Source organism: Anolis sagrei, chromosome Y (assembly GCF_037176765.1).
Source record: "Anolis sagrei isolate rAnoSag1 chromosome Y, rAnoSag1.mat, whole genome shotgun sequence".
Taxonomy (NCBI): Eukaryota; Metazoa; Chordata; class Lepidosauria; order Squamata; family Dactyloidae; genus Anolis; species Anolis sagrei.
Genome location: NC_090035.1, coordinates 30,064,928 through 30,209,106, shown reverse-complemented (window position 1 = coordinate 30,209,106; position 144,179 = coordinate 30,064,928).

Sequence of the window (144,179 nt, the reverse complement as noted above, 5' to 3'; positions counted from 1 at the left end):
TCTCCGGGTCTCCTCCACCGGACTGGAGCTTAACTGCCACTTTCAAACCTTTTACTCCTTTAGCTCCGCCCACCTCCTCTGCTGCTTTGTCTTGTCACCATGGCAACCTATCCCTCACAGCTAGGCCATGGCAACAAATGTAAACCACAAATACAGTTTTAAACACATTATAAATAACACTTTATAATAAACATTATAAATACAGTTTAAACACATTATAAATAACACTTTATAATAAACACATCTCTACACTGGCTTCTCCAGTTACTATTTCTAAACTGTTTTGTTACATACTGCCACAAAAAAGAACAAGACATTTTCTGTCTTCTGCCACCATTGGCCAAAGGAAATAAACCCTTACTGATTCTCCAGTGTTTTGTTATTTTCTCCCACAAAAAGAGGCACATTTGCTGTATCTTGCCAACTTTGGCCAAGGGAAATAAACCCCTACTGATTTTCCATCGTTTTGTAACCTGACGCCACAATAAAGAGGCCCATTTACTCTATCTTGCCAACTTTGTACAAGAGAAATAAACCCTTACTTATTCTCCAATGTTTTGTTACCTGCTTCCAAAAAAAATATGGCTGTATCTTGCCAACATTGGCCAAGTGGACAAAACCCGTACTGTTTCTCCACTGTTTCGTAGTCTGCTGCCACAAAAAAGAGGCCTATTTGCTGTCTGCTGCCAAATTTGGCAAAGGGAAATACATCCTTACTGATTCTCCACTGTTTTGTAACCTTCTGCCACAAAAAAGGGACACTTGCTGTCTTTTGCCATCTTTGGCCAAGGGAAATAAACCCTTACTGATTCTCCACTGTTTTGTAACCTGCTGCCACAAAAAAGGGGTATTTGCTGTCTGCTGCCAACTTTGGCCAACGGAAACAAACCCTTACTGATTCTCCACTCTTTTGTTATTTGCTGCCACAAAAAAGAGGCACAATTGCTGTATCTTGCCAACTTTGGCCAAGGGAAATACACCCTTACTGATCTACCACTATTTTGTAACCTACTGCCACAAAAAAGAGGCACATTTGCTGTCTCCTTCCAAGTTTGGCCAAGGGATTGCTGGCTTCTCCAGTTACTGATTCTACACTGTTTTGTTACCTGCTGCCACAAAAAAGATGAAATTTTCTGATGAAAAAAGATGAAATTTGGCCAACGGAAGTAAACCCTTACTGATTCTCCACTGTTTTTTTATTTGCTCCCACAAAAAGAGGTACATTTACTGTGTCTTGCCAACTTTGGCGAAGAGAAATAAACCCCTACTGATTCTCCACCCTTTTGTTATTTGCTCCCACAATGAGAGGCACATTTGATGGGTCTTGCCAACTTTGGCCAAGGGAAATACGGCCTTATTGATTCTCCACTGTTTTGTAACATGCCGCCACAAGAAAGAAGCACATTTGCTGTCTCCTTCTAAGTTTGGCCAAGGGATTGCTGGCTTCTCCAAGTTTGGCCAAAGGATTGCTGGCTTCTCCAGTTACTGATTTTACACTGTTTTGTTATCTGCTGCCACAAAAATACCCGACATTTTTTGTCTTCTGCCAACTTCGGCCAACGCAAAAAAACCTGATTCTCCACTGTTTTGTTATTTGCTCTCACAAAAAGAGGCCCATTTGCTGTCTGCTGCCAAATTTGGCAAAGGGAAATACATACTTACTGATTCTCCACTTTGTAACCTGCTGCCACAAAAAAGGGACACCAGCTGTCTTCTGCCATCTTTGGCCAACGGAAAAAAACCCTTACTGATTCTCCACTGTTTTGTAACCTGCTGCCACAAAAAAGGGGTATTTGCTGTCTGCTGCCAACTTTGGCCAACGGAAACAAACCCTTACTGATTCTCCACTCTTTTGTTATTTGCTGCCACAAAAAAGAGGCACAATTGCTGTATCTTGCCAACTTTGGCCAAGGGAAATACACCCTTACTGATCTACCGCTATTTTGTAACCTACTGCCACAAAAAAGAGGCACATTTGCTGTCTCCTTCCAAGTTTGGCCAAGGGATTGCTGGCTTCTCCAAGCTTGGCCAAGGGATTGCTGGCTTCTCCAGTTACTGATTCTACACTGTTTTGATACCTGCTGCCACAAAAAAAGATGAAATTTTCTGTCTTCTGACAACTTTGGCCAACGGAAATAAACCCTTACTGATTCTCCACTGTTTTGTTATTTGCTCCCACAAAAAGAGGCACATTTGCTGTGCCTTGCCAACTTTGGTGAAGAGAAATAAACCCCTACTGATTCTCCACCGTTTTGTTATTTGCTCCAACAAAAAGAGGCACAATTGCTGTGTCTTTCCAATTTTGGCCAAGGGAAATTCATCCTTACTGATTCTCCACTGTTCTGTAACCTGGAAAGGAATTGCTGCCTTCTCCAAGTTTGGCCAAAGGATTGCTGGCTTCTCCCAGTTACTGATTCTACACTGTTTTGTTATCTGCTGCCACAAAAAACCCCAATATTTTCTGTCTTCTCCCAACTTTGGCCAACGGAAATAAACCCTTACTGATTCTCCACTGTTTTGTTATTTGCTCCCACAAAAAGAGGCACATTTGCTGTATCTTGCCAACTTTGGCCAAGGGGAGAAAACCCGTACTGTTTCTCCAATGTTTTGTAGTCTGCTGCCACAAAAAAGAGGCCCATTTTCTGTCTGCTGCCAAATTTGGCAAAGGGAAACACATCCTTACTGATTCTCCACTGTTTTGTAACCTTCTGCCACAAAAAGGGGACATTTGCTGTCTGCTGCCAATTTTGGCCAACGGAAACAAACCCTTACTGATTCTCCACTTTTGTTATTTGCTGACACAAAAAAGAGGCACAATTGCTGTATCTTGCCAACTTTGGCCAAGGGAAATACACCCTTACTGATCTACCACTATTTTGTAATCTACTGCCACAGAAAAGAGGCACATTTGCTGTCTCCTTCCAAGTTTGGCCAAGGGATTGCTGGCTTCTCCAAGCTTGGCCAAGGGATTGCTGGCTTCTCCAGTTACTGATTCTACACAGTTTTGTTACCTGTTGCCACAAAAAAAGATGAAATTTTCTGTCTTCTGACAACTTTGGCCAACGGAAATAAACCCTTACTGATTCTCCACTGTTTTGTTATTTGCTCCCACAAAAAGAGGCACATTTGCTGTGTCTTGCCAACTTTGGCGAAGAGAAATAAACCCCTACTGATTCTTCACCGTTTTTTTATTTGCTCCCACAAAGAGAGGAATATTTGATGGGTCTTGCCAACTTTGGCCAAGGGAAATACGTCCTTAGTGATTCTACACTGTTTTGTAACCTGCCACCACAAGAAAGAAGCACATTTGCTGTCTCCTTCTAAGTTTGGTCAAGGGTTTGCTGGCTTCTCCAAGTTTGGCCAAAGGATTGCTGGCTTCTCCAGTTACTGATTCTACACTGTTTTGTTATCTGCTGCCACAAAAAAACCCGACATTTTTTGTCTTCTGCCAACTTTGGCCAACGCAAAAAAACCCCCATACTGATTCTCCACTGTTTTGTTATTTGCTCTCACAAAAGAGGCCCATTTGCTGTCTGCTGCCAAATTTGGCAAAGGGAAATACATCTTACTGATTCTCCACTTTGTAACCTTCTGCCACAAAAAAGGGACACCAGCTGTCTTCTGCCATCTTTGGCCAAGGGAAATAAACCCTTACTGATTCTCCACTGTTTTGTAACCTGCTGCCACAAAAAAGGGGAAATTTGCTGTCTGCTGCCAACTTTGGCCAACGGAAACAAACCCTTACTGATTCTCCACTTTTGTTATTTGCTGCCACAAAAAAGAGGCACAATTGCTGTATCTTGCCAACTTTGGCCAAGGGAAATACACCCTTACTGATCTACCACTATTTTGTAACCTACTGCCACAAAAAAGAGGCACATTTGCTGTCTCCTTCCAAGTTTGGCCAAGGGATTGCTGGCTTCTCCAGTTACTGATTCTACACTGTTTTGTTACCTGCTGCCACAAAAAAGATGAAATTTTCTGTCTTCTGACAACTTTGGCCAACGGAAGTAAACCCTTACTGATTCTCCACTGTTTTTTTATTTGCTCCCACAAAAAGAGGTACATTTACTGTGTCTTGCCAACTTTGGCGAAGAGAAATAAACCCCTACTGATTCTCCACCCTTTTGTTATTTGCTCCCACAATGAGAGGCACATTTGATGGGTCTTGCCAACTTTGGCGAAGGGAAATACGGCCTTATTGATTCTCCACTGTTTTGTAACATGCCGCCACAAGAAAGAAGCACATTGGCTGTCTCCTTCTAAGTTTGGCCAAGGGATTGCTGGCTTCTCCAAGTTTGGCCAAAGGATTGCTGGCTTCTCCAGTTACTGATTTTACACTGTTTTGTTATCTGCTGCCACAAAAAAACCCGACATTTTTTGTCTTCTGCCAACTTCGGCCAACGCAAAAAAAACCCCATACTGATTCTCCACTGTTTTGTTATTTGCTCTCACAAAAAGAGGCCCATTTGCTGTCTGCTGCCAAATTTGGCAAAGGGAAATACATACTTACTGATTCTCCACTTTGTAACCTGCTGCCACAAAAAACGGGACATTTGCTGTCTGCTGCCAACTTTGGCCAACGGAAAAAAACCCCTACTGATTCTCCACTCTTTTGTTATTTGGTGCCACAAAATAGAGGCACAATTGCTGTATCTTGCCAACTTTGGCCAAGGGAAATACACCCTTACTGATCTACCACTATTTTGTAATCTACTGCCACAAAAAAGAGGCACATTTGCTGTCTCCTTCCAAGTTTGGCCAAGGGATTGCTGGCTTCTCCAAGCTTGGCCAAGGGATTGCTGGCTTCTCCAGTTACTGATTCTACACTGTTTTGTTACATACTGCCACAAAAAAAAAATTCTGTCTTCTGACAACTTTGGCCAACAGAAATAAACCCTTACTGATTCTCCAGTGGTTTGTTATTTTCTACCACAAAAAGAGGCATATTTGCTGTATCTTGCCAACTTTGACGAAGGAAATAAACCCCTACTGATTTTCTATCGTTTGGAACCTGACGCCACAAAAAAGAGGCCCATTTACTCTATCTTGCCAACTTTGTACAAGGGAAATAAACCCTTACTTATTCTCCAATGTTTTGTTACCTGCTTCCAAAAAAAATATGGCTATATCTTGCCAACATTGGCCAATGGGACAAAACCCTTACTGTTTCTCCACTGTTTTGTAGTCTGCTGCCACAAAAAAGAGGCCTATTTGCTGTCTGCTGCCAAATTTGGCAAAGGGAAATACATCCTTACTGATTCTCCACTGTTTTGTAACCTTCTGCCACAAAAAAGGGACACTTGCTGTCTTCTGCCATCTTTGGCCAAGGGAAATAAACCCTTACTGATTTTCCACTGTTTTGTAACCTGCTGCCACAAAAAAGGGGTATTTGCTGTCTGCTGCCAACTTTGGCCAACGGAAACAAACCCTTACTGATTCTCCACTCTTTTGTTATTTGCTGCCACAAAAAAGAGGCACAATTGCTGTATCGTGCCTATTTTGGCCAAGGGAAATACACCCTTACTGATCTACCACTAATTTGTAACCTACTGCCACAAAGAAGAGGCACATTTGATGTCTCCTTCCAAGTTTGGCCAAGGGATTGCTGGCTTCTCCAAGCTTGGCCAAGGGATTGCTGGCTTCTCCAGTTACTGATTCTACACAGTTTTGTTACATACTGCCACAAAAAGAAAAAACACATTTTCTGTCTTCTGACAACTTTGGCCAACAGAAATAAACCCTTACTGGTTCTCCAGTGGTTTGTTATTTTCTACCACAAAAGAGGCATATTTGCTGTATCTTGCCAACTTTGACGAAGGAAATAAACCCCTACTGATTTTCCATCGTTTTGTAACCGGACGCCACAAAAAAGAGGCCCATTTACTCTATCTTGCCAACTTTGTACAAGGGAAATAAACCCTTACTTATTCTCCAATGTTTTGTTACCCGCTTCAAAAAAAATATGGCTGTATCTTGCCAACATTGGCCAAGGGGACAAAACACTTACTGATTCTCCACTGTTTTGTAGTCTGCTGCCACAAAAAAGAGGCCCATTTGCTGTCTGCTGCCAACTTTGGCAAAGGGAAATACATCCTTACTGATTCTCCACTGTTTTGTAACCTCCTGCCACAAAAAAGGGGACATTTGCTGTCTGCTGCCAACTTTGGCCAACGGAAAAAAACCCTTACTGATTCTCCACTCTTTTGTTATTTGGTGCCACAAAAAAGAGGCACAATTGCTGTATCTTGCCAACTTTGGCCAAGGGAAATACACCCTTACTGATCTACCACTATTTTGTAACCTACTGCCACAAAAAAGAGGCACATTTGCTGTCTCCTTCCAAGTTTGGCCAAGGGATTGCTGGCTTCTCCAAGCTTGGCCAAGGGATTGCTGGCTTCTCCAGTTACTGATTCTACACTGTTTTGATACCTGCTGCCACAAAAAAGATGAAATTTTCTGTCTTCTGACAACTTTGGCCAACGGAAATAAACCCTTACTGATTCTCCACTGTTTTGTTATTTGCTCCCACAAAAAGAGGCACATTTACTGTGTCTTGCCAACTTTGGCGAAGAGAAATAAACCCCTACTGATTCTTTACCGTTTTGATATTTCCTCCCACAAAAAGAGGCACATTTGCTGTGTCTTTCCAATTTTGGCCAAGGGAAATTCATCCTTACTGATTCTCCACTGTTCTGTAACCTGGAAAGGTATTGCTGGCTTCTCCAAGTTTGGCCAAAGGATTGCTGGCTTCTCCCAGTTACTGATTCTACACTGTTTTGTTATCTGCTGCCACAAAAAAACCCAATATTTTCTGTCTTCTCCCAACTTTGGCCAACGGAAATAAACCCTTACTGATTCTCCACTGTTTTGTTATTTGCTCCCACAAAAAGAGGCACATTTGCTGTATCTTGCCAACTTTGGCCAAGGGGGGAAAACCCGTACTGTTTCTCCAATGTTTTGTAGTCTGCTGCCACAAAAAAGAGGCCCATTTGCTGTCTGCTGCCAAATTTGGCAAAGGGAAACACATCCTTACTGATTCTCCCCTGTTTTGTAACCTTCTGCCACAAAAAGGGGACATTTGCTGTCTGCTGCCAATTTTGGCCAACGGAAACAAACCCTTACTGATTCTCCACTTTTGTTATTTGCTGCCACAAAAAAGAGGCACAATTGCTGTATCTTGCCAACTTTGGCCAAGGGAAATACACCCTTACTGATCTACCACTATTTTGTAATCTACTGCCACAGAAAAGAGGCACATTTGCTGTCTCCTTCCAAGTTTGGCCAAGGGATTGCTGGCTTCTCCAAGCTTGGCCAAGGGATTGCTGGCTTCTCCAGTTACTGATTCTACACAGTTTTGTTACCTGTTGCCACAAAAAAAGATGAAATTTTCTGTCTTCTGACAAGTTTGGCCAACGGAAATAAACCCTTACTGATTCTCCACTGTTTTGTTATTTGCTCCCACAAAAAGAGGCACATTTGCTGTGTCTTGCCAACTTTGGCGAAGAGAAATAAACCCCTACTGATTCTTCACCGTTTTTTTATTTGATCCCACAAAGAGAGGAATATTTGATGGGTCTTGCCAACTTTGGCCAAGGGAAATACGTCCTTAGTGATTCTCCACTGTTTTGTAACCTGCCACCACAAGAAAGAAGCACATTTGCTGTCTTCTTCTAAGTTTGGTCAAGGGATTGCTGGCTTCTCCAAGTTTGGCCAAAGGATTGCTGGCTTCTCCAGTTACTGATTCTACACTGTTTTGTTATCTGCTGCCACAAAAAAACCCGACATTTTTTGTCTTCTGCCAACTTTGGCCAACGCAAAAAAACCCCCATACTGATTCTCCACTGTTTTGTTATTTGCTCTCACAAAAGAGGCCCATTTGCTGTCTGCTGCCAAATTTGGCAAAGGGAAATACATCCTTACTGATTCTCCACTTTGTAACCTTCTGCCACAAAAAAGGGACACCAGCTGTCTTCTGCCATCTTTGGCCAAGGGAAATAAACCCTTACTGATTCTCCACTGTTTTGTAACCTGCTGCCACAAAAAAGGGGACATTTGCTGTCTGCTGCCAACTTTGGCCAACGGAAACAAACCTTTACTGATTCTCCACTTTTGTTATTTGCTGCCACAAAAAAGAGGCACAATAGCTGTATCTTGCCTACTTTGGCCAAGGGAAATACACCCTTACTGATCTACCACTAATTTGTAACCTCCTGCCACAAAAAAAAGGCACATTTGCTGTCTCCTTCCAAGTTTGGCCAAGGGATTGCTGGCTTCTCCAAGCTTGGCCAAGGGATTGCTGGCTTCTCCAGTTACTGATTCTACACAGTTTTGTTACATACTGCCACAAAAAAAATTCTGTCTTCTGACAACTTTGGCCAACAGAAATAAACCCTTACTGATTCTCCAGTGGTTTGTTATTTTCTACCACAAAAAGAGGCATATTTGCTGTATCTTGCCAACTTTGACGAAGGAAATAAACCCCTACTGATTTTGCACCGTTTTGTAACCTGACGCCACAAAAAAGAGGCCCATTTACTCTATCTTGCCAACTTTGTACAAGGGAAATAAACCCTTACTTATTCTCCAATGTTTTGTTACCCGCTTCAAAAAAAATATGGCTGTATCTTGCCAACATTGGCCAAGGGGACAAAACACTTACTGATTCTCCACTGTTTTGTAGTCTGCTGCCACAAAAAAGAGGCCCATTTGCTGTCTGCTGCCAACTTTGGCAAAGGGAAATACATCCTTACTGATTCTCCACTGTTTTGTAACCTCCTGCCACAAAAAAGGGGACATTTGCTGTCTGCTGCCAACTTTGGCCAACGGAAAAAAACCCTTACTGATTCTCCACTCTTTTGTTATTTGGTGCCACAAAAAAGAGGCACAATTGCTGTATCTTGCCAACTTTGGCCAAGGGAAATACACCCTTACTGATCTACCACTATTTTGTAACCTACTGCCACAAAAAAGAGGCACATTTGCTGTCTCCTTCCAAGTTTGGCCAAGGGATTGCTGGCTTCTCCAAGCTTGGCCAAGGGATTGCTGGCTTCTCCAGTTACTGATTCTACACTGTTTTGATACCTGCTGCCACAAAAAAGATGAAATTTTCTGTCTTCTGACAACTTTGGCCAACGGAAATAAACCCTTACTGATTCTCCACTGTTTTGTTATTTGCTCCCACAAAAAGAGGCACATTTGCTGTGTCTTGCCAACTTTGGCGAAGAGAAATAAACCCCTACTGATTCTCCACCGTTTTATTTGCTCCCACAAAAAGAGGCACATTTACTGTGTCTTGCCAACTTTGGCGAAGAGAAATAAACCCCTACTGATTCTTTACCGTTTTGATATTTCCTCCCACAAAAAGAGGCACATTTGCTGTGTCTTTCCAATTTTGGCCAAGGGAAATTCATCCTTACTGATTCTCCACTGTTCTGTAACCTGGAAAGGTATTGCTGGCTTCTCCAAGTTTGGCCAAAGGATTGCTGGCTTCTCCCAGTTACTGATTCTACACTGTTTTGTTATCTGCTGCCACAAAAAAACCCAATATTTTCTGTCTTCTCCCAACTTTGGCCAACGGAAATAAACCCTTACTGATTCTCCACTGTTTTGTTATTTGCTCCCACAAAAAGAGGCACATTTGCTGTATCTTGCCAACTTTGGCCAAGGGGGGAAAACCCGTACTGTTTCTCCAATGTTTTGTAGTCTGCTGCCACAAAAAAGAGGCCCATTTGCTGTCTGCTGCCAAATTTGGCAAAGGGAAACACATCCTTACTGATTCTCCCCTGTTTTGTAACCTTCTGCCACAAAAAGGGGACATTTGCTGTCTGCTGCCAATTTTGGCCAACGGAAACAAACCCTTACTGATTCTCCACTTTTGTTATTTGCTGCCACAAAAAAGAGGCACAATTGCTGTATCTTGCCAACTTTGGCCAAGGGAAATACACCCTTACTGATCTACCACTATTTTGTAATCTACTGCCACAGAAAAGAGGCACATTTGCTGTCTCCTTCCAAGTTTGGCCAAGGGATTGCTGGCTTCTCCAAGCTTGGCCAAGGGATTGCTGGCTTCTCCAGTTACTGATTCTACACAGTTTTGTTACCTGTTGCCACAAAAAAAGATGAAATTTTCTGTCTTCTGACAAGTTTGGCCAACGGAAATAAACCCTTACTGATTCTCCACTGTTTTGTTATTTGCTCCCACAAAAAGAGGCACATTTGCTGTGTCTTGCCAACTTTGGCGAAGAGAAATAAACCCCTACTGATTCTTCACCGTTTTTTTATTTGATCCCACAAAGAGAGGAATATTTGATGGGTCTTGCCAACTTTGGCCAAGGGAAATACGTCCTTAGTGATTCTCCACTGTTTTGTAACCTGCCACCACAAGAAAGAAGCACATTTGCTGTCTTCTTCTAAGTTTGGTCAAGGGATTGCTGGCTTCTCCAAGTTTGGCCAAAGGATTGCTGGCTTCTCCAGTTACTGATTCTACACTGTTTTGTTATCTGCTGCCACAAAAAAACCCGACATTTTTTGTCTTCTGCCAACTTTGGCCAACGCAAAAAAACCCCCATACTGATTCTCCACTGTTTTGTTATTTGCTCTCACAAAAGAGGCCCATTTGCTGTCTGCTGCCAAATTTGGCAAAGGGAAATACATCCTTACTGATTCTCCACTTTGTAACCTTCTGCCACAAAAAAGGGACACCAGCTGTCTTCTGCCATCTTTGGCCAAGGGAAATAAACCCTTACTGATTCTCCACTGTTTTGTAACCTGCTGCCACAAAAAAGGGGACATTTGCTGTCTGCTGCCAACTTTGGCCAACGGAAACAAACCTTTACTGATTCTCCACTTTTGTTATTTGCTGCCACAAAAAAGAGGCACAATAGCTGTATCTTGCCTACTTTGGCCAAGGGAAATACACCCTTACTGATCTACCACTAATTTGTAACCTCCTGCCACAAAAAAAAGGCACATTTGCTGTCTCCTTCCAAGTTTGGCCAAGGGATTGCTGGCTTCTCCAAGCTTGGCCAAGGGATTGCTGGCTTCTCCAGTTACTGATTCTACACAGTTTTGTTACATACTGCCACAAAAAAAATTCTGTCTTCTGACAACTTTGGCCAACAGAAATAAACCCTTACTGATTCTCCAGTGGTTTGTTATTTTCTACCACAAAAAGAGGCATATTTGCTGTATCTTGCCAACTTTGACGAAGGAAATAAACCCCTACTGATTTTGCACCGTTTTGTAACCTGACGCCACAAAAAAGAGGCCCATTTACTCTATCTTGCCAACTTTGTACAAGGGAAATAAACCCTTACTTATTCTCCAATGTTTTGTTACCTGCTTCCAAAAAAAATATGGCTGTATCTTGCCAACATTGGCCAATGGGACAAAACCCTTACTGTTTCTCCACTGTTTTGTAGTCTGCTGCCACAAAAAAGAGGCCTATTTGCTGTCTGCTGCCAAATTTGGCAAAGGGAAATACATCCTTACTGATTCTCCACTGTTTTGTAACCTTCTGCCACAAAAAAGGGACACTTGCTGTCTTCTGCCATCTTTGGCTAAGGGAAATAAACCCTTACTGATTCTCCACTGTTTTGTAACCTGCTGCCACAAAAAAGGGGTATTTGCTGTCTGCTGCCAACTTTGGCCAACGGAAACAAACCCTTACTGATTCTCCACTCTTTTGATATTTGCTGCCACAAAAAAGAGGCACAATTGCTGTATCTTGCCAACTTTGGCCAAGGGAAATACACCCTTACTGATTTACCGCTATTTTGTAACCTACTGCCACAAAAAAGAGGCACATTTGCTGTTTCCTTCCAAGTTTGGCCAAGGGATTGCTGGCTTCTCCAAGCTTGGCCAAGGGATTGCTGGCTTCTCCAGTTACTGATTCTACACAGTTTTGTTACCTGTTGCCACAAAAAAAGATGAAATTTTCTGTCTTCTGACAACTTTGGCCAACGGAAATAAACCCTTACTGATTCTCCACTGTTTTGTTATTTGCTCCCACAAAAAGAGGCACATTTGCTGTGTCTTGCCAACTTTGGCGAAGAGAAATAAACCCCTACTGATTCTTCACCGTTTTTTTATTTGCTCCCACAAAGAGAGGAATATTTGATGGGTCTTGCCAACTTTGGCCAAGGGAAATACGTCCTTAGTGATTCTCCACTGTTTTGTAACCTGCCACCACAAGAAAGAAGCACATTTGCTGTCTCCTTCTAAGTTTGGTCAAGGGATTGCTGGCTTCTCCAAGTTTGGACAAAGGATTGCTGGCTTCTCCAGTTACTGATTCTACACTGTTTTGTTATCTGCTGCCACAAAAAAACCCGACATTTTTTGTCTTCTGCCAACTTTGGCCAACGCAAAAAAACCCCCATACTGATTCTCCACTGTTTTGTTATTTGCTCTCACAAAAGAGGCCCATTTGCTGTCTGCTGCCAAATTTGGCAAAGGGAAATACATCCTTACTGATTCTCCACTTTGTAACCTTCTGCCACAAAAAAGGGACACCAGCTGTCTTCTGCCATCTTTGGCCAAGGGAAATAAACCCTTACTGATTCTCCACTGTTTTGTAACCTGCTGCCACAAAAAAGGGGAAATTTGCTGTCTGCTGCCAACTTTGGCCAACGGAAACAAACCCTTACTGATTCTCCACTTTTGTTATTTGCTGCCACAAAAAAGAGGCACAATAGCTGTATCTTGCCTACTTTGGCCAAGGGAAATACACCCTTACTGATCTACCACTAATTTGTAACCTACTGCCACAAAGAAGAGGCACATTTGCTGTCTTCTTCCAAGTTTGGCCAAGGGATTGCTGGCTTCTCCAAGCTTGGCCAAGGGATTGCTTGCTTATCAAGTTACTGATTCTACACAGTTTTGTTACATACTGCCACAAAAAAAATTCTGTCTTCTGACAACTTTGGCCAACAGAAATAAACCCTTACTGATTCTCCAGTGGTTTGTTATTTTCTACCACAAAAAGAGGCATATTTGCTGTATCTTGCCAACTTTGACGAAGGAAATAAACCCCTACTGATTTTGCACCGTTTTGTAACCTGACGCCACAAAAAAGAGGCCCATTTACTCTATCTTGCCAACCTTGTACAAGGGAAATAAACCCTTACTTATTCTCCAATGTTTTGTTACCTGCTTCCAAAAAAAATATGGCTGTATCTTGCCAACATTGGCCAATGGGACAAAACCCTTACTGTTTCTCCACTGTTTTGTAGTCTGCTGCCACAAAAAAGAGGCCTATTTGCTGTCTGCTGCCAAATTTGGCAAAGGGAAATACATCCTTACTGATTCTCCACTGTTTTGTAACCTTCTGCCACAAAAAAGGGACACTTGCTGTCTTCTGCCATCTTTGGCTAAGGGAAATAAACCCTTACTGATTCTCCACTGTTTCGTAACCTGCTGCCACAAAAAAGGGGTATTTGCTGTCTGCTGCCAACTTTGGCCAACGGAAACAAACCCTTACTGATTCTCCACTCTTTTGTTATTTGCTGCCACAAAAAAGAGGCACAATTGCTGTATCTTGCCAACTTTGGCCAAGGGAAATACACCCTTACTGATCTACCGCTATTTTGTAACCTACTGCCACAAAAAAGAGGCACATTTGCTGTCTCCTTCCAAGTTTGGCCAAGGGATTGCTGGCTTCTCCAAGCTTGGCCAAGGGATTGCTGGCTTCTCCAGTTACTGATTCTACACTGTTTTGATACCTGCTGCCACAAAAAAAGATGAAATTTTCTGTCTTCTCACAACTTTGGCCAACGGAAATAAACCCTTACTGATTCTCCACTGTTTTGTTATTTGCTCCCACAAAAAGAGGCACATTTGCTGTGTCTTGCCAACTTTGGCGAAGAGAAATAAACCCCTACTGATTCTCCACCGTTTTATTTGCTCCCACAAAGAGAGGCACATTTGATGGGTCTTGCCAACTTTGGCCAAGGGAAATACGGCCTTACTGATTTGTAACCTGCCGCCACAAGAAAGAAGCACATTTGCTGTCTCCTTCTAAGCTTGGCCAAGGGATTGCTGGCTTCTCCAAGTTTGGCCAAAGGGTTGCTGGCTTCTCCAGTTACTGATTCTACACTGTTTTGTTATCTGCTGCCACAAAAAAACCCGACATTTTTTGTCTTCTGCCAACTTTGGCCAACGCAAAAAAAAAACCCATACTGATTCTCCACTGTTTTGTTATTTGCTCTCACAAAAAGAGGCCCATTTGCTGTCTGCTGCCAAATTTGGCAAAGGGAAATACATCCTTACTGATTCTCCACTTTGTAACCTTCTGCCACAAAAAAGGGACACCAGCTGTCTTCTGCCATCTTTGGCCAAGGGAAATAAACCCTTACTGATTCTCCACTGTTTTGTAACCTGCTGCCACAAAAAAGGGGACATTTGCTGTCTGCTGCCAACTTTGGCCAACGGAAACAAACCCTTACTGATTCTCCACTTTTGTTATTTGCTGCCACAAAAAAGAGGCACAATAGCTGTATCTTGCCTACTTTGGCCAAGGGAAATACACCCTTACTGATCTACCACTAATTTGTAACCTCCTGCCACAAAAAAGGGCACATTTGCTGTCTTCTTCCAAGTTTGGCCAAGGGATTGCTGGCTTCTCCAAGCTTGGCCAAGGGATTGCTGGCTTATCAAGTTACTGATTCTACACAGTTTTGTTACATACTGCCACAAAAAAAATTCTGTCTTCTGACAACTTTGGCCAACAGAAATAAACCCTTACTGATTCTCCAGTGGTTTGTTATTTTCTACCACAAAAAGAGGCATATTTGCTGTATCTTGCCAACTTTGACGAAGGAAATAAACCCCTACTGATTTTGCACCGTTTTGTAACCTGACGCCACAAAAAAGAGGCCCATTTACTCTATCTTGCCAACTTTGTACAAGGGAAATAAACCCTTACTTATTCTCCAATGTTTTGTTACCTGCTTCCAAAAAAAATATGGCTGTATCTTGCCAACATTGGCCAATGGGACAAAACCCTTACTGTTTCTCCACTGTTTTGTAGTCTGCTGCCACAAAAAAGAGGCCTATTTGCTGTCTGCTGCCAAATTTGGCAAAGGGAAATACATCCTTACTGATTCTCCACTGTTTTGTAACCTTCTGCCACAAAAAAGGGACACTTGCTGTCTTCTGCCATCTTTGGCTAAGGGAAATAAACCCTTACTGATTCTCCACTGTTTTGTAACCTGCTGCCACAAAAAAGAGGCCCATTTGCTGTCTGCTGCCAACTTTGGCAAAGGGAAATACATCCTTACTGATTCTCCACTGTTTTGTAACCTCCTGCCACAAAAAAGTGGACATTTGCTGTCTGCTGCCAACTTTGGCCAACGGAAAAAAACCCTTACTGATTCTCCACTTTTGTTATTTGCTGCCACAAAAAAGAGGCACAATTGCTGTATCTTGCCTACTTTGGCCAAGGGAAATACACCCTTACTGATCTACCACTAATTTGTAACCTCCTGCCACAAAAAAAGGCACATTTGCTGTCTTCTTCCAAGTTTGGCCAAGGGATTGCTGGCTTCTCCGAGCTTGGCCAAGGGATTGCTGGCTTCTCCAGTTACTGATTCTACACTGTTTTGTTACCGGTTGCCACAAAAAAAGATGAAATTTTCTGTCTTCTGACAACTTTGGCCAACGGAAATAAACCCTTACTGATTCTCCACTGTTTTGTTATTTGCTCCCACAAAAAGAGGCACATTTACTGTGTCTTGCCAACTTTGGCGAAGAGAAATAAACCCCTACTGATTCTTTACCGTTTTGATATTTCCTCCCACAAAAAGAGGCACATTTGCTGTGTCTTTCCAATTTTGGCCAAGGGAAATTCATCCTTACTGATTCTCCACTGTTCTGTAAGCTGGAAAGGAATTGCTGGCTTCTCCAAGTTTGGCCAAAGGATTGCTGGCTTCTCCCAGTTACTGATTCTACACTGTTTTGTTATCTGCTGCCACAAAAAAACCCAATATTTTCTGTCTTCTCCCAACTTTGGCCAACGGAAATAAACCCTTACTGATTCTCCACTGTTTTGTTATTTGCTCCCACAAAAAGAGGCACATTTTCTGTATCTTGCCAACTTTGGCCAAGGGGAGAAAACCCGTACTGTTTCTCCAATGTTTTGTAGTCTGCTGCCACAAAAAAGAGGCCCATTTGCTGTCTGCTGCCAAATTTGGCAAAGGGAAACACATCCTTACTGATTCTCCACTGTTTTGTAACCTTCTGCCACAAAAAGGGGACATTTGCTGTCTGCTGCCAATTTTGGCCAACGGAAACAAACCCTTACTGATTCTCCACTTTTGTTATTTGCTGACACAAAAAAGAGGCACAATTGCTGTATCTTGCCAACTTTGGCCAAGGGAAATACACCCTTACTGATCTACCACTATTTTGTAATCTACTGCCACAGAAAAGAGGCACATTTGCTGTCTCCTTCCAAGTTTGGCCAAGGGATTGCTGGCTTCTCCAAGCTTGGCCAAGGGATTGCTGGCTTCTCCAGTTACTGATTCTACACAGTTTTGTTACCTGTTGCCACAAAAAAAGATGAAATTTTCTGTCTTCTGACAACTTTGGCCAACGGAAATAAACCCTTACTGATTCTCCACTGTTTTGTTATTTGCTCCCACAAAAAGAGGCACATTTGCTGTGTCTTGCCAACTTTGGTGAAGAGAAATAAACCCCTACTGATTCTCCACCGTTTTGTTATTTGCTCCCACAAAGAGAGGCACATTTGATGGGTCTTGCCAACTTTGGCCAAGGGAAATACGGCCTAACTGATTCTACACTGTTTTGTAACCTGCCGCCACAAGAAAGAAGCACATTTTCTGTCTCCTTCTAAGCTTCGCCAAGGGATTGCTGGCTTCTCCAAGTTTGGCCAAAGGGTTGCTGGCTTCTCCAGTTACTGATTCTACACTGTTTTGTTATCTGCTGCCACAAAAAAACCGACATTTTTTGTCTTCTGCCAACTTTGGCCAACGCAAAAAAAAAAACCCATACTGATTCTCCACTGTTTTGTTATTTGCTCTCACAAAAAGAGGCCCATTTGCTGTCTGCTGCCAAATTTGGCAAAGGGAAATACATCCTTACTGATTCTCCACTTTGTAACCTTCTGCCACAAAAAAGGGACACCAGCTGTCTTCTGCCATCTTTGGCCAAGGGAAATAAACCCTTACTGATTCTCCACTGTTTTGTAACCTGCTGCCACAAAAAAGGGGACATTTGCTGTCTGCTGCCAACTTTGGCCAACGGAAACAAACCCTTACTGATTCTCCACTCTTTTATTATTTGCTGCCACAAAAAAGAGGCACAATTGCTGTATCTTGCCAACTTTGGCCAAGGGAAATACACCCTTACTGATCTGCCACTATTTTGTAACCTACTGCCACAAAAAAGAGGCACATTTGCTGTCTCCTTCCAAGTTTGGCCAAGGGATTGCTGGCTTCTCCGAGCTTGGCCAAGGGATTGCTGGCTTCTCCAGTTACTGATTCTACACTGTTTTGTTACCGGTTGCCACAAAAAAAGATGAAATTTTCTGTCTTCTGACAACTTTGGCCAACGGAAATAAACCCTTACTGATTCTCCACTGTTTTGTTATTTGCTCCCACAAAAAGAGGCACATTTACTGTGTCTTGCCAACTTTGGCGAAGAGAAATAAACCCCTACTGATTCTTTACCGTTTTGATATTTCCTCCCACAAAAAGAGGCACATTTGCTGTGTCTTTCCAATTTTGGCCAAGGGAAATTCATCCTTACTGATTCTCCACTGTTCTGTAAGCTGGAAAGGAATTGCTGGCTTCTCCAAGTTTGGCCAAAGGATTGCTGGCTTCTCCCAGTTACTGATTCTACACTGTTTTGTTATCTGCTGCCACAAAAAAACCCAATATTTTCTGTCTTCTCCCAACTTTGGCCAACGGAAATAAACCCTTACTGATACTCCACTGTTTTGTTATTTGCTCCCACAAAAAGAGGCGCATTTGCTGTATCTTGCCAACTTTGGCCAAGGGGAGAAAACCCGTACTGTTTCTCCAATGTTTTGTAGTCTGCTGCCACAAAAAAGAGGCCCATTTGCTGTCTGCTGCCAAATTTGGCAAAGGGAAACACATCCTTACTGATTCTCCACTTTTGTTATTTGCTGCCACAAAAAAGAGGCACAATTGCTGTATCTTGCCAACTTTGGCCAAGGGAAATACACCCTTACTGATCTACCACTATTTTGTAATCTACTGCCACAGAAAAGAGGCACATTTGCTGTCTCCTTCCAAGTTTGGCCAAGGGATTGCTGGCTTCTCCAAGCTTGGCCAAGGGATTGCTGGCTTCTCCAGTTACTGATTCTACACAGTTTTGTTACCTGTTGGCACAAAAAAAGATGAAATTTTCTGTCTTCTGACAACTTTGGCCAACGGAAATAAACCCTTACTGATTCTCCACTGTTTTGTTATTTGCTCCCACAAAAAGAGGCACATTTGCTGTGTCTTGCCAACTTTGGCGAAGAGAAATAAACCCCTACTGATTCTCCACCGTTTTATTTGCTCCCACAAAAAGAGGCACATTTACTGTGTCTTGCCAACTTTGGCGAAGAGAAATAAACCCCTACTGATTCTTTACCGTTTTGATATTTCCTCCCACAAAAAGAGGCACATTTGCTGTGTCTTTCCAATTTTGGCCAAGGGAAATTCATCCTTACTGATTCTCCACTGTTCTGTAACCTGGAAAGGTATTGCTGGCTTCTCCAAGTTTGGCCAAAGGATTGCTGGCTTCTCCCAGTTACTGATTCTACACTGTTTTGTTATCTGCTGCCACAAAAAAACCCAATATTTTCTGTCTTCTCCCAACTTTGGCCAACGGAAATAAACCCTTACTGATTCTCCACTGTTTTGTTATTTGCTCCCACAAAAAGAGGCACATTTGCTGTATCTTGCCAACTTTGGCCAAGGGGGGAAAACCCGTACTGTTTCTCCAATGTTTTGTAGTCTGCTGCCACAAAAAAGAGGCCCATTTGCTGTCTGCTGCCAAATTTGGCAAAGGGAAACACATCCTTACTGATTCTCCCCTGTTTTGTAACCTTCTGCCACAAAAAGGGGACATTTGCTGTCTGCTGCCAATTTTGGCCAACGGAAACAAACCCTTACTGATTCTCCACTTTTGTTATTTGCTGCCACAAAAAAGAGGCACAATTGCTGTATCTTGCCAACTTTGGCCAAGGGAAATACACCCTTACTGATCTACCACTATTTTGTAATCTACTGCCACAGAAAAGAGGCACATTTGCTGTCTCCTTCCAAGTTTGGCCAAGGGATTGCTGGCTTCTCCAAGCTTGGCCAAGGGATTGCTGGCTTCTCCAGTTACTGATTCTACACAGTTTTGTTACCTGTTGCCACAAAAAAAGATGAAATTTTCTGTCTTCTGACAAGTTTGGCCAACGGAAATAAACCCTTACTGATTCTCCACTGTTTTGTTATTTGCTCCCACAAAAAGAGGCACATTTGCTGTGTCTTGCCAACTTTGGCGAAGAGAAATAAACCCCTACTGATTCTTCACCGTTTTTTTATTTGATCCCACAAAGAGAGGAATATTTGATGGGTCTTGCCAACTTTGGCCAAGGGAAATACGTCCTTAGTGATTCTCCACTGTTTTGTAACCTGCCACCACAAGAAAGAAGCACATTTGCTGTCTTCTTCTAAGTTTGGTCAAGGGATTGCTGGCTTCTCCAAGTTTGGCCAAAGGATTGCTGGCTTCTCCAGTTACTGATTCTACACTGTTTTGTTATCTGCTGCCACAAAAAAACCCGACATTTTTTGTCTTCTGCCAACTTTGGCCAACGCAAAAAAACCCCCATACTGATTCTCCACTGTTTTGTTATTTGCTCTCACAAAAGAGGCCCATTTGCTGTCTGCTGCCAAATTTGGCAAAGGGAAATACATCCTTACTGATTCTCCACTTTGTAACCTTCTGCCACAAAAAAGGGACACCAGCTGTCTTCTGCCATCTTTGGCCAAGGGAAATAAACCCTTACTGATTCTCCACTGTTTTGTAACCTGCTGCCACAAAAAAGGGGACATTTGCTGTCTGCTGCCAACTTTGGCCAACGGAAACAAACCTTTACTGATTCTCCACTTTTGTTATTTGCTGCCACAAAAAAGAGGCACAATAGCTGTATCTTGCCTACTTTGGCCAAGGGAAATACACCCTTACTGATCTACCACTAATTTGTAACCTCCTGCCACAAAAAAAAGGCACATTTGCTGTCTCCTTCCAAGTTTGGCCAAGGGATTGCTGGCTTCTCCAAGCTTGGCCAAGGGATTGCTGGCTTCTCCAGTTACTGATTCTACACAGTTTTGTTACATACTGCCACAAAAAAAATTCTGTCTTCTGACAACTTTGGCCAACAGAAATAAACCCTTACTGATTCTCCAGTGGTTTGTTATTTTCTACCACAAAAAGAGGCATATTTGCTGTATCTTGCCAACTTTGACGAAGGAAATAAACCCCTACTGATTTTGCACCGTTTTGTAACCTGACGCCACAAAAAAGAGGCCCATTTACTCTATCTTGCCAACTTTGTACAAGGGAAATAAACCCTTACTTATTCTCCAATGTTTTGTTACCTGCTTCCAAAAAAAATATGGCTGTATCTTGCCAACATTGGCCAATGGGACAAAACCCTTACTGTTTCTCCACTGTTTTGTAGTCTGCTGCCACAAAAAAGAGGCCTATTTGCTGTCTGCTGCCAAATTTGGCAAAGGGAAATACATCCTTACTGATTCTCCACTGTTTTGTAACCTTCTGCCACAAAAAAGGGACACTTGCTGTCTTCTGCCATCTTTGGCTAAGGGAAATAAACCCTTACTGATTCTCCACTGTTTTGTAACCTGCTGCCACAAAAAAGGGGTATTTGCTGTCTGCTGCCAACTTTGGCCAACGGAAACAAACCCTTACTGATTCTCCACTCTTTTGATATTTGCTGCCACAAAAAAGAGGCACAATTGCTGTATCTTGCCAACTTTGGCCAAGGGAAATACACCCTTACTGATTTACCGCTATTTTGTAACCTACTGCCACAAAAAAGAGGCACATTTGCTGTTTCCTTCCAAGTTTGGCCAAGGGATTGCTGGCTTCTCCAAGCTTGGCCAAGGGATTGCTGGCTTCTCCAGTTACTGATTCTACACAGTTTTGTTACCTGTTGCCACAAAAAAAGATGAAATTTTCTGTCTTCTGACAACTTTGGCCAACGGAAATAAACCCTTACTGATTCTCCACTGTTTTGTTATTTGCTCCCACAAAAAGAGGCACATTTGCTGTGTCTTGCCAACTTTGGCGAAGAGAAATAAACCCCTACTGATTCTTCACCGTTTTTTTATTTGCTCCCACAAAGAGAGGAATATTTGATGGGTCTTGCCAACTTTGGCCAAGGGAAATACGTCCTTAGTGATTCTCCACTGTTTTGTAACCTGCCACCACAAGAAAGAAGCACATTTGCTGTCTCCTTCTAAGTTTGGTCAAGGGATTGCTGGCTTCTCCAAGTTTGGACAAAGGATTGCTGGCTTCTCCAGTTACTGATTCTACACTGTTTTGTTATCTGCTGCCACAAAAAAACCCGACATTTTTTGTCTTCTGCCAACTTTGGCCAACGCAAAAAAACCCCCATACTGATTCTCCACTGTTTTGTTATTTGCTCTCACAAAAGAGGCCCATTTGCTGTCTGCTGCCAAATTTGGCAAAGGGAAATACATCCTTACTGATTCTCCACTTTGTAACCTTCTGCCACAAAAAAGGGACACCAGCTGTCTTCTGCCATCTTTGGCCAAGGGAAATAAACCCTTACTGATTCTCCACTGTTTTGTAACCTGCTGCCACAAAAAAGGGGAAATTTGCTGTCTGCTGCCAACTTTGGCCAACGGAAACAAACCCTTACTGATTCTCCACTTTTGTTATTTGCTGCCACAAAAAAGAGGCACAATAGCTGTATCTTGCCTACTTTGGCCAAGGGAAATACACCCTTACTGATCTACCACTAATTTGTAACCTACTGCCACAAAGAAGAGGCACATTTGCTGTCTTCTTCCAAGTTTGGCCAAGGGATTGCTGGCTTCTCCAAGCTTGGCCAAGGGATTGCTGGCTTATCAAGTTACTGATTCTACACAGTTTTGTTACATACTGCCACAAAAAAAATTCTGTCTTCTGACAACTTTGGCCAACAGAAATAAACCCTTACTGATTCTCCAGTGGTTTGTTATTTTCTACCACAAAAAGAGGCATATTTGCTGTATCTTGCCAACTTTGACGAAGGAAATAAACCCCTACTGATTTTGCACCGTTTTGTAACCTGACGCCACAAAAAAGAGGCCCATTTACTCTATCTTGCCAACCTTGTACAAGGGAAATAAACCCTTACTTATTCTCCAATGTTTTGTTACCTGCTTCCAAAAAAAATATGGCTGTATCTTGCCAACATTGGCCAATGGGACAAAACCCTTACTGTTTCTCCACTGTTTTGTAGTCTGCTGCCACAAAAAAGAGGCCTATTTGCTGTCTGCTGCCAAATTTGGCAAAGGGAAATACATCCTTACTGATTCTCCACTGTTTTGTAACCTTCTGCCACAAAAAAGGGACACTTGCTGTCTTCTGCCATCTTTGGCTAAGGGAAATAAACCCTTACTGATTCTCCACTGTTTCGTAACCTGCTGCCACAAAAAAGGGGTATTTGCTGTCTGCTGCCAACTTTGGCCAACGGAAACAAACCCTTACTGATTCTCCACTCTTTTGTTATTTGCTGCCACAAAAAAGAGGCACAATTGCTGTATCTTGCCAACTTTGGCCAAGGGAAATACACCCTTACTGATCTACCGCTATTTTGTAACCTACTGCCACAAAAAAGAGGCACATTTGCTGTCTCCTTCCAAGTTTGGCCAAGGGATTGCTGGCTTCTCCAAGCTTGGCCAAGGGATTGCTGGCTTCTCCAGTTACTGATTCTACACTGTTTTGATACCTGCTGCCACAAAAAAAGATGAAATTTTCTGTCTTCTCACAACTTTGGCCAACGGAAATAAACCCTTACTGATTCTCCACTGTTTTGTTATTTGCTCCCACAAAAAGAGGCACATTTGCTGTGTCTTGCCAACTTTGGCGAAGAGAAATAAACCCCTACTGATTCTCCACCGTTTTATTTGCTCCCACAAAGAGAGGCACATTTGATGGGTCTTGCCAACTTTGGCCAAGGGAAATACGGCCTTACTGATTTGTAACCTGCCGCCACAAGAAAGAAGCACATTTGCTGTCTCCTTCTAAGCTTGGCCAAGGGATTGCTGGCTTCTCCAAGTTTGGCCAAAGGGTTGCTGGCTTCTCCAGTTACTGATTCTACACTGTTTTGTTATCTGCTGCCACAAAAAAACCCGACATTTTTTGTCTTCTGCCAACTTTGGCCAACGCAAAAAAAAAAACCCATACTGATTCTCCACTGTTTTGTTATTTGCTCTCACAAAAAGAGGCCCATTTGCTGTCTGCTGCCAAATTTGGCAAAGGGAAATACATCCTTACTGATTCTCCACTTTGTAACCTTCTGCCACAAAAAAGGGACACCAGCTGTCTTCTGCCATCTTTGGCCAAGGGAAATAAACCCTTACTGATTCTCCACTGTTTTGTAACCTGCTGCCACAAAAAAGGGGACATTTGCTGTCTGCTGCCAACTTTGGCCAACGGAAACAAACCCTTACTGATTCTCCACTTTTGTTATTTGCTGCCACAAAAAAGAGGCACAATAGCTGTATCTTGCCTACTTTGGCCAAGGGAAATACACCCTTACTGATCTACCACTAATTTGTAACCTCCTGCCACAAAAAAGGGCACATTTGCTGTCTTCTTCCAAGTTTGGCCAAGGGATTGCTGGCTTCTCCAAGCTTGGCCAAGGGATTGCTGGCTTATCAAGTTACTGATTCTACACAGTTTTGTTACATACTGCCACAAAAAAAATTCTGTCTTCTGACAACTTTGGCCAACAGAAATAAACCCTTACTGATTCTCCAGTGGTTTGTTATTTTCTACCACAAAAAGAGGCATATTTGCTGTATCTTGCCAACTTTGACGAAGGAAATAAACCCCTACTGATTTTGCACCGTTTTGTAACCTGACGCCACAAAAAAGAGGCCCATTTACTCTATCTTGCCAACTTTGTACAAGGGAAATAAACCCTTACTTATTCTCCAATGTTTTGTTACCTGCTTCCAAAAAAAATATGGCTGTATCTTGCCAACATTGGCCAATGGGACAAAACCCTTACTGTTTCTCCACTGTTTTGTAGTCTGCTGCCACAAAAAAGAGGCCTATTTGCTGTCTGCTGCCAAATTTGGCAAAGGGAAATACATCCTTACTGATTCTCCACTGTTTTGTAACCTTCTGCCACAAAAAAGGGACACTTGCTGTCTTCTGCCATCTTTGGCTAAGGGAAATAAACCCTTACTGATTCTCCACTGTTTTGTAACCTGCTGCCACAAAAAAGAGGCCCATTTGCTGTCTGCTGCCAACTTTGGCAAAGGGAAATACATCCTTACTGATTCTCCACTGTTTTGTAACCTCCTGCCACAAAAAAGTGGACATTTGCTGTCTGCTGCCAACTTTGGCCAACGGAAAAAAACCCTTACTGATTCTCCACTTTTGTTATTTGCTGCCACAAAAAAGAGGCACAATTGCTGTATCTTGCCTACTTTGGCCAAGGGAAATACACCCTTACTGATCTACCACTAATTTGTAACCTCCTGCCACAAAAAAAGGCACATTTGCTGTCTTCTTCCAAGTTTGGCCAAGGGATTGCTGGCTTCTCCGAGCTTGGCCAAGGGATTGCTGGCTTCTCCAGTTACTGATTCTACACTGTTTTGTTACCGGTTGCCACAAAAAAAGATGAAATTTTCTGTCTTCTGACAACTTTGGCCAACGGAAATAAACCCTTACTGATTCTCCACTGTTTTGTTATTTGCTCCCACAAAAAGAGGCACATTTACTGTGTCTTGCCAACTTTGGCGAAGAGAAATAAACCCCTACTGATTCTTTACCGTTTTGATATTTCCTCCCACAAAAAGAGGCACATTTGCTGTGTCTTTCCAATTTTGGCCAAGGGAAATTCATCCTTACTGATTCTCCACTGTTCTGTAAGCTGGAAAGGAATTGCTGGCTTCTCCAAGTTTGGCCAAAGGATTGCTGGCTTCTCCCAGTTACTGATTCTACACTGTTTTGTTATCTGCTGCCACAAAAAAACCCAATATTTTCTGTCTTCTCCCAACTTTGGCCAACGGAAATAAACCCTTACTGATTCTCCACTGTTTTGTTATTTGCTCCCACAAAAAGAGGCACATTTTCTGTATCTTGCCAACTTTGGCCAAGGGGAGAAAACCCGTACTGTTTCTCCAATGTTTTGTAGTCTGCTGCCACAAAAAAGAGGCCCATTTGCTGTCTGCTGCCAAATTTGGCAAAGGGAAACACATCCTTACTGATTCTCCACTGTTTTGTAACCTTCTGCCACAAAAAGGGGACATTTGCTGTCTGCTGCCAATTTTGGCCAACGGAAACAAACCCTTACTGATTCTCCACTTTTGTTATTTGCTGACACAAAAAAGAGGCACAATTGCTGTATCTTGCCAACTTTGGCCAAGGGAAATACACCCTTACTGATCTACCACTATTTTGTAATCTACTGCCACAGAAAAGAGGCACATTTGCTGTCTCCTTCCAAGTTTGGCCAAGGGATTGCTGGCTTCTCCAAGCTTGGCCAAGGGATTGCTGGCTTCTCCAGTTACTGATTCTACACAGTTTTGTTACCTGTTGCCACAAAAAAAGATGAAATTTTCTGTCTTCTGACAACTTTGGCCAACGGAAATAAACCCTTACTGATTCTCCACTGTTTTGTTATTTGCTCCCACAAAAAGAGGCACATTTGCTGTGTCTTGCCAACTTTGGTGAAGAGAAATAAACCCCTACTGATTCTCCACCGTTTTGTTATTTGCTCCCACAAAGAGAGGCACATTTGATGGGTCTTGCCAACTTTGGCCAAGGGAAATACGGCCTAACTGATTCTACACTGTTTTGTAACCTGCCGCCACAAGAAAGAAGCACATTTTCTGTCTCCTTCTAAGCTTCGCCAAGGGATTGCTGGCTTCTCCAAGTTTGGCCAAAGGGTTGCTGGCTTCTCCAGTTACTGATTCTACACTGTTTTGTTATCTGCTGCCACAAAAAAACCGACATTTTTTGTCTTCTGCCAACTTTGGCCAACGCAAAAAAAAAAACCCATACTGATTCTCCACTGTTTTGTTATTTGCTCTCACAAAAAGAGGCCCATTTGCTGTCTGCTGCCAAATTTGGCAAAGGGAAATACATCCTTACTGATTCTCCACTTTGTAACCTTCTGCCACAAAAAAGGGACACCAGCTGTCTTCTGCCATCTTTGGCCAAGGGAAATAAACCCTTACTGATTCTCCACTGTTTTGTAACCTGCTGCCACAAAAAAGGGGACATTTGCTGTCTGCTGCCAACTTTGGCCAACGGAAACAAACCCTTACTGATTCTCCACTCTTTTATTATTTGCTGCCACAAAAAAGAGGCACAATTGCTGTATCTTGCCAACTTTGGCCAAGGGAAATACACCCTTACTGATCTGCCACTATTTTGTAACCTACTGCCACAAAAAAGAGGCACATTTGCTGTCTCCTTCCAAGTTTGGCCAAGGGATTGCTGGCTTCTCCGAGCTTGGCCAAGGGATTGCTGGCTTCTCCAGTTACTGATTCTACACTGTTTTGTTACCGGTTGCCACAAAAAAAGATGAAATTTTCTGTCTTCTGACAACTTTGGCCAACGGAAATAAACCCTTACTGATTCTCCACTGTTTTGTTATTTGCTCCCACAAAAAGAGGCACATTTACTGTGTCTTGCCAACTTTGGCGAAGAGAAATAAACCCCTACTGATTCTTTACCGTTTTGATATTTCCTCCCACAAAAAGAGGCACATTTGCTGTGTCTTTCCAATTTTGGCCAAGGGAAATTCATCCTTACTGATTCTCCACTGTTCTGTAAGCTGGAAAGGAATTGCTGGCTTCTCCAAGTTTGGCCAAAGGATTGCTGGCTTCTCCCAGTTACTGATTCTACACTGTTTTGTTATCTGCTGCCACAAAAAAACCCAATATTTTCTGTCTTCTCCCAACTTTGGCCAACGGAAATAAACCCTTACTGATACTCCACTGTTTTGTTATTTGCTCCCACAAAAAGAGGCGCATTTGCTGTATCTTGCCAACTTTGGCCAAGGGGAGAAAACCCGTACTGTTTCTCCAATGTTTTGTAGTCTGCTGCCACAAAAAAGAGGCCCATTTGCTGTCTGCTGCCAAATTTGGCAAAGGGAAACACATCCTTACTGATTCTCCACTTTTGTTATTTGCTGCCACAAAAAAGAGGCACAATTGCTGTATCTTGCCAACTTTGGCCAAGGGAAATACACCCTTACTGATCTACCACTATTTTGTAATCTACTGCCACAGAAAAGAGGCACATTTGCTGTCTCCTTCCAAGTTTGGCCAAGGGATTGCTGGCTTCTCCAAGCTTGGCCAAGGGATTGCTGGCTTCTCCAGTTACTGATTCTACACAGTTTTGTTACCTGTTGGCACAAAAAAAGATGAAATTTTCTGTCTTCTGACAACTTTGGCCAACGGAAATAAACCCTTACTGATTCTCCACTGTTTTGTTATTTGCTCCCACAAAAAGAGGCACATTTGCTGTGTCTTGCCAACTTTGGCGAAGAGAAATAAACCCCTACTGATTCTTCACCGTTTTTTATTTGCTCCCACAAAGAGAGGAATATTTGATGGGTCTTGCCAGCTTTGGCCAAGGGAAATACGTCCTTAGTGATTCTCCACTGTTTTGTAACCTGCCACCACAAGAAAGAAGCACATTTGCTGTCTCCTTCTAAGTTTGGTCAAGGGATTGCTGGCTTCTCCAAGTTTGGACAAAGGATTGCTGGCTTCTCCAGTTACTGATTCTACACTGTTTTGTTATCTGCTGCCACAAAAAAACCCGACATTTTTTGTCTTCTGCCAACTTTGGCCAACGCAAAGAAACCCCCATACTGATTCTCCACTGTTTTGTTATTTGCTCTCACAAAAGAGGCCCATTTGCTGTCTGCTGCCAAATTTGGCAAAGGGAAATACATCCTTACTGATTCTCCACTTTGTAACCTTCTGCCACAAAAAAGGGACACCAGCTGTCTTCTGCCATCTTTGGCCAAGGGAAATAAACCCTTACTGATTCTCCATTGTTTTGTAACCTGCTGCCACAAAAAAGGGGACATTTGCTGTCTGCTGCCAACTTTGGCCAACGGAAACAAACCCTTACTGATTCTCCACTCTTTTATTATTTGCTGCCACAAAAAAGAGGCACAATTGCTGTATCTTGCCAACTTTGGCCAAGGGAAATACACCCTTACTGATCTACCACTATTTTGTAACCTACTGCCACAAAAAAGAGGCACATTTGCTGTCTCCTTCCAAGTTTGGCCAAGGGATTGCTGGCTTCTCCGAGCTTGGCCAAGGGATTGCTGGCTTCTCCAGTTACTGATTCTACACTGTTTTGTTACCGGTTGCCACAAAAAAAGATGAAATTTTCTGTCTTCTGACAACTTTGGCCAACGGAAATAAACCCTTACTGATTCTCCACTGTTTTGTTATTTGCTCCCACAAAAAGAGGCACATTTACTGTGTCTTGCCAACTTTGGCGAAGAGAAATAAACCCCTACTGATTCTTTACCGTTTTGATATTTCCTCCCACAAAAAGAGGCACATTTGCTGTGTCTTTCCAATTTTGGCCAAGGGAAATTCATCCTTACTGATTCTCCACTGTTCTGTAAGCTGGAAAGGAATTGCTGGCTTCTCCAAGTTTGGCCAAAGGATTGCTGGCTTCTCCCAGTTACTGATTCTACACTGTTTTGTTATCTGCTGCCACAAAAAAACCCAATATTTTCTGTCTTCTCCCAACTTTGGCCAACGGAAATAAACCCTTACTGATTCTCCACTGTTTTGTTATTTGCTCCCACAAAAAGAGGCACATTTTCTGTATCTTGCCAACTTTGGCCAAGGGGAGAAAACCCGTACTGTTTCTCCAATGTTTTGTAGTCTGCTGCCACAAAAAAGAGGCCCATTTGCTGTCTGCTGCCAAATTTGGCAAAGGGAAACACATCCTTACTGATTCTCCACTGTTTTGTAACCTTCTGCCACAAAAAGGGGACATTTGCTGTCTGCTGCCAATTTTGGCCAACGGAAACAAACCCTTACTGATTCTCCACTTTTGTTATTTGCTGACACAAAAAAGAGGCACAATTGCTGTATCTTGCCAACTTTGGCCAAGGGAAATACACCCTTACTGATCTACCACTATTTTGTAATCTACTGCCACAGAAAAGAGGCACATTTGCTGTCTCCTTCCAAGTTTGGCCAAGGGATTGCTGGCTTCTCCAAGCTTGGCCAAGGGATTGCTGGCTTCTCCAGTTACGGATTCTACACAGTTTTGTTACCTGTTGCCACAAAAAAAGATGAAATTTTCTGTCTTCTGACAACTTTGGCCAACGGAAATAAACCCTTACTGATTCTCCACTGTTTTGTTATTTGCTCCCACAAAAAGAGGCACATTTGCTGTGTCTTGCCAACTTTGGCGAAGAGAAATAAACCCCTACTGATTCTTCACCGTTTTTTTATTTGCTTCCACAAAGAGAGGAATATTTGATGGGTCTTGCGAACTTTGGCCAAGGGAAATACGTCCTTAGTGATTCTCCACTGTTTTGTAACCTGCCACCACAAGAAAGAAGCACATTTGCTGTCTCCTTCTAAGTTTGGTCAAGGGATTGCTGGCTTCTCCAAGTTTGGCCAAAGGATTGCTGGCTTCTCCAGTTACTGATTCTACACTGTTTTGTTATCTGCTGCCACAAAAAAACCCGACTTTTTTTGTCTTCTGCCAACTTTGGCCAACGCAAAAAAACCCCATACTGATTCTCCACTGTTTTGTTATTTGCTCTCACAAAAGAGGCCCATTTGCTGTCTGCTGCCAAATTTGGCAAAGGGAAATACATCCTTACTGATTCTCCACTTTGTAACCTTCTGCCACAAAAAAGGGACACCAGCTGTCTTCTGCCATCTTTGGCCAAGGGAAATAAACCCTTACTGATTCTCCACTGTTTTGTAACCTGCTGCCACAAAAAAGGGGACATTTGCTGTCTGCTGCCAACTTTGGCCAACGGAAACAAACCCTTACTGATTCTCCACTCTTTTGTTATTTGCTGCCACAAAAAAGAGGCACAATTGCTGTATCTTGCCAACTTTGGCCAAGGGAAATACACCCTTACTGATCTACCACTAATTTGTAACCTACTGCCACAAAAAAGAGGCACATTTGCTGTCTCCTTCCAAGTTTGGCCAAGGGATTGCTGGCTTCTCCAAGCTTGGCCAAGGGATTGCTGGCTTATCAAGTTACTGATTCTACACTGTTTTGTTACATACTGCCACAAAAAAACAATTCTGTCTTCTGACAACTTTGGCCAACAGAAATAAACCCTTACTGATTCTCCAGTGGTTTGTTATTTTCTACCACAAAAAGAGGCATATTTGCTGTATCTTGCCAACTTTGACGAAGGAAATAAACCCCTACTGATTTTCCATCGTTTGGAACCTGACGCCACAAAAAAGAGGCCCATTTACTCTATCTTGCCAACTTTGTACAAGGGAAATAAACCCTTACTTATTCTCCAATGTTTTGTTACCTGCTTCCAAAAAAAATATGGCTGTATCTTGCCAACATTGGCCAATGGGACAAAACCCTTACTGTTTCTCCACTGTTTTGTAGTCTGCTGCCACAAAAAAGAGGCCTATTTGCTGTCTGCTGCCAAATTTGGCAAAGGGAAATACATCCTTACTGATTCTCCACTGTTTTGTAACCTTCTGCCACAAAAAAGGGACACTTGCTGTCTCCTGCCATCTTTGGCTAAGGGAAATAAACCCTTACTGATTCTCCACTGTTTCGTAACCTGCTGCCACAAAAAAGGGGTATTTGCTGTCTGCTGCCAACTTTGGCCAACGGAAACAAACCCTTACTGATTCTCCACTCTTTTGTTATTTGCTGCCACAAAAAAGAGGCACAATTGCTGTATCTTGCCAACTTTGGCCAAGGGAAATACACCCTTACTGATCTACCGCTATTTTGTAACCTACTGCCACAAAAAAGAGGCACATTTGATGTCTCCTTCCAAGTTTGGCCAAGGGATTGCTGGCTTCTCCAAGCTTGGCCAAGGGATTGCTGGCTTCTCCAGTTACTGATTCTACACTGTTTTGATACCTGCTGCCACAAAAAAAGATGAAATTTTCTGTCTTCTCACAACTTTGGCCAACGGAAATAAACCCTTACTGATTCTCCACTGTTTTGTTATTTGCTCCCACAAAAAGAGGCACATTTGCTGTGTCTTGCCAACTTTGGCGAAGAGAAATAAACCCCTATTGATTCTCCACCGTTTTATTTGCTCCCACAAAGAGAGGCACATTTGATGGGTCTTGCCAACTTTGGCCAAGGGAAATACGGCCTTACTGATTCTCCACTGTTTTGTAACCTGCCGCCACAAGAATGAAGCACATTTGCTGTCTCCTTCTAAGCTTGGCCAAGGGATTGCTGGCTTCTCCAAGTTTGGCCAAAGGGTTGCTGGCTTCTCCAGTTACTGATTCTACACTGTTTTGTTATCTGCTGCCACAAAAAAACCCGACATTTTTTGTCTTCTGCCAACTTTGGCCAACGCAAAAAAAAAAAACCCATACTGATTCTCCACTGTTTTGTTATTTGCTCTCACAAAAAGAGGCCCATTTGCTGTCTGCTGCCAAATTTGGCAAAGGGAAATACATCCTTACTGATTCTCCACTTTGTAACCTTCTGCCACAAAAAAGGGACACCAGCTGTCTTCTGCCATCTTTGGCCAAGGGAAATAAACCCTTACTGATTCTCCACTTTTGTTATTTGCTGCCACAAAAAAGAGGCACAATAGCTGTATCTTGCCTACTTTGGCCAAGGGAAATACACCCTTACTGATCTACCACTAATTTGTAACCTCCTGCCACAAAAAAGGGCACATTTGCTGTCTTCCAAGTTTGGCCAAGGGATTGCTGGCTTCTCCAAGCTTGGCCAAGGGATTGCTGGCTTATCAAGTTACTGATTCTACACAGTTTTGTTACATACTGCCACAAAAAAAAAATTCTGTCTTCTGACAACTTTGGCCAACAGAAATAAACCCTTACTGATTCTCCAGTGGTCTGTTATTTTCTACCACAAAAAGAGGCATATTTGCTGTATCTTGCCAACTTTGACGAAGGAAATAAACCCCTACTGATTTTGCACCGTTTTGTAACCTGACGCCACAAAAAAGAGGCCCATTTACTCTATCTTGCCAACTTTGTACAAGGGAAATAAACCCTTACTTATTCTCCAATGTTTTGTTACCTGCTTCCAAAAAAGATATGGCTGTATCTTGCCAACATTGACCAAGGGGACAAAACCCTTACTGTTTCTTACTGTTTTATAGTCTGCTGCCACAAAAAAGAGGCCTATTTGCTGTCTGCTGCCAAATTTGGCAAAGGGAAATACATCCTTACTGATTCTCCACTGTTTTGTAACCTTCTGCCACAAAAAAGGGACACTTGCTGTCTTCTGCCATCTTTGGCCAAGGGAAATAAACCCTTACTGATTCTCCACTGTTTTGTAACCTGCTGCCACAAAAAAGGGGTATTTGCTGTCTGCTGCCAACTTTGGCCAACGGAAACAAACCCTTACTGATTCTCCACTCTTTTGTTATTTGCTGCCACAAAAAAGAGGCACAATTGCTGTATCTTGCCAACTTTGGCCAAGGGAAATACACCCTTACTGATCTACCGCTATTTTGTAACCCACTGCCACAAAAAAGAGGCACATTTGCTGTCTCCTTCCAAGTTTGGCCAAGAGATTGCTGGCTTATCCAAGCTTGGCCAAGGGATTGCTGGCTTCTCCAGTTACTGATTCTACACTGTTTTGATACCTGCTGCCACAAAAAAAGATGAAATTTTCTGTCTTCTCACAACTTTGGCCAACGGAAATAAACCCTTACTGATTCTCCACTGTTTTGTTATTTGCTCCCACAAAAAGAGGCACATTTGCTGTGTCTTGCCAACTTTGGCGAAGAGAAATAAACCCCTACTGATTCTCCACCGTTTTATTTGCTCCCACAAAGAGAGGCACATTTGATGGGTCTTGCCAACTTTGGCCAAGGGAAATACGGCCTTACTGATTCTGCACTGTTTTGTAACCTGCCGCCACAAGAAAGAAGCACATTTGCTGTCTCCTTCTAAGCTTGACCAAGGGATTGCTGGCTTCTCCAAGTTTGGCCAAAGGGTTGCTGGCTTCTCCAGTTACTGATTCTACACTGTTTTGTTATCTGCTGCCACAAAAAAACCCGACATTTTTTGTCTTCTGCCAACTTTGGCCAACGCAAAAAAAAAACCCATACTGATTCTCCACTGTTTTGTTATTTGCTCTCACAAAAAGAGGCCCATTTGCTGTCTGCTGCCAAATTTGGCAAAGGGAAATACATCCTTACTGATTCTCCACTTTGTAACCTTCTGCCACAAAAAAGGGACACCAGCTGTCTTCTGCCATCTTTGGCCAAGGGAAATAAACCCTTACTGATTCTCCACTGTTTTGTAACCTGCTGCCACAAAAAAGGGGACATTTACTGTCTGCTGCCAACTTTGGCCAACGGAAACAAACCCTTACTGATTCTCCACTCTTTTGTTATTTGCTGCCACAAAAAAGAGGCACAATTGCTGTATCTTGCCATCTTTGGCCAAGGGAAATACACCCTTACTGATCTACCACTAATTTGTAACCCACTGCCACAAAAAAGAGGCACATTTGCTGTCTCCTTCCAAGTTTGCCCAAGGGATTGCTGGCTTCTCCAGTTACTGATTCTACACTGTTTTGTTACCTGTTGCCACAAAAAAAGATGAAATTTTCTGTCTTCTGACAACTTTGGCCAACAGAAATAAACCCTTACTGATTCTCCAGTGGTTTGTTATTTTCTACCACAAAAAGAGGCATATTTGCTGTATCTTGCCAACTTTGACGAAGGAAATAAACCCCTACTGATTTTCTATCGTTTGGAACCTGACGCCACAAAAAAGAGGCCCATTTACTCTATCTTGCCAACTTTGTACAAGGGAAATAAACCCTTACTTATTCTCCAATGTTTTGTTACCTGCTTCCAAAAAAAATATGGCTGTATCTTGCCAACATTGGCCAATGGGACAAAACCCTTACTGTTTCTCCACTGTTTTGTAGTTTGCTGCCACAAAAAAGAGGCCTATTTGCTGTCTGCTGCCAAATTTGGCAAAGGGAAATACATCCTTACTGATTCTCCACTGTTTTGTAACCTTCTGCCACAAAAAAGGGACACTTGCTGTCTTCTGCCATCTTTGGCCAAGGGAAATAAACCCTTACTGATTCTCCACTGTTTTGTAACCTGCTGCCACAAAAAAGGGGTATTTGCTGTCTGCTGCCAACTTTGGCCAACGGAAACAAACCCTTACTGATTCTCCACTCTTTTGTTATTTGCTGCCACAAAAAAGAGGCACAATTGCTGTATCTTGCCAACTTTGGCCAAGGGAAATACACCCTTACTGATCTACCACTATTTTGTAACCTACTGCCACAAAAAAGAGGCACATTTGATGTCTCCTTCCAAGTTTGGCCAAGGGATTGCTGGCTTCTCCAAGCTTGGCCAAGGGATTGCTGGCTTCTCCAGTTACTGATTCTACACAGTTTTGTTACATACTGCCACAAAAAGAAAAAACACATTTTCTGTCTTCTGACAACTTTGGCCAACAGAAATAAACGCTTACTGATTCTCCAGTGGTTTGTTATTTTCTACCACAAAAGAGGCATATTTGCTGTATCTTGCCAACTTTGACGAAGGAAATAAACCCCTACTGATTTTCCATCGTTTTGTAACCGGACGCCACAAAAAAGAGGCCCATTTACTCTATCTTGCCAACTTTGTACAAGGGAAATAAACCCTTACTTATTCTCCAATGTTTTGTTACCCGCTTCAAAAAAAATATGGCTGTATCTTGCCAACATTGGCCAAGGGGACAAAACCCTTACTGATTCTCCACTGTTTTGTAGTCTGCTGCCACAAAAAAGAGGCCCATTTGCTGTCTGCTGCCAACTTTGGCCAAGGGAAATACGGCCTTACTGATTCTGCACTGTTTTGTAACCTGCCGCCACAAGAAAGAAGCACATTTGCTGTCTCCTTCTAAGCTTGACCAAGGGATTGCTGGCTTCTCCAAGTTTGGCCAAAGGGTTGCTGGCTTCTCCAGTTACTGATTCTACACTGTTTTGTTATCTGCTGCCACAAAAAAACCCGACATTTTTTGTCTTCTGCCAACTTTGGCCAACGCAAAAAAAAAACCCATACTGATTCTCCACTGTTTTGTTATTTGCTCTCACAAAAAGAGGCCCATTTGCTGTCTGCTGCCAAATTTGGCAAAGGGAAATACATCCTTACTGATTCTCCACTTTGTAACCTTCTGCCACAAAAAAGGGACACCAGCTGTCTTCTGCCATCTTTGGCCAAGGGAAATAAACCCTTACTGATTCTCCACTGTTTTGTAACCTGCTGCCACAAAAAAGGGGACATTTACTGTCTGCTGCCAACTTTGGCCAACGGAAACAAACCCTTACTGATTCTCCACTCTTTTGTTATTTGCTGCCACAAAAAAGAGGCACAATTGCTGTATCTTGCCATCTTTGGCCAAGGGAAATACACCCTTACTGATCTACCACTAATTTGTAACCCACTGCCACAAAAAAGAGGCACATTTGCTGTCTCCTTCCAAGTTTGCCCAAGGGATTGCTGGCTTCTCCAGTTACTGATTCTACACTGTTTTGTTACCTGTTGCCACAAAAAAAGATGAAATTTTCTGTCTTCTGACAACTTTGGCCAACAGAAATAAACCCTTACTGATTCTCCAGTGGTTTGTTATTTTCTACCACAAAAAGAGGCATATTTGCTGTATCTTGCCAACTTTGACGAAGGAAATAAACCCCTACTGATTTTCTATCGTTTGGAACCTGACGCCACAAAAAAGAGGCCCATTTACTCTATCTTGCCAACTTTGTACAAGGGAAATAAACCCTTACTTATTCTCCAATGTTTTGTTACCTGCTTCCAAAAAAAATATGGCTGTATCTTGCCAACATTGGCCAATGGGACAAAACCCTTACTGTTTCTCCACTGTTTTGTAGTTTGCTGCCACAAAAAAGAGGCCTATTTGCTGTCTGCTGCCAAATTTGGCAAAGTGAAATACATCCTTACTGATTCTCCACTGTTTTGTAACCTTCTGCCACAAAAAAGGGACACTTGCTGTCTTCTGCCATCTTTGGCCAAGGGAAATAAACCCTTACTGATTCTCCACTGTTTTGTAACCTGCTGCCACAAAAAAGGGGTATTTGCTGTCTGCTGCCAACTTTGGCCAACGGAAACAAACCCTTACTGATTCTCCACTCTTTTGTTATTTGCTGCCACAAAAAAGAGGCACAATTGCTGTATCTTGCCAACTTTGGCCAAGGGAAATACACCCTTACTGATCTACCACTATTTTGTAACCTACTGCCACAAAAAAGAGGCACATTTGATGTCTCCTTCCAAGTTTGGCCAAGGGATTGCTGGCTTCTCCAAGCTTGGCCAAGGGATTGCTGGCTTCTCCAGTTACTGATTCTACACAGTTTTGTTACATACTGCCACAAAAAGAAAAAACACATTTTCTGTCTTCTGACAACTTTGGCCAACAGAAATAAACGCTTACTGATTCTCCAGTGGTTTGTTATTTTCTACCACAAAAGAGGCATATTTGCTGTATCTTGCCAACTTTGACGAAGGAAATAAACCCCTACTGATTTTCCATCGTTTTGTAACCGGACGCCACAAAAAAGAGGCCCATTTACTCTATCTTGCCAACTTTGTACAAGGGAAATAAACCCTTACTTATTCTCCAATGTTTTGTTACCCGCTTCAAAAAAAATATGGCTGTATCTTGCCAACATTGGCCAAGGGGACAAAACCCTTACTGATTCTCCACTGTTTTGTAGTCTGCTGCCACAAAAAAGAGGCCCATTTGCTGTCTGCTGCCAACTTTGGCAAAGTGAAATACATCCTTACTGATTCTCCACTGTTTTGTAACCTGCAGCCACAAAAAAGGGGACATTTGCTGTCTGCTGCCAACTTTGGCCAACGGAAAAAAACCCTTACTGATTCTCCACTCTTTTGTTATTTGGTGCCACAAAAAAGAGGCACAATTGCTGTATCTTGCCAACTTTGGCCAAGGGAAATACACCCTTACTGATCTACCACTATTTTGTAATCTACTGCCACAAAAAAGAGGCACATTTGCTGTCTCCTTCCAAGTTTGGCCAAGGGATTGCTGGCTTCTCCAAGCTTGGCCAAAGGATTGCTGGCTTCTCCAGTTACTGATTCTACACTGTTTTGTTATCTGCTGCCACAAAAAAACCCGACATTTTTTGTCTTCTGCCAACTTTGGCCAACGCAAAAAAACCCCCATACTGATTCTCCACTGTTTTGTTATTTGCTCTCACAAAAGAGGCCCATTTGCTGTCTGCTGCCAAATTTGGCAAAGGGAAATACATCCTTACTGATTCTCCACTTTGTAACCTTCTGCCACAAAAAAGGGACACCAGCTGTCTTCTGCCATCTTTGGCCAAGGGAAATAAACCCTTACTGATTCTCCACTGTTTTGTAACCTGCTGCCACAAAAAAGGGGACATTTGCTGTCTGCTGCCAACTTTGGCCAACGGAAACAAACCCTTACTGATTCTCCACTTTTGTTATTTGCTGCCACAAAAAAGAGGCACAATAGCTGTATCTTGCCTACTTTGGCCAAGGGAAATACACCCTTACTGATCTACCACTAATTTGTAACCTACTGCCACAAAGAAGAGGCACATTTGCTGTCTTCTTCCAAGTTTGGCCAAGGGATTGCTGGCTTCTCCAAGCTTGACCAAGGGATTGCTGGCTTATCAAGTTACTGATTCTACACAGTTTTGTTACATACTGCCACAAAAAAATTCTGTCTTCTGACAACTTTGGCCAACAGAAATAAACCCTTACTGATTCTCCAGTGGTTTGTTATTTTCTACCACAAAAAGAGGCATATTTGCTGTATCTTGCCAACTTTGACGAAGGAAATAAACCCCTACTGATTTTGCACCGTTTTGTAACCTGACGCCACAAAAAAGAGGCCCATTTACTCTATCTTGCCAACTTTGTACAAGGGAAATAAACCCTTACTTATTCTCCAATGTTTTGTTACCTGCTTCCAAAAAAGATATGGCTGTATCTTGCCAACATTGACCAAGGGGACAAAACCCTTACTGTTTCTTACTGTTTTATAGTCTGCTGCCACAAAAAAGAGGCCTATTTGCTCTCTGCTGCCAAATTTGGCAAAGGGAAATACATCATTACTGATTCTCCACTGTTTTGTAACCTGCTGTCACAAAGATGGGGACATTTACTGTCTGCTGCCAACTTTGGCCAACGGAAACAAACGCTTACTGATTCTCCACTCTTTTGTTATTTGCTGCCACAAAAAAGAGGCACAATTGCTGTATCTTGCCAACTTTGGCCAAGGGAAATACACCCTTACTGATCTACCACTATTTTGTAATCTACTGCCACAAAAAAGAGGCATATTTGCTGTCTCCTTCCAAGTTTGGCCAAGGGATTGCTGGCTTCTCCAAGCTTGGCCAAGGGATTGTTGGCTTCTCCAGTTACTGATTCTACACTGTTTTGTTACCTGTTGCCACAAAAAAGATGAAATTTTCTGTCTTCTGACAACTTTGGCCAACGGAAATAAACCCTTACTGATTCTCCACTGTTTTGTTATTTGCTCCCACAAAGAGAGGCACATTTGATGGGTCTTGCCAACTTTGGCCAAGGGAAATACGTCCTTACTGATTCTCCACTGTTTTGTAACCTGCCGCCACATGAAAGAATCACATTTGCTGTCTCCTTCCAAGTTTGGCCAAGGGATTGCTGGCTTCTCCAAGCTTGGCAAAGGGATTGCTGGCTTCTCCAATTACTGATTCTACACAGTTTTGTTACATACTGCCACAAAAAAAACAACACATTTTCTGTATTCTGACAACTTTGGCCAACAGAATTAAACCCTTACTGCTTCTCCAGTGGTTTATTATTTTCTACCACAAAAAGAGGCACATTTGCTGTATCTTGCCAACTTTGACGAAGGAAATAAACCCCTACTGATTTTCCATCGTTTTGTAACCTGACGCCACAAAAAAGAGGCCCATTTACTCTATCTTGCCAACTTTGTACAAGCGAAATAAACCCTTACTTATTCTCCAATGTTTTGTTACCTGCTTCCAAAAAATATGGCTGTATCTTGCCAACATTGGCCAAGGGGACAAAACCCTTACTGTTTCCCCACTGTTTTGTAGTCTGCTGCCACAAAAAAGAGGCCTATTTGCTGTCTGCTGCCAAATTTGTCAAAGGGAAATACATCCTTACTGATTCTCCACTGTTTTGTAACCTGCTGCCACAAAAAGGGGGACATTTGCTGTCTGCTGCCAACTTTGGCCAACGGAAAAAAACCCTTACTGATTCTCCACTCTTTTGTTATTTGCTGCCACAAAAAAGAGGCACAATTGCTGTATCTTGCCTACTTTGGCCAAGGGAAATACACCCTTACTGATCTACCACTATCTGTAATCTACTGCCACAAAAAAGAGGCACATTTGCTGTCTCCTTCCAAGTTTGGCCAAGGGATTGCTGGCTTCTCCAAGCTTGGCCAAGGGATTGCTGGCTTCTCCAGTTACTGATTCTACACTGTTTTGCTACCTGTTGCCACAAAAAAGATGAAATTTTCTGTCTTCTGACAACTTTGGCCAACGGAAATAAACCCTTACTGATTCTCCACTGTTTTGTTATTTGCTCCCACAAAAGAGGCACATTTGCTGTGTTTTGCCAACTTTGGCGAAGAGAAATAAACCCCTACTGATTCTCCACCGTTTTGTTATTTGCTCCCACAAAGAGAGGCACATTTGATGGGTCTTGCCAACTTTGGCCAAGGGAAATACGGCCTTACTGATTCTCCACTGTTTTGTAACCTGGAAAGGAATTGCTGGCTTCTCCAAGTTTGGCCAAAGGATTGCTGGCTTCTCCCAGTTACTGATTCTACACTGTTTTGTTATCTGCTGCCACAAAAAAACCCAATATTTTCTGTCTTCTCCCAACTTTGGCCAACGGAAATACACCCTTACTGATTCTCCACTGTTTTGTTATTTGCTCCCACAAAAAGAGGCACATTTGCTGTATCTTGCCAACTTTGGCCAAGGGGAGAAAACCCGTACTGTTTCTCCAGTGTTTTGTAGTCTGCTGCCACAAAAAAGAGGCCCATTTGCTGTCTGCTGCCAAATTTGGCAAAGGGAAACACATCCTTACTGATTCTCCACTGTTTTGTAACCTTCTGCCACAAAAAAGGGGACATTTGCTGTCTGCTGCCAATATTGGCCAACGGAAACAAACCCTTACTGATTCTCCACTTTTGTTATTTGCTGCCACAAAAAAGAGGCACATTTGCTGTATCTTGCCAACTTTGGCCAAGGGAAATACACCCTTACTGATCTACCACTATTTTGTAATCTACTGCCACAAAAAAGAGGCACATTTGCTGTCTCCTTCCAAGTTTGGCCAAGGGATTGCTGGCTTCTCCAAGCTTGGCCAAGGGATTGCTGGCTTCTCCAGTTACTGATTCTACACAGTTTTGTTACCTGTTGCCACAAAAAAAGATGAAATTTTCTGTCTTCTGACAACTTTGGCCAACGGAAATAAACCCTTACTGATTCTCCACTGTTTTGTTATTTGCTCCCACAAAAAGAGGCACATTTGCTGTGTCTTGCCAACTTTGGCGAAGAGAAATAAACCCCTACTGATTCTTCACCGTTTTTTTATTTGCTTCCACAAAGAGAGGAATATTTGCTGTGTCTTGCCAACTTTGGCCAAGGGAAATACGTCCTTAGTGATTCTCCACTGTTTTGTAACCTGCCACCACAAGAAAGAAGCACATTTGCTGTCTCCTTCTAAGTTTGGTCAAGGGATTGCTGGCTTCTCCAAGTTTGGCCAAAGGATTGCTGGCTTCTCCAGTTACTGATTCTACACTGTTTTGTTATCTGCTGCCACAAAAAAACCCGCCATTTTTTGTCTTCTGCCAACTTTGGCCAACGCAAAAAAACCCCCATACTGATTCTCCACTGTTTTGTTATTTGCTCTCACAAAAGAGGCCCATTTGCTGTCTGCTGCCAAATTTGGCAAAGGGAAATACATCCTTACTGATTCTCCACTTTGTAACCTTCTGCCACAAAAAAGGGACACCAGCTGTCTTCTGCCATCTTTGGCCAAGGGAAATAAACCCTTACTGATTCTCCACTGTTTTGTAACCTGCTGCCACAAAAAAGGGGACATTTGCTGTCTGCTGCCAACTTTGGCCAACGGAAACAAACCCTTACTGATTCTCCACTTTTGTTATTTGCTGCCACAAAAAAGAGGCACAATAGCTGTATCTTGCCTACTTTGGCCAACGGAAATACACCCTTACTGATCTACCACTAATTTGTAACCTCCTGCCACAAAAAAAGGCACATTTGCTGTCTCCTTCCAAGTTTGGCCAAGGGATTGCTGGCTTCTCCAAGCTTGGCCAAGGGATTGCTGGCTTATCAAGTTACTGATTCTACACAGTTTTGTTACATACTGCCACAAAAAAAAAATTCTGTCTTCTGACAACTTTGGCCAACAGAAATAAACCCTTACTGATTCTCCAGTGGTTTGTTATTTTCTACCACAAAAAGAGGCATATTTGCTGTATCTTGCCAACTTTGACGAAGGAAATAAACCCCTACTGATTTTCTATCGTTTGGAACCTGACGCCACAAAAAAGAGGCCCATTTACTCTATCTTGCCAACTTTGTACAAGGGAAATAAACCCTTACTTATTCTCCAATGTTTTGTTACCTGCTTCCAAAAAAAATATGGCTGTATCTTGCCAACATTGGCCAATGGGACAAAACCCTTACTGTTTCTCCACTGTTTTGTCGTCTGCTGCCACAAAAAGAGGCCTATTTGCTGTCTGCTGCCAAATTTGTCAAAGGGAAATACATCCTTACTGATTCTCCACTGTTTTGTAACCTTCTGCCACAAAAAAGGGACACTTGCTGTCTTCTGCCATCTTTGGCCAAGGGAAATAAACCCTTACTGATTCTCCACTGTTTTGTAACCTGCTGCCACAAAAAAGGGGTATTTGCTGTCTGCTGCCAACTTTGGCCAACGGAAACAAACCCTTACTGATTCTCCACTCTTTTGTTATTTGCTGCCACAAAAAAGAGGCACAATTGCTGTATCTTGCCTATTTTGGCCAAGGGAAATACACCCTTACTGATCTACCACTAATTTGTAACCTACTGCCACAAAGAAGAGGCACATTTGATGTCTCCTTCCAAGTTTGGCCAAGGGATTGCTGGCTTCTCCAAGCTTGGCCAAGGGATTGCTGGCTTCTCCAGTTACTGATTCTACACAGTTTTGTTACATACTGCCACAAAAAGAAAAAACACATTTTCTGTCTTCTGACAACTTTGGCCAACAGAAATAAACGCTTACTGATTCTCCAGTGGTTTGTTATTTTCTACCACAAAAGAGGCATATTTGCTGTATCTTGCCAACTTTGACGAAGGAAATAAACCCCTACTGATTTTCCATCGTTTTGTAACCGGACGCCACAAAAAAGAGGCCCATTTACTCTATCTTGCCAACTTTGTACAAGGGAAATAAACCCTTACTTATTCTCCAATGTTTTGTTACCCGCTTCAAAAAAAATATGGCTGTATCTTGCCAACATTGGCCAAGGGGACAAAACCCTTACTGATTCTCCACTGTTTTGTAGTCTGCTGCCACAAAAAAGAGGCCTATTTGCTGTCTGCTGCCAAATTTGTCAAAGGGAAATACATCCTTACTGATTCTCCACTGTTTTGTAACCTGCTGCCACAAAAAGGGGGACATTTGCTGTCTGCTGCCAACTTTGGCCAACGGAAAAAAACCCTTACTGATTCTCCACTCTTTTGTTATTTGCTGCCACAAAAAAGAGGCACAATTGCTGTATCTTGCCAACTTTGGCCAAGGGAAATACACCCTTACTGATCTACCACTATTTTGTAATCTACTGCCACAAAAAAGAGGCACATTTGCTGTCTCCTTCCAAGTTTGGCCAAGGGATTGCTGGCTTCTCCAAGCTTGGCCAAGGGATTGCTGGCTTCTCCAGTTACTGATTCTACACTGTTTTGTTACCTGTTGCCACAAAAAAGATGAAATTTTCTGTCTTCTGACAACTTTGGCCAACGGAAATAAACCCTTACTGATTCTCCACTGTTTTGTTATTTGCTCCCACAAAAAGAGGCACATTTGCTGTGTCTTGCTAACTTTGGCGAAGAGAAATAAACCCCTACTGATTCTCCACCGTTTTGTTATTTGCTCCCACAAAGAGAGGCACATTTGATGGGTCTTGCCAACTTTGGCCAAGGGAAATACGGCCTTACTGATTCTCCACTGTTTTGTAACCTGGAAAGGAATTGCTGGCTTCTCCAAGTTTGGCCAAAGGATTGCTGGCTTCTCCCAGTTACTGATTCTACACTGTTTTGTTATCTGCTGCCACAAAAAAACCCAATATTTTCTGTCTTCTCCCAACTTTGGCCAACGGAAATACACCCTTACTGATTCTTCACTGTTTTGTTATTTGCTCCCACAAAAAAGAGGCACATTTGCTGTATCTTGCCAACTTTGGCCAAGGGGAGAAAACCCGTACTGTTTCTCCAGTGTTTTGTAGTCTGCTGCCACAAAAAAGAGGCCCATTTGCTGTCTGCTGCCAAATTTGGCAAAGGGAAACACATCCTTACTGATTCTCCACTGTTTTGTAACCTTCTGCCACAAAAAAGGGGACATTTGCTGTCTGCTGCCAATATTGGCCAACGGAAACAAACCCTTACTGATTCTCCACTTTTGTTATTTGCTGCCACAAAAAAGAGGCACATTTGCTGTATCTTGCCAACTTTGGCCAAGGGAAATACACCCTTACTGATCTACCACTATTTTGTAATCTACTGCCACAAAAAAGAGGCACATTTGCTGTCTCCTTCCAAGTTTGGCCAAGGGATTGCTGGCTTCTCCAAGCTTGGCCAAGGGATTGCTGGGTTCTCCAGTTACTGATTCTACACAGTTTTGTTACCTGTTGCCACAAAAAAGATGAAATTTTCTGTCTTCTGACAACTTTGGCCAACGGAAATAAACCCTTACTGATTCTCCACTGTTTTGTTATTTGCTCCCACAAAAAGAGGCACATTTGCTGTGTCTTGCCAACTTTGGCGAAGAGAAATAAACCCCTACTGATTCTTCACCGTTTTTTTATTTGCTTCCACAAAGAGAGGAATATTTGCTGTGTCTTGCCAACTTTGGCCAAGGGAAATACGTCCTTAGTGATTCTCCACTGTTTTGTAACCTGCCACCACAAGAAAGAAGCACATTTGCTGTCTCCTTCTAAGTTTGGTCAAGGGATTGCTGGCTTCTCCAAGTTTGGCCAAAGGATTGCTGGCTTCTCCAGTTACTGATTCTACACTGTTTTGTTATCTGCTGCCACAAAAAAACCCGACATTTTTTGTCTTCTGCCAACTTTGGCCAACGCAAAAAAAAAACCCCATACTGATTCTCCACTGTTTTGTTATTTGCTCTCACAAAAGAGGCCCATTTGCTGTCTGCTGCCAAATTTGGCAAAGGGAAATACATCCTTACTGATTCTCCACTTTGTAACCTTCTGCCACAAAAAAGGGACACCAGCTGTCTTCTGCCATCTTTGGCCAAGGGAAATAAACCCTTACTGATTCTCCACTGTTTTGTAACCTGCTGCCACAAAAAAGGGGACATTTGCTGTCTGCTGCCAACTTTGGCCAACGGAAACAAACCCTTACTGATTCTCCACTTTTGTTATTTGCTGCCACAAAAAAGAGGCACAATAGCTGTATCTTGCCTACTTTGGCCAACGGAAATACACCCTTACTGATCTACCACTAATTTGTAACCTCCTGCCACAAAAAAAGGCACATTTGCTGTCTCCTTCCAAGTTTGGCCAAGGGATTGCTGGCTTCTCCAAGCTTGGCCAAGGGATTGCTGGCTTATCAAGTTACTGATTCTACACAGTTTTGTTACATACTGCCACAAAAAAAAATTCTGTCTTCTGACAACTTTGGCCAACAGAAATAAACCCTTACTGATTCTCCAGTGGTTTGTTATTTTCTACCACAAAAAGAGGCATATTTGCTGTATCTTGCCAATTTTGACGAAGGAAATAAACCCCTACTGATTTTCTATCGTTTGGAACCTGACGCCACAAAAAAGAGGCCCATTTACTCTATCTTGCCAACTTTGTACAAGGGAAATAAACCCTTACTTATTCTCCAATGTTTTGTTACCCGCTTCAAAAAAAATATGGCTGTATCTTGCCAACATTGGCCAAGGGGACAAAACCCTTACTGATTCTCCACTGTTTTGTAGTCTGCTGCCACAAAAAAGAGGCCCATTTGCTGTCTGCTGCCAACTTTGGCAAAGGGAAATACATCCTTACTGATTCTCCACTGTTTTGTAACCTGCAGCCACAAAAAAGGGGACATTTGCTGTCTGCTGCCAACTTTGGCCAACGGAAAAAAACCCTTACTGATTCGCCACTCTTTTGTTATTTGGTGCCACAAAAAAGAGGCACAATTGCTGTATCTTGCCAACTTTGGCCAAGGGAAATACACCCTTACTGATCTACCACTATTTTGTAATCTACTGCCACAAAAAAGAGGCACATTTGCTGTCTCCTTCCAAGTTTGGCCAAGGGATTGCTGGCTTCTCCAAGCTTGGCCAAGGGATTGCTGGCTTCTCCAGTTACTGATTCTACACTGTTTTGATACCTGCTGCCACAAAAAAAGATGAAATTTTCTGTCTTCTCACAACTTTGGCCAACGGAAATAAACCCTTACTGATTCTCCACTGTTTTGTTATTTGCTCCCACAAAAAGAGGCACATTTACTGTGTCTTGCCAACTTTGGCGAAGAGAAATAAACCCCTACTGATTCTTTACCGTTTTGATATTTCCTCCCACAAAAAGAGGCACATTTGCTGTGTCTTTCCAATTTTGGCCAAGGGAAATACATCCTTACTGATTCTCTACTGTTCTGTAACCTGGAATGGAATTGCTGGCTTCTCCAAGTTTGGCCAAAGGATTGCTGGCTTCTCCCAGTTACTGATTCTACACTGTTTTGTTATCTGCTGCCACAAAAAAACCCAATATTTTCTGTCTTCTCCCAACTTTGGCCAACGGAAATAAACCCTTACTGATTCTCCACTGTTTTGTTATTTGCTCCCACAAAAAGAGGCACATTTGCTGTATCTTGCCAACTTTGGCCAAGGGGAGAAAACCCGTACTGTTTCTCCAATGTTTTGTAGTCTGCTGCCACAAAAAAGAGGCCCATTTGCTGTCTGCTGCCAAATTTGGCAAAGGGAAACACATCCTTACTGATTCTCCACTGTTTTGTAACCTTCTGCCACAAAAAAGGGGACATTTGCTGTCTGCTGCCAATTTTGGCCAACGGAAACAAACCCTTACTGATTCTCCACTTTTGTTATTTGCTGCCACAAAAAAGAGGCACAATTGCTGTATCTTGCCAACTTTGGCCAAGGGAAATACACCCTTACTGATCTACCACTATTTTGTAATCTACTGCCACAGAAAAGAGGCACATTTGCTGTCTCCTTCCAAGTTTGGCCAAGGGATTGCTGGCTTCTCCAAGCTTGGCCAAGGGATTGCTGGCTTCTCCAGTTACTGATTCTACACAGTTTTGTTACCTGTTGCCACAAAAAAAGATGAAATTTTCTGTCTTCTGACAACTTTGGCCAACGGAAATAAACCCTTACTGATTCTCCACTGTTTTGTTATTTGCTCCCACAAAAAGAGGCACATTTGCTGTGTCTTGCCAACATTGGCGAAGAGAAATAAACCCCTACTGATTCTTCACCGTTTTTTTATTTGCTCCCACAAAGAGAGGCACATTTGATGGGTCTTGCCAACTTTGGCCAAGGGAAATACGTCCTTACTGATTCTCCACTGTTTTGTAACCTGCCGCCACATGAAAGAATCACATTTGCTGTCTCCTTCCAAGTTTGGCCAAGGGATTGCTGGCTTCTCCAAGCTTGGCAAAGGGATTGCTGGCTTCTCCAATTACTGATTCTACACAGTTTTGTTACATACTGCCACAAAAAAAACAACACATTTTCTGTATTCTGACAACTTTGGCCAACAGAATTAAACCCTTACTGCTTCTCCAGTGGTTTATTATTTTCTACCACAAAAAGAGGCACATTTGCTGTATCTTGCCAACTTTGACGAAGGAAATAAACCCCTACTGATTTTCCATCGTTTTGTAACCTGACGCCACAAAAAAGAGGCCCATTTACTCTATCTTGCCAACTTTGTACAAGCGAAATAAACCCTTACTTATTCTCCAATGTTTTGTTACCTGCTTCCAAAAAATATGGCTGTATCTTGCCAACATTGGCCAAGGGGACAAAACCCTTACTGTTTCCCCACTGTTTTGTAGTCTGCTGCCACAAAAAAGAGGCCTATTTGCTGTCTGCTGCCAAATTTGTCAAAGGGAAATACATCCTTACTGATTCTCCACTGTTTTGTAACCTGCTGCCACAAAAAGGGGGACATTTGCTGTCTGCTGCCAACTTTGGCCAACGGAAAAAAACCCTTACTGATTCTCCACTCTTTTGTTATTTGCTGCCACAAAAAAGAGGCACAATTGCTGTATCTTGCCTACTTTGGCCAAGGGAAATACACCCTTACTGATCTACCACTATCTGTAATCTACTGCCACAAAAAAGAGGCACATTTGCTGTCTCCTTCCAAGTTTGGCCAAGGGATTGCTGGCTTCTCCAAGCTTGGCCAAGGGATTGCTGGCTTCTCCAGTTACTGATTCTACACTGTTTTGTTACCTGTTGCCACAAAAAAGATGAAATTTTCTGTCTTCTGACAACTTTGGCCAACGGAAATAAACCCTTACTGATTCTCCACTGTTTTGTTATTTGCTCCCACAAAAGAGGCACATTTGCTGTGTTTTGCCAACTTTGGCGAAGAGAAATAAACCCCTACTGATTCTCCACCGTTTTGTTATTTGCTCCCACAAAGAGAGGCACATTTGATGGGTCTTGCCAACTTTGGCCAAGGGAAATACGGCCTTACTGATTCTCCACTGTTTTGTAACCTGGAAAGGAATTGCTGGCTTCTCCAAGTTTGGCCAAAGGATTGCTGGCTTCTCCCAGTTACTGATTCTACACTGTTTTGTTATCTGCTGCCACAAAAAAACCCAATATTTTTTGTCTTCTCCCAACTTTGGCCAACGGAAATACACCCTTACTGATTCTCCACTGTTTTGTTATTTGCTCCCACAAAAAGAGGCACATTTGCTGTATCTTGCCAACTTTGGCCAAGGGGAGAAAACCCGTACTGTTTCTCCAGTGTTTTGTAGTCTGCTGCCACAAAAAAGAGGCCCATTTGCTGTCTGCTGCCAAATTTGGCAAAGGGAAACACATCCTTACTGATTCTCCACTGTTTTGTAACCTTCTGCCACAAAAAAGGGGACATTTGCTGTCTGCTGCCAATATTGGCCAACGGAAACAAACCCTTACTGATTCTCCACTTTTGTTATTTGCTGCCACAAAAAAGAGGCACATTTGCTGTATCTTGCCAACTTTGGCCAAGGGAAATACACCCTTACTGATCTACCACTATTTTGTAATCTACTGCCACAAAAAAGAGGCACATTTGCTGTCTCCTTCCAAGTTTGGCCAAGGGATTGCTGGCTTCTCCAAGCTTGGCCAAGGGATTGCTGGCTTCTCCAGTTACTGATTCTACACAGTTTTGTTACCTGTTGCCACAAAAAAAGATGAAATTTTCTGTCTTCTGACAACTTTGGCCAACGGAAATAAACCCTTACTGATTCTCCACTGTTTTGTTATTTGCTCCCACAAAAAGAGGCACATTTGCTGTGTCTTGCCAACTTTGGCGAAGAGAAATAAACCCCTACTGATTCTTCACCGTTTTTTTATTTGCTTCCACAAAGAGAGGAATATTTGCTGTGTCTTGCCAACTTTGGCCAAGGGAAATACGTCCTTAGTGATTCTCCACTGTTTTGTAACCTGCCACCACAAGAAAGAAGCACATTTGCTGTCTCCTTCTAAGTTTGGTCAAGGGATTGCTGGCTTCTCCAAGTTTGGCCAAAGGATTGCTGGCTTCTCCAGTTACTGATTCTACACTGTTTTGTTATCTGCTGCCACAAAAAAACCCGCCATTTTTTGTCTTCTGCCAACTTTGGCCAACGCAAAAAAACCCCCATACTGATTCTCCACTGTTTTGTTATTTGCTCTCACAAAAGAGGCCCATTTGCTGTCTGCTGCCAAATTTGGCAAAGGGAAATACATCCTTACTGATTCTCCACTTTGTAACCTTCTGCCACAAAAAAGGGACACCAGCTGTCTTCTGCCATCTTTGGCCAAGGGAAATAAACCCTTACTGATTCTCCACTGTTTTGTAACCTGCTGCCACAAAAAAGGGGACATTTGCTGTCTGCTGCCAACTTTGGCCAACGGAAACAAACCCTTACTGATTCTCCACTTTTGTTATTTGCTGCCACAAAAAAGAGGCACAATAGCTGTATCTTGCCTACTTTGGCCAAGGGAAATACACCCTTACTGATCTACCACTAATTTGTAACCTCCTGCCACAAAAAAAGGCACATTTGCTGTCTCCTTCCAAGTTTGGCCAAGGGATTGCTGGCTTCTCCAAGCTTGGCCAAGGGATTGCTGGCTTATCAAGTTACTGATTCTACACAGTTTTGTTACATACTGCCACAAAAAAAAAATTCTGTCTTCTGACAACTTTGGCCAACAGAAATAAACCCTTACTGATTCTCCAGTGGTTTGTTATTTTCTACCACAAAAAGAGGCATATTTGCTGTATCTTGCCAACTTTGACGAAGGAAATAAACCCCTACTGATTTTCTATCGTTTGGAACCTGACGCCACAAAAAAGAGGCCCATTTACTCTATCTTGCCAACTTTGTACAAGGGAAATAAACCCTTACTTATTCTCCAATGTTTTGTTACCTGCTTCCAAAAAAAATATGGCTGTATCTTGCCAACATTGGCCAATGGGACAAAACCCTTACTGTTTCTCCACTGTTTTGTCGTCTGCTGCCACAAAAAGAGGCCTATTTGCTGTCTGCTGCCAAATTTGTCAAAGGGAAATACATCCTTACTGATTCTCCACTGTTTTGTAACCTTCTGCCACAAAAAAGGGACACTTGCTGTCTTCTGCCATCTTTGGCCAAGGGAAATAAACCCTTACTGATTCTCCACTGTTTTGTAACCTGCTGCCACAAAAAAGGGGTATTTGCTGTCTGCTGCCAACTTTGGCCAACGGAAACAAACCCTTACTGATTCTCCACTCTTTTGTTATTTGCTGCCACAAAAAAGAGGCACAATTGCTGTATCTTGCCTATTTTGGCCAAGGGAAATACACCCTTACTGATCTACCACTAATTTGTAACCTACTGCCACAAAGAAGAGGCACATTTGATGTCTCCTTCCAAGTTTGGCCAAGGGATTGCTGGCTTCTCCAAGCTTGGCCAAGGGATTGCTGGCTTCTCCAGTTACTGATTCTACACAGTTTTGTTACATACTGCCACAAAAAGAAAAAACACATTTTCTGTCTTCTGACAACTTTGGCCAACAGAAATAAACGCTTACTGATTCTCCAGTGGTTTGTTATTTTCTACCACAAAAGAGGCATATTTGCTGTATCTTGCCAACTTTGACGAAGGAAATAAACCCCTACTGATTTTCCATCGTTTTGTAACCGGACGCCACAAAAAAGAGGCCCATTTACTCTATCTTGCCAACTTTGTACAAGGGAAATAAACCCTTACTTATTCTCCAATGTTTTGTTACCCGCTTCAAAAAAAATATGGCTGTATCTTGCCAACATTGGCCAAGGGGACAAAACCCTTACTGATTCTCCACTGTTTTGTAGTCTGCTGCCACAAAAAAGAGGCCTATTTGCTGTCTGCTGCCAAATTTGTCAAAGGGAAATACATCCTTACTGATTCTCCACTGTTTTGTAACCTGCTGCCACAAAAAGGGGGACATTTGCTGTCTGCTGCCAACTTTGGCCAACGGAAAAAAACCCTTACTGATTCTCCACTCTTTTGTTATTTGCTGCCACAAAAAAGAGGCACAATTGCTGTATCTTGCCAACTTTGGCCAAGGGAAATACACCCTTACTGATCTACCACTATTTTGTAATCTACTGCCACAAAAAAGAGGCACATTTGCTGTCTCCTTCCAAGTTTGGCCAAGGGATTGCTGGCTTCTCCAAGCTTGGCCAAGGGATTGCTGGCTTCTCCAGTTACTGATTCTACACTGTTTTGTTACCTGTTGCCACAAAAAAGATGAAATTTTCTGTCTTCTGACAACTTTGGCCAACGGAAATAAACCCTTACTGATTCTCCACTGTTTTGTTATTTGCTCCCACAAAAAGAGGCACATTTGCTGTGTCTTGCCAACTTTGGCGAAGAGAAATAAACCCCTACTGATTCTCCACCGTTTTGTTATTTGCTCCCACAAAGAGAGGCACATTTGATGGGTCTTGCCAACTTTGGCCAAGGGAAATACGGCCTTACTGATTCTCCACTGTTTTGTAACCTGGAAAGGAATTGCTGGCTTCTCCAAGTTTGGCGAAAGGATTGCTGGCTTCTCCCAGTTACTGATTCTACACTGTTTTGTTATCTGCTGCCACAAAAAAACCCAATATTTTCTGTCTTCTCCCAACTTTGGCCAACGGAAATACACCCTTACTGATTCTTCACTGTTTTGTTATTTGCTCCCACAAAAAAGAGGCACATTTGCTGTATCTTGCCAACTTTGGCCAAGGGGAGAAAACCCGTACTGTTTCTCCAGTGTTTTGTAGTCTGCTGCCACAAAAAAGAGGCCCATTTGCTGTCTGCTGCCAAATTTGGCAAAGGGAAACACATCCTTACTGATTCTCCACTGTTTTGTAACCTTCTGCCACAAAAAAGGGGACATTTGCTGTCTGCTGCCAATATTGGCCAACGGAAACAAACCCTTACTGATTCTCCACTTTTGTTATTTGCTGCCACAAAAAAGAGGCACATTTGCTGTATCTTGCCAACTTTGGCCAAGGGAAATACACCCTTACTGATCTACCACTATTTTGTAATCTACTGCCACAAAAAAGAGGCACATTTGCTGTCTCCTTCCAAGTTTGGCCAAGGGATTGCTGGCTTCTCCAAGCTTGGCCAAGGGATTGCTGGGTTCTCCAGTTACTGATTCTACACAGTTTTGTTACCTGTTGCCACAAAAAAGATGAAATTTTCTGTCTTCTGACAACTTTGGCCAACGGAAATAAACCCTTACTGATTCTCCACTGTTTTGTTATTTGCTCCCACAAAAAGAGGCACATTTGCTGTGTCTTGCCAACTTTGGCGAAGAGAAATAAACCCCTACTGATTCTTCACCGTTTTTTTATTTGCTTCCACAAAGAGAGGAATATTTGCTGTGTCTTGCCAACTTTGGCCAAGGGAAATACGTCCTTAGTGATTCTCCACTGTTTTGTAACCTGCCACCACAAGAAAGAAGCACATTTGCTGTCTCCTTCTAAGTTTGGTCAAGGGATTGCTGGCTTCTCCAAGTTTGGCCAAAGGATTGCTGGCTTCTCCAGTTACTGATTCTACACTGTTTTGTTATCTGCTGCCACAAAAAAACCCGACATTTTTTGTCTTCTGCCAACTTTGGCCAACGCAAAAAAAACCCCATACTGATTCTCCACTGTTTTGTTATTTGCTCTCACAAAAGAGGCCCATTTGCTGTCTGCTGCCAAATTTGGCAAAGGGAAATACATCCTTACTGATTCTCCACTTTGTAACCTTCTGCCACAAAAAAGGGACACCAGCTGTCTTCTGCCATCTTTGGCCAAGGGAAATAAACCCTTACTGATTCTCCACTGTTTTGTAACCTGCTGCCACAAAAAAGGGGACATTTGCTGTCTGCTGCCAACTTTGGCCAACGGAAACAAACCCTTACTGATTCTCCACTTTTGTTATTTGCTGCCACAAAAAAGAGGCACAATAGCTGTATCTTGCCTACTTTGGCCAACGGAAATACACCCTTACTGATCTACCACTAATTTGTAACCTCCTGCCACAAAAAAAGGCACATTTGCTGTCTCCTTCCAAGTTTGGCCAAGGGATTGCTGGCTTCTCCAAGCTTGGCCAAGGGATTGCTGGCTTATCAAGTTACTGATTCTACACAGTTTTGTTACATACTGCCACAAAAAAAATTCTGTCTTCTGACAACTTTGGCCAACAGAAATAAACCCTTACTGATTCTCCAGTGGTTTGTTATTTTCTACCACAAAAAGAGGCATATTTGCTGTATCTTGCCAATTTTGACGAAGGAAATAAACCCCTACTGATTTTCTATCGTTTGGAACCTGACGCCACAAAAAAGAGGCCCATTTACTCTATCTTGCCAACTTTGTACAAGGGAAATAAACCCTTACTTATTCTCCAATGTTTTGTTACCCGCTTCAAAAAAAATATGGCTGTATCTTGCCAACATTGGCCAAGGGGACAAAACCCTTACTGATTCTCCACTGTTTTGTAGTCTGCTGCCACAAAAAAGAGGCCCATTTGCTGTCTGCTGCCAACTTTGGCAAAGGGAAATACATCCTTACTGATTCTCCACTGTTTTGTAACCTGCAGCCACAAAAAAGGGGACATTTGCTGTCTGCTGCCAACTTTGGCCAACGGAAAAAAACCCTTACTGATTCGCCACTCTTTTGTTATTTGGTGCCACAAAAAAGAGGCACAATTGCTGTATCTTGCCAACTTTGGCCAAGGGAAATACACCCTTACTGATCTACCACTATTTTGTAATCTACTGCCACAAAAAAGAGGCACATTTGCTGTCTCCTTCCAAGTTTGGCCAAGGGATTGCTGGCTTCTCCAAGCTTGGCCAAGGGATTGCTGGCTTCTCCAGTTACTGATTCTACACTGTTTTGATACCTGCTGCCACAAAAAAAGATGAAATTTTCTGTCTTCTCACAACTTTGGCCAACGGAAATAAACCCTTACTGATTCTCCACTGTTTTGTTATTTGCTCCCACAAAAAGAGGCACATTTACTGTGTCTTGCCAACTTTGGCGAAGAGAAATAAACCCCTACTGATTCTTTACCGTTTTGATATTTCCTCCCACAAAAAGAGGCACATTTGCTGTGTCTTTCCAATTTTGGCCAAGGGAAATACATCCTTACTGATTCTCCACTGTTCTGTAACCTGGAATGGAATTGCTGGCTTCTCCAAGTTTGGCCAAAGGATTGCTGGCTTCTCCCAGTTACTGATTCTACACTGTTTTGTTATCTGCTGCCACAAAAAAACCCAATATTTTCTGTCTTCTCCCAACTTTGGCCAACGGAAATAAACCCTTACTGATTCTCCACTGTTTTGTTATTTGCTCCCACAAAAAGAGGCACATTTGCTGTATCTTGCCAACTTTGGCCAAGGGGAGAAAACCCGTACTGTTTCTCCAATGTTTTGTAGTCTGCTGCCACAAAAAAGAGGCCCATTTGCTGTCTGCTGCCAAATTTGGCAAAGGGAAACACATCCTTACTGATTCTCCACTGTTTTGTAACCTTCTGCCACAAAAAAGGGGACATTTGCTGTCTGCTGCCAATTTTGGCCAACGGAAACAAACCCTTACTGATTCTCCACTTTTGTTATTTGCTGCCACAAAAAAGAGGCACAATTGCTGTATCTTGCCAACTTTGGCCAAGGGAAATACACCCTTACTGATCTACCACTATTTTGTAATCTACTGCCACAGAAAAGAGGCACATTTGCTGTCTCCTTCCAAGTTTGGCCAAGGGATTGCTGGCTTCTCCAAGCTTGGCCAAGGGATTGCTGGCTTCTCCAGTTACTGATTCTACACAGTTTTGTTACCTGTTGCCACAAAAAAAGATGAAATTTTCTGTCTTCTGACAACTTTGGCCAACGGAAATAAACCCTTACTGATTCTCCACTGTTTTGTTATTTGCTCCCACAAAAAGAGGCACATTTGCTGTGTCTTGCCAACATTGGCGAAGAGAAATAAACCCCTACTGATTCTTCACCGTTTTTTTATTTGCTCCCACAAAGAGAGGAATATTTGATGGGTCTTGCCAACTTTGGCCAAGGGAAATACATCCTTAGTGATTCTCCACTGTTTTGTAACCTGCCACCACAAGAAAGAAGCACATTTGCTGTCTCCTTCTAAGTTTGGTCAAGGGATTGCTGGCTTCTCCAAGTTTGGCCAAAGGATTGCTGGCTTCTCCAGTTACTGATTCTACACTGTTTTGTTATCTGCTGCCACAAAAAAACCCGCCATTTTTTGTCTTCTGCCAACTTTGGCCAACGCAAAAAAAACCCCATACTGATTCTCCACTGTTTTGTTATTTGCTCTCACAAAAGAGGCCCATTTGCTGTCTGCTGCCAAATTTGGCAAAGGGAAATACATCCTTACTGATTCTCCACTTTGTAACCTTCTGCCACAAAAAAGGGACACCAGCTGTCTTCTGCCATCTTTGGCCAAGGGAAATAAACCCTTACTGATTCTCCACTGTTTTGTAACCTGCTGCCACAAAAAAGGGGACATTTGCTGTCTGCTGCCAACTTTGGCCAACGGAAACAAACCCTTACTGATTCTCCACTTTTGTTATTTGCTGCCACAAAAAAGAGGCACAATAGCTGTATCTTGCCTACTTTGGCCAACGGAAATACACCCTTACTGATCTACCACTAATTTGTAACCTCCTGCCACAAAAAAAGGCACATTTGCTGTCTCCTTCCAAGTTTGGCCAAGGGATTGCTGGCTTCTCCAAGCTTGGCCAAGGGATTGCTGGCTTATCAAGTTACTGATTCTACACAGTTTTGTTACATACTGCCACAAAAAAAAATTCTGTCTTCTGACAACTTTGGCCAACAGAAATAAACCCTTACTGATTCTCCAGTGGTTTGTTATTTTCTACCACAAAAAGAGGCATATTTGCTGTATCTTGCCAATTTTGACGAAGGAAATAAACCCCTACTGATTTTCTATCGTTTGGAACCTGACGCCACAAAAAAGAGGCCCATTTACTCTATCTTGCCAACTTTGTACAAGGGAAATAAACCCTTACTTATTCTCCAATGTTTTGTTACCCGCTTCAAAAAAAATATGGCTGTATCTTGCCAACATTGGCCAAGGGGACAAAACCCTTACTGATTCTCCACTGTTTTGTAGTCTGCTGCCACAAAAAAGAGGCCCATTTGCTGTCTGCTGCCAACTTTGGCAAAGGGAAATACATCCTTACTGATTCTCCACTGTTTTGTAACCTGCAGCCACAAAAAAGGGGACATTTGCTGTCTGCTGCCAACTTTGGCCAACGGAAAAAAACCCTTACTGATTCGCCACTCTTTTGTTATTTGGTGCCACAAAAAAGAGGCACAATTGCTGTATCTTGCCAACTTTGGCCAAGGGAAATACACCCTTACTGATCTACCACTATTTTGTAATCTACTGCCACAAAAAAGAGGCACATTTGCTGTCTCCTTCCAAGTTTGGCCAAGGGATTGCTGGCTTCTCCAAGCTTGGCCAAGGGATTGCTGGCTTCTCCAGTTACTGATTCTACACTGTTTTGATACCTGCTGCCACAAAAAAAGATGAAATTTTCTGTCTTCTCACAACTTTGGCCAACGGAAATAAACCCTTACTGATTCTCCACTGTTTTGTTATTTGCTCCCACAAAAAGAGGCACATTTACTGTGTCTTGCCAACTTTGGCGAAGAGAAATAAACCCCTACTGATTCTTTACCGTTTTGATATTTCCTCCCACAAAAAGAGGCACATTTGCTGTGTCTTTCCAATTTTGGCCAAGGGAAATACATCCTTACTGATTCTCCACTGTTCTGTAACCTGGAATGGAATTGCTGGCTTCTCCAAGTTTGGCCAAAGGATTGCTGGCTTCTCCCAGTTACTGATTCTACACTGTTTTGTTATCTGCTGCCACAAAAAAACCCAATATTTTCTGTCTTCTCCCAACTTTGGCCAACGGAAATAAACCCTTACTGATTCTCCACTGTTTTGTTATTTGCTCCCACAAAAAGAGGCACATTTGCTGTATCTTGCCAACTTTGGCCAAGGGGAGAAAACCCGTACTGTTTCTCCAATGTTTTGTAGTCTGCTGCCACAAAAAAGAGGCCCATTTGCTGTCTGCTGCCAAATTTGGCAAAGGGAAACACATCCTTACTGATTCTCCACTGTTTTGTAACCTTCTGCCACAAAAAAGGGGACATTTGCTGTCTGCTGCCAATTTTGGCCAACGGAAACAAACCCTTACTGATTCTCCACTTTTGTTATTTGCTGCCACAAAAAAGAGGCACAATTGCTGTATCTTGCCAACTTTGGCCAAGGGAAATACACCCTTACTGATCTACCACTATTTTGTAATCTACTGCCACAGAAAAGAGGCACATTTGCTGTCTCCTTCCAAGTTTGGCCAAGGGATTGCTGGCTTCTCCAAGCTTGGCCAAGGGATTGCTGGCTTCTCCAGTTACTGATTCTACACAGTTTTGTTACCTGTTGCCACAAAAAAAGATGAAATTTTCTGTCTTCTGACAACTTTGGCCAACGGAAATAAACCCTTACTGATTCTCCACTGTTTTGTTATTTGCTCCCACAAAAAGAGGCACATTTGCTGTGTCTTGCCAACATTGGCGAAGAGAAATAAACCCCTACTGATTCTTCACCGTTTTTTTATTTGCTCCCACAAAGAGAGGAATATTTGATGGGTCTTGCCAACTTTGGCCAAGGGAAATACATCCTTAGTGATTCTCCACTGTTTTGTAACCTGCCACCACAAGAAAGAAGCACATTTGCTGTCTCCTTCTAAGTTTGGTCAAGGGATTGCTGGCTTCTCCAAGTTTGGCCAAAGGATTGCTGGCTTCTCCAGTTACTGATTCTACACTGTTTTGTTATCTGCTGCCACAAAAAAACCCGCCATTTTTTGTCTTCTGCCAACTTTGGCCAACGCAAAAAAAACCCCATACTGATTCTCCACTGTTTTGTTATTTGCTCTCACAAAAGAGGCCCATTTGCTGTCTGCTGCCAAATTTGGCAAAGGGAAATACATCCTTACTGATTCTCCACTTTGTAACCTTCTGCCACAAAAAAGGGACACCAGCTGTCTTCTGCCATCTTTGGCCAAGGGAAATAAACCCTTACTGATTCTCCACTCTTTTGTAACCTGCTGCCACAAAAAAGGGGACATTTGCTGTCTGCTGCCAACTTTGGCCAACGGAAACAAACCCTTACTGATTCTCCACTTTTGTTATTTGCTGCCACAAAAAAGAGGCACAATTGCTGTATCTTGCCTACTTTGGCCAAGGGAAATACACCCTTACTGATCTACCACTAATTTGTAACCTCCTGCCACAAAAAAAGGCACATTTGCTGTCTCCTTCCAAGTTTGGCCAAGGGATTGCTGGCTTCTCCAAGCTTGGCCAAGGGATTGCTGGCTTATCAAGTTACTGATTCTACACTGTTTTGTTACATACTGCCACAAAAAAACAATTCTGTCTTCTGACAACTTTGGCCAACAGAAATAAACCCTTACTGATTCTCCAGTGGTTTGTTATTTTCTACCACAAAAAGAGGCATATTTGCTGTATCTTGCCAACTTTGACGAAGGAAATAAACCCCTACTGATTTTCCATCGTTTGGAACCTGACGCCACAAAAAAGAGGCCCATTTACTCTATCTTGCCAACTTTGTACAAGGGAAATAAACCCTTACTTATTCTCCAATGTTTTGTTACCTGCTTCCAAAAAAAATATGGCTGTATCTTGCCAACATTGGCCAAGGGGACAAAACCCTTACTGTTTCTCCACTGTTTTGTAGTCTGCTGCCACAAAAAAGAGGCCTATTTGCTGTCTGCTGCCAAATTTGGCAAAGGGAAATACATCCTTACTGATTCTCCACTGTTTTGTAACCTTCTGCCACAAAAAAGGGACACTTGCTGTCTTCTGCCATCTTTGGCCAAGGGAAATAAACCCTTACTGATTCTCCACTGTTTTGTAACCTGCTGCCACAAAAAAGGGGTATTTGCTGTCTGCTGCCAACTTTGGCCAACATAAACAAACCCTTACTGATTCTCCACTCTTTTGTTATTTGCTGCCACAAAAAAGAGGCACAATTGCTGTATCTTGCCAACTTTGGCCAAGGGAAATACACCCTTACTGATCTACCACTAATTTGTAACCTCCTGCCACAAAAAAGAGGCACATTTGCTGTCTCCTTCCAAGTTTGGCCAAGGGATTGCTGGCTTCTCCAAGCTTGGCCAAGGGATTGCTGGCTTATCAAGTTACTGATTCTACACTGTTTTGTTACCGGTTGCCACAAAAAGAGATGAAATTTTCTGTCTTCTGACAACTTTGGCCAACGGAAATAAACCCTTACTGATTCTCCACTGTTTTGTTATTTGCTCCCACAAAAAAGGCACATTTACTGTGTCTTGCCAACTTTGGCGAAGAGAAATAAACCCCTACTGATTCTTTACCGTTTTGATATTTCCTCCCACAAAAAGAGGCACATTTGCTGTGTCTTTCCAATTTTGGCCAAGGGAAATTCATCCTTACTGATTCTCCACTGTTCTGTAACCTGGAAAGGAATTGCTGGCTTCTCCAAGTTTGGCCAAAGGATTGCTGGCTTCTCCCAGTTACTGATTCTACACTGTTTTGTTATCTGCTGCCACAAAAAAACTCAATATTTTCTGTCTTCTCCCAACTTTGGCCAACGGAAATAAACCCTTACTGATTCTCCACTGTTTTGTTATTTGCTCCCACAAAAAGAGGCACATTTGCTGTATCTTGCCAACTTTAGCCAAGGGGAGAAAACCCGTACTGTTTCTCCAATGTTTTGTAGTCTGCTGCCACAAAAAAGAGGCCCATTTGCTGTCTGCTGCCAAATTTGGCAAAGGGAAACACATCCTTACTGATTCTCCACTGTTTTGTAACCTTCTGCCACAAAAAGGGGACATTTGCTGTCTGCTGCCAACTTTGGCCAACGGAAACAAACCCTTACTGATTCTCCACTTTTGTTATTTGCTGCCACAAAAAAGAGGCACAATTGCTGTATCTTGCCAACTTTGGCCAAGGGAAATACACCCTTACTGATCTACCACTATTTTGTAATCTACTGCCTCAGAAAAGAGGCACATTTGCTGTCTCCTTCCAAGTTTGGCCAAGGGATTGCTGGCTTCTCCAAGCTTGGCCAAGGGATTGCTGGGTTCTCCAGTTACTGATTCTACACAGTTTTGTTACCTGTTGCCACAAAAAAAGATGAAATTTTCTGTCTTCTGACAACTTTGGCCAACGGAAATAAACCCTTACTGATTCTCCACTGTTTTGTTATTTGCTCCCACAAAAAGAGGCACATTTGATGGGTCTTGCCAACTTTGGCCAAGGGAAATACGTCCTTAGTGATTCTCCACTGTTTTGTAACCTGCCACCACAAGAAAGAAGCACATTTGCTGTCTCCTTCTAAGTTTGGTCAAGGGATTGCTGGTTTCTCCAAGTTTGGCCAAAGGATTGCTGGCTTCTCCAGTTACTGATTCTACACTGTTTTGTTATCTGCTGCCACAAAAAAAACCCGACATTTTTTGTCTTCTGCCAACTTTGGCCAACGCAAAAAAACCCCCATACTGATTCTCCACTGTTTTGTTATTTGCTCTCACAAAAGAGGCCCATTTGCTGTCTGCTGCCAAATTTGGCAAAGGGAAATACATCCTTACTGATTCTCCACTTTGTAACCTTCTGCCACAAAAAAGGGACACCAGCTGTCTTCTGCCATCTTTGGCCAAGGGAAATAAACCCTTACTGATTCTCCACTGTTTTGTAACCTGCTGCCACAAAAAAGGGGACATTTGCTGTCTGCTGCCAACTTTGGCCAACGGAAACAAACCCTTACTGATTCTCCACTTTTGTTATTTGCTGCCACAAAAAAGAGGCACAATAGCTGTATCTTGCCTACTTTGGCCAAGGGAAATACACCCTTACTGATCTACCACTAATTTGTAACCTACTGCCACAAAGAAGAGGCACATTTGCTGTCTTCTTCCAAGTTTGGCCAAGGGATTGCTGGCTTCTCCAAGCTTGGCCAAGGGATTGCTGGCTTATCAAGTTACTGATTCTACACAGTTTTGTTACATACTGCCACAAAAAAAATTCTGTCTTCTGACAACTTTGGCCAACAGAAATAAACCCTTACTGATTCTCCAGTGGTTTGTTATTTTCTACCACAAAAAGAGGCATATTTGCTGTATCTTGCCAACTTTGACGAAGGAAATAAACCCCTACTGATTTTGCACCGTTTTGTAACCTGACGCCACAAAAAAGAGGCCCATTTACTCTATCTTGCCAACTTTGTACAAGGGAAATAAACCCTTACTTATTCTCCAATGTTTTGTTACCTGCTTCCAAAAAAAATATGGCTGTATCTTGCCAACATTGGCCAATGGGACAAAACCCTTACTGTTTCTCCACTGTTTTGTAGTCTGCTGCCACAAAAAAGAGGCCTATTTGCTGTCTGCTGCCAAATTTGGCAAAGGGAAATACATCCTTACTGATTCTCCACTGTTTTGTAACCTTCTGCCACAAAAAAGGGACACTTGCTGTCTTCTGCCATCTTTGGCTAAGGGAAATAAACCCTTACTGATTCTCCACTGTTTTGTAACCTTCTGCCACAAAAAAGGGGTATTTGCTTTCTGCTGCCAACTTTGGCCAACGGAAACAAACCCTTACTGATTCTCCACTCTTTTGTTATTTGCTGCCACAAAAAAGAGGCACAATTGCTGTATCTTGCCAACTTTGGCCAAGGGAAATACACCCTTACTGATCTACCGCTATTTTGTAACCTACTGCCACAAAAAAGAGGCACATTTGCTGTCTCCTTCCAAGTTTGGCCAAGGGATTGCTGGCTTCTCCAAGCTTGGCCAAGGGATTGCTGGCTTCTCCAGTTACTGATTCTACACTGTTTTGATACCTGCTGCCACAAAAAAAGATGAAATTTTCTGTCTTCTCACAACTTTGGCCAACGGAAATAAACCCTTACTGATTCTCCACTGTTTTGTTATTTGCTCCCACAAAAAGAGGCACATTTGCTGTGTCTTGCCAACTTTGGCGAAGAGAAATAAACCCCTACTGATTCTCCACCGTTTTATCTGCTCCCACAAAGAGAGGCACATTTGATGGGTCTTGCCAACTTTGGCCAAGGGAAATATGGCCTTACTGATTCTCCACTGTTTTGTAACCTGCCGCCACAAGAAAGAAGCACATTTGCTGTCTCCTTCTAAGCTTGGCCAAGGGATTGCTGGCTTCTCCAAGCTTGGCCAAGGGATTGCTGGCTTATCAAGTTACTGATTCTACACAGTTTTGTTACATACTGCCACAAAAAAAAATTCTGTCTTCTGACAACTTTGGCCAACAGAAATAAACCCTTACTGATTCTCCAGTGGTTTGTTATTTTCTACCACAAAAAGAGGCATATTTACTGTATCTTGCCAATTTTGACGAAGGAAATAAACCCCTACTGATTTTCTATCGTTTGGAACCTGACGCCACAAAAAAGAGGCCCATTTACTCTATCTTGCCAACTTTGTACAAGGGAAATAAACCCTTACTTATTCTCCAATGTTTTGTTACCCGCTTCAAAAAAAATATGGCTGTATCTTGCCAACATTGGCCAAGGGGACAAAACCCTTACTGATTCTCCACTGTTTTGTAGTCTGCTGCCACAAAAAAGAGGCCCATTTGCTGTCTGCTGCCAACTTTGGCAAAGGGAAATACATCCTTACTGATTCTCCACTGTTTTGTAACCTGCAGCCACAAAAAAGGGGACATTTGCTGTCTGCTGCCAACTTTGGCCAACGGAAAAAAACCCTTACTGATTCGCCACTCTTTTGTTATTTGGTGCCACAAAAAAGAGGCACAATTGCTGTATCTTGCCAACTTTGGCCAAGGGAAATACACCCTTACTGATCTACCACTATTTTGTAATCTACTGCCACAAAAAAGAGGCACATTTGCTGTCTCCTTCCAAGTTTGGCCAAGGGATTGCTGGCTTCTCCAAGCTTGGCCAAGGGATTGCTGGCTTCTCCAGTTACTGATTCTACACTGTTTTGATACCTGCTGCCACAAAAAAAGATGAAATTTTCTGTCTTCTCACAACTTTGGCCAACGGAAATAAACCCTTACTGATTCTCCACTGTTTTGTTATTTGCTCCCACAAAAAGAGGCACATTTACTGTGTCTTGCCAACTTTGGCGAAGAGAAATAAACCCCTACTGATTCTTTACCGTTTTGATATTTCCTCCCACAAAAAGAGGCACATTTGCTGTGTCTTTCCAATTTTGGCCAAGGGAAATACATCCTTACTGATTCTCCACTGTTCTGTAACCTGGAATGGAATTGCTGGCTTCTCCAAGTTTGGCCAAAGGATTGCTGGCTTCTCCCAGTTACTGATTCTACACTGTTTTGTTATCTGCTGCCACAAAAAAACCCAATATTTTCTGTCTTCTCCCAACTTTGGCCAACGGAAATAAACCCTTACTGATTCTCCACTGTTTTGTTATTTGCTCCCACAAAAAGAGGCACATTTGCTGTATCTTGCCAACTTTGGCCAAGGGGAGAAAACCCGTACTGTTTCTCCAATGTTTTGTAGTCTGCTGCCACAAAAAAGAGGCCCATTTGCTGTCTGCTGCCAAATTTGGCAAAGGGAAACACATCCTTACTGATTCTCCACTGTTTTGTAACCTTCTGCCACAAAAAAGGGGACATTTGCTGTCTGCTGCCAATTTTGGCCAACGGAAACAAACCCTTACTGATTCTCCACTTTTGTTATTTGCTGCCACAAAAAAGAGGCACAATTGCTGTATCTTGCCAACTTTGGCCAAGGGAAATACACCCTTACTGATCTACCACTATTTTGTAATCTACTGCCACAGAAAAGAGGCACATTTGCTGTCTCCTTCCAAGTTTGGCCAAGGGATTGCTGGCTTCTCCAAGCTTGGCCAAGGGATTGCTGGCTTCTCCAGTTACTGATTCTACACAGTTTTGTTACCTGTTGCCACAAAAAAAGATGAAATTTTCTGTCTTCTGACAACTTTGGCCAACGGAAATAAACCCTTACTGATTCTCCACTGTTTTGTTATTTGCTCCCACAAAAAGAGGCACATTTGCTGTGTCTTGCCAACATTGGCGAAGAGAAATAAACCCCTACTGATTCTTCACCGTTTTTTTATTTGCTCCCACAAAGAGAGGAATATTTGATGGGTCTTGCCAACTTTGGCCAAGGGAAATACATCCTTAGTGATTCTCCACTGTTTTGTAACCTGCCACCACAAGAAAGAAGCACATTTGCTGTCTCCTTCTAAGTTTGGTCAAGGGATTGCTGGCTTCTCCAAGTTTGGCCAAAGGATTGCTGGCTTCTCCAGTTACTGATTCTACACTGTTTTGTTATCTGCTGCCACAAAAAAACCCGCCATTTTTTGTCTTCTGCCAACTTTGGCCAACGCAAAAAAAACCCCATACTGATTCTCCACTGTTTTGTTATTTGCTCTCACAAAAGAGGCCCATTTGCTGTCTGCTGCCAAATTTGGCAAAGGGAAATACATCCTTACTGATTCTCCACTTTGTAACCTTCTGCCACAAAAAAGGGACACCAGCTGTCTTCTGCCATCTTTGGCCAAGGGAAATAAACCCTTACTGATTCTCCACTGTTTTGTAACCTGCTGCCACAAAAAAGGGGACATTTGCTGTCTGCTGCCAACTTTGGCCAACGGAAACAAACCCTTACTGATTCTCCACTTTTGTTATTTGCTGCCACAAAAAAGAGGCACAATAGCTGTATCTTGCCTACTTTGGCCAACGGAAATACACCCTTACTGATCTACCACTAATTTGTAACCTCCTGCCACAAAAAAAGGCACATTTGCTGTCTCCTTCCAAGTTTGGCCAAGGGATTGCTGGCTTCTCCAAGCTTGGCCAAGGGATTGCTGGCTTATCAAGTTACTGATTCTACACAGTTTTGTTACATACTGCCACAAAAAAAAATTCTGTCTTCTGACAACTTTGGCCAACAGAAATAAACCCTTACTGATTCTCCAGTGGTTTGTTATTTTCTACCACAAAAAGAGGCATATTTGCTGTATCTTGCCAATTTTGACGAAGGAAATAAACCCCTACTGATTTTCTATCGTTTGGAACCTGACGCCACAAAAAAGAGGCCCATTTACTCTATCTTGCCAACTTTGTACAAGGGAAATAAACCCTTACTTATTCTCCAATGTTTTGTTACCCGCTTCAAAAAAAATATGGCTGTATCTTGCCAACATTGGCCAAGGGGACAAAACCCTTACTGATTCTCCACTGTTTTGTAGTCTGCTGCCACAAAAAAGAGGCCCATTTGCTGTCTGCTGCCAACTTTGGCAAAGGGAAATACATCCTTACTGATTCTCCACTGTTTTGTAACCTGCAGCCACAAAAAAGGGGACATTTGCTGTCTGCTGCCAACTTTGGCCAACGGAAAAAAACCCTTACTGATTCGCCACTCTTTTGTTATTTGGTGCCACAAAAAAGAGGCACAATTGCTGTATCTTGCCAACTTTGGCCAAGGGAAATACACCCTTACTGATCTACCACTATTTTGTAATCTACTGCCACAAAAAAGAGGCACATTTGCTGTCTCCTTCCAAGTTTGGCCAAGGGATTGCTGGCTTCTCCAAGCTTGGCCAAGGGATTGCTGGCTTCTCCAGTTACTGATTCTACACTGTTTTGATACCTGCTGCCACAAAAAAAGATGAAATTTTCTGTCTTCTCACAACTTTGGCCAACGGAAATAAACCCTTACTGATTCTCCACTGTTTTGTTATTTGCTCCCACAAAAAGAGGCACATTTACTGTGTCTTGCCAACTTTGGCGAAGAGAAATAAACCCCTACTGATTCTTTACCGTTTTGATATTTCCTCCCACAAAAAGAGGCACATTTGCTGTGTCTTTCCAATTTTGGCCAAGGGAAATACATCCTTACTGATTCTCCACTGTTCTGTAACCTGGAATGGAATTGCTGGCTTCTCCAAGTTTGGCCAAAGGATTGCTGGCTTCTCCCAGTTACTGATTCTACACTGTTTTGTTATCTGCTGCCACAAAAAAACCCAATATTTTCTGTCTTCTCCCAACTTTGGCCAACGGAAATAAACCCTTACTGATTCTCCACTGTTTTGTTATTTGCTCCCACAAAAAGAGGCACATTTGCTGTATCTTGCCAACTTTGGCCAAGGGGAGAAAACCCGTACTGTTTCTCCAATGTTTTGTAGTCTGCTGCCACAAAAAAGAGGCCCATTTGCTGTCTGCTGCCAAATTTGGCAAAGGGAAACACATCCTTACTGATTCTCCACTGTTTTGTAACCTTCTGCCACAAAAAAGGGGACATTTGCTGTCTGCTGCCAATTTTGGCCAACGGAAACAAACCCTTACTGATTCTCCACTTTTGTTATTTGCTGCCACAAAAAAGAGGCACAATTGCTGTATCTTGCCAACTTTGGCCAAGGGAAATACACCCTTACTGATCTACCACTATTTTGTAATCTACTGCCACAGAAAAGAGGCACATTTGCTGTCTCCTTCCAAGTTTGGCCAAGGGATTGCTGGCTTCTCCAAGCTTGGCCAAGGGATTGCTGGCTTCTCCAGTTACTGATTCTACACAGTTTTGTTACCTGTTGCCACAAAAAAAGATGAAATTTTCTGTCTTCTGACAACTTTGGCCAACGGAAATAAACCCTTACTGATTCTCCACTGTTTTGTTATTTGCTCCCACAAAAAGAGGCACATTTGCTGTGTCTTGCCAACATTGGCGAAGAGAAATAAACCCCTACTGATTCTTCACCGTTTTTTTATTTGCTCCCACAAAGAGAGGAATATTTGATGGGTCTTGCCAACTTTGGCCAAGGGAAATACATCCTTAGTGATTCTCCACTGTTTTGTAACCTGCCACCACAAGAAAGAAGCACATTTGCTGTCTCCTTCTAAGTTTGGTCAAGGGATTGCTGGCTTCTCCAAGTTTGGCCAAAGGATTGTTGGCTTCTCCAGTCACTGATTCTACACTGTTTTGTTATCTGCTGCCACAAAAAAACCCGACATTTTTTGTCTTCTGCCAACTTTGGCCAACGCAAAAAAAACCCCATACTGATTCTCCACTGTTTTGTTATTTGCTCTCACAAAAGAGGCCCATTTGCTGTCTGCTGCCAAATTTGGCAAAGGGAAATACATCCTTACTGATTCTCCACTTTGTAACCTTCTGCCACAAAAAAGGGACACCAGCTGTCTTCTGCCATCTTTGGCCAAGGGAAATAAACCCTTACTGATTCTCCACTCTTTTGTAACCTGCTGCCACAAAAAAGGGGACATTTGCTGTCTGCTGCCAACTTTGGCCAACGGAAACAAACCCTTACTGATTCTCCACTTTTGTTATTTGCTGCCACAAAAAAGAGGCACAATTGCTGTATCTTGCCTACTTTGGCCAAGGGAAATACACCCTTACTGATCTACCACTAATTTGTAACCTCCTGCCACAAAAAAAGGCACATTTGCTGTCTCCTTCCAAGTTTGGCCAAGGGATTGCTGGCTTCTCCAAGCTTGGCCAAGGGATTGCTGGCTTATCAAGTTACTGATTCTACACTGTTTTGTTACATACTGCCACAAAAAAACAATTCTGTCTTCTGACAACTTTGGCCAACAGAAATAAACCCTTACTGATTCTCCAGTGGTTTGTTATTTTCTACCACAAAAAGAGGCATATTTGCTGTATCTTGCCAACTTTGACGAAGGAAATAAACCCCTACTGATTTTCCATCGTTTGGAACCTGACGCCACAAAAAAGAGGCCCATTTACTCTATCTTGCCAACTTTGTACAAGCGAAATAAACCCTTACTTATTCTCCAATGTTTCGTTACCTGCTTCCAAAAAAAATATGGCTGTATCTTGCCAACACTGGCCAAGGGGACAAAACCCTTACTGTTTCTCCACTGTTTTGTAGTCTGCTGCCACAAAAAAGAGGCCTATTTGCTGTCTGCTGCCAAATTTGGCAAAGGGAAATACATCCTTACTGATTCTCCACTGTTTTGTAACCTTCTGCCACAAAAAAGGGACACTTGCTGTCTTCTGCCATCTTTGGCCAAGGGAAATAAACCCTTACTGATTCTCCACTGTTTTGTAACCTGCTGCCACAAAAAAGGGGTATTTGCTGTCTGCTGCCAACTTTGGCCAACGGAAACAAACCCTTACTGATTCTCCACTCTTTTGTTATTTGCTGCCACAAAAAAAAGAGGCACAATTGCTGTATCTTGCCAACTTTGGCCAAGGGAAATACACCCTTACCGATCTACCGCTATTTTGTAACCTACTGCCACAAAAAAGAGGCACATTTGCTGTCTCCTTCCAAGTTTGGCCAAGGGATTGCTGGCTTCTCCAAGCTTGGCCAAGGGATTGCTGGCTTCTCCAGTTACTGATTCTACACTGTTTTGATACCTGCTGCCACAAAAAAAGATGAAATTTTCTGTCTTCTCACAACTTTGGCCAACGGAAATAAACCCTTACTGATTCTCCACTGTTTTGTTATTTGCTCCCACAAAAAGAGGCACATTTGCTGTATCTTGCCAACTTTGGCCAAGGGAAATACACCCTTACTGATCTACCACTATTTTGTAATCTACTGCCACAAGAAAGAAGCACATTTGCTGTCTCCTTCTAAGCTTGGCCAAGGGATTGCTGGCTTCTCCAAGTTTGGCCAAAGGGTTGCTGGCTTCTCCAGTTACTGATTCTACACTGTTTTGTTATCTGCTGCCACAAAAAAACCCGACATTTTTTGTCTTCTGCCAACTTTGGCCAACGCAAAAAAACCCCATACTGATTCTCCACTGTTTTGTTATTTGCTCTCACAAAAAGAGGCCCATTTGCTGTCTGCTGCCAAATTTGGCAAAGGGAAATACATCCTTACTGATTCTCCACTTTGTAACCTTCTGCCACAAAAAAGGGACACCAGCTGTCTTCTGCCATCTTTGGCCAAGGGAAATAAACCCTTACTGATTCTCCACTGTTTTGTAACCTGCTGCCACAAAAAAGGGGACATTTGCTGTCTGCTGCCAACTTTGGCCAACGGAAACAAACCCTTACTGATTCTCCACTTTTGTTATTTGCTGCCACAAAAAAGAGGCACAATTGCTGTATCTTGCCTACTTTGGCCAAGGGAAATACACCCTTACTGATCTACCACTAATTTGTAACCTCCTGCCACAAAAAAAGGCACATTTGCTGTCTCCTTCCAAGTTTGGCCAAGGGATTGCTGGCTTCTCCAAGCTTGGCCAAGGGATTGCTGGCTTCTCCAGTTACTGATTCTACACAGTTTTGTTACATACTGCCACAAAAAAAAAATTTTCTGTCTTCTGACAACTTTGGCCAACAGAAATAAACCCTTACTGATTCTCCAGTGGTTTGTTATTTTCTACCACAAAAAGAGGCATATTTGCTGTATCTTGCCAACTTTGACGAAGGAAATAAACCCCTACTGCTTTTCCATCGTTTGGAACCTGACGCCACAAAAAAGAGGCCCATTTACTCTATCTTGCCAACTTTGTACAAGCGAAATAAACCCTTACTTATTCTCCAATGTTTCGTTACCTGCTTCCAAAAAAAATATGGCTGTATCTTGCCAACACTGGCCAAGGGGACAAAACCCTTACTGTTTCTCCACTGTTTTGTAGTCTGCTGCCACAAAAAAGAGGCCTATTTGCTGTCTGCTGCCAAATTTGGCAAAGGGAAATACATCCTTACTGATTCTCCACTGTTTTGTAACCTTCTGCCACAAAAAAGGGACACTTGCTGTCTTCTGCCATCTTTGGCCAAGGGAAATAAACCCTTACTGATTCTCCACTGTTTTGTAACCTGCTGCCACAAAAAAGGGGTATTTGCTGTCTGCTGCCAACTTTGGCCAACGGAAACAAACCCTTACTTATTCTCCACTCTTTTGTTATTTGCTGCCACAAAAAAAAGAGGCACAATTGCTGTATCTTGCCAACTTTGGCCAAGGGAAATACACCCTTACCGATCTACCGCTATTTTGTAACCTACTGCCACAAAAAAGAGGCACATTTGCTGTCTCCTTCCAAGTTTGGCCAAGGGATTGCTGGCTTCTCCAAGCTTGGCCAAGGGATTGCTGGCTTCTCCAGTTACTGATTCTACACTGTTTTGATACCTGCTGCCACAAAAAAAGATGAAATTTTCTGTCTTCTCACAACTTTGGCCAACGGAAATAAACCCTTACTGATTCTTCACTGTTTTGTTATTTGCTCCCACAAAAAGAGGCACATTTTCTGTATCTTGCCAACTTTGGCCAAGGGAAATACACCCTTACTGATCTACCACTATTTTGTAATCTACTGCCACAAGAAAGAAGCACATTTGCTGTCTCCTTCTAAGCTTGGCCAAGGGATTGCTGGCTTCTCCAAGTTTGGCCAAAGGGTTGCTGGCTTCTCCAGTTACTGATTCTACACTGTTTTGTTATCTGCTGCCACAAAAAAACCCGACATTTTTTGTCTTCTGCCAACTTTGGCCAACGCAAAAAAACCCCATACTGATTCTCCACTGTTTTGTTATTTGCTCTCACAAAAAGAGGCCCATTTGCTGTCTGCTGCCAAATTTGGCAAAGGGAAATACATCCTTACTGATTCTCCACTTTGTAACCTTCTGCCACAAAAAAGGGACACCAGCTGTCTTCTGCCATCTTTGGCCAAGGGAAATAAACCCTTACTGATTCTCCACTGTTTTGTAACCTGCTGCCACAAAAAAGGGGACATTTGCTGTCTGCTGCCAACTTTGGCCAACGGAAACAAACCCTTACTGATTCTCCACTTTTGTTATTTGCTGCCACAAAAAAGAGGCACAATTGCTGTATCTTGCCTACTTTGGCCAAGGGAAATACACCCTTACTGATCTACCACTAATTTGTAACCTCCTGCCACAAAAAAAGGCACATTTGCTGTCTCTTTCCAAGTTTGGCCAAGGGATTGCTGGCTTCTCCAAGCTTGGCCAAGGGATTGCTGGCTTCTCCAGTTACTGATTCTACACAGTTTTGTTACATACTGCCACAAAAAAAAAAATCTGTCTTCTGACAACTTTGGCCAACAGAAATAAACCCTTACTGATTCTCCAGTGGTTTGTTATTTTCTACCACAAAAAGAGGCATATTTGCTGTATCTTGCCAACTTTGACGAAGGAAATAAACCCCTACTGATTTTCCATCGTTTGGAACCTGACGCCACAAAAAAGAGGCCCATTTACTCTATCTTGCCAACTTTGTACAAGGGAAATAAACCCTTACTTATTCTCCAATGTTTTGTTACCTGCTTCCAAAAAAAATATGGCTGTATCTTGCCAACATTGGCCAAGGGGACAAAACCCTTACTGTTTCTCCACTGTTTTGTAGTCTGCTGCCACAAAAAAGAGGCCTATTTGCTGTCTGCTGCCAAATTTGGCAAAGGGAAATACATCCTTACTGATTCTCCACTGTTTTGTAACCTTCTGCCACAAAAAAGGGACACTTGCTGTCTTCTGCCATCTTTGGCCAAGGGAAATAAACCCTTACTGATTCTCCACTGTTTTGTAACCTGCTGCCACAAAAAAGGGGTATTTGCTGTCTGCTGCCAACTTTGGCCAACATAAACAAACCCTTACTGATTCTCCACTCTTTTGTTATTTGCTGCCACAAAAAAGAGGCACAATTGCTGTATCTTGCCAACTTTGGCCAAGGGAAATACACCCTTACTGATCTACCACTAATTTGTAACCTCCTGCCACAAAAAAGAGGCACATTTGCTGTCTCCTTCCAAGTTTGGCCAAGGGATTGCTGGCTTCTCCAAGCTTGGCCAAGGGATTGCTGGCTTATCAAGTTACTGATTCTACACTGTTTTGTTACCGGTTGCCACAAAAAGAGATGAAATTTTCTGTCTTCTGACAACTTTGGCCAACGGAAATAAACCCTTACTGATTCTCCACTGTTTTGTTATTTGCTCCCACAAAAAAAGGCACATTTACTGTGTCTTGCCAACTTTGGCGAAGAGAAATAAACCCCTACTGATTCTTTACCGTTTTGATATTTCCTCCCACAAAAAGAGGCACATTTGCTGTGTCTTTCCAATTTTGGCCAAGGGAAATTCATCCTTACTGATTCTCCACTGTTCTGTAACCTGGAAAGGAATTGCTGGCTTCTCCAAGTTTGGCCAAAGGATTGCTGGCTTCTCCCAGTTACTGATTCTACACTGTTTTGTTATCTGCTGCCACAAAAAAACTCAATATTTTCTGTCTTCTCCCAACTTTGGCCAACGGAAATAAACCCTTACTGATTCTCCACTGTTTTGTTATTTGCTCCCACAAAAAGAGGCACATTTGCTGTATCTTGCCAACTTTAGCCAAGGGGAGAAAACCCGTACTGTTTCTCCAATGTTTTGTAGTCTGCTGCCACAAAAAAGAGGCCCATTTGCTGTCTGCTGCCAAATTTGGCAAAGGGAAACACATCCTTACTGATTCTCCACTGTTTTGTAACCTTCTGCCACAAAAAGGGGACATTTGCTGTCTGCTGCCAACTTTGGCCAACGGAAACAAACCCTTACTGATTCTCCACTTTTGTTATTTGCTGCCACAAAAAAGAGGCACAATTGCTGTATCTTGCCAACTTTGGCCAAGGGAAATACACCCTTACTGATCTACCACTATTTTGTAATCTACTGCCTCAGAAAAGAGGCACATTTGCTGTCTCCTTCCAAGTTTGGCCAAGGGATTGCTGGCTTCTCCAAGCTTGGCCAAGGGATTGCTGGCTTCTCCAGTTACTGATTCTACACTGTTTTGATACCTGCTGCCACAAAAAAAGATGAAATTTTCTGTCTTCTCACAACTTTGGCCAACGGAAATAAACCCTTACTGATTCTCCACTGTTTTGTTATTTGCTCCCACAAAAAGAGGCACATTTACTGTGTCTTGCCAACTTTGGCGAAGAGAAATAAACCCCTACTGATTCTTTACCGTTTTGATATTTCCTCCCACAAAAAGAGGCACGTTTGCTGTGTCTTTCCAATTTTGGCCAAGGGAAATACATCCTTACTGATTCTCCACTGTTCTGTAACCTGGAATGGAATTGCTGGCTTCTCCAAGTTTGGCCAAAGGATTGCTGGCTTCTCCCAGTTACTGATTCTACACTGTTTTGTTATCTGCTGCCACAAAAAAACCCAATATTTTCTGTCTTCTCCCAACTTTGGCCAACGGAAATAAACCCTTACTGATTCTCCACTGTTTTGTTATTTGTTCCCACAAAAAGAGGCACATTTGCTGTATCTTGCCAACTTTGGCCAAGGTGAGAAAACCCGTACTGTTTCTCCAATGTTTTGTTGTCTGCTGCCACAAAAAAGAGGCCCATTTGCTGTCTGCTGCCAAATTTGGCAAAGGGAAACACATCCTTACTGATTCTCCACTGTTTTGTAACCTTCTGCCACAAAAAAGGGGACATTTGCTGTCTGCTGCCAATTTTGGCCAACGGAAACAAACCCTTACTGATTCTCCACTTTTGTTATTTGCTGCCACAAAAAAGAGGCACAATTGCTGTATCTTGCCAACTTTGGCCAAGGGAAATACACCCTTACTGATCTACCACTATTTTGTAATCTACTGCCACAGAAAAGAGGCACATTTGCTGTCTCCTTCCAAGTTTGGCCAAGGGATTGCTGGCTTCTCCAAGCTTGGCCAAGGGATTGCTGGCTTCTCCAGTTACTGATTCTACACAGTTTTGTTACCTGTTGCCACAAAAAAAGATGAAATTTTCTGTCTTCTGACAACTTTGGCCAACGGAAATAAACCCTTACTGATTCTCCACTGTTTTGTTATTTGCTCCCACAAAAAGAGGCACATTTGCTGTGTCTTGCCAACATTGGCGAAGAGAAATAAACCCCTACTGATTCTTCACCGTTTTTTTATTTGCTCCCACAAAGAGAGGAATATTTGATGGGTCTTGCCAACTTTGGCCAAGGGAAATACGTCCTTAGTGATTCTCCACTGTTTTGTAACCTGCCACCACAAGAAAGAAGCACATTTGCTGTCTCCTTCTAAGTTTGGTCAAGGGATTGCTGGCTTCTCCAAGTTTGGCCAAAGGATTGCTGGCTTCTCCAGTTACTGATTCTACACTGTTTTGTTATCTGCTGCCACAAAAAAAACCGACATTTTTTGTCTTCTGCCAACTTTGGCCAACGCAAAAAAAACCCCATACTGATTCTCCACTGTTTTGTTATTTGCTCTCACAAAAGAGGCACATTTGCTGTCTGCTGCCAAATTTGGCAAAGGGAAATACATCCTTACTGATTCTCCACTTTGTAACCTTCTGCCACAAAAAAGGGACACCAGCTGTCTTCTGCCATCTTTGGCCAAGGGAAATAAACCCTTACTGATTCTCCACTCTTTTGTAACCTGCTGCCACAAAAAAGGGGACATTTGCTGTCTGCTGCCAACTTTGGCCAACGGAAAAAAACCCTTACTGATTCTCCACTCTTTTGTTATTTGGTGCCACAAAAAAGAGGCACAATTGCTGTATCTTGCCAACTTTGGCCAAGGGAAATACACCCTTACTGATCTACCACTATTTTGTAATCTACTGCCACAAAAAAGAGGCACATTTGCTGTCTCCTTCCAAGTTTGGCCAAGGGATTGCTGGCTTCTCCAAGCTTGGCCAAGGGATTGCTGGCTTCTCCAGTTACTGATTCTACACTGTTTTGATACCTGCTGCCACAAAAAAAGATGAAATTTTCTGTCTTCTCACAACTTTGGCCAACGGAAATAAACCCTTACTGATTCTCCACTGTTTTGTTATTTGCTCCCACAAAAAGAGGCACATTTACTGTGTCTTGCCAACTTTGGCGAAGAGAAATAAACCCCTACTGATTCTTTACCGTTTTGATATTTCCTCCCACAAAAAGAGGCACGTTTGCTGTGTCTTTCCAATTTTGGCCAAGGGAAATACATCCTTACTGATTCTCCACTGTTCTGTAACCTGGAATGGAATTGCTGGCTTCTCCAAGTTTGGCCAAAGGATTGCTGGCTTCTCCCAGTTACTGATTCTACACTGTTTTGTTATCTGCTGCCACAAAAAAACCCAATATTTTCTGTCTTCTCCCAACTTTGGCCAACGGAAATAAACCCTTACTGATTCTCCACTGTTTTGTTATTTGTTCCCACAAAAAGAGGCACATTTGCTGTATCTTGCCAACTTTGGCCAAGGGGAGAAAACCCGTACTGTTTCTCCAATGTTTTGTTGTCTGCTGCCACAAAAAAGAGGCCCATTTGCTGTCTGCTGCCAAATTTGGCAAAGGGAAACACATCCTTACTGATTCTCCACTGTTTTGTAACCTTCTGCCACAAAAAAGGGGACATTTGCTGTCTGCTGCCAATTTTGGCCAACGGAAACAAACCCTTACTGATTCTCCACTTTTGTTATTTGCTGCCACAAAAAAGAGGCACAATTGCTGTATCTTGCCAACTTTGGCCAAGGGAAATACACCCTTACTGATCTACCACTATTTTGTAATCTACTGCCACAGAAAAGAGGCACATTTGCTGTCTCCTTCCAAGTTTGGCCAAGGGATTGCTGGCTTCTCCAAGCTTGGCCAAGGGATTGCTGGCTTCTCCAGTTACTGATTCTACACAGTTTTGTTACCTGTTGCCACAAAAAAAGATGAAATTTTCTGTCTTCTGACAACTTTGGCCAACGGAAATAAACCCTTACTGATTCTCCACTGTTTTGTTATTTGCTCCCACAAAAAGAGGCACATTTGCTGTGTCTTGCCAACATTGGCGAAGAGAAATAAACCCCTACTGATTCTTCACCGTTTTTTTATTTGCTCCCACAAAGAGAGGAATATTTGATGGGTCTTGCCAACTTTGGCCAAGGGAAATACGTCCTTAGTGATTCTCCACTGTTTTGTAACCTGCCACCACAAGAAAGAAGCACATTTGCTGTCTCCTTCTAAGTTTGGTCAAGGGATTGCTGGCTTCTCCAAGTTTGGCCAAAGGATTGCTGGCTTCTCCAGTTACTGATTCTACACTGTTTTGTTATCTGCTGCCACAAAAAAAACCGACATTTTTTGTCTTCTGCCAACTTTGGCCAACGCAAAAAAAACCCCATACTGATTCTCCACTGTTTTGTTATTTGCTCTCACAAAAGAGGCACATTTGCTGTCTGCTGCCAAATTTGGCAAAGGGAAATACATCCTTACTGATTCTCCACTTTGTAACCTTCTGCCACAAAAAAGGGACACCAGCTGTCTTCTGCCATCTTTGGCCAAGGGAAATAAACCCTTACTGATTCTCCACTCTTTTGTAACCTGCTGCCACAAAAAAGGGGACATTTGCTGTCTGCTGCCAACTTTGGCCAACGGAAAAAAACCCTTACTGATTCTCCACTCTTTTGTTATTTGGTGCCACAAAAAAGAGGCACAATTGCTGTATCTTGCCAACTTTGGCCAAGGGAAATACACCCTTACTGATCTACCACTATTTTGTAATCTACTGCCACAAAAAAGAGGCACATTTGCTGTCTCCTTCCAAGTTTGGCCAAGGGATTGCTGGCTTCTCCAAGCTTGGCCAAGGGATTGCTGGCTTCTCCAGTTACTGATTCTACACTGTTTTGATACCTGCTGCCACAAAAAAAGATGAAATTTTCTGTCTTCTCACAACTTTGGCCAACGGAAATAAACCCTTACTGATTCTCCACTGTTTTGTTATTTGCTCCCACAAAAAGAGGCACATTTACTGTGTCTTGCCAACTTTGGCGAAGAGAAATAAACCCCTACTGATTCTTTACCGTTTTGATATTTCCTCCCACAAAAAGAGGCACGTTTGCTGTGTCTTTCCAATTTTGGCCAAGGGAAATACATCCTTACTGATTCTCCACTGTTCTGTAACCTGGAATGGAATTGCTGGCTTCTCCAAGTTTGGCCAAAGGATTGCTGGCTTCTCCCAGTTACTGATTCTACACTGTTTTGTTATCTGCTGCCACAAAAAAACCCAATATTTTCTGTCTTCTCCCAACTTTGGCCAACGGAAATAAACCCTTACTGATTCTCCACTGTTTTGTTATTTGTTCCCACAAAAAGAGGCACATTTGCTGTATCTTGCCAACTTTGGCCAAGGGGAGAAAACCCGTACTGTTTCTCCAATGTTTTGTTGTCTGCTGCCACAAAAAAGAGGCCCATTTGCTGTCTGCTGCCAAATTTGGCAAAGGGAAACACATCCTTACTGATTCTCCACTGTTTTGTAACCTTCTGCCACAAAAAAGGGGACATTTGCTGTCTGCTGCCAATTTTGGCCAACGGAAACAAACCCTTACTGATTCTCCACTTTTGTTATTTGCTGCCACAAAAAAGAGGCACAATTGCTGTATCTTGCCAACTTTGGCCAAGGGAAATACACCCTTACTGATCTACCACTATTTTGTAATCTACTGCCACAGAAAAGAGGCACATTTGCTGTCTCCTTCCAAGTTTGGCCAAGGGATTGCTGGCTTCTCCAAGCTTGGCCAAGGGATTGCTGGCTTCTCCAGTTACTGATTCTACACAGTTTTGTTACCTGTTGCCACAAAAAAAGATGAAATTTTCTGTCTTCTGACAACTTTGGCCAACGGAAATAAACCCTTACTGATTCTCCACTGTTTTGTTATTTGCTCCCACAAAAAGAGGCACATTTGCTGTGTCTTGCCAACATTGGCGAAGAGAAATAAACCCCTACTGATTCTTCACCGTTTTTTTATTTGCTCCCACAAAGAGAGGAATATTTGATGGGTCTTGCCAACTTTGGCCAAGGGAAATACGTCCTTAGTGATTCTCCACTGTTTTGTAACCTGCCACCACAAGAAAGAAGCACATTTGCTGTCTCCTTCTAAGTTTGGTCAAGGGATTGCTGGCTTCTCCAAGTTTGGCCAAAGGATTGCTGGCTTCTCCAGTTACTGATTCTACACTGTTTTGTTATCTGCTGCCACAAAAAAACCCGACATTTTTTGTCTTCTGCCAACTTTGGCCAACGCAAAAAAAACCCCATACTGATTCTCCACTGTTTTGTTATTTGCTCTCACAAAAGAGGCACATTTGCTGTCTGCTGCCAAATTTGGCAAAGGGAAATACATCCTTACTGATTCTCCACTTTGTAACCTTCTGCCACAAAAAAGGGACACCAGCTGTCTTCTGCCATCTTTGGCCAAGGGAAATAAACCCTTACTGATTCTCCACTCTTTTGTAACCTGCTGCCACAAAAAAGGGGACATTTGCTGTCTGCTGCCAACTTTGGCCAACGGAAACAAACCCTTACTGATTCTCCACTTTTGTTATTTGCTGCCACAAAAAAGAGGCACAATTGCTGTATCTTGCCAACTTTGGCCAAGGGAAATACACCCTTACTGATCTACCACTAATTTGTAACCTCCTGCCACAAAAAAGAGGCACATTTGCTGTCTCCTTCCAAGTTTGGCCAAGGGATTGCTGGCTTCTCCAAGCTTGGCCAAGGGATTGCTGGCTTATCAAGTTACTGATTCTACACAGTTTTGTTACCGGTTGCCACAAAAAAGATGAAATTTTCTGTCTTCTGACAACTTTGGCCAACGGAAATAAACCCTTACTGATTCTCCACTGTTTTGTTATTTGCTCCCACAAAAAGAGGCACATTTACTGTGTCTTGCCATCTTTGGCGAAGAGAAATAAACCCCTACTGATTCTTTACCGTTTTGATATTTCCTCCCACAAAAAGAGGCACATTTGCTGTGTCTTTCCAATTTTGGCCAAGGGAAATTCATCCTTACTGATTCTCCACTGTTCTGTAACCTGGAAAGGAATTGCTGGCTTCTCCAAGTTTGGCCAAAGGATTGCTGGCTTCTCCCAGTTACTGATTCTACACTGTTTTGTTATCTGCTGCCACAAAAAAACCCAATATTTTCTGTCTTCTCCCAACTTTGGCCAACGGAAATAAACCCTTACTGATTCTCCACTGTTTTGTTATTTGCTCCCACAAAAAGAGGCACATTTGCTGTATCTTGCCAACTTTGGCCAAGGGGAGAAAACCCGTACTGTTTCTCCAATGTTTTGTAGTCTGCTGCCACAAAAAAGAGGCCCATTTGCTGTCTGCTGCCAAATTTGGCAAAGGGAAACACATCCTTACTTATTCTCCACTGTTTTGTAACCTTCTGCCACAAAAAGGGGACATTTGCTGTCTGCTGCCAACTTTGGCCAACGGAAACAAACCCTTACTGATTCTCCACTTTTGTTATTTGCTGCCACAAAAAAGAGGCACAATTGCTGTATCTTGCCAACTTTGGCCAAGGGAAATACACCCTTACTGATCTACCACTATTTTGTAATCTACTACGACAGAAAAGAGGCACATTTGCTGTCTCCTTCCAAGTTTGGCCAAGGGATTGCTGGCTTCTCCAAGCTTGGCCAAGGGATTGCTGGCTTCTCCAGTTACTGATTCTACACAGTTTTGTTACCTGTTGCCACAAAAAAAGATGAAATTTTCTGTCTTCTGACAACTTTGGCCAACGGAAATAAACCCTTACTGATTCTCCACTGTTTTGTTATTTGCTCCCACAAAAAGAGGCACATTTGCTGTGTCTTGCCAACTTTGGCGAAGAGAAATAAACCCCTACTGATTCTTCACCGTTTTGTTATTTGCTCCCACAAAGAGAGGCACATTTGATGGGTCTTGCCAACTTTGGCCAAGGGAAATACGTCCTTAGTGATTCTCCACTGTTTTGTAACCTGCCACCACAAGAAAGAAGCACATTTGCTGTCTCCTTCTAAGTTTGGTCAAGGGATTGCTGGCTTCTCCAAGTTTGGCCAAAGGATTGCTGGCTTCTCCAGTTACTGATTCTACACTGTTTTGTTATCTGCTGCCACAAAAAAAAACCCGACATTTTTTGTCTTCTGCCAACTTTGGCCAACGCAAAAAAACCCCCATACTGATTCTCCACTGTTTTGTTATTTGCTCTCACAAAAGAGGCCCATTTGCTGTCTGCTGCCAAATTTGGCAAAGGGAAATACATCCTTACTGATTCTCCACTTTGTAACCTTCTGCCACAAAAAAGTGACTCCAGCTGTCTTCTGCCATCTTTGGCCAAGGGAAATAAACCCTTACTGATTCTCCACTGTTTTGTAACCTGCTGCCACAAAAAAGGGGACATTTGCTGTCTGCTGCCAACTTTGGCCAACGGAAACAAACCCTTACTGATTCTCCACTTTTGTTATTTGCTGCCACAAAAAAGAGGCACAATAGCTGTATCTTGCCTACTTTGGCCAAGGGAAATACACCCTTACTGATCTACCACTAATTTGTAACCTACTGCCACCAAGAAGAGGCACATTTGCTGTCTTCTTCCAAGTTTGGCCAAGGGATTGCTGGCTTCTCCAAGCTTGGCCAAGGGATTGCTGGCTTATCAAGTTACTGATTCTACACAGTTTTGTTACATACTGCCACAAAAAAAATTCTGTCTTCTGACAACTTTGGCCAACAGAAATAAACCCTTACTGATTCTCCAGTGGTTTGTTATTTTCTACCACAAAAAGAGGCATATTTGCTGTATCTTGCCAACTTTGACGAAGGAAATAAACCCCTACTGATTTTGCACCGTTTTGTAACCTGACGCCACAAAAAAGAGGCCCATTTACTCTATCTTGCCAACTTTGTACAAGGGAAATAAACCCTTACTTATTCTCCAATGTTTTGTTACCTGCTTCCAAAAAAAATATGGCTGTATCTTGCCAACATTGGCCAATGGGACAAAACCCTTACTGTTTCTCCACTGTTTTGTAGTCTGCTGCCACAAAAAAGAGGCCTATTTGCTGTCTGCTGCCAAATTTGGCAAAGGGAAATACATCCTTACTGATTCTCCACTGTTTCGTAACCTTCTGCCACAAAAAAGGGACACTTGCTGTCTTCTGCCATCTTTGGCTAAGGGAAATAAACCCTTACTGATTCTCCACTGTTTTGTAACCTTCTGCCACAAAAAAGGGGTATTTGCTGTCTGCTGCCAACTTTGGCCAACGGAAACAAACCCTTACTGATTCTCCACTCTTTTGTTATTTGCTGCCACAAAAAAGAGGCACAATTGCTGTATCTTGCCAACTTTGGCCAAGGGAAATACACCCTTACTGATCTACCGCTATTTTGTAACCTACTGCCACAAAAAAGAGGCACATTTGCTGTCTCCTTCCAAGTTTGGCCAAGGGATTGCTGGCTTCTCCAAGCTTGGCCAAGGGATTGCTGGCTTCTCCAGTTACTGATTCTACACTGTTTTGATACCTGCTGCCACAAAAAAGATGAAATTTTCTGTCTTCTCACAACTTTGGCCAACGGAAATAAACCCTTACTGATTCTCCACTGTTTTGTTATTTGCTCCCACAAAAAGAGGCACATTTGCTGTGTCTTGCCAACTTTGGCGAAGAGAAATAAACCCCTTCTGATTCTCCACCGTTTTATTTGCTCCCACAAAGAGAGGCACATTTGATGGGTCTTGCCAACTTTGGCCAAGGGAAATACGACCTTACTGATTCTCCACTGTTTTGTAACCTGCCGCCACAAGGAAGAAGCACATTTGCTGTCTCCTTCTAAGCTTGGCCAAGGGATTGCTGGCTTCTCCAAGTTTGGCCAAAGGGTTGCTGGCTTCTCCAGTTACTGATTCTACACTGTTTTGTTATCTGCTGCCACAAAAAAACCCGACATTTTTTGTCTTCTGCCAACTTTGGCCAACGCAAAAAAAAAACCCATACTGATTCTCCACTGTTTTGTTATTTGCTCTCACAAAAAGAGGCCCATTTGCTGTCTGCTTCCAAATTTGGCAAAGGGAAATACATCCTTACTGATTCTCCACTTTGTAACCTTCTGCCACAAAAAAGGGACACCAGCTGTCTTCTGCCATCTTTGGCCAAGGGAAATAAACCCTTACTGATTCTCCACTGTTTTGTAACCTGCTGCCACAAAAAAGGGGACATTTGCTGTCTGCTGCCAACTTTGGCCAACGGAAACAAACCCTTACTGATTCTCCACTTTTGTTATTTGCTGCCACAAAAAAGAGGCACAATAGCTGTATCTTGCCTACTTTGGCCAAGGGAAATACACCCTTACTGATCTACCACTAATTTGTAACCTCCTGCCACAAAAAAGGGCACATTTGCTGTCTTCTTCCAAGTTTGGCCAAGGGATTGCTGGCTTCTCCAAGCTTGGCCAAGGGATTGCTGGCTTCTCCAGTTACTATTTCTAAACTGTTTTGTTACATACTGCCACAAAAAAGAACACGACATTTTCTGTCTTCTGCCAACATTGGCCAAAGGAAATAAATCCTTACTGATTCTCCAGTGGTTTGTTATTTTCTCCCACAAAAAGAGGCACATTTGCTGTATCTTGCCAACTTTGACGAAGGAAATAAACGCCTACTGATTTTCCATCGTTTTGTAACCTGACGCCACAATAAAGAGGCCCATTTACTCTATCTTGCCAACTTTGTACAAGAGAAATAAACCCTTACTTATTCTCCAATGTTTTGTTACCTGCTTCCAAAAAAAATGTGGCTGTATCTTGCCAACATTGGCCAAGGGACAAAACCCGTACTGTTTCTCCACTGTTTCGTAGTCTGCTGCCACAAAAAAGAGGCCTATTTGCTGTCTGCTGCCAAATTTGGCAAAGGGAAATACATCCTTACTGATTCTCCACTGTTTTGTAACCTTCTGCCACAAAAAAGGGACACTTGCTGTCTTCTGCCATCTTTGGCTAAGGGAAATAAACCCTTACTGATTCTCCACTGTTTTGTAACCTTCTGCCACAAAAAAGGGGTATTTGCTGTCTGCTGCCAACTTTGGCCAACGGAAACAAACCCTTACTGATTCTCCACTCTTTTGTTATTTGCTGCCACAAAAAAGAGGCACAATTGCTGTATCTTGCCAACTTTGGCCAAGGGAAATACACCCTTACTGATCTACCGCTATTTTGTAACCTACTGCCACAAAAAAGAGGCACATTTGCTGTCTCCTTCCAAGTTTGGCCAAGGGATTGCTGGCTTCTCCAAGCTTGGCCAAGGGATTGCTGGCTTCTCCAGTTACTGATTCTACACTGTTTTGATACCTGCTGCCACAAAAAAGATGAAATTTTCTGTCTTCTCACAACTTTGGCCAACGGAAATAAACCCTTACTGATTCTCCACTGTTTTGTTATTTGCTCCCACAAAAAGAGGCACATTTGCTGTGTCTTGCCAACTTTGGCGAAGAGAAATAAACCCCTACTGATTCTCCACCGTTTTATTTGCTCCCACAAAGAGAGGCACATTTGATGGGTCTTGCCAACTTTGGCCAAGGGAAATACGGCCTTACTGATTCTCCACTGTTTTGTAACCTGCCGCCACAAGAAAGAAGCACATTTGCTGTCTCCTTCTAAGCTTGGCCAAGGGATTGCTGGCTTCTCCAAGTTTGGCCAAAGGGTTGCTGGCTTCTCCAGTTACTGATTCTACACTGTTTTGTTATCTGCTGCCACAAAAAAACCCGACATTTTTTGTCTTCTGCCAACTTTGGCCAACGCAAAAAAAAAAAACCCATACTGATTCTCCACTGTTTTGTTATTTGCTCTCACAAAAAGAGGCCCATTTGCTGTCTGCTGCCAAATTTGGCAAAGGGAAATACATCCTTACTGATTCTCCACTTTGTAACCTTCTGCCACAAAAAAGTGACTCCAGCTGTCTTCTGCCATCTTTGGCCAAGGGAAATAAACCCTTACTGATTCTCCACTGTTTTGTAACCTGCTGCCACAAAAAAGGGGACATTTACTGTCTGCTGCCAACTTTGGCCAACGGAAACAAACCCTTACTGATTCTCCACTCTTTTGTTATTTGCTGCCACAAAAAGGAGGCACAATTGCTGTATCTTGCCTACTTTGGCCAAGGGAAATACACCCTTACTGATCTACCACTATTTTGTAACCTGCTGCCACTAAAAAAAAGGCACATCTGCTGTCTCCTTCCAAGTTTGGCCAAGGAATCGCTGGCTTCTCCAAGTTTGGCCAAGGGATTGCTGGCTTCTCGAAGCTTGGCCAAGGGATTGCTGGCTTCTCCAGTTACTGATTCTACACTGTTTTGTTACCTGCTGCCACAAAAAAAGACGAAATTTTCTGTCTTCTGACAACTTTGGCCAACGGAAAGAAACCCTTACTGATTCTTCACTCTTTTGTTATTTGCTCCCACAAAAAGAGGCACATTTGCTGTGTCTTGCCACCTTTGGTGAAGAGAAATAAACCCCTACTGATTCTCCCCCGTTTTGATATTTCCTCCCACAAAAAGAGGCACAATTGCTGTATCTTGCCAACTTTGGCCAAGGGAAATACCCCCTTACTGATCTACCACTATTTTGCAAAGTGCAGCCACAAATAAGAGGCACATTTGCTGTCTCCTTCCAAGTTTGGCCAAGGGATTGCTGGCTTCTCCAAGTTTGGCCAAGGGATTTTTGGCTTCTCCAAGCTTGGCCAAGGGATTGCTGGCTTCTCCAAGTTTGGCCAAGGGATTGCTGGCTTCTCCAAGCTTGGCCAAGGGATTGCTGGCTTCTCCAGTTACTATTTCTAAACTGTTTTGTTACATACTGCCACAAAAAAGAACACGACATTTTCTGTCTTCTGCCAACATTGGCCAAAGGAAATAAACCCTTACTGATTCTCCAGTGGTTTGTTATTTTCTCCCACAAAAAGAGGCACATTTGCTGTATCTTGCCAACTTTGACGAAGGAAATAAACGCCTACTGATTTTCCATCGTTTTGTAACCTGACGCCACAATAAAGAGGCCCATTTACTCTATCTTGCCAACTTTGTACAAGAGAAATAAACCCTTACTTATTCTCCAATGTTTTGTTACCTGCTTCCAAAAAAAATGTGGCTGTATCTTGCCAACATTGGCCAAGGGGACAAAACCCGTACTGTTTCTCCACTGTTTCGTAGTCTGCTGCCACAAAAAAGAGGCCTATTTGCTGTCTGCTGCCAAATTTGGCAAAGGGAAATACATCCTTACTGATTCTCCACTTTTTTGTAACCTTCTGCCACAAAAAGGGACACCAGCTGTCTTCTGCCATCTTTGGCCAAGGGAAATAAACCCTTACTGATTCTCCACTGTTTTGTAACCTGCTGCCACAAAAAAGGGGTATTTGCTGTCTGCTGCCAACTTTGGCCAACATAAACAAACCCTTACTGATTCTCCACTCTTTTGTTATTTGCTGCCACAAAGAAGAGGCACAATTGCTGTATCTTGCCAATTTTGGCCAAGGGAAATACACCCTTACTGATCTACCACTATTTTGTAACCTACTGCCACAAAAAAGAGGCACATTTGCTGTCTCCTTCCAAGTTTGGCCAAGGGATTGCTGGCTTCTCCAAGCTTGGCCAAGGGATTGCTGGCTTCTCCAGTTACTGATTCTACACTGTTTTGATACCTGCTGCCACAAAAAAAGATGAAATTTTCTGTCTTCTCACAACTTTGGCCAACGGAAATAAACTCTTACTGATTCTCCACTGTTTTGTTATTTGCTCTCACAAAAAGAGGCCCATTTGCTGTCTGCTGCCAAATTTGGCAAAGGGAAATACATCCTTACTGATTCTCCACTTTGTAACCTTCTGCCACAAAAAAGGGACACCAGCTGTCTTCTGCCATCTTTGGCCAAGGGAAATAAACCCTTACTGATTCTCCACTGTTTTGTAACCTGCTGCCACAAAAAAGGGGACATTTGCTGTCTGCTGCCAACTTTGGCCAACGGAAACAAACCCTTACTGATTCTCCACTTTTGTTATTTGCTGCCACAAAAAAGAGGCACAATAGCTGTATCTTGCCTACTTTGGCCAAGGGAAATACACCCTTACTGATCTACCACTAATTTGTAACCTCCTGCCACAAAAAAGGGCACATTTGCTGTCTTCTTCCAAGTTTGGCCAAGGGATTGCTGGCTTCTCCAAGCTTGGCCAAGGGATTGCTGGCTTATCAAGTTACTGATTCTACACAGTTTTGTTACATACTGCCACAAAAAAAATTCTGTCTTCTGACAACTTTGGCCAACAGAAATAAACCCTTACTGATTCTCCAGTGGTTTGTTATTTTCTACCACAAAAAGAGGCATATTTGCTGTATCTTGCCAACTTTGACGAAGGAAATAAACCCCTACTGATTTTGCACCGTTTTGTAACCTGACGCCACAAAAAAGAGGCCCATTTACTCTATCTTGCCAACTTTGTACAAGGGAAATAAACCCTTACTTATTCCCCAATGTTTTGTTACCTGCTTCCAAAAAAAATATGGCTGTATCTTGCCAACATTGGCCAATGGGACAAAACCCTTACTGTTTCTCCACTGTTTTGTAGTCTGCTGCCACAAAAAAGAGGCCTATTTGCTGTCTGCTGCCAAATTTGGCAAAGGGAAATACATCCTTACTGATTCTCCACTGTTTTGTAACCTTCTGCCACAAAAAAGGGACACTTGCTGTCTTCTGCCATCTTTGGCTAAGGGAAATAAACCCTTACTGATTCTCCACTGTTTTGTAACCTTCTGCCACAAAAAAGGGGTATTTGCTGTCTGCTGCCAACTTTGGCCAACGGAAACAAACCCTTACTGATTCTCCACTCTTTTGTTATTTGCTGCCACAAAAAAGAGGCACAATTGCTGTATCTTGCCAACTTTGGCCAAGGGAAATACACCCTTACTGATCTACCGCTATTTTGTAACCTACTGCCACAAAAAAGAGGCACATTTGCTGTCTCCTTCCAAGTTTGGCCAAGGGATTGCTGGCTTCTCCAAGCTTGGCCAAGGGATTGCTGGCTTCTCCAGTTACTGATTCTACACTGTTTTGATACCTGCTGCCACAAAAAAAGATGAAATTTTCTGTCTTCTCACAACTTTGGCCAACGGAAATAAACCCTTACTGATTCTCCACTGTTTTGTTATTTGCTCCCACAAAAAGAGGCACATTTGCTGTGTCTTGCCAACTTTGGCGAAGAGAAATAAACCCCTACTGATTCTCCACCGTTTTATTTGCTCCCACAAAGAGAGGCACATTTGATGGGTCTTGCCAACTTTGGCCAAGGGAAATACGGCCTTACTGATTCTCCACTGTTTTGTAACCTGCCGCCACAAGAAAGAAGCACATTTGCTGTCTCCTTCTAAGCTTGGCCAAGGGATTGCTGGCTTCTCCAAGTTTGGCCAAAGGGTTGCTGGCTTCTCCAGTTACTGATTCTACACTGTTTTGTTATCTGCTGCCACAAAAAAACCCGACATTTTTTGTCTTCTGCCAACTTTGGCCAACGCAAAAAAAAAAACCCATACTGATTCTCCACTGTTTTGTTATTTGCTCTCACAAAAAGAGGCCCATTTGCTGTCTGCTGCCAAATTTGGCAAAGGGAAATACATCCTTACTGATTCTCCACTTTGTAACCTTCTGCCACAAAAAAGTGACTCCAGCTGTCTTCTGCCATCTTTGGCCAAGGGAAATAAACCCTTACTGATTCTCCACTGTTTTGTAACCTGCTGCCACAAAAAAGGGGACATTTACTGTCTGCTGCCAACTTTGGCCAACGGAAACAAACCCTTACTGATTCTCCACTCTTTTGTTATTTGCTGCCACAAAAAGGAGGCACAATTGCTGTATCTTGCCTACTTTGGCCAAGGGAAATACACCCTTACTGATCTACCACTATTTTGTAACCTGCTGCCACTAAAAAAAAGGCACATCTGCTGTCTCCTTCCAAGTTTGGCCAAGGAATCGCTGGCTTCTCCAAGTTTGGCCAAGGGATTGCTGGCTTCTCGAAGCTTGGCCAAGGGATTGCTGGCTTCTCCAGTTACTGATTCTACACTGTTTTGTTACCTGCTGCCACAAAAAAAGACGAAATTTTCTGTCTTCTGACAACTTTGGCCAACGGAAAGAAACCCTTACTGATTCTTCACTCTTTTGTTATTTGCTCCCACAAAAAGAGGCACATTTGCTGTGTCTTGCCACCTTTGGTGAAGAGAAATAAACCCCTACTGATTCTCCCCCGTTTTGATATTTCCTCCCACAAAAAGAGGCACAATTGCTGTATCTTGCCAACTTTGGCCAAGGGAAATACCCCCTTACTGATCTACCACTATTTTGCAAAGTGCAGCCACAAATAAGAGGCACATTTGCTGTCTCCTTCCAAGTTTGGCCAAGGGATTGCTGGCTTCTCCAAGTTTGGCCAAGGGATTTTTGGCTTCTCCAAGCTTGGCCAAGGGATTGCTGGCTTCTCCAAGTTTGGCCAAGGGATTGCTGGCTTCTCCAAGCTTGGCCAAGGGATTGCTGGCTTCTCCAGTTACTATTTCTAAACTGTTTTGTTACATACTGCCACAAAAAAGAACACGACATTTTCTGTCTTCTGCCAACATTGGCCAAAGGAAATAAACCCTTACTGATTCTCCAGTGGTTTGTTATTTTCTCCCACAAAAAGAGGCACATTTGCTGTATCTTGCCAACTTTGACGAAGGAAATAAACGCCTACTGATTTTCCATCGTTTTGTAACCTGACGCCACAATAAAGAGGCCCATTTACTCTATCTTGCCAACTTTGTACAAGAGAAATAAACCCTTACTTATTCTCCAATGTTTTGTTACCTGCTTCCAAAAAAAATGTGGCTGTATCTTGCCAACATTGGCCAAGGGACAAAACCCGTACTGTTTCTCCACTGTTTCGTAGTCTGCTGCCACAAAAAAGAGGCCTATTTGCTGTCTGCTGCCAAATTTGGCAAAGGGAAATACATCCTTACTGATTCTCCACTTTTTTGTAACCTTCTGCCACAAAAAAGGGACACCAGCTGTCTTCTGCCATCTTTGGCCAAGGGAAATAAACCCTTACTGATTCTCCACTGTTTTGTAACCTGCTGCCACAAAAAAGGGGTATTTGCTGTCTGCTGCCAACTTTGGCCAACATAAACAAACCCTTACTGATTCTCCACTCTTTTGTTATTTGCTGCCACAAAGAAGAGGCACAATTGCTGTATCTTGCCAATTTTGGCCAAGGGAAATACACCCTTACTGATCTACCACTATTTTGTAACCTACTGCCACAAAAAAGAGGCACATTTGCTGTCTCCTTCCAAGTTTGGCCAAGGGATTGCTGGCTTCTCCAAGCTTGGCCAAGGGATTGCTGGCTTCTCCAGTTACTGATTCTACACTGTTTTGATACCTGCTGCCACAAAAAAAGATGAAATTTTCTGTCTTCTCACAACTTTGGCCAACGGAAATAAACTCTTACTGATTCTCCACTGTTTTGTTATTTGCTCTCACAAAAAGAGGCCCATTTGCTGTCTGCTGCCAAATTTGGCAAAGGGAAATACATCCTTACTGATTCTCCACTTTGTAACCTTCTGCCACAAAAAAGTGACTCCAGCTGTCTTCTGCCATCTTTGGCCAAGGGAAATAAACCCTTACTGATTCTCCACTGTTTTGTAACCTGCTGCCACAAAAAAGGGGACATTTACTGTCTGCTGCCAACTTTGGCCAACGGAAACAAACCCTTACTGATTCTCCACTCTTTTGTTATTTGCTGCCACAAAAAGGAGGCACAATTGCTGTATCTTGCCTACTTTGGCCAAGGGAAATACACCCTTACTGATCTACCACTATTTTGTAACCTGCTGCCACTAAAAAAAAGGCACATCTGCTGTCTCCTTCCAAGTTTGGCCAAGGAATCGCTGGCTTCTCCAAGTTTGGCCAAGGGATTGCTGGCTTCTCGAAGCTTGGCCAAGGGATTGCTGGCTTCTCCAGTTACTGATTCTACACTGTTTTGTTACCTGCTGCCACAAAAAAAGACGAAATTTTCTGTCTTCTGACAACTTTGGCCAACGGAAAGAAACCCTTACTGATTCTTCACTCTTTTGTTATTTGCTCCCACAAAAAGAGGCACATTTGCTGTGTCTTGCCACCTTTGGTGAAGAGAAATAAACCCCTACTGATTCTCCCCCGTTTTGATATTTCCTCCCACAAAAAGAGGCACAATTGCTGTATCTTGCCAACTTTGGCCAAGGGAAATACCCCCTTACTGATCTACCACTATTTTGCAAAGTGCAGCCACAAATAAGAGGCACATTTGCTGTCTCCTTCCAAGTTTGGCCAAGGGATTGCTGGCTTCTCCAAGTTTGGCCAAGGGATTTTTGGCTTCTCCAAGCTTGGCCAAGGGATTGCTGGCTTCTCCAAGTTTGGCCAAGGGATTGCTGGCTTCTCCAAGCTTGGCCAAGGGATTGCTGGCTTCTCCAGTTACTATTTCTAAACTGTTTTGTTACATACTGCCACAAAAAAGAACACGACATTTTCTGTCTTCTGCCAACATTGGCCAAAGGAAATAAACCCTTACTGATTCTCCAGTGGTTTGTTATTTTCTCCCACAAAAAGAGGCACATTTGCTGTATCTTGCCAACTTTGACGAAGGAAATAAACGCCTACTGATTTTCCATCGTTTTGTAACCTGACGCCACAATAAAGAGGCCCATTTACTCTATCTTGCCAACTTTGTACAAGAGAAATAAACCCTTACTTATTCTCCAATGTTTTGTTACCTGCTTCCAAAAAAAATGTGGCTGTATCTTGCCAACATTGGCCAAGGGGACAAAACCCGTACTGTTTCTCCACTGTTTCGTAGTCTGCTGCCACAAAAAAGAGGCCTATTTGCTGTCTGCTGCCAAATTTGGCAAAGGGAAATACATCCTTACTGATTCTCCACTTTTTTGTAACCTTCTGCCACAAAAAGGGACACCAGCTGTCTTCTGCCATCTTTGGCCAAGGGAAATAAACCCTTACTGATTCTCCACTGTTTTGTAACCTGCTGCCACAAAAAAGGGGTATTTGCTGTCTGCTGCCAACTTTGGCCAACATAAACAAACCCTTACTGATTCTCCACTCTTTTGTTATTTGCTGCCACAAAGAAGAGGCACAATTGCTGTATCTTGCCAATTTTGGCCAAGGGAAATACACCCTTACTGATCTACCACTATTTTGTAACCTACTGCCACAAAAAAGAGGCACATTTGCTGTCTCCTTCCAAGTTTGGCCAAGGGATTGCTGGCTTCTCCAAGCTTGGCCAAGGGATTGCTGGCTTCTCCAGTTACTGATTCTACACTGTTTTGATACCTGCTGCCACAAAAAAAGATGAAATTTTCTGTCTTCTCACAACTTTGGCCAACGGAAATAAACTCTTACTGATTCTCCATTGTTTTGTAACCTGCTGCCACAAAAAAGGGGACATTTGCTGTCTGCTGCCAACTTTGGCCAACGGAAAGAAACCCTTACTGATTCTCCACTTTTGTTATTTGCTGCCACAAAAAAGAGGCACAATTGCTGTATCTTGCCTACTTTGGCCAAAGGGACACCAGCTGTCCTGCCATCTTTGGCCAAGGGAAATAAACCCTTACTGATTCTCCACTGTTTTGTAACCCTTACTGATCTACCACTAATTTGTAACCTCCTGCCACAAAAAAAGGCACATTTGCTGTCTCCTTCCAAGTTTGGCCAAGGGATTGCTGGCTTCTCCAAGCTTGGCCAAGGGATTGCTGGCTTCTCCAGTTACTGATTCTACACAGTTTTGTTACATACTGCCACAAAAAAAAAATTTCTGTCTTCTGACAACTTTGGCCAACAGAAATAAACCCTTACTGATTCTCCAGTGGTTTGTTATTTTCTACCACAAAAAGAGGCATATTTGCTGTATCTTGCCAACTTTGACGAAGGAAATAAACCCCTACTGATTTTCCATCGTTTGGAACCTGACGCCACAATAAAGAGGCCCATTTACTCTATCTTGCCAACTTTGTACAAGGGAAATAAACCCTTACTTATTCTCCAATGTTTTGTTACCTGCTTCCAAAAAAAATATGGCTGTATCTTGCCAACATTGGCCAAGGGGACAAAACCCTTACTGTTTCTCCACTGTTTTGTAGTCTGCTGCCACAAAAAAGAGGCCTATTTGCTGTCTGCTGCCAAATTTGGCAAAGGGAAATACATCCTTACTGATTCTCCACTGTTTTGTAACCTCCTGCCACAAAAAAGGGACACTTGCTGTCTTTTGCCATCTTTGGCCAAGGGAAATAAACCCTTACTGATTCTCCACTGTTTTGTAACCTGCTGCCACAAAAAAGGGGTATTTGCTGTCTGCTGCCAACTTTGGCCAACGGAAACAAACCCTTACTGATTCTCCACTCTTTTGTTATTTGCTGCCACAAAAAAGAGGCACAATTGCTGTATCTTGCCAACTTTGGCCAAGGGAAATACACCCCTACTGATATACCACTATTTTGTAACCTACTGCCACAAAAAAGAGGCACATTTGCTGTCTCCTTCCAAGTTTGGCCAAGGGATTGCTGGCTTCTCCAAGCTTGGCCAAGGGATTGCTGGCTTCTCCAGTTACTGATTCTACACTGTTTTGATACCTGCTGCCACAAAAAAAGATGAAATTTTCTGTCTTCTCACAACTTTGGCCAACGGAAATAAACCCTTACTGATTCTCCACTGTTTTGTTATTTGCTCCCACAAAAAGAGGCACATTTGCTGTGTCTTGCCAACTTTGGCGAAGAGAAATAAACCCCTACTGATTCTCCACCGTTTTGTTATTTGCTCCCACAAAAAGAGGCACATTTGATGGGTCTTGCCCATTTTGGCCAAGGGAAATATGGCCTTACTGTTTCTCCACCGTTTTGTAACCTGCCGCAACAAGAAAGAAGCACATTTGCTGTCTCCTTCTAAGTTTGGCCAAGGGATTGCTGGCTTCTCCAAGTTTGGCCAAAGGATTGCTGGCTTCTCCAGTTACTGATTCTACACTGTTTTGTTATCTGCTGCCACAAAAAAACCCGACATTTTTTGTCTTCTGCCAACTGGCCAACGCAAAAAAAACCCATACTGATTCTCCACTGTTTTGTTATTTGCTCTCACAGAAAAGAGGCCCATTTGCTGTCTGCTGCCAAATTTGGCAAAGGGAAATACATCCTTACTGATTCTCCACTTTGTAACCTTCTGCCACAAAAAAGGGACACCAGCTGTCCTGCCATCTTTGGCCAAGGGAAATAAACCCTTACTGATTCTCCACTGTTTTGTAACCTGCTGCCACAAAAAAGGGGACATTTGCTGTCTTCTGACAACTTTGGCCAACGGAAATAAACCCTTACTGATTCTCCACTGTTTTGTTATTTGCTCCCACAAAAAGAGGCACATTTGCTGTGTCTTGCCAACTTTGGCGAAGAGAAATAAACCCCTACTGATTTTCCATCGTTTGGAACCTGACGCCACAAAAAAGAGGCCCATTTACTCTATCTTGCCAACTTTGTACAAGGGAAATAAACCCTTACTTATTCTCCAATGTTTTGTTACCTGCTTCCAAAAAAGATATGGCTGTATCTTGCCAACATTTGCCAAGGGGACAAAACCCTTACTGTTTCTCCACTGTTTTGTAGTCTGCTGCCACAAAAAGAGGCCTATTTGCTGTCTGCTGCCAAATTTGGCAAAGGGAAATACATCCTTACTGATTCTCCACTGTTTTGTAACCTTCTGCCACAAAAAAGGGACACTTGCTGTCTTCTGCCAAATTTGGCAAAGGGAAATACATCCTTACTGATTCTCCACTGTTTTGTAACCTGCTGCCACAAAAAAGGGGACATTTGCTGTCTGCTGCCAACTTTGGCCAACGGAAACAAACCCTTACTGATTCTCCACTTTTGTTATTTGCTGCCACAAAAAAGAGGCACAATTGCTGTATCTTGCCAACTTTGGCCAAGGGAAATACACCCTTACTGATCTACCGCTATTTTGTAACCTACTGCCACAAAAAAGAGGCACATTTGCTGTCTCCTTCCAAGTTTGGCCAAGGGTTTGCTGGCTTCTCCTAGCTTGGCCAAGGGATTGCTGGCTTCTCCAGTTACTGATTCTACACTGTTTTGATACCTGCTGCCACAAAAAAAGATGAAATTTTCTGTCTTCTGACAACTTTGGCCAACGGAAATAAACCCTTACTGATTCTCCACTGTTTTGTTATTTGCTCCCACAAAAAGAGGCACATTTGCTGTGTCTTGCCAACTTTGGCGAAGAGAAATAAACCCCTACTGATTCTCCACCGTTTTGTTATTTGCTCCCACAAAGAGAGGCACATTTGATGGGTCTTGCCAACTTTGGCCAAGGGAAATACGGCCTTACTGATTCTCCACTGTTTTGTAACCTGGAAAGGAATTGCTGGCTTCTCCAAGTTTGGCCAAAGGATTGCTGGCTTCTCCCAGTTACTGATTCTACACTGTTTTGTTATCTGCTGCCACAAAAAAACCCAATATTTTCTGTCTTCTCCCAACTTTGGCCAACGGAAATAAACCCTTACTGATTCTCCACTGTTTTGTTATTTGCTCCCACAAAAAGAGACACATTTGCTGTATCTTGCCAACTTTGGCTAAGGGGAGAAAACCCGTACTGTTTCTCCAATGTTTTGTAGTCTGCTGCCACAAAAAAGAGGCCCATTTGCTGTCTGCTGCCAAATTTGGCAAAGGGAAACACATCCTTACTGATTCTCCACTGTTTTGTAACCTTCTGCCACAAAAAAGGGGACATTTGCTGTCTGCTGCCAATTTTGGCCAACGGAAACAAACCCTTACTGATTCTCCACTTTTGTTATTTGCTGCCACAAAAAAGAGGCACATTTGCTGTATCTTGCCAACTTTGGCTAAGGGAAATACACCCTTACTGATCTACCACTATTTTGTAATCTACTGCCACAAAAAAGAGGCACATTTGCTGTCTCCTTCCAAGTTTGGCCAAGGGATTGCTGGCTTCTCCAAGCTTGGCCAAGGGATTGCTGGCTTCTCCAGTTACTGATTCTACACAGTTTTGTTACCTGTTGCCACAAAAAAAGATGAAATTTTCTGTCTTCTGACAACTTTGGCCAACGGAAAGAAACCCTTACTGATTCTCCACTGTTTTGTTATTTGCTCCCACAAAAAGAGGCACATTTGCTGTGTCTTGCCAACTTTGGCGAAGAGAAATAAAGCCCTACTGATTCTTCACCGTTTTTTTATTTGCTTCCACAAAGAGAGGAATATTTGATGGGTCTTGCCAACTTTGGCCAAGGGAAATACGTCCTTAGTGATTCTCCACTGTTTTGTAACCTGCCACCACAAGAAAGAAGCACATTTGCTGTCTCCTTCTAAGTTTGGTCAAGGGATTGCTGGCTTCTCCAAGTTTGGCCAAAGGATTGCTGGCTTCTCCAGTTACTGATTCTACACTGTTTTGTTATCTGCTGCCACAAAAAAACCCGACATTTTTTGTCTTCTGCCAACTTTGGCCAACGCAAAAAAACCCCATACTGATTCTCCACTGTTTTGTTATTAGCTCTCACAAAAGAGGCCCATTTGCTGTCTGCTGCCAAATTTGGCAAAGGGAAATACATCCTTACTGATTCTCCACTTTGTAACCTTCTGCCACAAAAAAGGGACACCAGCTGTCTTCTGCCATCTTTGGCCAAGGGAAATAAACCCTTACTGATTCTCCACTGTTTTGTAACCTGCTGCCACAAAAAAGGGGACATTTGCTGTCTGCTGCCAACTTTGGCCAACGGAAACAAACCCTTACTGATTCTCCACTTTTGTTATTTGCTGCCACAAAAAAGAGGCACAATAGCTGTATCTTGCCTACTTTGGCCAAGGGAAATACACCCTTACTGATCTACCACTAATTTGTAACCTCCTGCCACAAAAAAAGGCACATTTGCTGTCTCCTTCCAAGTTTGGCCAAGGGATTGCTGGCTTCTCCAAGCTTGGCCAAGGGATTGCTGGCTTATCAAGTTACTGATTCTACACAGTTTTGTTACATACTGCCACAAAAAAAATCTGTCTTCTGACAACTTTGGCCAACAGAAATAAACCCTTACTGATACTCCAGTGGTTTGTTATTTTCTACCACAAAAAGAGGCACATTTGCTGTGCCTTGCCAACTTTGGCGAAGAGAAATAAACCCCTACTGATTCTCCACCGTTTTGTTATTTGCTCCCACAAAGAGAGGCACATTTGATGGGTCTTGCCAACTTTGGCCAAGGGAAATACGGCCTTACTGATTCTCCACTGTTTTGTAACCTGGAAAGGAATTGCTGGCTTCTCCAAGTTTGGCCAAAGGATTGCTGGCTTCTCCCAGTTACTGATTCTACACTGTTTTGTTATCTGCTGCCACAAAAAAACCCAATATTTTCTGTCTTCTCCCAAATTTGGCCAACGGAAATAAACCCTTACTGATTCTCCACTGTTTTGTTATTTGCTCCCACAAAAGAGACACATTTGCTGTATCTTGCCAACTTTGGCTAAGGGGAGAAAACCCGTACTGTTTCTCCAATGTTTTGTAGTCTGCTGCCACAAAAAAGAGGCCCATTTGCTGTCTGCTGCCAAATTTGGCAAAGGGAAACACATCCTTACTGATTCTCCACTGTTTTGTAACCTTCTGCCACAAAAAAGGGGACATTTGCTGTCTGCTGCCAATTTTGGCCAACGGAAACAAACCCTTACTGATTCTCCACTTTTGTTATTTGCTGCCACAAAAAAGAGGCACATTTGCTGTATCTTGCCAACTTTGGCTAAGGGAAATACACCCTTACTGATCTACCACTATTTTGTAATCTACTGCCACAAAAAAGAGGCACATTTGCTGTCTCCTTCCAAGTTTGGCCAAGGGATTGCTGGCTTCTCCAAGCTTGGCCAAGGGATTGCTGGCTTCTCCAGTTACTGATTCTACACAGTTTTGTTACCTGTTGCCACAAAAAAAGATGAAATTTTCTGTCTTCTGACAACTTTGGCCAACGGAAAGAAACCCTTACTGATTCTCCACTGTTTTGTTATTTGCTCCCACAAAAAGAGGCACATTTGCTGTGTCTTGCCAACTTTGGCGAAGAGAAATAAACCCCTACTGATTCTTCACCTTTTTTTATTTGCTTCCACAAAGAGAGGAATATTTGATGGGTCTTGCCAACTTTGGCCAAGGGAAATACGTCCTTAGTGATTCTCCACTGTTTTGTAACCTGCCACCACAAGAAAGAAGCACATTTGCTGTCTCCTTCTAAGTTTGGTCAAGGGATTGCTGGCTTCTCCAAGTTTGGCCAAAGGATTGCTGGCTTCTCCAGTTACTGATTCTACACTGTTTTGTTATCTGCTGCCACAAAAAAACCCGACATTTTTTGTCTTCTGCCAACTTTGGCCAACGCAAAAAAACCCCATACTGATTCTCCACTGTTTTGTTATTTGCTCTCACAAAAGAGGCCCATTTGCTGTCTGCTGCCAAATTTGGCAAAGGGAAATACATCCTTACTGATTCTCCACTTTGTAACCTTCTGCCACAAAAAAGGGACACCAGCTGTCTTCTGCCATCTTTGGCCAAGGGAAATAAACCCTTACTGATTCTCCACTGTTTTGTAACCTGCTGCCACAAAAAAGGGGACATTTGCTGTCTGCTGCCAACTTTGGCCAACGGAAACAAACCCTTACTGATTCTCCACTTTTGTTATTTGCTGCCACAAAAAAGAGGCACAATAGCTGTATCTTGCCTACTTTGGCCAAGGGAAATACACCCTTACTGATCTACCACTAATTTGTAACCTCCTGCCACAAAAAAAGGCACATTTGCTGTCTCCTTCCAAGTTTGGCCAAGGGATTGCTGGCTTCTCCAAGCTTGGCCAAGGGATTGCTGGCTTATCAAGTTACTGATTCTACACAGTTTTGTTACATACTGCCACAAAAAAAATCTGTCTTCTGACAACTTTGGCCAACAGAAATAAACCCTTACTGATTCTCCAGTGGTTTGTTATTTTCTACCACAAAAAGAGGCATATTTGCTGTATCTTGCCAACTTTGACGAAGGAAATAAACCCCTACTGATTTTCTATCGTTTGGAACCTGACGCCACAAAAAAGAGGCCCATTTACTCTATCTTGCCAACTTTGTACAAGGGAAATAAACCCTTACTTATTCTCCAATGTTTTGTTACCTGCTTCCAAAAAAAAAATGGCTGTATCTTGCCAACATTGGCCAATGGGACAAAACCCTTACTGTTTCTCCACTGTTTTGTAGTCTGCTGCCACAAAAAAGAGGCCTATTTGCTGTCTGCTGCCAAATTTGGCAAAGGGAAATACATCCTTACTGATTCTCCACTGTTTTGTAACCTTCTGCCACAAAAAAGGGAAACTTGCTGTCTTCTGCCATCTTTGGCCAAGGGAAATAAACCCTTACTGATTCTCCACTGTTTTGTAACCTGCTGCCACAAAAAAGGGGTATTTGCTGTCTGCTGCCAACTTTGGCCAACGGAAACAAACCCTTACTGATTCTCCACTCTTTTGTTATTTGCTGCCACAAAAAAGAGGCACAATTGCTGTATCTTGCCTATTTTGGCCAAGGGAAATACACCCTTACTGATCTACCACTAATTTGTAACCTACTGCCACAAAGAAGAGGCACATTTGATGTCTCCTTCCAAGTTTGGCCAAGGGATTGCTGGCTTCTCCAAGCTTGGCCAAGGGATTGCTGGCTTCTCCAGTTACTGATTCTACACAGTATTGTTACATACTGCCACAAAAAGAAAAAACACATTTTCTGTCTTCTGACAACTTTGGCCAACAGAAATAAACCCTTACTGATTCTCCAGTGGTTTGTTATTTTCTACCACAAAAGAGGCATATTTGCTGTATCTTGCCAACTTTGACGAAGGAAATAAACCCCTACTGATTTTCCATCGTTTTGTAACCGGACGCCACAAAAAAGAGGCCCATTTACTCTATCTTGCCAACTTTGTACAAGGGAAATAAACCCTTACTTATTCTCCAATGTTTTGTTACCCGCTTCAAAAAAAATATGGCTGTATCTTGCCAACATTGGCCAAGGGGACAAAACCCTTACTGATTCTCCACTGTTTTGTAGTCTGCTGCCACAAAAAAGAGGCCTATTTGCTGTCTGCTGCCAAATTTGGCAAAGGGAAATACATCCTTACTGATTCTCCACTTTGTAACCCTTGCCACAAAAAAGGGACACTTGCTGTCTTCTGCCATCGTTGGCAAAGGGAAATAAACCCTTACTGATTCTCCACTGTTTTGTAACCTGCTGCCACAAAAAAGAGGCACAATTGCTGTATCTTGCCAACTTTGGCCAAGGGAAATACACCCTTACTGATCTACCACTATTTTGTAATCTACTGCCACAAAAAAGAGGCTCATTTGCTGTCTTCTTCCAAGTTTGGCCAAGGGATTGCTGGCTTCTCCAAGCTTGGCCAAGGGATTGCTGGCTTCTCCAGTTACTGATTCTACACTGTTTTGTTACCGGTTGCCACAAAAAAGATGAAATTTTCTGTCTTCTGACAACTTTGGCCAACGGAAATAAACCCTTACTGATTCTCCACTGTTTTGTTATTTGCTCCCACAAAAAGAGGCACATTTACTGTGTCTTGCCAACTTTGGCGAAGAGAAATAAACCCCTACTGATTCTTTACCGTTTTGATATTTCCTCCCACAAAAAGAGGCACATTTGCTGTGTCTTTCCAATTTTGGCTAAGGGAAATACACCCTTACTGATCTACCACTATTTTGTAATCTACTGCCACAAAAAAGAGGCACATTTGCTGTCTCCTTCCAAGTTTGGCCAAGGGATTGCTGGCTTCTCCAAGCTTGGCCAAGGGATTGCTGGCTTCTCCAGTTACTGATTCTACACAGTTTTGTTACCTGTTGCCACAAAAAAAGATGAAATTTTCTGTCTTCTGACAACTTTGGCCAACGGAAAGAAACCCTTACTGATTCTCCACTGTTTTGTTATTTGCTCCCACAAAAAGAGGCACATTTGCTGTGTCTTGCCAACTTTGGCGAAGAGAAATAAACCCCTACTGATTCTTCACCTTTTTTTATTTGCTTCCACAAAGAGAGGAATATTTGATGGGTCTTGCCAACTTTGGCCAAGGGAAATACGTCCTTAGTGATTCTCCACTGTTTTGTAACCTGCCACCACAAGAAAGAAGCACATTTGCTGTCTCCTTCTAAGTTTGGTCAAGGGATTGCTGGCTTCTCCAAGTTTGGCCAAAGGATTGCTGGCTTCTCCAGTTACTGATTCTACACTGTTTTGTTATCTGCTGCCACAAAAAAACCCGACATTTTTTGTCTTCTGCCAACTTTGGCCAACGCAAAAAAACCCCATACTGATTCTCCACTGTTTTGTTATTTGCTCTCACAAAAGAGGCCCATTTGCTGTCTGCTGCCAAATTTGGCAAAGGGAAATACATCCTTACTGATTCTCCACTTTGTAACCTTCTGCCACAAAAAAGGGACACCAGCTGTCTTCTGCCATCTTTGGCCAAGGGAAATAAACCCTTACTGATTCTCCACTGTTTTGTAACCTGCTGCCACAAAAAAGGGGACATTTGCTGTCTGCTGCCAACTTTGGCCAACGGAAACAAACCCTTACTGATTCTCCACTTTTGTTATTTGCTGCCACAAAAAAGAGGCACAATAGCTGTATCTTGCCTACTTTGGCCAAGGGAAATACACCCTTACTGATCTACCACTAATTTGTAACCTCCTGCCACAAAAAAAGGCACATTTGCTGTCTCCTTCCAAGTTTGGCCAAGGGATTGCTGGCTTCTCCAAGCTTGGCCAAGGGATTGCTGGCTTATCAAGTTACTGATTCTACACAGTTTTGTTACATACTGCCACAAAAAAAATCTGTCTTCTGACAACTTTGGCCAACAGAAATAAACCCTTACTGATTCTCCAGTGGTTTGTTATTTTCTACCACAAAAGAGGCATATTTGCTGTATCTTGCCAACTTTGACGAAGGAAATAAACCCCTACTGATTTTCCATCGTTTTGTAACCGGACGCCACAAAAAAGAGGCCCATTTACTCTATCTTGCCAACTTTGTACAAGGGAAATAAACCCTTACTTATTCTCCAATGTTTTGTTACCCGCTTCAAAAAAAATATGGCTGTATCTTGCCAACATTGGCCAAGGGGACAAAACCCTTACTGATTCTCCACTGTTTTGTAGTCTGCTGCCACAAAAAAGAGGCCTATTTGCTGTCTGCTGCCAAATTTGGCAAAGGGAAATACATCCTTACTGATTCTCCACTTTGTAACCCTTGCCACAAAAAAGGGACACTTGCTGTCTTCTGCCATCGTTGGCAAAGGGAAATAAACCCTTACTGATTCTCCACTGTTTTGTAACCTGCTGCCACAAAAAAGAGGCACAATTGCTGTATCTTGCCAACTTTGGCCAAGGGAAATACACCCTTACTGATCTACCACTATTTTGTAATCTACTGCCACAAAAAAGAGGCTCATTTGCTGTCTTCTTCCAAGTTTGGCCAAGGGATTGCTGGCTTCTCCAAGCTTGGCCAAGGGATTGCTGGCTTCTCCAGTTACTGATTCTACACTGTTTTGTTACCGGTTGCCACAAAAAAGATGAAATTTTCTGTCTTCTGACAACTTTGGCCAACGGAAATAAACCCTTACTGATTCTCCACTGTTTTGTTATTTGCTCCCACAAAAAGAGGCACATTTACTGTGTCTTGCCAACTTTGGCGAAGAGAAATAAACCCCTACTGATTCTTTACCGTTTTGATATTTCCTCCCACAAAAAGAGGCACATTTGCTGTGTCTTTCCAATTTTGGCTAAGGGAAATACACCCTTACTGATCTACCACTATTTTGTAATCTACTGCCACAAAAAAGAGGCACATTTGCTGTCTCCTTCCAAGTTTGGCCAAGGGATTGCTGGCTTCTCCAAGCTTGGCCAAGGGATTGCTGGCTTCTCCAGTTACTGATTCTACACAGTTTTGTTACCTGTTGCCACAAAAAAAGATGAAATTTTCTGTCTTCTGACAACTTTGGCCAACGGAAAGAAACCCTTACTGATTCTCCACTGTTTTGTTATTTGCTCCCACAAAAAGAGGCACATTTGCTGTGTCTTGCCAACTTTGGCGAAGAGAAATAAACCCCTACTGATTCTTCACCTTTTTTTATTTGCTTCCACAAAGAGAGGAATATTTGATGGGTCTTGCCAACTTTGGCCAAGGGAAATACGTCCTTAGTGATTCTCCACTGTTTTGTAACCTGCCACCACAAGAAAGAAGCACATTTGCTGTCTCCTTCTAAGTTTGGTCAAGGGATTGCTGGCTTCTCCAAGTTTGGCCAAAGGATTGCTGGCTTCTCCAGTTACTGATTCTACACTGTTTTGTTATCTGCTGCCACAAAAAAACCCGACTTTTTTTGTCTTCTGCCAACTTTGGCCAACGCAAAAAAACCCCATACTGATTCTCCACTGTTTTGTTATTTGCTCTCACAAAAGAGGCCCATTTGCTGTCTGCTGCCAAATTTGGCAAAGGGAAATACATCCTTACTGATTCTCCACTTTGTAACCTTCTGCCACAAAAAAGGGACACCAGCTGTCTTCTGCCATCTTTGGCCAAGGGAAATAAACCCTTACTGATTCTCCACTGTTTTGTAACCTGCTGCCACAAAAAAGGGGACATTTGCTGTCTGCTGCCAACTTTGGCCAACGGAAACAAACCCTTACTGATTCTCCACTTTTGTTATTTGCTGCCACAAAAAAGAGGCACAATAGCTGTATCTTGCCTACTTTGGCCAAGGGAAATACACCCTTACTGATCTACCACTAATTTGTAACCTCCTGCCACAAAAAAAGGCACATTTGCTGTCTCCTTCCAAGTTTGGCCAAGGGATTGCTGGCTTCTCCAAGCTTGGCCAAGGGATTGCTGGCTTATCAAGTTACTGATTCTACACAGTTTTGTTACATACTGCCACAAAAAAAATCTGTCTTCTGACAACTTTGGCCAACAGAAATAAACCCTTACTGATTCTCCAGTGGTTTGTTATTTTCTACCACAAAAAGAGGCATATTTGCTGTATCTTGCCAACTTTGACGAAGGAAATAAACCCCTACTGATTTTCTATCGTTTGGAACCTGACGCCACAAAAAAGAGGCCCATTTACTCTATCTTGCCAACTTTGTACAAGGGAAATAAACCCTTACTTATTCTCCAATGTTTTGTTACCTGCTTCCAAAAAAAAATGGCTGTATCTTGCCAACATTGGCCAATGGGACAAAACCCTTACTGTTTCTCCACTGTTTTGTAGTCTGCTGCCACAAAAAAGAGGCCTATTTGCTGTCTGCTGCCAAATTTGGCAAAGGGAAATACATCCTTACTGATTCTCCACTGTTTTGTAACCTTCTGCCACAAAAAAGGGAAACTTGCTGTCTTCTGCCATCTTTGGCCAAGGGAAATAAACCCTTACTGATTCTCCACTGTTTTGTAACCTGCTGCCACAAAAAAGGGGTATTTGCTGTCTGCTGCCAACTTTGGCCAACGGAAACAAACCCTTACTGATTCTCCACTCTTTTGTTATTTGCTGCCACAAAAAAGAGGCACAATTGCTGTATCTTGCCTATTTTGGCCAAGGGAAATACACCCTTACTGATCTACCACTAATTTGTAACCTACTGCCACAAAGAAGAGGCACATTTGATGTCTCCTTCCAAGTTTGGCCAAGGGATTGCTGGCTTCTCCAAGCTTGGCCAAGGGATTGCTGGCTTCTCCAGTTACTGATTCTACACAGTTTTGTTACATACTGCCACAAAAAGAAAAAACACATTTTCTGTCTTCTGACAACTTTGGCCAACAGAAATAAACCCTTACTGATTCTCCAGTGGTTTGTTATTTTCTACCACAAAAGAGGCATATTTGCTGTATCTTGCCAACTTTGACGAAGGAAATAAACCCCTACTGATTTTCCATCGTTTTGTAACCGGACGCCACAAAAAAGAGGCCCATTTACTCTATCTTGCCAACTTTGTACAAGGGAAATAAACCCTTACTTATTCTCCAATGTTTTGTTACCCGCTTCAAAAAAAATATGGCTGTATCTTGCCAACATTGGCCAAGGGGACAAAACCCTTACTGATTCTCCACTGTTTTGTAGTCTGCTGCCACAAAAAAGAGGCCTATTTGCTGTCTGCTGCCAAATTTGGCAAAGGGAAATACATCCTTACTGATTCTCCACTTTGTAACCCTTGCCACAAAAAAGGGACACTTGCTGTCTTCTGCCATCGTTGGCAAAGGGAAATAAACCCTTACTGATTCTCCACTGTTTTGTAACCTGCTGCCACAAAAAAGAGGCACAATTGCTGTATCTTGCCAACTTTGGCCAAGGGAAATACACCCTTACTGATCTACCACTATTTTGTAATCTACTGCCACAAAAAAGAGGCACATTTGCTGTCTTCTTCCAAGTTTGGCCAAGGGATTGCTGGCTTCTCCAAGCTTGGCCAAGGGATTGCTGGCTTCTCCAGTTACTGATTCTACACTGTTTTGTTACCGGTTGCCACAAAAAAGATGAAATTTTCTGTCTTCTGACAACTTTGGCCAACGGAAATAAACCCTTACTGATTCTCCACTGTTTTGTTATTTGCTCCCACAAAAAGAGGCACATTTACTGTGTCTTGCCAACTTTGGCGAAGAGAAATAAACCCCTACTGATTCTTTACCGTTTTGATATTTCCTCCCACAAAAAGAGGCACATTTGCTGTATCTTGCCAACTTTGGCCAAGGGGAGAAAACCCGTACTGTTTCTCCAATGTTTTGTAGTCTGCTGCCACAAAAAAGAGGCCCATTTGCTGTCTGCTGCCAAATTTGGCAAAGGGAGACACATCCTTACTTATTCTCCACTGTTTTGTAACCTTCTGCCACAAAAAAGGGGACATTTGCTGTCTGCTGCCAATTTTGGCCAACGGAACAAACCCTTACTGATTCTCCACTTTTGTTATTTGCTGCCACAAAAAAGAGGCACAATTGCTGTATCTTGCCAACTTTGGCCAAGGGAAATACACCCTTACTGATCTACCACTATTTTGTAATCTACTGCCACTAAAAAAAGGCACATTTGCTGTCTCCTTCCAAGTTTGGCCAAGGAATCACTGGCTTCTCCAAGTTTGGCCAAGGGATTGCTGGCTTCTCGAAGCTTGGCCAAGGGATTGCTGGCTTCTCCAGTTACTGATTCTACACTGTTATGTTACCTGCTGCCACAAAAAAAAGATGAAATTTTCTGTCTTCTGACAACTTTGGCCAACGGAAAGAAACCCTTACTGATTCTTCACTTTTTTGTTATTTGCTCCCACAAAAAGAGGCACATTTGCTGTGTCTTGCCACCTTTGGTGAAGAGAAATAAACCCCTACTGATTCTCCACCGTTTTGATATTTCCTCCCACAAAAAGAGGCACAATTGCTGTATCTTGCCAACTTTGGCCAAGGGAAATACACACTTACTGATCTACCACTATTTTGCAACGTGCTGCCACAAATAAGAGGCACATTTGCTGTCTCCTTCCAAGTTTGGCCAAGGGATTGCTGGCTTCTCCAAGTTTGGCCAAGGGATTTTTGGCTTCTCCAAGCTTGGCCAAGGGATTGCTGGCTTCTCCAAGTTTGGCCAAGGGATTGCTGGCTTCTCCAAGCTTGGCCAAGGGATTGCTGGCTTCTCCAGTTACTATTTCTAAACTGTTTTGTTACATACTGCCACAAAAAAGAACACGATATTTTCTGTCTTCTGCCACCATTGGCCAAAGGAAATAAACCCTTACTGATTCTCCAGTGGTTTGTTATTTTCTACCACAAAAAGAGGCATATTTGCTGTATCTTGCCAACTTTGACGAAGGAAATAAACCCCTACTGATTTTCCATCGTTTTGTAACCTGACGCCACAAAAAAGAGGCCCATTTACTCTATCTTGCCAACTTTGTACAAGGGAAATAAACCCTTACTTATTCTCCAATGTTTTGTTACCTGCTTCCAAAAAAAATATGGCTGTATCTTGCCAACATTGGCCAAGGGGACAAAACCCTTACTGTTTCTCCACTGTTTTGTAGTCTGCTGCCACAAAAAAGAGGCCTTTTTGCTGTCTGCTGCCAAATTTGGCAAAGGGAAATACATCCTTACTGATTCTCCACTTTGTAACCTTCTGCCCCAAAAAAGGGACACTTGCTGTCTTCTGCCATCTTTGGCCAAGGGAAATAAACCCTTACTGATTCTCCACTGTTTTGTAACCTGCTGCCACAAAAAAGGGGTATTTGCTGTCTGCTGCCAACTTTGGCCAACGGAAACAAACCCTTACTGATTCTCCACTCTTTTGTTATTTGGTGCCACAAAAAAGAGGCACAATTGCTGTATCTTGCCAACTTTGGCCAAGGGAAATACACCCTTACTGATCTACCACTATTTTGTAATCTACTGCCACAAAAAAGAGGCACATTTGCTGTCTCCTTCCAAGTTTGGCCAAGGGATTGCTGGCTTCTCCAAGCTTGGCCAAGGGATTGCTGGCTTCTCCAGTTACTGATTCTACACTGTTTTCTTACCGGTTGCCACAAAAAAAGATGAAATTTTCTGTCTTCTCACAACTTTGGCCAACGGAAATAAACCCTTACTGTTTCTCCACTGTTTTGTTATTTGCTCCCACAAAAAGAGGCACATTTACTGTGTCTTGCCAACTTTGGCGAAGAGAAATAAACCCCTACTGATTCTTTACTGTTTTGATATTTCCTCCCACAAAAAGAGGCACATTTGCTGTGTCTTTCCAATTTTGGCCAAGGGAAATACATCCTTACTGATTCTCCACTGTTCTGTAACCTGGAAAGGAATTGCTGGCTTCTCCAAGTTTGGCCAAAGGATTGCTGGCTTCTCCCAGTTACTGATTCTACACTGTTTTGTTATCTGCTGCCACAAAAAACCCCAATATTTTCTGTCTTCTCCCAACTTTGGCCAACGGAAATAAACCCTTACTGATTCTCCACTGTTTTGTTATTTGCTCCCACAAAAAGAGGCACATTTGCTGTATCTTGCCAACTTTGGCCAAGGGGAGAAAACCCGTACTGTTTCTCCAATGTTTTGTAGTCTGCTGCCACAAAAAAGAGGCCCATTTGCTGTCTGCTGCCAAATTTGGCAAAGGGAAACACAGCCTTACTGATTCTCCACTGTTTTGTAACCTGCTGCCACAAAAAAGGGGACATTTGCTGTCTGCTGCCAATTTTGGCCAACGGAAACAAACCCTTACTGATTCTCCACTTTTGTTATTTGCTGCCACAAAAAAGAGGCACAATTGCTGTATCTTGCCAACTTTGGCCAAGGGAAATACACCCTTACTGATCTACAACTATTTTGTAATCTACTGCCACAGAAAAGAGGCACATTTGCTGTCTCCTTCCAAGTTTGGCCAAGGGATTGCTGGCTTCTCCAAGCTTGGCCAAGGGATTGCTGGCTTCTCCAGTTACTGATTCTACACAGTTTTGTTACATACTGCCACAAAAAAAAATTTCTGACAACTTTGGCCAACAGAAATAAACCCTTACTGATTCTCCAGTGGTTTGTTATTTTCTACCACAAAAAGAGGCATATTTGCTGTATCTTGCCAACTTTGACGAAGGAAATAAACCCCTACGGATTTTCCATCGTTTGGAACCTGACGCCACAAAAAAGAGGCCCATTTACTCTATCTTGCCAACTTTGTACAAGGGAAATAAACCCTTACTTATTCTCCAATGTTTTGTTACCTGCTTCCAAAAAAAATATGGCTGTATCTTGCCAACATTGGCCAAGGGGACAAAACCCTTACTGTTTCTCCACTGTTTTGTAGTCTGCTGCCACAAAAAAGAGGCCTATTTGCTGTCTGCTGCCAAATTTGGCAAAGGGAAATACATCCTTACTGATTCTCCACTGTTTTGTAACCTTCTGCCACAAAAAAGGACACTTGCTGTCATCTGCCATCTTTGGCCAAGGGAAATAAACCCTTACTGATTCTCCACTGTTTTGTAACCTGCTGCCACAAAAAAGGGGTATTTGCTGTCTGCTGCCAACTTTGGCCAACGGAAACAAACCCTTACTGATTCTCCACTCTTTTGTTATTTGCTGCCACAAAAAAGAGGCACAATTGCTGTATCTTGCCTATTTTGGCCAAGGGAAATACACCCTTACTGATCTACCACTAATTTGTAACCTACTGCCACAGAAAAGAGGCACATTTGCTGTCTCCTTCCAAGTTTGGCCAAGGGATTGCTGGCTTCTCCAAGTTTGGCCAAGGGATTGCTGGCTTCTCGAAGCTTGGCCAAGGGATTGCTGGCTTCTCCAGTTACTGATTCTACACAGTTTTGTTACATACTGCCACAAAAAAAAAAACACATTTTCTGTCTTCTGACAACTTTGGCCAACAGAAATAAACCCTTACTGATTCTCCAGTGGTTTGTTATTTTCTACCACAAAAGAGGCATATTTGCTGTATCTTGCCAACTTTGACGAAGGAAATAAACCCCTACTGATTTTCCATCGTTTTGTAACCGGACGCCACAAAAAAGAGGCCCATTTACTCTATCTTGCCAACTTTGTACAAGGGAAATAAACCCTTACTGATTCTCCACTGTTTTGTTATTTGCTCCCACAAAAAGAGGCACATTTGCTGTGTCTTGCCAACTTTGGCGAAGAGAAATAAACCCCTGCTGATTCTCCACCGTTTTGTTATTTGCTCCCACAAAGAGAGGCACATTTGATGGGTCTTGCCAACTTTGGCCAAGGGAAATACGGCCTTACTGATTCTCCACTGTTTTGTAACCTGGAAAGGAATTGCTGGCTTCTCCCAGTTACTGATTCTACACTGTTTTGTTATCTGCTGCCACAAAAAAACCCAATATTTTCTGTCTTCTCCCAACTTTGGCCAACGGAAATACACCCTTAGTGATTCTCCACTGTTTTGTTATTTGCTCCCACAAAAAGAGGCACATTTGCTGTATCTTGCCAACTTTGGCCAAGGGGAGAAAACCCGTACTGTTTCTCCAATGTTTTGTAGTCTGCTGCCACAAAAAAGAGGCCCATTTGCTGTCTGCTGCCAAATTTGGCAAAGGGAAACACATCCTTACTGATTCTCCACTGTTTTGTAACCTTCTGCCACAAAAAAGGGGACATTTGCTGTCTGCTGCCAATTTTGGCCAACGGAAACAAACCCTTACTGATTCTCCACTTTTGTTATTTGCTGCCACAAAAAAGAGGCACATTTGCTGTATCTTGCCAACTTTGGCCAAGGGAAATACACCCTTACTGATCTACCACTATTTTGTAATCTACTGCCACAAAAAAGAGGCACATTTGCTGTCTCCTTCCAAGTTTGGCCAAGGGATTGCTGGCTTCTCCAAGCTTGGCCAAGGGATTGCTGGCTTCTCCAGTTACGGATTCTACACAGTTTTGTTACCTGTTGCCACAAAAAAAGATGAAATTTTCTGTCTTCTGACAACTTTGGCCAACGGAAATGAACCCTTACTGATTCTCCACTGTTTTGTTATTTGCTCCCACAAAAAGAGGCACATTTGCTGTGTCTTGCCAACTTTGGCGAAGAGAAATAAACCCCTACTGATTCTTCACCGTTTTTTTATTTGCTTCCACAAAGAGAGGAATATTTGATGGGTCTTGTGAACTTTGGCCATGGGAAATACGTCCTTAGTGATTCTCCACTGTTTTGTAACCTGCCACCACAAGAAAGAAGCACATTTGCTGTCTCCTTCTAAGTTTGGTCAAGGAATTGCTGGCTTCTCCAAGTTTGGCCAAAGGATTGCTGGCTTCTCCAGTTACTGATTCTACACTGTTTTGTTATCTGCTGCCACAAAAAAACCCGACATTTTTTGTCTTCTGCCAACTTTGGCCAACGCAAAAAAACCCCCATACTGATTCTCCACTGTTTTGTTATTTGCTCTCACAAAAGAGGCCCATTTGCTGTCTGCTGCCAAATTTGGCAAAGGGAAATACATCCTTACTGATTCTCCACTTTGTAACCTTCTGCCACAAAAAAGGGACACCAGCTGTCTTCTGCCATCTTTGGCCAAGGGAAACAAACCCTTACTGATTCTCCACTTTTGTTATTTGCTGCCACAAAAAAGAGGCACATTTGCTGTATCTTGCCAACTTTGGCCAAGGGAAATACACCCTTACTGATCTACCACTATTTTGTAATCTACTGCCACAAAAAAGAGGCACATTTGCTGTCTCCTTCCAAGTTTGGCCAAGGGATTGCTGGCTTCTCCAAGCTTGGCCAAGGGATTGCTGGCTTCTCCAGTTACGGATTCTACACAGTTTTGTTACCTGTTGCCACAAAAAAAGATGAAATTTTCTGTCTTCTGACAACTTTGGCCAACGGAAATAAACCCTTACTGATTCTCCACTGTTTTGTTATTTGCTCCCACAAAAAGAGGCACATTTGCTGTGTCTTGCCAACTTTGGCGAAGAGAAATAAACCCCTACTGATTCTTCACCGTTTTTTTATTTGCTTCCACAAAGAGAGGAATATTTGATGGGTCTTGCGAACTTTGGCCAAGGGAAATACGTCCTTAGTGATTCTCCACTGTTTTGTAACCTGCCACCACAAGAAAGAAGCACATTTGCTGTCTCCTTCTAAGTTTGGTCAAGGGATTGCTGGCTTCTCCAAGTTTGGCCAAAGGATTGCTGGCTTCTCCAGTTACTGATTCTACACTGTTTTGTTATCTGCTGCCACAAAAAAACCCGACATTTTTTGTCTTCTGCCAACTTTGGCCAACTTAAAAAAACCCCCATACTGATTCTCCACTGTTTTGTTATTTGCTCTCACAAAAGAGGCCCATTTGCTGTCTGCTGCCAAATTTGGCAAAGGGAAATACATCCTTACTGATTCTCCACTTTGTAACCTTCTGCCACAAAAAAGGGACACCAGCTGTCTTCTGCCATCTTTTGCCAAGGGAAATAAACCCTTACTGATTCTCCACTGTTTTGTAACCTGCTGCCACAAAAAAGGGGACATTTGCTGTCTGCTGCCAACTTTGGCCAACGGAAACAAACCCTTACTGATTCTCCACTCTTTTGTTATTTGCTGCCACAAAAAAGAGGCACAATTGCTGTATCTTGCCAACTTTGGCCAAGGGAAATACACCCTTACTGATCTACCACTAATTTGTAACCTACTGCCACAAAAAAGAGGCACATTTGCTGTCTCCTTCCAAGTTTGGCCAAGGGATTGCTGGCTTCTCCAAGCTTGGCCAAGGGATTGCTGGCTTATCAAGTTACTGATTCTACACTGTTTTGTTACATACTGCCACAAAAAAACAATTCTGTCTTCTGACAACTTTGGCCAACAGAAATAAACCCTTACTGATTCTCCAGTGGTTTGTTATTTTCTACCACAAAAAGAGGCATATTTGCTGTATCTTGCCAACTTTGATGAAGGAAATAAACCCCTACTGATTTTCCATCGTTTGGAACCTGACGCCACAAAAAAGAGGCCCATTTACTCTATCTTGCCAACCTTGTACAAGGGAAATAAACCCTTACTTATTCTCCAATGATTTGTTACCTGCTTCCAAAAAAAATATGGCTGTATCTTGCCAACATTGGCCAATGGGACAAAACCCTTACTGTTTCTCCACTGTTTTGTAGTCTGCTGCCACAAAAAAGAGGCCTATTTGCTGTGTGCTGCCAAATTTGGCAAAGGGAAATACATCCTTACTGATTCTCCACTGTTTTGTAACCTTCTGCCACAAAAAAGGGACACTTGCTGTCTTCTGCCATCTTTGGCCAAGGGAAATAAACCCTTACTGATTCTCCACTGTTTTGTAACCTGCTGCCACAAAAAAGGGGTATTTGCTGTCTGCTGCCAACTTTGGCCAACGGAAAGAAACCCTTACTGATTCTCCACTCTTTTGTTATTTGCTGCCACAAAAAAGAGGCACAATTGCTGTATCTTGCCTATTTTGGCCAAGGGAAATACACCCTTACTGATCTACCACTAATTTGTAACCTACTGCCACAAAGAAGAGGCACATTTGATGTCTCCTTCCAAGTTTGGCCAAGGGATTGCTGGCTTCTCCAAGCTTGGCCAAGGGATTGCTGGCGTCTCCAGTTACTGATTCTACACAGTTTTGTTACATACTGCCACAAAAAAAAAAAAAAACACATTTTCTGTCTTCTGAGAACTTTGGCCAACAGAAATAAACTCTTACTGATTCTCCAGTGGTTTGTTATTTTCTACCACAAAAGAGGCATATTTGCTGTATCTTGCCAACTTTGACGAAGGAAATAAACCCCTACTGATTTTCCATCGTTTTGTAACCGGACGCCACAAAAAAGAGGCCCATTTACTCTATCTTGCCAACTTGGTACAAGGGAAATAAACCCTTACTTATTCTCCAATGTTTTGTTACCCGCTTCCAAAAAAATATGGCTGTATCTTGCCAACATTGGCCAAGGGGACAAAACCCTTACTGATTCTCCACTGTTTTGTAGTCTGCTGCCACAAAAAAGAGGCCCATTTGCTGTCTGCTGCCAACTTTGGCAAAGGGAAATACATCCTTACTGATTCTCCACTGTTTTGTAACCTGCTGCCACAAAAAAGGGGACATTTGCTGTCTGCTGCCAACTTTGGCCAACGGAAAAAAACCCTTACTGATTCTCCACTCTTTTGTTATTTGGTGCCACAAAAAAGAGGCACAATTGCTGTGTCTTGCCAACTTTGGCGAAGAGAAATAAACCCCTACTGATTCTTTACCGTTTTGATATTTCCTCCCACAAAAAGAGGCACATTTGCTGTGTCTTTCCAATTTTGGCCAAGGGAAATACAACCTTAATGATTCTCCACTGTTCTGTAACCTGGAAAGGAATTGCTGGCTTCTCCAAGTTTGGCCAAAGGATTGCTGGCTTCTCCCAGTTACTGATTCTACACTGTTTTGTTATCTGCTGCCACAAAAAAACCCAATATTTTCTGTCTTCTCCCAACTTTGGCCAACGGAAATAAACCCTTACTGATTCTCCACTGTTTTGTTATTTGCTCCCACAAAAAGAGGCACATTTGCTGTATCTTGCCAACTTTGGCCAAGGGGAGAAAACCCGTACTGTTTCTCCAATGTTTTGTAGTCTGCTGCCACAAAAAAGAGGCCCATTTGCTGTCTGCTGCCAAATTTGGCAAAGGGAAACACATCCTTACTGATTCTCCACTGTTTTGTAACCTTCTGCCACAAAAAAGGGGACATTTGCTGTCTGCTGCCAATTTTGGCCAACGGAAACAAACCCTTACTGATTCTCCACTTTTGTTATTTGCTGCCACAAAAAAGAGTCACATTTGCTGTATCTTGCCAACTTTGGCCAAGGGAAATACACCCTTACTGATCTACCACTATTTTGTAATCTACTGCCACAGAAAAGAGGCACATTTGCTGTCTCCTTCCAAGTTTGGCCAAGGGATTGCTGGCTTCTCCAAGCTTGGCCAAGGGATTGCTGGCTTCTCCAGTTACTGATTCTACACAGTTTTGTTACCTTTTGCCACAAAAAAAGATGAAATTTTCTGTCTTCTGACAACTTTGGCCAACGGAAATAAACCCTTACTGATTCTCCACTGTTTTGTTATTTGCTCCCACAAAAAGAGGCACATTTGCTGTGTCTTGCCAACTTTGGCGAAGAGAAATAAACCCCTACTGATTCTTCACCGTTTTTTTATTTGCTCCCACAAAGAGAGGAATATTTGATGGGTCTTGCCAACTTTGGCCAAGGGAAATACGTCCTTAGTGATTCTCCACTGTTTTGTAACCTGCCACCACAAGAAAGAAGCACATTTGCTGTCTCCTAAGTTTGGTCAAGGGATTGCTGGCTTCTCCAAGTTTGGCCAAAGGATTGCTGGCTTCTCCAGTTACTGATTCTACACTGTTTTGTTATCTGCTGCCACAAAAAAACCCGACATTTTATGTCTTCTGCCAACTTTGGCCAACGCAAAAAAACCCCCATACTGATTCTCCACTGTTTTGTTATTTGCTCTCACAAAAGAGGCCCATTTGCTGTCTGCTGCCAAATTTGGCAAAGGGAAATACATCCTTACTGATTCTCCACTTTGTAACCTTCTGCCACAAAAAAGGGACACCAGCTGTCTTCTGCCATCTTTGGCCAAGGGAAATAAACCCTTACTGATTCTCCACTGTTTTGTAACCTGCTGCCACAAAAAAGGGGACATTTGCTGTCTGCTGCCAACTTTGGCCAACGGAAACAAACCCTTACTGATTCTCCACTTTTGTTATTTGCTGCCACAAAAAAGAGGCACAATTGCTGTATCTTGCCTACTTTGGCCAAGGGAAATACACCCTTACTGATCTACCACTAATTTGTAACCTCCTGCCACAAAGAAGAGGCACATTTGATGTCTCCTTCCAAGTTTGGCCAAGGGATTGCTGGCTTCTCCAAGCTTGGCCAAGGGATTGCTGGCTTATCAAGTTACTGATTCTACACTGTTTTATTACATACTGCCACAAAAAAAAAATTATGTCTTCTGACAACTTTGGCCAACAGAAATAAACCCTTACTGATTCTCCAGTGGTTTGTTATTTTCTACCACAAAAAGAGGCATATTTGCTGTATCTTGCCAACTTTGACGAAGGAAATAAACCCCTACTGATTTTCCATCGTTTGGAACCTGACGCCACAAAATAGAGGCCCATTTACTCTATCTTGCCAACTTTGTACAAGGGAAATAAACCCTTACTTATTCTCCAATGTTTTGTTACCTGCTTCCAAAAAAAATATGGCTGTATCTTGCCAACATTGGCCAATGGGACAAAACCCTTACTGTTTCTCCACTGTTTTGTAGTCTGCTGCCACAAAAAAGAGGCCTATTTGCTGTCTGCTGCCAAATTTGGCAAAGGGAAATACATCCTTACTGATTCTCCACTGTTTTGTAACCTTCTGCCACAAAAAAGGGACACTTGCTCTTTGGCCAAGGGAAATAAACCCTTACTGATTCTCCACTGTTTTGTAACCTGCTGCCACAAAAAAGGGGTATTTGCTGTCTGCTGCCAACTTTGGCCAACGGAAACAAACCCTTACTGATTCTCCACTCTTTTGTTATTTGCTGCCACAAAAAAGAGGCACAATTGCTGTATCTTGCCAACTTTGGCCAAGGGAAATACACCCTTACTGATCTACCGCTATTTTGTAACCTACTGCCACAAAAAAGAGGCACATTTGCTGTCTCCTTCCAAGTTTGGCCAAGGGATTGCTGGCTTCTCCAAGCTTGGCCAAGGGATTGCTGGCTTCTCCAGTTACTGATTCTACACTGTTTTGATACCTGCTGCCACAAAAAAAGATGAAATTTTCTGTCTTCTCACAACTTTGGCCAACGGAAATAAACCTTTACTGATTCTCCACTGTTTTGTTATTTGCTCCCACAAAAAGAGGCACATTTGCTGTGCCTTGCCAACTTTGGTGAAGAGAAATAAACCCCTACTGATTCTCCACCGTTTTGTTATTTGCTCCCACAAAAAGAGGCACAATTGCTGTGTCTTTCCAATTTTGGCCAAGGGAAATTCATCCTTACTGATTCTCCACTGTTCTGTAACCTGGAAAGGAATTGCTGGCTTCTCCAAGTTTGGCCAAAGGATTGCTGGCTTCTCCCAGTTACTGATTCTACACTGTTTTGTTATCTGCTGCCACAAAAAACCCCAATATTTTCTGTCTTCTCCCAACTTTGGCCAACGGAAATAAACCCTTACTGATTCTCCACTGTTTTGTTATTTGCTCCCACAAAAAGAGGCACATTTGCTGTATCTTGCCAACTTTGGCCAAGGGGAGAAAACCCGTACTGTTTCTCCAATGTTTTGTAGTCTGCTGCCACAAAAAAGAGGCCCATTTGCTGTCTGCTGCCAAATTTGGCAAAGGGAAACACATCCTTACTGATTCTCCACTGTTTTGTAACCTTCTGCCACAAAAAGGGGACATTTGCTGTCTGCTGCCAATTTTGGCCAACGGAAACAAACCCTTACTGATTCTCCACTTTTGTTATTTGCTGACACAAAAAAGAGGCACAATTGCTGTATCTTGCCAACTTTGGCCAAGGGAAATACACCCTTACTGATCTACCACTATTTTGTAATCTACTGCCACAGAAAAGAGGCACATTTGCTGTCTCCTTCCAAGTTTGGCCAAGGGATTGCTGGCTTCTCCAAGCTTGGCCAAGGGATTGCTGGCTTCTCCAGTTACTGATTCTACACAGTTTTGTTACCTGTTGCCACAAAAAAAAATGAAATTTTCTGTCTTCTGACAACTTTGGCCAACGGAAATAAACCCTTACTGATTCTCCACTGTTTTGTTATTTGCTCCCACAAAAAGAGGCACATTTGCTGTGTCTTGCCAACTTTGGCGAAGAGAAATAAACCCCTACTGATTCTTCACCGTTTTTTTATTTGCTCCCACAAAGAGAGGAATATTTGATGGGTCTTGCCAACTTTGGCCAAGGGAAATACGTCCTTAGTGATTCTCCACTGTTTTGTAACCTGCCACCACAAGAAAGAAGCACATTTGCTGTCTCCTAAGTTTGGTCAAGGGATTGCTGGCTTCTCCAAGTTTGGCCAAAGGATTGCTGGCTTCTCCAGTTACTGATTCTACACTGTTTTGTTATCTGCTGCCACAAAAAAACCCGACATTTTTTGTCTTCTGCCAACTTTGGCCAACGCAAAAAAACCCCCATACTGATTCTCCACTGTTTTGTTATTTGCTCTCACAAAAGAGGCCCATTTGCTGTCTGCTGCCAAATTTGGCAAAGGGAAATACATCCTTACTGATTCTCCACTTTGTAACCTTCTGCCACAAAAAAGGGACACCAGCTGTCTTCTGCCATCTTTGGCCAAGGGAAATAAACCCTTACTGATTCTCCACTGTTTTGTAACCTGCTGCCACAAAAAAGGGGACATTTGCTGTCTGCTGCCAACTTTGGCCAACGGAAACAAACCCTTACTGATTCTCCACTTTTGTTATTTGCTGCCACAAAAAAGAGGCACAATTGCTGTATCTTGCCTACTTTGGCCAAGGGAAATACACCCTTACTGATCTACCACTAATTTGTAACCTCCTGCCACAAAAAAAGGCACATTTGCTGTCTCCTTCCAAGTTTGGCCAAGGGATTGCTGGCTTCTCCAAGCTTGGCCAAGGGATTGCTGGCTTATCAAGTTACTGATTCTACACTGTTTTGTTACATACTGCCACAAAAAAACAATTCTGTCTTCTGACAACTTTGGCCAACAGAAATAAACCCTTACTGATTCTCCAGTGGTTTGTTATTTTCTACCACAAAAAGAGGCATATTTGCTGTATCTTGCCAACTTTGACGAAGGAAATAAACCCCTACTGATTTTCCATCGTTTGGAACCTGACGCCACAAAAAAGAGGCCCATTTACTCTATCTTGCCAACTTTGTACAAGGGAAATAAACCCTTACTTATTCTCCAATGTTTTGTTACCTGCTTCCAAAAAAAATATGGCTGTATCTTGCCAACATTGGCCAAGGGGACAAAACCCTTACTGTTTCTCCACTGTTTTGTAGTCTGCTGCCACAAAAAAGAGGCCTATTTGCTGTCTGCTGCCAAATTTGGCAAAGGGAAATACATCCTTACTGATTCTTCACTGTTTTGTAACCTTCTGCCACAAAAAAGGGACACTTGCTGTCTTCTGCCATCTTTGGCCAAGGGAAATAAACCCTTACTGATTCTCCACTGTTTTGTAACCTGCTGCCACAAAAAAGGGGTATTTGCTGTCTGCTGCCAACTTTGGCCAACATAAACAAACCCTTACTGATTCTCCACTCTTTTGTTATTTGCTGCCACAAAAAAGAGGCACAATTGCTGTATCTTGCCAACTTTGGCCAAGGGAAATACACCCTTACTGATCTACCGCTATTTTGTAACCTACTGCCACAAAAAAGAGGCACATTTGCTGTCTCCTTCCAAGTTTGGCCAAGGGATTGCTGGCTTCTCCAAGCTTGGCCAAGGGATTGCTGGCTTCTCCAGTTACTGATTCTACACTGTTTTGATACCTGCTGCCACAAAAAAAGATGAAATTTTCTGTCTTCTCACAACTTTGGCCAACGGAAATAAACCCTTACTGATTCTCCACTGTTTTGTTATTTGCTCCCACAAAAAGAGGCACATTTGCTGTGTCTTGCCAACTTTGGTGAAGAGAAATAAACCCCTACTGATTCTCCACCGTTTTGTTATTTGCTCCCACAAAAAGAGGCACAATTGCTGTGTCTTTCCAATTTTGGCCAAGGGAAATTCATCCTTACTGATTCTCCACTGTTCTGTAACCTGGAAAGGAATTGCTGGCTTCTCCAAGTTTGGCCAAAGGATTGCTGGCTTCTCCAGTTACTGATTCTACACTGTTTTGTTATCTGCTGCCACAAAAAAACCCGACATTTTTTGTCTTCTGCCAACTTTGGCCAACGCAAAAAAACCCCCATACTGATTCTCCACTGTTTTGTTATTTGCTCTCACAAAAGAGGCCCATTTGCTGTCTGCTGCCAAATTTGGCAAAGGGAAATACATCCTTACTGATTCTCCACTTTGTAACCTTCTGCCACAAAAAAGGGACACCAGCTGTCTTCTGCCATCTTTGGCCAAGGGAAATAAACCCTTACTGATTCTCCATTGTTTTGTAACCTGCTGCCACAAAAAAGGGGACATTTGCTGTCTGCTGCCAACTTTGGCCAACGGAAACAAACCCTTACTGATTCTCCACTTTTGTTATTTGCTGCCACAAAAAAGAGCCACAATTGCTGTATCTTGCCTACTTTGGCCAAGGGAAATACACCCTTACTGATCTACCACTAATTTGTAACCTCCTGCCACAAAAAAAAGGCACATTTGCTGTCTCCTTCCAAGTTTGGCCAAGGGATTGCTGGCTTCTCCAAGCTTGGCCAAGGGATTGCTGGCTTATCAAGTTACTGATTCTACACTGTTTTGTTACATACTGCCACAAAAAAACAATTCTGTCTTCTGACAACTTTGGCCAACAGAAATAAACCCTTGCTGATTCTCCAGTGGTTTGTTATTTTCTACCACAAAAAGAGGCATATTTGCTGTATCTTGCCAACTTTGACGAAGGAAATAAACCCCTACTGATTTTCCATCGTTTGGAACCTGACGCCACAAAAAAGAGGCCCATTTACTCTATCTTGCCAACTTTGTACAAGGGAAATAAACCCTTACTTATTCTCCAATGTTTTGTTACCTGCTTCCAAAAAAAATATGGCTGTATCTTGCCAACATTGGCCAATGGGACAAAACCCTTACTTTTTCTCCACTGTTTTGTAGTCTGCTGCCACAAAAAAGAGGCCTATTTGCTGTCTGCTGCCAAATTTGGCAAAGGGAAATACATCCTTACTGATTCTCCACTGTTTTGTAACCTTCTGCTACAAAAAAGGGACACTTGCTCTTTGGCCAAGAGAAATAAACCCTTACTGATTCTCCACTGTTTTGTAACCTGCTGCCACAAAAAAGGGGTATTTGCTATCTGCTGCCAACTTTGGCCAACGGAAACAAACCCTTACTGATTCTCCACTCTTTTGTTATTTGCTGCCACAAAAAAGAGGCACATTTGCTGTATCTTGCCAACTTTGGCCAAGGGAAATACACCCTTACTGATCTACCGCTATTTTGTAACCTACTGCCACAAAAAAGAGGCACATTTGCTGTCTCCTTCCAAGTTTGGCCAAGGGATTGCTGGCATCTCCAAGCTTGGCCAAGGGATTGCTGGCTTCTCCAGTTACTGATTCTACACTGTTTTGATACCTGCTGCCACAAAAAAAGATGAAATTTTCTGTCTTCTCACAACTTTGGCTAACGGAAATAAACCCTTACTGATTCTCCACTGTTTTGTTATTTGCTCCCACAAAAAGAGGCACATTTGCTGTGTCTTGCCAACTTTGGTGAAGAGAAATAAACCCCTACTGATTCTCCACCGTTTTGTTATTTGCTCCCACAAAGAGAGGCACATTTGATGGGTCTTGCCAACTTTGGCCAAGGGAAATACGGCCTAACTGATTCTACACTGTTTTGTAACCAGCCGCCACAAGAAAGAAGCACATTTTCTGTCTCCTTCTAAGCTTCGCCAAGGGATTGCTGGCTTCTCCAAGTTTGGCCAAAGGGTTGCTGGCTTCTCCAGTTACTGATTCTACACTGTTTTGTTATCTGCTGCCACAAAAAAACCCGACATTTTTTGTCTTCAGCCAACTTTGGCCAACGCAAAAAAAAAAAACCCATACTGATTCTCCACTGTTTTGTTATTTGCTCTCACAAAAAGTGGCCCATTTGCTGTCTGCTGCCAAATTTGGCAAAGGGAAATAAATCCTTACTGATTCTCCACTTTGTAACCTTCTGCCACAAAAAAGGGACACCAGCTGTCTTCTGCCATCTTTGGCCAAGGGAAATAAACCCTTACTGATTCTCCACTGTTTTGTAACCTGCTGCCACAAAAAAGGGGTATTTGCTGTCTGCTGCCAACTTTGGCCAACGGAAACAAACCCTTACTGATTCTCCACTCTTTTATTATTTGCTGCCACAAAAAAGAGGCACAATTGCTGTATCTTGCCAACTTTGGCCAAGGGAAATACACCCTTACTGATCTACCACTATTTTGTAACCTACTGCCACAAAAAAGAGGCACATTTGCTGTCTCCTTCCAAGTTTGGCCAAGGGATTGCTGGCTTCTCCGAGCTTGGCCAAGGGATTGCTGGCTTCTCCAGTTACTGATTCTACACTGTTTTGTTACCGGTTGCCACAAAAAAAGATGAAATTTTCTGTCTTCTGACAACTTTGGCCAACGGAAATAAACCCTTACTGATTCTCCACTGTTTTGTTATTTGCTCCCACAAAAAGAGGCACATTTACTGTGTCTTGCCAACTTTGGCGAAGAGAAATAAACCCCTACTGATTCTTTACCGTTTTGATATTTCCTCCCACAAAAAGAGGCACATTTGCTGTGTCTTTCCAATTTTGGCCAAGGGAAATTCATCCTTACAGATTCTCCACTGTTCTGTAACCTGGAAAGGAATTGCTGGCTTCTCCAAGTTTGGCCAAAGGATTGCTGGCTTCTCCCAGTTACTGATTCTACACTGTTTTGTTATCTGCTGCCACAAAAAAACCCAATATTTTCTGTCTTCTCCCAACTTTGACCAACGGAAATAAACCCTTACTGATTCTCCACTGTTTTGTTATTTGCTCCCACAAAAAGAGGCACATTTGCTGTATCTTGCCAACTTTGGCCAAGGGGAGAAAACCCGTACTGTTTCTCCAATGTTTTGTAGTCTGCTGCCACAAAAAAGAGGCCCATTTGCTGTCTGCTGCCAAATTTGGCAAAGGGAAACATATCCTTACTGATTCTCCACTGTTTTGTAACCTTCTGCCACAAAAAGGGGACATTTCCTGTCTGCTGCCAATTTTGGCCAACGGAAACAAACCCTTACTGATTCTCCACTTTTGTTATTTGCTGCCACAAAAAAGAGGCACAATTGCTGTATCTTGCCAACTTTGGCCAAGGGAAATACACCCTTACTGATCTACCACTATTTTGTAATCTACTGCCACAGAAAAGAGGCACATTTGCTGTCTCCTTCCAAGTTTGGCCAAGGGATTGCTGGCTTCTCCAAGCTTGGCCAAGGGATTGCTGGCTTCTCCAGTTACTGATTCTACACAGTTTTGTTACCTGTTGCCACAAAAAAAGATGAAATTTTCTGTCTTCTGACAACTTTGGCCAACGGAAATAAACCCTTACTGATTCTCCACTGTTTTGTTATTTGCTCCCACAAAAAGAGGCACATTTGCTGTGTCTTGCCAACTTTGGCGAAGAGAAATAAACCCCTACTGATTCTTCACCGTTTTTTTATTTGCTCCCACAAAGAGAGGCACATTTCATGGGTCTTGCCAACTTTGGCCAAGGGAAATACGTCCTTAGTGATTCTCCACTGTTTTGTAACCTGCCACCACAAGAAAGAAGCACATTTGCTGTCTCCTTCTAAGTTTGGTCAAGGGATTGCTGGCTTCTCCAAGTTTGGCCAAAGGATTGCTGGCTTCTCCAGTTACTGATTCTACACTGTTTTGTTATCTGCTGCCACAAAAAAAACCGACATTTTTTGTCTTCTGCCAACTTTGGCCAACGCAAAAAAAACCCCATACTGATTCTCCACTGTTTTGTTATTTGCTCTCACAAAAGAGGCACATTTGCTGTCTGCTGCCAAATTTGGCAAAGGGAAATACATCCTTACTGATTCTCCACTTTGTAACCTTCTGCCACAAAAAAGGGACACCAGCTGTCTTCTGCCATCTTTGGCCAAGGGAAATAAACCCTTACTGATTCTCCACTGTTTTGTAACCTGCTGCCACAAAAAAGGGGACATTTGCTGTCTGCTGCCAACTTTGGCCAACGGAAACAAACCCTTACTGATTCTCCACTTTTGTTATTTGCTGCCACAAAAAAGAGGCACAATAGCTGTATCTTGCCTACTTTGGCCAAGGGAAATACACCCTTACTGATCTACCGCTATTTTGTAACCTACTGCCACAAAAAAGAGGCAGATTTGCTGTCTCCTTCCAAGTTTGGCCAAGGGATTGCTGGCTTCTCCAAGCTTGGCCAAGGGATTGCTGGCTTCTCCAGTTACTGATTCTACACTGTTTTGATACCTGCTGCCACAAAAAAAGATGAAATTTTCTGTCTTCTCACAACTTTGGCCAACGGAAATAAACCCTTACTGATTCTCCACTGTTTTGTTATTTGCTCCCACAAAAAGAGGCACATTTGCTGTGTCTTGCCAACTTTGGCGAGGAGAAATAAACCCCACTGATTCTCCACCGTTTTGTTATTTGCTCCCACAAAGAGAGGCACATTTGATGGGTCTTGCCAACTTTGGCCAAGGGAAATACGGCCTTACTGATTCTCCACTGTTTTGTAACCTGCCGCCACAAGAAAGAAGCACATTTGCTGTCTCCTTCTAAGCTTGGCCAAGGGATTGCTGGCTTCTCCAAGTTTGGCCAAAGGGTTGCTGGCTTCTCCAGTTACTGATTCTACACTGTTTTGTTATCTGCTGCCACAAAAAAAACCCGACATTTTTTGTCTTCTGCCAACTTTGGCCAACGCAAAAAAAAAACCCATACTGATTCTCCACTGTTTTGTTATTTGCTCTCACAAAAAGAGGCCCATTTGCTGTCTGCTGCCAAATTTGGCAAAGGGAAATACATCCTTACTGATTCTCCACTTTGTAACCTTCTGCCACAAAAAAGGGACACCAGCTGTCTTCTGCCATCTTTGGCCAAGGGAAATAAACCCTTACTGATTCTCCACTGTTTTGTAACCTGCTGCCACAAAAAAGGGGACATTTACTGTCTGCTGCCAACTTTGGCCAACGGAAACAAACCCTTACTGATTCTCCACTCTTTTGTTATTTGCTGCCACAAAAAAGAGGCACAATTGCTGTATCTTGCCTACTTTGGCCAAGGGAAATACACCCTTACTGATCTACCACTAATTTGTAACCTACTGCCACAAAAAACAGGCACATTTGCTGTCTCCTTCCAAGTTTGCCCAAGGGATTGCTGGCTTCTGCAGTTACTGATTCTACACTGTTTTGTTACCTGTTGCCACAAAAAAAGATGAAATTTTCTGTCTTCTGACAACTTTGGCCAACAGGAATAAACCCTTACTGATTCTCCAGTGGTTTGTTATTTTCTACCACAAAAAGAGGCACATTTGCTGTATCTTGCCAACTTTGACGAAGGAAATAAACCCCTACTGATTTTGCACCGTTTTGTAACCTGACGCCACAAAAAAGAGGCCCATTTACTCTATCTTGCCAACTTTGTACAAGGGAAATAAACCCTTACTTATTCTCCAATGTTTTGTTACCTGCTTCCAAAAAAAATATGGCTGTATCTTGCCAACATTGACCAAGGGGACAAAACCCTTACTGTTTCTTACTGTTTTATAGTCTGCTGCCACAAAAAAGAGGCCTATTTGCTGTCTGCTGCCAAATTTGGCAAAGGGAAATACATCATTACTGATTCTCCACTGTTTTGTAACCTGCTGTCACAAAGATGGGGACATTTACTGTCTGCTGCCAACTTTGGCCAACGGAAACAAACGCTTACTGATTCTCTACTCTTTTGTTATTTGCTGCCACAAAAATAGGCACAATTGCTGTATCTTGCCAACTTTGGCCAAGGGAAATACACCCTTACTGATCTACCACTATTTTGTAATCTACTGCCACAAAAAAGAGGCATATTTGCTGTCTCCTTCCAAGTTTGGCCAAGGGATTGCTGGCTTCTCCAAGCTTGGCCAAGGGATTGTTGGCTTCTCCAGTTACTGATTCTACACTGTTTTGTTACCTGTTGCCACAAAAAAGATGAAATTTTCTGTCTTCTGACAACTTTGGCCAACGGAAATAAACCCTTACTGATTCTCCACTGTTTTGTTATTTGCTCCCACAAAGAGAGGCACATTTGATGGGTCTTGCCAACTTTGGCCAAGGGAAATACACCCTTACTGATCTACCACTATTTTGTAACCTACTGCCACAAAAAAGAGGCACATTTGCTGTCTCCTTCTAAGCTTGGCCAAGGGATTGCTGGCTTCTCCAAGTTTGGCCAAAGGGTTGCTGGCTTCTCCAGTTACTGATTCTACACTGTTTTGTTATCTGCTGCCACAAAAAAACCCGACATTTTTTGTCTTCTGCCAACTTTGGCCAACGCAAAAAAACCCCATACTGATTCTCCACTGTTTTGTTATTTGCTCTCACAAAAAGAGGCCCATTTGCTGTCTGCTGCCAAATTTGGCAAAGGGAAATACATCCTTACTGATTCTCCACTTTGTAACCTTCTGCCACAAAAAAGGGACACCAGCTGTCTTCTGCCATCTTTGGCCAAGGGAAATAAACCCTTACTGATTCTCCACTGTTTTGTAACCTGCTGCCACAAAAAAGGGGACATTTGCTGTCTGCTGCCAACTTTGGCCAACGGAAACAAACCCTTACTGATTCTCCACTTTTGTTATTTGCTGCCACAAAAAAGAGGCACAATTGCTGTATCTTGCCTACTTTGGCCAAGGGAAATACACCCTTACTGATCTACCACTAATTTGTAACCTCCTGCCACAAAAAAAGGCACATTTGCTGTCTCTTTCCAAGTTTGGCCAAGGGATTGCTGGCTTCTCCAAGCTTGGCCAAGGGATTGCTGGCTTCTCCAGTTACTGATTCTACACAGTTTTGTTACATACTGCCACAAAAAAAAAAATCTGTCTTCTGACAACTTTGGCCAACAGAAATAAACCCTTACTGATTCTCCAGTGGTTTGTTATTTTCTACCACAAAAAGAGGCATATTTGCTGTATCTTGCCAACTTTGACAAAGGAAATAAACCCCTACTGATTTTCCATCGTTTGGAACCTCACGCCACAAAAAAGAGGCCCATTTACTCTATCTTGCCAACTTTGTACAAGGGAAATAAACCCTTACTTATTCTCCAATGTTTTGTTACCTGCTTCCAAAAAAAATATGGCTGTATCTTGCCAACATTGGCCAAGGGGACAAAACCCTTACTGTTTCTCCACTGTTTTGTAGTCTGCTGCCACAAAAAAGAGGCCTATTTGCTGTCTGCTGCCAAATTTGGCAAAGGGAAATACATCCTTACTGATTCTCCACTGTTTTGTAACCTTCTGCCACAAAAAAGGGACACTTGCTGTCTTCTGCCATCTTTGGCCAAGGGAAATAAACCCTTACTGATTCTCCACTGTTTTGTAACCTGCTGCCACAAAAAAGGGGTATTTGCTGTCTGCTGCCAACTTTGGCCAACATAAACAAACCCTTACTGATTCTCCACTCTTTTGTTATTTGCTGCCACAAAAAAGAGGCACATTTGCTGTATCTTGCCAATTTTGGCCAAGGGAAATACACCCTTACTGATCTACCACTATTTTGTAACCTACTGCCACAAAAAAGAGGCACATTTGCTGTCTCCTTCCAAGTTTGGCCAAGGGATTGCTGGCTTCTCCAAGCTTGGCCAAGGGATTGCTGGCTTCTCCAGTTACTGATTCTACACTGTTTTGTTACCTGTTGCCACAAAAAAGATGAAATTTTCTGTCTTCTGACAACTTTGGCCAACGGAAATAAACCCTTACTGATTCTCCACTGTTTTGTTATTTGCTCCCACAAAAAGAGGCACATTTGCTGTGTCTTGCCAACTTTGGCGAAGAGAAATAAACCCCTACTCATTCTTTACCGTTTTGATATCTCCTCCCACAAAAAGAGGCACATTTGCTGTGTCTTTCCAATTTTGGCCAAGGGAAATACATCCTTACTGATTCCCCACTGTTCTGTAACCTGGAAAGGAATTGCTGGCTTCTCCAAGTTTGGCCAAAGAATTGCTGGCTTCTCCCAGTTACTGATTCTACACTGTTTTGTTATCTGCTGCCACAAAAAACCCCAATATTTTCTGTCTTCTCCCAACTTTGGCCAACGGAAATAAACCCTTACTGATTCTCCACTGTTTTGTTATTTGCTCCCACAAAAAGAGGCACATTTGCTGTATCTTGCCAACTGGCAAAGGGGAGAAAACCCGTACTGTTTCTCCAATGTTTTGTAGTCTGCTGCCACAAAAAAGAGGCCCATTTGCTGTCTGCTGCCAAATTTGGCAAAGGGAAATACATCCTTACTGATTCTCCACTGTTTTGTAACCTTCTGCCACAAAAAAGGGACATTTGCTGTCTTCCGCCATCTTTGGCAAAGGGAAATAAACCCTTAATGATTCTCCACTGTTTTGTAACCTGCTGCGACAAAAAAGGGGACATTTGCTGTCTGCAGCCAACTTTGGCCAACGGAAGCAAACCCTTACAGATTCTCCACTCTTTTGTTATTTGCTGCCACAAAAAAGAGGCACAATTGCTGTATCTTGCCATCTTTGGCCAAGGGAAATACACCCTTACTGATCTACCACTATTTTGTAACCTGCTGCCACTAAAAAAAGGCACATCTGCTGTCTCCTTCCAAGTTTGGCCAAGGAATCGCTGGCTTCTCCAAGTTTGGCCAAGGGATTGCTGGCTTCTCGAAGCTTGGCCAAGGGATTGCTGGCTTCTCCAGTTACTGATTCTACACTGTTTTGTTACCTGCTGCCACAAAAAAAGACGAAATTTTCTGTCTTCTGACAACTTTGGCCAACGGAAAGAAACCCTTACTGATTCTTCACTCTTTTGTTATTTGCTCCCACAAAAAGAGGCCCATTTGCTGTCTGCTGCCAAATTTGGCAAAGGGAAATACATCCTTACTGATTCTCCACTTTGTAACCTTCTGCCACAAAAAAGGGACACCAGCTGTCTTCTGCCATCTTTGGCCAAGGGAAATAAACCCTTACTGATTCTCCACTCTTTTGTAACCTGCTGCCACAAAAAAGGGGACATTTGCTGTCTGCTGCCAACTTTGGCCAACGGAAACAAACCCTTACTGATTCTCCACTTTTGTTATTTTCTGCCACAAAAAAGAGGCACAATTGCTGTATCTTGCCTACTTTGGCCAAGGGAAATACACCCTTACTGATCTACCACTAATTTGTAACCTCCTGCCACAAAAAAGGCACATTTGTTGTCTCCATCCAAGTTTGGCCAAGGGATTGCTGGCTTCTCCAAGCTTGGCCAAGGGATTGCTGGCTTCTCCAGTTACTGATTCTACACAGTTTTGTTACATACTGCCACAAAAAAAAAATTTCTGTCTTCTGACAACTTTGGCCAACAGAAATAAACCCTTACTGATTCTCCAGTGGTTTGTTATTTTCTACCACAAAAAGAGGCATATTTGCTGTATCTTGCCAACTTTGACGAAGGAAATAAACCCCTACTGATTTTCCATCGTTTAGAACCTGACGCCACAATAAAGAGGCCCATTTACTCTATCTTGCCAACTTTGTACAAGGGAAATAAACCCTTACTTATTCTCCAATGTTTTGTTACCTGCTTCCAAAAAAAATATGGCTGTATCTTGCCAACATTGGCCAAGGGGACAAAACCCTTACTGTTTCTCCACTGTTTTGTAGTCTGCTGCCACAAAAAAGAGGCCTATTTGCTGTCTGCTGCCAAATTTGGCAAAGGGAAATACATCCTTACTGATTCTCCACTGTTTTGTAACCTCCTGCCACAAAAAAGGGACACTTGCTGTCTTCTGCCATCTTTGGCCAAGGGAAATAAACCCTTACTGATTCTCCACTGTTTTGTAACCTGCTGCAACAAAAAAGGGGTATTTGCTGTCTGCTGCCAACTTTGGCCAACGGAAACAAACCCTTACTGATCTACCACTATTTTGTAATCTACTGCCACAAAAAAGAGGCACATTTGCTGTCTCCTTCCAAGTTTGGCCAAGGGATTGCTGGCTTCTCCAAGCTTGGCCAAGGGATTTTTGGCTTCTCCAAGCTTGGCCAAGGGATTGCTGGCTTCTCCAAGTTTGGCCAAGGGATTGCTGGCTTCTCCAAGCTTGGCCAAGGGATTGCTGGCTTCTCCAGTTACTATTTCTAAACTGTTTTGTTACATACTGCCACAAAAAAGAACACGACATTTTTTGTCTTCTGCCAACATTGGCCAAAGGAAATAAACCCTTACTGATTCTCCAGTGGTTTGTTATTTTCTCCCACAAAAAGAGGCACATTTGCTGTATCTTGCCAACTTTGACGAAGGAAATAAACGGCTACTGATTTTCCATCGTTTTGTAACCTGACGCCACAAAAAAGAGGCCCATTTACTCTATCTTGCCAACTTTGTACAAGAGAAATAAACCCTTACTTATTCTCCAATGTTTTGTTACCTGCTTCCAAAAAAAATGTGGCTGTATCTTGCCAACATTGGCCAAGGGGACAAAACCCGTACTGTTTCTCCACTGTTTCGTAGTCTGCTGCCACAAAAAAGAGGCCTATTTGCTGTCTGCTGCCAAATTTGGCAAAGGGAAATACATCCTTACTGATTCTCCACTGTTTTGTAACCTTCTGCCACAAAAAAGGGACACCAGCTGTCTTCTGCCATCTTTGGCCAAGGGAAATAAACCCTTACTGATTCTCCACTGTTTTGTAACCTGCTGCCACAAAAAAGGGGTATTTGCTGTCTGCTGCCAACTTTGGCCAACATAAACAAACCCTTACTGATTCTCCACTCTTTTGTTATTTGCTGCCACAAAAAAGAGGCACAATTGCTGTATCTTGCCAATTTTGGCCAAGGGAAATACACCCTTACTGATCTACCACTATTTTGTAACCTACTGCCACAAAAAAGAGGCACATTTGCTGTCTCCTTCCAAGTTTGGCCAAGGGATTGCTGGCTTCTCCAAGCTTGGCCAAGGGATTGCTGGCTTCTCCAGTTACTGATTCTACAGTGTTTTGATACCTGCTGCCACAAAAAAGATGAAATTTTCTGTCTTCTCACAACTTTGGCCAACGGAAATAAACTCTTACTGATTCTCCACTGTTTTGTTATTTGCTCTCACAAAAAGAGGCCCATTTGCTGTCTGCTGCCAAATTTGGCAAAGGGAAATACATCCTTACTGATTCTCCACTTTGTAACCTTCTGCCACAAAAAAGGGACACCAGCTGTCTTCTGCCATCTTTGGCCAAGGGAAATAAACCCTTACTGATTCTCCACTCTTTTGTAACCTGCTGCCACAAAAAAGGGGACATTTGCTGTCTGCTGCCAACTTTGGCCAACGGAAACAAACCCTTACTGATTCTCCACTTTTGTTATTTTCTGCCACAAAAAAGAGGCACAATTGCTGTATCTTGCCTACTTTGGCCAAGGGAAATACACCCTTACTGATCTACCACTAATTTGTAACCTCCTGCCACAAAAAAAGGCACATTTGTTGTCTCCATCCAAGTTTGGCCAAGGGATTGCTGGCTTCTCCAAGCTTGGCCAAGGGATTGCTGGCTTCTCCAGTTACTGATTCTACACAGTTTTGTTACATACTGCCACAAAAAAAAATTCTGTCTTCTGACAACTTTGGCCAACAGAAATAAACCCTTACTGATTCTCCAGTGGTATGTTATTTTCTACCACAAAAAGAGGCATATTTGCTGTATCTTGCCAACTTTGACGAAGGAAATAAACCCCTACTGATTTTCCATCGTTTGGAACCTGACGCCACAAAAAAGAGGCCCATTTACTCTATCTTGCCAACTTTGTACAAGGGAAATAAACCCTTACTTATTCTCCAATGTTTTGTTACCTGCTTCCAAAAAAAAATATGGCTGTATCTTGCCAACATTGGCCAAGGGGACAAAACTCTTACTGTTTCTCCACTGTTTTGTAGTCTGCTGCCACAAAAAAGAGGCCTATTTGCTGTCTGCTGCCAAATTTGGCAAAGGGAAATACATCCTTACTGATTCTCCACTGTTTTGTAACCTTCTGCCACAAAAAAGGGACACTTGCTGTCTTCTGCCATCTTTGGCCAAGGGAAATAAACCCTTACTGATTCTCCACTGTTTTGTAACCTGCTGCCACAAAAAAGGGGTATTTGCTGTCTGCTGCCAACTTTGGCCAACGGAAACAAACCCTTACTGATTCTCCACTCTTTTGTTATTTGCTGCCACAAAAAAAGAGGCACAATTGCTGTATCTTGCCAACTTTGGCCAAGGGAAATACACCCTTACCGATCTACCGCTATTTTGTAACCTACTGCCACAAAAAAGAGGCACATTTGCTGTCTCCTTCCAAGTTTGGCCAAGGGATTGCTGGCTTCTCCAAGCTTGGCCAAGGGATTGCTGGCTTCTCCAGTTACTGATTCTACACTGTTTTGATACCTGCTGCCACAAAAAAAGATGAAATTTTCTGTCTTCTCACAACTTTGGCCAACGGAAATAAACCCTTACTGATTCTTCACTGTTTTGTTATTTGCTCCCACAAAAAGAGGCACATTTGCTGTATCTTGCCAACTTTGGCCAAGGGAAATACACCCTTACTTGTCAGGACTCGGTTTCCTGGCCTTGGATGGTGGCGCAAAAAACCAGATTCCTGACATGGAGGACTGATAAGGGTTTGCAGCTGGTGGCCTTGGGAAGGGCAGTTGGTGAATTGGCGGGGAACATTGAGCGGGATCTTTGGTCGGCGGGAAGAGGGGATTCGAATGTGGGGGAGGGTATATAAGGGTTGACTTGCGTCTGTATGCCAATCCTGGCTTTCATTGTGTATATGCATCCAGTAGTAAAAGTTTCCTGATTGATTACGGATTGGCGTCCTGTGTCATTTCTGGGAGCGGCTGCTGTGAGCTTACATTAAGCCAGGATTCATCAGTACCATCCCACGGCCGTGGTGAGGTACCCCTATGCAACAGGAGGAAGATCCAACGGAGGGGGGAGAACCAGTCTCCCCTTTTGGGAATGCGGAAGAGGAGCTGGAGAGAGTGAATGCCTTGGCTTCATCGACTGCGTACGCCCAGCCCAACGGAGTCACACAGAGGCGAGTGAAGGGGGCAGAGGCAGCAGCGAGAGAAAGCAGCGGGCTAGATTTTCCCTCCCCGCAGAGGCTGGATTTCCTGGAGGAAAAGTTGGCATCCATGGAGACCACCCTCGCGATGATGTCAAAAGTGATGGAGCGGCTGGCCCCCCTGTTAGAGGAACCACCACCCCGAGGGGAATCGATGTGGAGCGCGGAGGAGAGGAGTGACCGGGGACCCGGGGCACGTCCCAAGACGCAGACGAGTTGGAGGGCCGCTGCGGAGAGTGATGAGGAGGAGGAACAACCCCGGGGACCGGCGTCCCAGCAGACGTTCCTGGTGCCCCCGACCGGAGCCGGGCGCGGCATAGGGCGTCGGGAGTTGCCCCCGAAGCAGCGAGGGCTCCAGGGAGGTCCACCGCTAGCGGAGAACCGGGAGAGGCAGCGCCTTCTCTACCAACCTAGAAGGGAGGAGCTGAGGATCGAATTCGGAGGAGAAGCCGGGAACCTTGCGTACTTCCTGACTATGGTGAGGGGATATCTAGAAGATAACGCCCTTACCTTCGGGTCGGAGGCAAGCAGGGTGCGAGCAGTGGGCGCAGCACTGAGAGGGGGAGCAGCGGAGTGGTATGTCCAGCTCCACGCCAGGCACGACCCATGTTTGGGATCTACGAGGCGATTCCTGGCTGCGATGGAGGCGCGCTTCAGGGATCCGCTCGAGAGGGTCCGGGCGAGGGAAAAGCTGCAGACGATAACCCAAGGACATCGTTCCGTATCTGAGTACGTGGAGGAATTCCGGTTGAGGGCGGAGAAGGTCCCAGAGTGGTCCAACACCACCAAAGTCCAGATCTTCAAAGAGGGCCTGCGGAAGGAAATCTTGACCTGGGCGCTTCATCGCGACGACCCGGAGGAGATAGGTGGATGGATTGAGCTGGCCGGCCGCATCGAGACGACCTTGGCACAGGTCAAGAGGCATCAAGGAGCGGCGCCGCAGCAGACGAGAGCAAAGGAGGAGAGTCGGAGAACGGAGAGAGGCACGGTCGGGAAAGCCCCAACCGGGGGGCCCAAGGAGCAGAGGGGCGGCTGTTATGTCTGCGGTCGCCTGGCCCATCGAGCTGCCGAATGCCGACAAAGGAAAGGGGGAGAGTCCCATTTCCCAAAGTTCAAACCGGCTGCAGGGAAGAGAGCGGAGGAGAGCCCCCCTTCTAGGGCCCCAGTGGGAGATCTGGTGAGTCACAGCCCAGGAATGCTAGTATTCCCGATCAGGCTAGAAGGGGAGGGGAAGTGGGCCAGCTGCAAAGCTCTCATGGATTGCGGCTGCTCAAGAAACATTATGGCCCCAGAGTTAGCAGACGAACTGAAATGTGAGAAAACCCCCTTGCAGAGCCCCATAGCATTCTCGCAGCTAGATGGATCAGTGGCGGCTGGAGCCCCGGCGCGATTCGAAGTGGGAGAAGTGAGATGTAAAGTGGGGAGCTGGGAAGGAAGCATAACCTTTGTAGTATCCCCTATGGCTACTTACAATATAATACTGGGGATGCCATGGTTAAAGGAAGCCAACCCACAGATCAATTGGAGGGAAGGCAGCATAACATTCCAGAGCGAAGAAGGAGGGGAGTGTTGCAAGGGGGAGGAAGGCACGGCAGGCAATGTGCAGGAGATTCCCCCTGAGTACAGAGACTTCGGGGATGTATTTGACGAAAAGGAAGCAGATCAGCTTCCCCCTCCTAGGAGGGTCGAGGTGAAAATTGAACTCAATGAGGACGCTAAGCTGCCCAGGAGTAGATTATACCCCATGTCGGTCAAGGAGATGGAGGAACTGAGGAAATATATTGATAAAAACTTGGCCCGAGGGTTTATAAGGCCCTCCGAATCACCCTTGGGGGCCCCAGTGCTGTTTAGGCACAAAAAGGATGGCTCATTAAGACTGTGCGTGGACTATAGGGGGCTGAACGCAGTGAGCACCACCAACAACTACCCCATGCCACTGACTAAGGACTTGCTATCGAGACTGTCAGAAGCAAGGGTGTTCACGAAAATTGACTTGATCGAAGCTTATCATAAGCTGCGTATAAGGCCCGAGGACAGGTGGAAAACGGCGTTCACCTGTGCGCTCGGCCATTTTGAATTCTCCGTTTGTCCCTTTGGTTTAAAAGGCTCTGGATCAGCATTTATGCAAATGATTAATGAGGTGTTACATCCATTATTGTATCGCGGGGTGTTTTGCTTTGTGGACGATGTAATTGTATTTACCCGGGATAGGCGATCTCATGTCAAATTGGTGAGAGAGGTGCTCCAGAAATTGAGGGAGGCAAAACTGTTTGCAAAGCTGCCAAAATGTGAGTTCAATAGGGAGCAGATAGATTTCCTGGGATACCGAATCTCCAAGGGAGGGATAGCAATGGATCCGGCAAAGGTGGAGGATGTCAGGGGGTGGAGCCCTCCCCAAACGCGCAAACAGTTGCAATCATTCCTCGGGTTTGCAAATTTCTACCGGGGTTTCATAGAGGAATTTGCTCAGATAACAGTGCCCTTAACTGAACTGCTAAAGACAAAGGGAAAGGGGGAAACGGTAAAGGTACGATCCCCGGGAGCAAAGTTAGATTGGTCAACTGAGTGCCAAAGGGCTTTTGAAGAACTGAAATGCAGATTCACTGAAGAACCAGTATTAATCCACCCCGATTTAACCAAACCGTTCGTGATCCATTGTGACGCGTCAGATTGGGCTTACGGGGCGGCCCTGATGCAAAGGGACCCAGAAGGGAGGTTGAAACCATGCGGGTTCATCTCAAAAAAGTTCAGCGAAACTGAACGAAACTGGCCGGTGTGGGAAAAGGAGGCTCTGTCAGTAGTGAGGGCCCTAGAGACATGGAGGCACTTATTAGAAGGAAGCGGCATCCCCTTTGAAGTGTGGACTGACCATAAAAACTTACAATACCTCACTTCACCCAGGCAATTGTCAGCGAAGCAAATAAGATGGGGGCAGTATTTCAGCAGATTTGATTTTAAGCTGCGTTTCCAAAAGGGGAAACAAAATGTGGTCGCAGACACGTTGTCGAGAATGCCGGAGGATGGAGGGAGGGGGCGAGGCCCAAAAGGGAGCATATTCTCAGAACAGCAGTGGAGCATGGCAGTACAAACCCGAGCGCAAACGGAGCGCAATCAAAGGCTGGTGGGGGTTGAGAGCAAGGACGGGGGATGGGAGGAGGAGATAAGACAAGCATGCAGGGAGGATGAGTGGCTGGAAAGAAATAAGGAAAAGGTGGAATGGAAGGATGGATTGGGATTTGTGCACAGGAAGTTATACATCCCAGGCAACCTAAGGGAAAAAATGATGATTAGATGCCATGGCAACAAGGGAGCAGGACACTGGGGAGTGACGAAGACCCTGAAAATGTTGGCACGTCAGTGTTGGTGGCCCGGGATGAGGGGTGACACCAAAATGTATGTATCCAAATGTAATGCGTGTGCACAAAGTAAGGCAACCACACAAAAGCCAACGGGGTTATTGCAAAAGGTGGCAGAGCCATCAAAACCTTGGAGGGTGATTGCTATGGACTTTGTGGGCGAACTCCCAGTCAGCAGAGGTCAGCGCTATATATGGACAGTGATGGATTTATTCTCAAAACAAGCACATTTCATAGCGCTGCCTAAATTGCCATCTGCAGAAAAATTGGCTGAATTGTTTATCAAACATATCTACCGGTTACATGGTTGCCCGGACCAGGTGATTAGTGATCGAGGGGTACAATTTACAGCCCGATTCTGGGAAGGATTCATGCAGTTGATGGGGGTGGAAAGGACCCTGAGTTCAGCGTTCCATCCCATGACCAATGGGGGGGTCGAGCGCACACAACAGACTTTAGGACTGTTCCTAAGGACATACACAAACCAATGCCAGACCGATTGGGCCGATCTACTCCCGTTTGCAGAGATTGCATACAATGGAGCTTGTCACGCATCCACAGGGAAATCCCCCTTTGAGGTAGTATACGGCATGGAAGTAACCCCTTTACCAAAGCTGCCGAGTTGGGGGGAAGAACTGGAGGGAAAGGAAGGGTGGTCAGACAAGATGAAAGCAAATTGGGAGGAAGTGGCAAAATCACTCCGAGAAGCCCAACGAAAATACAAACTGTTCGCAGACCGGAGAAGGAGGGAAGGAGATAGATTGGAGGAAGGGGAGTTAGTGTGGCTGAGCACCAAAAACCTCAAGCTAAATACCCCCTCTCGGAAATTGTCTCCCAAATACATTGGTCCCTTCAGGATCTCTGACAAAATAAATGAGGTGACATATACTTTGAAACTGCCAAAGACTTTGGGGAAGGTACACCCAACATTCCATTGTAGTCTGTTGAAGAAATACCAAGGCCCACTGGACAAAGAAGGGACATGATGGAAATATGTGTTTCCCTTCCAGGAAGAAGAGAAGGAGGAGGGGGACGTTATGTCAGGACTCGGTTTCCTGGCCTTGGATGGTGGCGCAAAAAACCAGATTCCTGACATGGAGGACTGATAAGGGTTTGCAGCTGGTGGCCTTGGGAAGGGCAGTTGGTGAATTGGCGGGGAACATTGAGCGGGATCTTTGGTCGGCGGGAAGAGGGGATTCGAATGTGGGGGAGGGTATATAAGGGTTGACTTGCGTCTGTATGCCAATCCTGGCTTTCATTGTGTATATGCATCCAGTAGCAGGCCCGTAGCCAGGATTTCGTTTCGGGGGGGGCTAAAAAATTTTTCAGGGGGGGTTTCAGGGGGGGCTGAGTTTCGGGGGGGCTGAGTCTGAGTGAAAGAGGGTCTAGCCTAGCAAACCTTTTGTATCATTACCCCAATACCCCCATGCATATGGGATATATTGAGTATGGTGATCAGATCATGATATGAATAAACATAACAGTTTAAATAATGCACCAATAAGGCCTTTTCGCGAACCACCATGAAAATTTCGGGGGGGGCTGAAGCCCCCCGAGCCCCCCCCCTGGCTACATGCCTGTCCAGTAGTAAAAGTTTCCTGATTGATTACGGATTGGCGTCCTGTGTCATTTCTGGGAGCGGCTGCTGTGAGCTTACACTTACTGATCTACCACTATTTTGTAATCTACTGCCACAAGAAAGAAGCACATTTGCTGTCTCCTTCTAAGCTTGGCCAAGGGATTGCTGGCTTCTCCAAGTTTGGCCAAAGGGTTGCTGGCTTCTCCAGTTACTGATTCTACACTGTTTTGTTATCTGCTGCCACAAAAAAACCCGACATTTTTTGTCTTCTGCCAACTTTGGCCAACGCAAAAAAACCCCATACTGATTCTCCACTGTTTTGTTATTTGCTCTCACAAAAAGAGGCCCATTTGCTGTCTGCTGCCAAATTTGGCAAAGGGAAATACATCCTTACTGATTCTCCACTTTGTAACCTTCTGCCACAAAAAAGGGACACCAGCTGTCTTCTGCCATCTTTGGCCAAGGGAAATAAACCCTTACTGATTCTCCACTGTTTTGTAACCTGCTGCCACAAAAAAGGGGACATTTGCTGTCTGCTGCCAACTTTGGCCAACGGAAACAAACCCTTACTGATTCTCCACTTTTGTTATTTGCTGCCACAAAAAAGAGGCACAATTGCTGTATCTTGCCTACTTTGGCCAAGGGAAATGCACCCTTACTGATCTACCACTAATTTGTAACCTCCTGCCACAAAAAAAGGCACATTTGCTGTCTCCTTCCAAGTTTGGCCAAGGGATTGCTGGCTTCTCCAAGCTTGGCCAAGGGATTGCTGGCTTCTCCAGTTACTGATTCTACACAGTTTTGTTACATACTGCCACAAAAAAAAAATTTTCTGTCTTCTGACAACTTTGGCCAACAGAAATAAACCCTTACTGATTCTCCAGTGGTTTGTTATTTTCTACCACAAAAAGAGGCATATTTGCTGTATCTTGCCAACTTTGACGAAGGAAATAAACCCCTACTGCTTTTCCATCGTTTGGAACCTGACGCCACAAAAAAGAGGCCCATTTACTCTATCTTGCCAACTTTGTACAAGCGAAATAAACCCTTACTTATTCTCCAATGTTTCGTTACCTGCTTCCAAAAAAAATATGGCTGTATCTTGCCAACACTGGCCAAGGGGACAAAACCCTTACTGTTTCTCCACTGTTTTGTAGTCTGCTGCCACAAAAAAGAGGCCTATTTGCTGTCTGCTGCCAAATTTGGCAAAGGGAAATACATCCTTACTGATTCTCCACTGTTTTGTAACCTTCTGCCACAAAAAAGGGACACTTGCTGTCTTCTGCCATCTTTGGCCAAGGGAAATAAACCCTTACTGATTCTCCACTGTTTTGTAACCTGCTGCCACAAAAAAGGGGTATTTGCTGTCTGCTGCCAACTTTGGCCAACGGAAACAAACCCTTACTGATTCTCCACTCTTTTGTTATTTGCTGCCACAAAAAAAAGAGGCACAATTGCTGTATCTTGCCAACTTTGGCCAAGGGAAATACACCCTTACCGATCTACCGCTATTTTGTAACCTACTGCCACAAAAAAGAGGCACATTTGCTGTCTCCTTCCAAGTTTGGCCAAGGGATTGCTGGCTTCTCCAAGCTTGGCCAAGGGATTGCTGGCTTCTCCAGTTACTGATTCTACACTGTTTTGATACCTGCTGCCACAAAAAAAGATGAAATTTTCTGTCTTCTCACAACTTTGGCCAACGGAAATAAACCCTTACTGATTCTCCACTGTTTTGTTATTTGCTCCCACAAAAAGAGGCACATTTGCTGTATCTTGCCAACTTTGGCCAAGGGAAATACACCCTTACTGATCTACCACTATTTTGTAATCTACTGCCACAAGAAAGAAGCACATTTGCTGTCTCCTTCTAAGCTTGGCCAAGGGATTGCTGGCTTCTCCAAGTTTGGCCAAAGGGTTGCTGGCTTCTCCAGTTACTGATTCTACACTGTTTTGTTATCTGCTGCCACAAAAAAACCCGACATTTTTTGTCTTCTGCCAACTTTGGCCAACGCAAAAAAACCCCATACTGATTCTCCACTGTTTTGTTATTTGCTCTCACAAAAAGAGGCCCATTTGCTGTCTGCTGCCAAATTTGGCAAAGGGAAATACATCCTTACTGATTCTCCACTTTGTAACCTTCTGCCACAAAAAAGGGACACCAGCTGTCTTCTGCCATCTTTGGCCAAGGGAAATAAACCCTTACTGATTCTCCACTGTTTTGTAACCTGCTGCCACAAAAAAGGGGACATTTGCTGTCTGCTGCCAACTTTGGCCAACGGAAACAAACCCTTACTGATTCTCCACTTTTGTTATTTGCTGCCACAAAAAAGAGGCACAATTGCTGTATCTTGCCTACTTTGGCCAAGGGAAATACACCCTTACTGATCTACCACTAATTTGTAACCTCCTGCCACAAAAAAAGGCACATTTGCTGTCTCCTTCCAAGTTTGGCCAAGGGATTGCTGGCTTCTCCAAGCTTGGCCAAGGGATTGCTGGCTTCTCCAGTTACTGATTCTACACAGTTTTGTTACATACTGCCACAAAAAAAAAATTTTCTGTCTTCTGACAACTTTGGCCAACAGAAATAAACCCTTACTGATTCTCCAGTGGTTTGTTATTTTCTACCACAAAAAGAGGCATATTTGCTGTATCTTGCCAACTTTGACGAAGGAAATAAACCCCTACTGCTTTTCCATCGTTTGGAACCTGACGCCACAAAAAAGAGGCCCATTTACTCTATCTTGCCAACTTTGTACAAGCGAAATAAACCCTTACTTATTCTCCAATGTTTCGTTACCTGCTTCCAAAAAAAATATGGCTGTATCTTGCCAACACTGGCCAAGGGGACAAAACCCTTACTGTTTCTCCACTGTTTTGTAGTCTGCTGCCACAAAAAAGAGGCCTATTTGCTGTCTGCTGCCAAATTTGGCAAAGGGAAATACATCCTTACTGATTCTCCACTGTTTTGTAACCTTCTGCCACAAAAAAGGGACACTTGCTGTCTTCTGCCATCTTTGGCCAAGGGAAATAAACCCTTACTGATTCTCCACTGTTTTGTAACCTGCTGCCACAAAAAAGGGGTATTTGCTGTCTGCTGCCAACTTTGGCCAACGGAAACAAACCCTTACTTATTCTCCACTCTTTTGTTATTTGCTGCCACAAAAAAAAGAGGCACAATTGCTGTATCTTGCCAACTTTGGCCAAGGGAAATACACCCTTACCGATCTACCGCTATTTTGTAACCTACTGCCACAAAAAAGAGGCACATTTGCTGTCTCCTTCCAAGTTTGGCCAAGGGATTGCTGGCTTCTCCAAGCTTGGCCAAGGGATTGCTGGCTTCTCCAGTTACTGATTCTACACTGTTTTGATACCTGCTGCCACAAAAAAAGATGAAATTTTCTGTCTTCTCACAACTTTGGCCAACGGAAATAAACCCTTACTGATTCTTCACTGTTTTGTTATTTGCTCCCACAAAAAGAGGCACATTTTCTGTATCTTGCCAACTTTGGCCAAGGGAAATACACCCTTACTGATCTACCACTATTTTGTAATCTACTGCCACAAGAAAGAAGCACATTTGCTGTCTCCTTCTAAGCTTGGCCAAGGGATTGCTGGCTTCTCCAAGTTTGGCCAAAGGGTTGCTGGCTTCTCCAGTTACTGATTCTACACTGTTTTGTTATCTGCTGCCACAAAAAAACCCGACATTTTTTGTCTTCTGCCAACTTTGGCCAACGCAAAAAAACCCCATACTGATTCTCCACTGTTTTGTTATTTGCTCTCACAAAAAGAGGCCCATTTGCTGTCTGCTGCCAAATTTGGCAAAGGGAAATACATCCTTACTGATTCTCCACTTTGTAACCTTCTGCCACAAAAAAGGGACACCAGCTGTCTTCTGCCATCTTTGGCCAAGGGAAATAAACCCTTACTGATTCTCCACTGTTTTGTAACCTGCTGCCACAAAAAAGGGGACATTTGCTGTCTGCTGCCAACTTTGGCCAACGGAAACAAACCCTTACTGATTCTCCACTTTTGTTATTTGCTGCCACAAAAAAGAGGCACAATTGCTGTATCTTGCCTACTTTGGCCAAGGGAAATACACCCTTACTGATCTACCACTAATTTGTAACCTCCTGCCACAAAAAAAGGCACATTTGCTGTCTCTTTCCAAGTTTGGCCAAGGGATTGCTGGCTTCTCCAAGCTTGGCCAAGGGATTGCTGGCTTCTCCAGTTACTGATTCTACACAGTTTTGTTACATACTGCCACAAAAAAAAAAATCTGTCTTCTGACAACTTTGGCCAACAGAAATAAACCCTTACTGATTCTCCAGTGGTTTGTTATTTTCTACCACAAAAAGAGGCATATTTGCTGTATCTTGCCAACTTTGACGAAGGAAATAAACCCCTACTGATTTTCCATCGTTTGGAACCTGACGCCACAAAAAAGAGGCCCATTTACTCTATCTTGCCAACTTTGTACAAGGGAAATAAACCCTTACTTATTCTCCAATGTTTTGTTACCTGCTTCCAAAAAAAATATGGCTGTATCTTGCCAACATTGGCCAAGGGGACAAAACCCTTACTGTTTCTCCACTGTTTTGTAGTCTGCTGCCACAAAAAAGAGGCCTATTTGCTGTCTGCTGCCAAATTTGGCAAAGGGAAATACATCCTTACTGATTCTCCACTGTTTTGTAACCTTCTGCCACAAAAAAGGGACACTTGCTGTCTTCTGCCATCTTTGGCCAAGGGAAATAAACCCTTACTGATTCTCCACTGTTTTGTAACCTGCTGCCACAAAAAAGGGGTATTTGCTGTCTGCTGCCAACTTTGGCCAACGGAAACAAACCCTTACTGATTCTCCACTCTTTTGTTATTTGCTGCCACAAAAAAGAGGCACAATTGCTGTATCTTGCCAACTTTGGCCAAGGGAAATACACCCTTACTGATCTACCGCTATTTTGTAACCTACTGCCAGAAAAAAGAGGCACATTTGCTGTCTCCTTCCAAGTTTGGCCAAGGGATTGCTGGTTTCTCCAAGCTTGGCCAAGGGATTGCTGGATTCTCCAGTTACTGATTCTACACTGTTTTGATAGCTGCTGCCACAAAAAAAGATGAAATTTTCTGTCTTCTGACAACTTTGGCCAACGGAAATACACCCTTACTGATCTACCACTATTTTGTAATCTACTGCCAAAAGAAAGAAGCACCTTTGCTGTATCTTTCCAACTTTGGCCAAGAAAAATAAACCCTTACCAGGTTACTCCACTGTGTTTTGTAACCTGCTGCCACAAAAAAAGAGGCACATTTGCTGTCTCCTGCCAAGTTTGGCCAAGGGAAATACACCCTTACTGATCCTCCTCTTTTTTGTAACCTGCTGCCACATAAAAGAGGCACATTAGCTGTTTCTTGCCAACTTTGGCCAAGGGAAATAAACCCTTACTAATTCTTCACTCCTTTGTAACCTTCTCCCACAAGAAAGGAGGCACATTTGCTATCTCCTGCCATGTTTGTCGAAGAGAAATACACCCTTACTGATCCTCCTCTGTTTTGTAACCTGCTGCCACATAAAAGAGGCACATTAGCTGTTTCTTGCCAACTTTGGCCAAGGGAAGTAGACCCTTACTGATTCTCCACTCTTTTGTAACCTTCTGTCACAAAAAAGAGGCACATTTGCTGTCTCTTCCCATGTTTGTTGAAGGGAAATACACCCTTACTGATCCTCCTCTGTTTTGTAACCTGCTGCCACAAAAAAGAGGAACGTTAGCTGTATCTTGCCAACTTTGGTCAAGGAGAATAAAACTTTCCTGATCTTCCACTTTTTTTTAACCTGCTGCCACAAAAAAGGGGCCCATTTGCTGTCTCCTGCCAAGTTTGGCCAAGGGAGATACACCCTTACCGTTTCTCCAAAGTTTTGTTACCTGCTGCCACAAAAAAGAAGCACATTAGCTGTTTCTTGCCAACTTTGGACAAAGAAAATAAACCATTACCAGGTTACTCCACAGTGTTTTGTAACCTGCTGCAAAAAAAAGAGGCCCATTTTCTGTCTCCTGTCAAGTTTGGCCAAGGGAGATACACCCTTACCGTTTCTCCAAAGTTTTGTTACCTGCTGCCACAAAAAAGAGGCACATTAGCTGTTTCTTGCCAACTTTGGCCAAGGGAAGTAGACCCTTATTGATTCTCCACTCTTTTGTAACCTTCTGTCACAAAAAAGAGGCACATTTCCTGTCTCCTGCCAAGTTTGCCCAAACGAAATAAACCCTTACTGATTCGTCACTGTTTTGTAACCTGCTGCAACAAAAAAGAGGCCCATTTTCTGTATCCTGTCAAGTTGGCCAAAGTTTTGTTACCTGCTGCCACAAAAAAAGAAGCACATTAGCTGTCTCCTGCCAAGTTTGTCGAAGGGAAATATACCCTTCCCGATCTTCCACTGTTTTGTAACCTGCTACCACAAAGAAGGGGCACATTAGCTGTTTCTTGCCAATTTTGGCCAAGGGAAATAGACCCTTACTGATTCTCCACTCTTTTGTAAACTTCTGTCACAAAAAAGAGGCACATTTGCTGTCTCTTGCCATGTTTGTCGAAGGAAATACACCCTTACTGATCCTCCTCTGTTTTGTAACTTGCTGCCACAAAAAAGAGGCACATTAGTTGTTTCTTGCCAACTTTGGCCAAGGGAAATAGACCATTACTGATTCTCATCTGTTTTGTAACATGCAGCCACAAAAAAGAGGCCCATTTGCTGTCTGCTGCCACCTTTGGACAGGGGAAATAAACCCTTACTGATTCTCCACTGTTTTGTAACCTGCTGTCACAAAAAAGAGGAACGTTAGCTGTATCCTGCCAATTTTGGTCAAGGGGAATAAAACCTTACTGTTTCTCCACTGTTTTTTAACCTGCTGCCACAAAAAAGAGGCCCATTTGCTGTCTCCTGCCAAGTTTGGCCAAGGGAGATACACCCTTACCGTTTCTCCAAAGTTTTGTTACCTGCTGCCACAAAAAATAAGCACATTAGCTGTTTCTTGCCAACTTTGGCCAAGGGAAGTAGACCCTTACTGATTCTCTACTCTTTTGTAACCTGCTGCCACAAAAAAGAGGCCCATTTGCTGTATCCTGCCAAGTTTGGCCAAGGGAGATACACCCTTACCGTTTCTCCAAAGTTTTGTTACCTGCTGCCACAAAAACGAAGCACATTAGCTGTATCTTGCCAACTTTGGCCAAGGAAAATAAACCCTTACCAGGTTACTCCACTGTGTTTTGAAACCTCCTGCCACAAAAAAGAGGCCCATTTGCTGTTTCTTGCCAACTTTGGCCAAGGGAAGTAGACCCTTACTGATTCTCTACTCTTTTGTAACCTGCTGCCACAAAAAAGAGGCCCATTTGCTGTTTCTTGCCAACTTTGGCCAAGGGAAGT